General features: G+C 45.3%; 2 protein-coding genes across 7 annotated transcripts; one reads left to right on the forward strand and one right to left on the reverse strand.

Moving 5' to 3' along the window:
• Window positions 1–212: 212 nt before the first annotated feature.
• Window positions 213–29,145, forward strand: HAPLN3 (hyaluronan and proteoglycan link protein 3). The gene is made up of 5 exons (XM_079954373.1): window positions 213–325; window positions 13,415–13,563; window positions 16,312–16,680; window positions 23,113–23,415; window positions 27,548–29,145. The coding sequence occupies exons 2-5, from the start codon at window positions 13,443–13,445 to the stop codon at window positions 27,826–27,828; spliced, it is 1,074 nt and encodes a 357-aa protein (XP_079810499.1). The 5' UTR covers window positions 213–325; window positions 13,415–13,442; the 3' UTR covers window positions 27,829–29,145.
• A 6,203-nt stretch (window positions 29,146–35,348) lies between these two features.
• Window positions 35,349–119,630, reverse strand: ACAN (aggrecan). 6 transcript variants are annotated; one of them, XM_079954166.1, is made up of 20 exons: window positions 119,255–119,630; window positions 85,312–85,390; window positions 76,562–76,638; window positions 75,071–75,457; window positions 73,600–73,774; window positions 72,051–72,178; window positions 70,733–71,026; window positions 68,978–69,460; window positions 68,452–68,626; window positions 65,906–66,033; window positions 63,866–64,159; window positions 62,314–62,493; window positions 58,738–61,065; window positions 58,034–58,147; window positions 51,248–51,361; window positions 42,895–43,053; window positions 42,010–42,092; window positions 40,523–40,667; window positions 38,299–38,481; window positions 35,349–35,545 (listed from the first exon to the last, which is right to left on the reverse strand). In XM_079954166.1, the coding sequence occupies exons 3-20, from the start codon at window positions 76,629–76,631 to the stop codon at window positions 35,457–35,459; spliced, it is 5,529 nt and encodes a 1,842-aa protein (XP_079810292.1). In that variant the 5' UTR covers window positions 76,632–76,638; window positions 85,312–85,390; window positions 119,255–119,630; the 3' UTR covers window positions 35,349–35,456. The 6 variants fall into 6 exon arrangements, with proteins under 6 accessions (XP_079810292.1, XP_079810293.1, XP_079810290.1 ...); XM_079954167.1 differs by lacking the exon at window positions 85,312–85,390 and having other exon boundaries at window positions 75,071–75,454; XM_079954164.1 differs by lacking the exon at window positions 85,312–85,390.
• Window positions 119,631–144,179: the final 24,549 nt, after the last annotated feature.

The raw sequence follows: 144,179 nt of genomic DNA on the forward strand, positions 1-144,179 counted from the left end.
CGAGCAGCAGTTGATTACATATGTAGGATGCACCAGTCTTTCTAGACGGTCTGGGTACCCTCTCCTGGTTATCTCCATCATTTCTGCAGCCTGCTTTGAGGCACGGGGGACTGGAAGAGGCGTGCTTGCTCCTTTAAGAGGCTGTCCTTAAAGCCCAGAGGCTCGGCCCGCGACTGCTCCCCTTTCGTCCCCCTCCCTCCCTTTTACACATTTCATTAAACTTTCAGCTCGACTTCCTCACTCACTCTGCAGTGAGCGATCAAGCCAGCAGCGTCTGCCTTTCCTCGCCTCTCCCTCGACCAGGAGATTGGTTGGGCTCTCATCTGTAAGTTTTGGGATTCCTGGAATGAGGAACTCAGGAATGGGGGGAGTTGGGGAGGAAAAAAAGAGAGCGATTTTCTTTCTCTCCTCTGGGACGCTGCTTTGCGTCCTAGAGGATGGAGCGCTTGGAAGAGGCAGGACTTGGGGGGGGGGGGGCAAGTGTGCAGAAGCTTTTAAATGCACGGAAGTTCGCCCTTTTGCCAACATGTCCTGGAGGCATGTTGACAACGAGAGGATTTCTTTCTTTTTTGGGGAGGGGGTGGGAGGGAGGAACTGATGGGACAGGCGTAAAATCCAGGGGGTTGGTGGCTCCACCTCAGTCCCACTCAGAGTAGACCCATCGAAAGGAATGGACCTTAGTGAGCCATGCCCGTTCACTTCAGAGGGTCTACTCTGAGTAGGATACAAACTTGGAGCATGCCATCAATGCTGTCGTGATGATTGGGAGGTGAGCTCTGGGCATAGCGAAGTGTAAAAGAGGAATTATTCCAGCCGCTTCCTCAGAGCCAAAAGAAGCATTTTCTGTGACTGTTGGTCAGACGATGCAGTGCACATTCTGGACGGACGGACTTGCAGTCTCGTCCAGGTCTCTGCCAAAGTACCATCCCATTGATTGAGTTTAATACGGTTTACTCCCAGGTAGGCGTGCATAGGACTGCAGCCTTAAGGACTAACTAGTTCTTAACTGGTTCTTGATTTTAAGCACAAACGGATTTCAAGCCTCGAAGTGTGAATACTGTTGATGTGATGTGAGCTCGGATGAGGAAGGAAAGTAGAAATGTCCATTTTTACCTTTGCATCATTTTTATGGGCTCATTTTTACCTTTGCATCAAGAACTGGTTTAAACTGCAATCCTATCCCACCCATACCTGGGAGGAGAGCCCATTGAACTCAGTGGGGCTTACTTCTGAGTAGACATGGAGAGGCTTGTACTGTTAAACACAACCCTGTCCATACCTCCTGCTTTATGGGATTGTAAACCCCTTGAGTCTTCTTTAATTCTCCTCTGACTGTTGCTGTCCCACATATTCTTCTAAATCCAAAAGTTTGCCATGCTTTTAAAATCGGAATTGGAGAGCTATGTTGCTTGCATAGGGTATCTCCAGTTTTAGGGAGAAGAAAATGTGGGACAGCAGGAGTTGGAGGAGAACCCCACATGGATGAGGGGTAGTCAAAGGAAACACAAGGCGTTCACTATCTATAGTAAGGCCAAGGGACGTGGGTGGCGCTGTGGGTTAAACCACAGAGCCTAGGACTTGCCAATCAGAAGGTCAGTGGTTCAAATCCTCGTGACAGGGTGAGCTCCCGTTGCTCGGTCCCTGCTCCTGCCAACCTAGCAGTTCGAAAGCACGTCAAAGTGCAAGTAGATAAATAGGTACCACTCTGGCGGGAAGGTAAATGGCATTTCCGTGCGCTGCTCTGGTTCACCAGAAGCGGCTTAGTCATGCTGGCCACATGAGCTGGAAGCTGTACGCCGGCTCCCTCGGCCAATAAAGTGAGATGAGCGCTGCAACCCCAGAGTCGGCCACCACTGGACCTAATGGTCAGGTTACCTTTATGGATGGGTCCAATTTTTCATGTGAAATTGCCCAAACAGCTGGTAATGTTGACGGGATGAAGACATGTAAAAGAAGAGCGAGCTACAAAGTGCATCTTTGAAAAGAAAGGAAGAATGCAACAGGCATGATTAAAGGTACTGTTAAGGCGACCCCTTTACAGTTTCAACAAATATGTCCTGGGTAATCAAGGAAAACTTGTAACTTGCCAAAATGTAATATTTCATCACAATGCATATCCTAAACTAACAGAGTTCATCACAGCTGATTTGCTACGAAATTCTTTGGATTATACCATCAGTCGGCTCAGATGAGCTCTGCTAGTTTAGTATATGCATTGTGATATGATTTTTAAGCAAACACATGACCTGATGCCCTAGGAAAGGATAATCTCTCTCCTGGGATTCTATGTGAGGAGGACTGTGCACATATGCTTAACTGTTAAGTCAAACTGGGACTTTTTCCCATGTAGGTATGCGACGGTTTCCATCCCTACTCCTTCTTGCTAGATGAGACCTGAAATTCTGGTCTATGTCTAAAGCCACTCCTGGAATCTACTGCTTCTCATAAATGGTTCATGGGGAATTTTGGCAGTTGGGAGATACCTTCTTTTGTAGAACATATCCATGAATATTACTAAGTCTCCTTCCATTTCCCCGAAACTTAAAAAGACAATTATAAATGGATTCTTATTGCCCATTGAAATGTGCATAAGGTGGGAAAGAAGTATATTAATTTTAAATAAATATATGTATTGGCTAGGATGTTGTGTTTGCTTTCGGTCCCAAATTCTTTCCTGCATTGACACCCTTAACTTTTAAAAAGTGGAATTGGAGGGGAGTGACTCTCAGCAACAGAGATTTGCTTTGCATACAGGAGGACCGAGGTTGAATCCTCAGCATCTGTAGGTAGAGCAGGGAATGTCCTCTCCCTGAAAGCCTGTAGAGCTGCTGGCAGTCAGTGTAGACAGAATGGAGCTAGGTGAATGCATGGCCCAATATTTATTTTAATTGTATTTATTTATTGCAAGTAAATCCCATCTTTCTTCCAAGGAGCTCAAGGGCATTCCCCCCCTACTCATTTAATCCCCACAACAACCCTGTGGGGTAGGTTAGGCTGAGAGGCAGTGGCTGGCCCAAGGTCACCCAGTGTGCTCCATGACTGCGTGGGAATTCGAACCTAGGTCTCCCAGGTCCTAGTCCAGCACTCTAACCATTACCCTTTGTTCCTAAGCCAGCCTTTCTCAACCTGGGGGTCCCCAGATGTTGCTGAACTACAACTCCCATCACCCCTAGCTAGCAAGGCCAGAGCTCAGGGATGATGGGAGTTGTAGTCCAACAACATCTGGGGACCCACAGGTTGAGAACCACTGTCAGACCTAAGCACATGAAACTCTCATTGGGATATAGTCCCTTTCAACCTTTTCCAGACGATTAACCCAAACATGCGTCTGGAAACACTGTTCCAAAAGTTTGTTTGCTACTGGCAGTAGAGCTGCTGTTTTGACTCAGCTTGGGGCAGGTTGTGACTGAGTAGGGTCGTGCTCCCACAGTGGAAGACCAATGGAGGACTTATTCCATAGTAACACTTTATATTGTCATTGTTATTTAATACAGTGGTACCTCAGGTTACATATGCTTCAGGTTACATATGCTTCAGGTTACACACTCCGCTAACCCAGAAATAGTGCTTCAGGTTAAGAACTTTGCTTCAGGATAAGAACAGAAGTCAGGCTCCGGCTGTGCGGCAGCAGCAGCAGGAGGCCCCATTAGCTAAAGTGGTGCTTCAGGTTAAGAACAGTTTCAGGTTAAGAACGGACCTCCAGAACGAATTAAGTACTTAACCCGAGGTACCACTGTATATTGCTTTCCATATGCTGTCATTCTCTCTCCAAAATCCTACCTTCCCCAACCCAGTTTAGAAGTATGCAAGCTACTTTGTCCTTTCTGCATCTGACAGCATAGATTCCTAGGTGAGCTTACTTCCAGGGAAGTGGTTTTGATGACATCTCGTAGGCTGCAGTGCAAACTTGGAAAGATGCTCCTTTGAAATTGCATGGGACTTATTTCTGAGTAACCTTCCTTTGGATTGGCCTGTGAAATACGGAAGTTCTCTCAGTCTGCCTCAACTATAGGAAAGATGCAATGACTAACATCCACCTGACATGGATTTCAGCAGCTGAGATTTGAGCATATGTTGTACTTTCCTGCCGGTATCATTGTGGGCTTAAAACGCTTGATTTGGTTTGGACTGTCTCCAGCCGAGGGATGGGGTAGGAGTTTGGTTCCATTTGCATTCAGAGGCAAACTTGCTTAATTTGAACTTCCTGAAACAATACGTGACAACTACCGTATTTTTTGCTCTATAAGACTCACTTTTTCCCTCCTAAAAAGTAAGGGGAAATGTGTGTGCATCTTATGGAGCGAATGCAGGCTGTACAGCTATTACAGAAGCCAGAACAGCAAGAGGGATTGCTGCCTTCACTGCGCAGCGATCCCTCTTGCTGTTCTGGCTTATGAGATTCAGAATAGGTGCGTCTTGTGGTCTGGTACGTCTTATAGAGCAAAAAATTTCCCCAGCCAAGAGTGACAAATATGCATAAAATCTGTCTATTGGTGAAGATAACATACCTGCATTGCAGGGATTTGGACTACAGTAGTGCCCCGCAAGACGAATGCCTCGCAAGACGGAAAACTCGCTAGACGAAAGAGTTTTCCGTTTTGGAGGTGCTTCGCAAAACAAATTTCCTATGGGCTTGCTTCGCAAGATGAAAATGTCTTGCGAGTTCCTGCGTTTTCCCCCCCTCCCCCCCTTTTCTAAGCCGCTAAGCCACTTATCCGCTTATCCGCTAAGCCGATAAGCTGCTAAAAGCCGCTAAAAGCCGCTAAACTGCTAATAGCACTAATCCGCTAAGCCGTCAATGGGCTTGCTTCGCAAGACGAAAAAACCGCTAGACGAAGAGACTTGAGAAACGGATTCTTTTCGTCTTGCGAGGCACCACTGTAGATGATGCTTGTGGTCCCTTTCCAGCCCTACAAGTCTGTGATTCTGTGATAGAATGCATTACGGTTGGGAAGGCTGCTTGCAAAAATCTGTCCTTTAGGCAAACTTGCATGAAAAAATAATGTATGTTAGGAGAAATTTCCAGGAAAGTGACAATGACTGTTCATGGGGACTGATGTGAAGATTCAGATTTAATATCAGAATAATGGGAAACTGAACAAGCCCAAAATTTATGGATTTGCCCTTCCCAAAGGCAGTGTATCTAATTCAGGGCAAATGCCACCCCTCCCATTTAATTCTTCTTCCTTTTCAGTGATAATGGAAGATATGGCGGAACAAAAACTCGGTCTCCCTATTTGAAGTACAGCCCCAAAAGAATCAGCACAGATTCACACTGTGCAACTCACCCCTGTAGATGCTGTCCTTACAGGATAAAAAAAACACACAGCGAATTCATCCACGATTCTGAATTGTTGTGTTTTAAAGGCATAGCACAGCACACACCCAAAAATTATAATTGTTGATCTGGGCACAGAAGGTTTTTGGGAAGGTCAGCATTAAACTGAGATTTATGTAATCTGGTCTAATGGAGCAAGTATCATAACGGCTCCATTTAGATGGGGGGGGGGGCGATTGTAAAGGAAATCCACAGCTTGTTTAGGTAGGGGAAGGGGCTGGAAGAATAGTCAGCATTTTATGCAGGAAGAAGCTGTAAGGAGACCCATGTAAGCTTGGCAGAGAGATAGGGTCCTGGGGCAGTTTCCTGTAACAGGAGTTTTCCTTTCCCCCTATAAGCGAGTTTTTCTGGTGGGAATTAGGAAGCTCAAGAGAGAGATGAAAGGGAAGCCAGTGAAGAACAAAGAGGGGGCATTGTAAGAAGTGTTGGATTGAGTGAAGGGATAAATGATTCAATTGACAGCATATATAAACATCAAAATTACTCTGCCGGATCAGGATAAGGTCTGTGTAATCTGACAGTGGCTAGCCCCATATGGTTCCAGAAACTGTTCAAGCAGCGCATGCCAATCCACTCTTTGTCATCAGCATCTTTGGATCTAAGTTATAGATTCTGTACAGTGGTACCTCGGGTTAAGTACTTAATTCGTTCCGGAGGTCTGTTCTTAACCTGAAACTGTTTTTAACCTGAAGCACCACTTTAGCTAATGGGGCCTCTCACTGCCGCCGCGCCGCCAGAGCACGATTTTTGTTCTCATCCTGAAGCAAAGTTCTTAACCTGAAGCACTATTTCTGGGTCAGTGGAGTCTGTAACCTGAAGCGTGTGTAACCCGAGGTACTACTGTATATGCAGGTTCCATGTTTCACTTAAGTTACCCTTGAACAATAGGCATGCAGTTTCCTGGGCAAGATATGGCTTCTTCTTTTGTAGCATGCCTCACTGGGTGCTTCTCAGAAACACCTCTTCACTGGTCTCTTTGGTGTCTGCCCCTTCAAAAAATGCAGAGCAAATTTGGCTCGGGGCAGAGTTAGGGTTGGACTGAGGACTCAGCTACATTAGTAAAAACAACAACGTTTTGAATGTGTTATAAACATGCAACACCAGATGGCGACAGAGAGCAAAAAAAATTATATGTGATTTTTACATAGAGTTTTTTTTCTTTTGTTATAACAATTTAATTTCTGACTTACAGTCATACATCATGTTATGTTTGCTTCATGTTACGTTATTTCAGGTTACATCCCACGGCGACCTAGAAGTACCGGAAAGGGTTACTTCCGGGTTTCGCTGCTCGCACATGTGCAGAAGTGCTAAATCGCGCTTCACACATGCACACAAGCGCCAAATCGTGCCGCGCACCTGTGAGATACGGCACTTCAGATTGCGCTCTTTTCATGTTGCAAATGGGCCTCCGGAACGGATCCTGTTCGCAACCAGAGGTACCACTGTATTTATAGCGTCCCCCACCCCGCTGTGTGTAGATCCACCCTAGGACTGGGGACCTGGTCCAGAGCTTTGTTCAGCCAGGAGGCTCGCTGCATACCCTTGGATCAGTCACTTTAACCAACCTTACAAGGTTGCTGTAATAATAAATGGAAATGAGGAGACTCTTAAGCTTCTCAGAAGTAAAGTGGGATATAAATGTAAGAAATTAATAAAGGCAGAAGGCCGGGGGGAAATTTATATGCCAAAAGGCAAACTCAAGGGAATGCAAGAAAACAGAACAATTTCTGTCAGTGTGCTCAGCACTGTGTTGTAGACGACGCTCGGGTTACACAAAAGGTAATACATAAAAACTGAGTGGTGCTTCCTGCTGGCCAGGAGACTTCTTGATAACCTTGAGCCAGGGGTTCAAGTTGCCACAATGCTCACTGAATTTAGTAGTCATTTCACACTGTGTTTCAAAATCACCCACCCTGTTCTTTTAAGACAAGTCTGGCTAATCCTCTAAATATGGAGGTTCGACTTGGAAACTCAATGTAGGCAGGATGCGGTTTCTGATTTTGTAGTGTACACCTGTGCACCAGTGGGCTACAGGATAACTGCTGGTGTGGATGTGAGAAATAGATAAATTGAGGCTCCTGTGAGCCGGGAGCACAGATCCATCCACACCAGGCATGCCAACTGCACCGCACTGTGAATTGCTTGTCTGGTCTTTCGCTGTTGCTTTCAATCCGTCTCCACCAGAAGCGGGGAGGGAGCAATCCTGCCTTATTTCTTCATCCAGCGGACCAATGTGTAAAGGCTCAGGGGTGCCTCTTCTATCCCCGGAGGAGGCTGCCCGTTGTCTCTCTGCATGATCTTCTGTTCTGAATGTGAAATTGTAGAGTTGAGACCTTGAAGATAATCGAGACCAGCCCCTGCTAGTACAGGAAAACTGCTGCATCCCTGATAGGTGGCCATCTCATTCCCTACTTTGGAACCTTTGCATGCTCAGAACAGAGATTTAGGCACAATCCTGCATCGATTTACAAAGGAATAAGCTACTTCCCTCAATGGGGCATACTTCTGAGTAGGCATGCACAGGGATATGTTGTTAAGCAGCAGTGTCATTGAACTTGATGACACTTACTTTTGAGTAATCATGCATTACGACATTGCTGTTGTGCAGAAATACAGGGTGGTACTCAACTATGTTTTACTTAGACTAGACTGAATGGGTTGCATTCCACTAAGTCCTGTTCAAAGTAGACTCATTAATGAATCAAAGTTAGTCATGTCTATTAACTTCAGTGGGTGTTCTGTGTAGGACTAGCGTTGAATACCACTTATCGAAATTAATGGCGCTAACTTAGCCATGGTCATTAATTTCATTGGGTATTCTCTGTGTTAAACTTAGTTGATGCCACCCAGCATGTTTTTCTGAAAGCATCAGCAGGGCTGCCACTATTGCAAGTGCCACACAATGTTCATTCTACATTTGTAAGGAATCAATGTCTTGCCTGCCCTCTGGAAGTTCCTGCCTATTGACATCAAACAGCCACCTTCCCTGTACTCCTTTCGGCGCATGCTAAAAATGCTTTTATTTAGGCAAGCTTACCCAGGCATATGTTTTAATCTGTAATTACAGATTACAGGTAGTTTTTAATTATTTTTTATCTCTCTCTCTCTCTCTCTCTCTCTCTCTCTCTCTCACACACACACACACACACACACACTTGTTTTTTTACTTTGACTTCCATTGATCATTTTAATGCATATTTTATGTTTTCAAAAAACTGCTAAGAGGTGTCCTTTACAGTTCTGCAGTATTCAAATTTTGTTAGATAAAAATAAATAACTGGTTCTCATTTTCCCACACCCTGAAAAGAAACCACTTTTGGCATATCAGTGGAAAAGAGCCACCAGTTTTAATTCAAAATCTTTTTTTTACCTGCCTGGGTACGCCTGCCTTAACTCCATTAACTCTGTGTTAAATGGACAGTTGTTAACAACTACTAGGAGCAGCAACAAAATGTTGCAGTGTGGAGTGTTTCTGCACAGGATGCCACCTACCCAAGCCCTCCTCTAGCATGCACTATTCCATTTACCCTCCCTCCCAGTCCCTCTCCCCATCCAACAGACAGTCAGCATTCTGTGGCTACTTTGCATGTTCAGCTCTTATTCAGGCGTTTCACTCCTTAGTGTCAGCCCCCACAAAATAGTTCTTTTGCACTTCTGCAAATCTTGGGGTTTCTCCAAACCTACCAACAACCATCCAGTAGTGATGTATGGAAGTGAGAGCTGGACCATAAAGAAGGCTGATCGCCGAAGAATTGATGCTTTTGAATTATGGTGCTGGAGGAGACTCTTGAGAGTCCCATGGACTGCAAGAAGATCAAACCTATCCATTCTGAAGGAAATCAGCCCTGAGTGCTCACTGGAAGGACAGATTGTGAAGCTGAGGCTCCAATACTTTGGCCACCTCATGAGAAGAGAAGACTCCCTGGAAAAGACCCTGATGTTGGGAAAGGTGGAGGGCACAAGGAGAAGGGGACGACAGAGGATGAGATGGTTGGATAGTGTTCTCAAAGCTACCAGCATGAGTTTGACCAAACTGGGAGGCAGTGGAAGACAGGAGTGCCTGTCCATGGGGTCACAAAGAATCAGACATGACTAAACGACTAAACAACAACAACAACAGCCAACAACCACCTCCTTGTCTGCAGTGCTGTTTCATTCACATATTACCTGCCTGGACCTGGAAATGGAGGGAATGATTTGCTTAAATCTTTTGCCAGGTCTTCAAAATGTGATGGGTATGAGCTTGCTAGACTAGGCTTTCGTAGTGAGTAATTCAACAGGACAGCCTTCCAGAAATAAGAGGTGGAGACACACACACACACACACACACACAGAGAGAGAGAGAGAGAGAGAGAGAGAGAGAAGATCAAACCTCAATTAGAGCAGGACAAAGTGGAACATGCAAACAAAATATTTGCTTTAAACTGATTGCATTTTTATATTGCAGAAGCCTGCTCAGGGACCTTGTGTTGAAGGGAGCATAAGCAATGAAATAATTAACAGCGGTATAAAAATAATGCGGTGTGGAGTGTTCTGAAGGAGTCAACTCCATTCTGTTTCCCCTCCCCAGTTTTCCATCCCACCCCCCCTTGAAGTTTGTGGTCAATGAGCATGCTCAGACATCAGTGAGCTATTTGTGTTTTTTTTTAAAATTACTCCCATAGAATTTTTCACTCTCAAAATTGTTTTGTTGTTTTTGGCATCTGTCTGTCTTGGGAAACGATGGCAGATAAAAGGTTTGACTTTGGGAGTAAAGTCATACGGTTTGAAGAATTATAGTGCCTGCTGAGTCTTTTGAGATGGATGTGGGAGAGACATGTTTTGTTGCAGCTGGGGCAGATGAAGGAGTCCAGTTTTGCTGCTATAGGTGCACGATGCTGTTTCTTCTCTCTGATGTTTTGACTTCTGCCAGTTATGGAGGGGCGGGGAGTTCCCTGAGCACCCCGCTACTGCCTCCTTATTTCCCAGTAGTTCCCTTTGTGGTGTAGTGGTTAGAGTGTCCGACTAGGACCTGAGAGCCCAGGGTTCGGATCCCTACTCTGCCATGAACCTCACTAGGGGACCTTGGGCCAGTCACCATCTCTTGGTCTAACCTACCTCACAGGGTTGTTGTGAAGATGAAATGGGGAAGAGGAGAACCATGTGCACCACCTTGAAGCTCCTTGAAGAACCAGGTGGGGTATAAATGCAATACAGTGGTACCTCTGGTTACGTACTTAATTCATTCCGGAGGTCTGTTCTTAACCTGAAACTATTCTTAACCTGAAGCACCACTTTAGCTAATGGGGCCTCCTGCTGCTGCTGCGCCGCCAGAGCACGGTTTCTGTTCTCATCCTGAAGCAAAGTTCTTAACCCAAGGTATTATTTCTAGGTTAGCGGAGTCTGTAACCTGAAGCATATGTAACCTGAACCGTATGTAACTTGAGGTACCACTGTAAAAGATAAATACATAGCAATCATAACTCACCACCCGAGTTTGCTATCTTGCTGTGTGTGTTAATGATTGCAGAGTTTAGCATCTCTTCAAAACGTGCGTGGCTGAGACAGCAGCCTTAGATGCGATGAGTTGGGCGCTTGAAAGCTGTTTCAAGATTATAATTCAAGATTATAATTTGGAAGACAATTTGATTTTTTTTATTTTAGTTTTTTCTTTTTATTGGATTGTGATTTGATATGTTAATTGGATGTTTTTTATTGGAAAATTAATAAACGCCCTAACAAAAAAGAAAGAAAGCTGTTTTATACCGAATCAGACTAAAGGCCCATGTAGCTCTGTTTTGGGACTACAACTCCCATCATCCCTAGCTAACAGGACCAGTGGTCAGGGATGATGGGAATTGTAGTCCGCAAACAGCTGGAGGGCCAAGTTTGGCCATGCCTGGACATTGGCTGGCAGCAGCTCTCCAGGTTTTCAGGCAGGGAGTCATATCCCAGCCCTACCTGGAGATGCCAGGATCTCTCTCACTCGCAAAGCAGATGTTCTGCCACTGAGCTATATGACCCTTTCTTTGAAAGCTTGAGTGTGTGGATTTTCTGGTATGTGTGGCAATGATGGGAGAGGACTGGAAGAGGGGAGAGTTGCAAGGCCCCCTCCTTTTCCAAGCAGCAGCAGTGATGGTTTCAAATAGGTTGTAAATTTTTGTCTAAGCAGGGGGCCAAGAAGTCAAATTCCAGAGCTGAGGAGCAAGCAGGGAACTTTGTGTGTATCAAGTGCCCTCTGTTGGCCAGAGGGGAGCTTGCACAGACTTCTGTGATTCAGTCTAACCTTGCGCAAGGTTAAGCGTGTTTACTCCAAAGTAAGCTCTGCTGGTAACAACAGCAGCGAGAATATGGGTAGCCAGTTATTGGAAAGGAAATGATATCCCAACAAAAACGGAATGGTTAAGTAAATTATGGGAGTATCTGGAGTTAGCAAAATTGACGGATTTAATAAGGCACAAATCCAAAACTACGGTATAGAAACAATGGGAATGCTTAAATGAATATTTACACAAGCAGGGCTCAAATATGAAAGTTTGGTTGTGCTTAGACTAACCTTGTGAAAAATATAGAGAAAACAAAGATTTGATGGACTATGAAAGAACTCAAGGAAAGGAAGTGACTGAAGAATAGATGTAAAGGTGAACTAGAAACTAAGAGACGTGTGGTGAATGCGGTGGAAGTCTTTTAGAATATTTTAACTAGGATTTATATATTGTAATGTTTGAAGTATAAATTTGGTATTATTGATTATGAAAAGTATTTTTTTCTTTTTCCTTTCCTTTTATCTTTCGTCTCTTTTCTTTTCTAGTCTGCATGTTGGAAAATACATAGACAAATGTGTTTACAGTGTTATGTATTGACTTTTGATTCTATTTCTTTTTTCTTTTTATTTTCTTGTAATATTTAATAAAAGCTAATAAAAAAATTAAAAAAACACAAACGGAAGCTCTGCTGGGTTCAGTAGCACTAGCTCCCTGGAAAGTGTGCTTTGGACTGCAACGTGTGTGTGTGTGTACACATATGCTCCAGCCTTGTGAAGTGAGGCCTGAGGATAACTCAGTCAGTAGAGCATGAGACTCTTAATCTCACTGGGCAGAGGAGGAATGGTGGAAATCGCCTCCCAGTCCTAACCCTTTCCAGGGAGGAGGAAGCAGAAGACAGTCTAGATTCACAACAGGGGCTTGAGGGAGGTCGCAACTCAGAGGCAGATAAGGAGAAATTTGGGGAATCATGGGAGAGCCAGAACAACACTGACAGCTGACACGTTGTCATTAGAAAACATTCCAGACCCTCCATCTCCCAGAACCTGGCAAGCCTTAAAAGTAGGAGAGCAAAGAGCTCAAAGACAGAGGGCACATAGCAGCACCTATAGAGGAGACGATGAGAATGAGGAATGAGGAAGTGGGAGAGGCGAGGGGTGGAGATTCACTCGGGACAACGCCATTATCCAAGAGGCTGGATTCTATAGCATCTCCCTGGAAAGATTGAAATAAAAAAAAAAAAAATGATGGTAAGAAACTTTCCCTTGTCTTTATACTTTCCTGGCCAACCAGCCGAGAGCCACCGACAGCATCCAGACACTCAGAGTTGTGGGTTCAAGCCCCACATTGGGCAAAGGATTCCTGCATTGCAGGGGCTTGGACTAGATGACCCACACGGTCCCTTCCAATTGTACAATTCCATGCTTCTATGCAAGTCCGTGTAACTGTAGTTGTTTTGTATATTCACTAATTTAGCAACTGGACATTAGATTGGGCAGGCATTGTGGTTGCCATCAATCCTGCTCTGGTGAGAGTCATTGCATCCCCCCTCCCGCTTCAAATTTCACTAATTATTTCTAAATTGTGAGTTATACGTACAAATTTGTATGTGCAAAATTTATGCAAGTGTTGTCTTTTAAAAATTTATTTTTTTTTCTCTCTCTGTTTGTGTGTGTAAGTTGCCTCCCTCACATACAACAGTCTCTGTGCGTATATTTGTATAGACATGTGTACTTTCAAAACTTGAATAAAAAGTACTTAAAAAAAAAAAAAACAGTCTCTGTGCATTAACCAGTTTGCTAATTACCCGCTCCCCTCCTTTGACGGACAGGCTTCTGTTCCGGAATTTCCCGCAAGTGATGCTTTTCCTGCTGGTTGTGATTCTGCTGCAGGCGAGCAGCTGCTACTGCGGCCTCCCTTTCTACAACGGTTTCTACTATGACCGGTTCATGAGTGACAAAGGAGAGGCTGACGAAGAAGGTAAGTAGTAGGAAGGGGGGAAAACAAAGCAAAACAGCACCTCGAATAGGGAGAACTTGAAGGAACTGGGCTGGGCTGGAAGGCTGTGGCAGACCCAGGATATGTCAGGACCTGGAATAGCTCAGTTGGTCTGAAATATACTCGGAGTTGAGTGTGGATTTCATGCTCTTTATTCAGCTCATAGTAGTGAGGAATGAAAGTTTCCCCAAAATATCTGCTTTATATACATTATTTACACAATGGGTCGCACGTGATTGGCTAATTCTGGGATTCTCCTGTAGGCCAATCAGGTTGCGGATTCACTTCCACCTGGAGCTGGATTGGGTGGCTCCTGCGGACCAATCATACTGCTGCATTGTTCTAGGACCAATCAGCCTGCTGCATTCTAGACCCTATTGTTCTAGGACCAATCAGACTGCTGCTTTTTGGATCCTATTCAACTCAGTACATAACATGGTCAAAGCACGAGACTCTTAATCTCAGGGTCATGGCTTTGAGCCCTACATTGGGCAAAAGATTCCTGCATTCAGGGGGGTTGAATCCTGGCCACTTCCAACTCTACAATTCTATGATTCTATTCATACTTGTAGAGGCACTGTGTCTCTGATTGCCCGTTGCTGTGAAGGCTCCTTGACATAGACATCTAGTTGGCCACCGTGAGGATGCTGGACTAAGTGGGCTGTTTGACTGACCCAGCAGGAGGTCTTTAAGCAGAGGCTTGACAACCATATGTCAGGAGTGCTCTGATGGTGTTTCCTGCTTGGCAGGGGGTTGGACTCGATGGCCCTTGTGGTCTCTTCCAACTCTATGATTCTATGATTCTATGAGTGTTCTTACTTTTACAGATGTGGAAAGCAGGCCATGAGAACCTAATCCCAGAGGAGGCTGCTCCATTGGGGCAAATGGGGCCCTGTCCCAGCTGCCTCATTCTGCCCTCAGCCAATGTCCATCTTCCTGTCCTCTTATTTATAATCAGTCCAAGGCATGTCCCTGGCAGTCAGCTTCCCTTTCTTAAGTTTCAGTCTTGCCTTTGTAGCACTCGGCAGGGAGGGCAAAACCAAAATGAGTTGACTCTGCTTGGCATTGCCTCTGGCGCCACCTACTGTTGGCCTCCCTCCCTTCTGCCCTACCAGTCTTAATGGGCACCTTGGATGTTTGGGTTGTGAATGCCGTTGCTCATGTGGCATTCTAGTTTAGAATAATAAAAAAGTAGGTAAGGCGGGGGGAGCTGAGATTAGTTAAATTATTGGAGGATTGAAAGAGTGGCAGAAAGAGAGAAGAAATGTGGCTGGTCCTGCCCACTTTTGACTCTGACCCCTTCCATTGCCAGCATGTCCGATGTCAGCATGCCCACTGGCATGCACATCCAACATGCACATCCTATCTCACAAGATCTACCTGCAGCCATGGTGGGCCTTGCAGGGCCTTCCGAAAGCTGCAGTGGGCCCTGGTGGGCCTTCTGGAGACCGTGGCAAGTCCTGTTGGGCCCCCTCCTGCCACATGACTTATTTTTTTTTTAATATAGTTTTCAGGTTTATACATTTCACTGATTTTACAATCATTTTGACATTTCAAAACTATACTTCCTTCCCCCTCTTTCTGAGGTTCCTTAAATTTATTTTTAATGTCTTCTGAATATCCAGATTACCGTACTTTTCTGTCTATAAGACACCCCCATGTATAAGATGCCCCCTATTTTGGGGGACTGAAATTTAAGAAATTTAAGGTGGCATAAAGTTGTTGAGCTTTTTTTTTTGGGGGGTGCCGAAAATCGCTCACCCACACGCATCACGAAATCTGAGCCCCGTCAGTCCATTCCAGACTTTTAAAAACAACCCCTAAAACAGCAATTTGACATGAATTTTACTATCTAATGAGACCATTGATCCATAAAATGAAAGCAAAACCAATGTAAAGGTAAAGGGACCCCTGACCATTAGGTCCAGTCGTGACCGGCTCTAGGGTTGCGGCCTCGCTTTATTGGCCGAGGGAGCCGGCATACAGCTTCCGGGTCTTGTGGCTAGCATGACTAAGCTGCTTCTGGTGAACCAGAGCAGCACACAGAAACACCGTTTACCTTCCCGTCGGAGCGGGAATTTATCTACTTGCACTTTGACGTGCTTTAGAACTGCTAGGTTGGCAGGAGCAGGGACCGAGCAATGGGAGCTCACCCCGTTGTGGGGAGCTCACCGACAACCTTCTGACTGGCAAGTCCTAGGCTCTGTGGTTTAACCCACAGCACCACCCGCATCCCAATAACCAATGTACTGTACTATAAAATAAATAAGATGGTATTGTAGATGATAAAAATTAAAATTATTATTTTTCCTTACCTGCACTGATCATAGTCATTGTTTGGATGGGGGGCTTTTATCCCTTTCCGCAGTCACACAATCAGTCAATCAGCTGAACTGGGTTCCACACAGTGACAAAAACAAATTAACTGAACGCCTTAAAAACAAAACCAGAAAATAAATAGCAAAACCAAAAGTGCCTAACTTAACCCATTCTGGAAGTCCATTTGACTTCCAAAATGTTCAAAAACCAAGGCGCAGCTTCTGATTGGTGCAGGTGCCCCAGGAACAATAGCTGACAGCCGAATCTGACGTTTGGCTTCCAAAAAATGTTTGAAAACCGGAAAACGTACTTTCGGGTTTTCAGCGTTTGAGAACCAAGACGTTTGAGTACCAAGGTATTTGAGAACCAAGGTACCACTGTATTTCATACCCTGTTTTTCAACCCCTGCAGTTCAGTTCCGTGCTGTAAGGCTGATGGTCGAGACTTCCCCGGATGCCGTCTATGCCTACCGTGGTGCCAGCGCCGTGCTGCCCTGCCGCTATCATTATGTGCCCAAGCTGGACATCCCACGGAAGATCCGCGTCAAGTGGTCCAAACTGCGGGAGGACAACACCAAAGATCAGGATGTGCTGGTGGCTTCTGGGTCGAAGCAGCGGAGCTTTGGGGGGTTCCGGGGGCGCACGACCCTGCAGCAGGCACCTGACCAGGAAGCGTCCCTGGTGATTGACGACTTGCGCCTGCACGATGCTGGCAAGTACCGCTGCGAGGTCATCGATGGCCTGGAAGATGAGAGCGCGATTGTGGAGCTAGCGCTCCAAGGTGAGTGGGACGGTGCATTCAGTGGCTGTTATAAATATCATAATCCAACTTCAAACTAAATTCTGAAATATTCTGGATGGCGGTGGGGAGGAAGCTGAGGCCTGGGGCCAAATCCAGCCCTCCAAGCCTCTCTATCTAGCCTTTGGTACTCTCCCCAAGCCATGCTGCTGCCTCGCTCTGCTCTGCACCTTCCAAGAGTATTCTTGAATCCTGCCTTTTGCTTGCCTGTATGGAGGATAGACAAGGGACGCAGGTGGCGCTGTGGGTTAAAGCCTCAGCGCTTAGGACTTGCCGATCGAAAGGTCGGCAGTTCGAATCCCTGCAGCGGGGTGCGCTCCCGCTGCTCGGTCCCAGTGCCTGCCAACCTAGCAGTTCGAAAGCACCTCCGGGTGCAAGTAGATAAATAGGGACCGCTTACCAGCGGGAAGGTAAACGGCGTTTCCGTGTGCGGCTCTGCTCGCCAGAGCAGCGATGTCACGCTGGCCACGTGACCCGGAAGTGTCTCTGGACAGCGCTGGCCCCTGGCCTCTTAAGTGAGATGGGCGCACAACCCCAGAGTCTGTCAAGACTGGCCCGTACGGGCAGGGGTACCTTTTATGGAGGATAGACGCGGGTGGCGCTGTGGGTTAAACCACAGAGCCTAGGACTTGCCGATCAGAAGGTCGGCAGTTTGAATCCCCGCGACGGGGTGAGCTTCTGTTGCTCGGTCCCTGCTCCTGCCAACCTAGCAATTCGAAAGCACGTCAAAGTGCAAGTAGATAAATAGGTACTGCTCCGGCAGGAAGGTAAACGGCATTTCCATGTGCTGCTCTGGTTCGCCAGAAGCGGCTTAGTCTTGCTGGCCACATGACTCGGAAGCTGTCTTTGGACAAACGCCGGCTCCCTCGGCCAATAAAGCGAGATGAGCGCCGCAACCCCAGAGTCGGCCATGACTGGACCTAATGGTCAGGGGTCCCTTTACCTATGGAGGATAGAAAGATAGTGTGTGCCTGTGTAGGCTGCTCTACAAAGCTAAAATGTATATGCGTTGCTCCACCCACTTTTACCTCTGGCTCCACCCACCAATGGCATGTGGCTCCTGTTAAGGTTGCCCACAAGGCCCTCAGGCTGACACTGGTTTGTATCAATATCTGGGCGTATGGTTTGACAAAGCTATAGGCAGGAGGGTATGGGAAATATCCACCTGGATCAAAGCATAAGAAAATGTGGGAGTGAAAATTCACAACCCCTCTGCCACAAAGGGTGGATTTCCTCCCCCCCTTCCAGTAGCTATCTTGGCTTTATAAAGCCAGAATTGTTTCCCAGATTCTTTCTGGGGCACCAATTTGGTTTGCTAACTGTAAGTTCAAACTTTGTCCTTAGGCTAATATTTTGGGTTCCCAGGTGGGTTTCTGGAGCTCCACTTAAACTGGAAGTTGGCTTGAATTCATTGGTGGTGCTTATTGTGGATTTATTCCATCCATTTGTGGCTCTGTTGTTGCTTTGTGCTTGCTCCCAGTTCATCCGTCTCCGAGACCATGTTTGATTCTTTCGAATCACCTTGGTTGAAGGCTGCGGTGCATAAAGTTAGCTCGGTTTCTCTTTCACCCTCATACCTGCTAACCAGGGAATTAAAGGGAGCCAAACCAATGGTTGTCTCTGATCTCCCAGAACTTTAGGGTCCCGCATGAGGACTTGTTCCCCCCCAGTCCCTTGGAAATCACACCCCTGCTGTAAAGACAGAATGCCATGCCTGGGATGGTTAAAAGGTAAAGGTAAAGGTACCCCTGCCCGTACGGGCCAGTCTTGACAGACTCTGGGGTTGTGCGCCCATCTCACTTAAGAGGCCAGGGGCCAGCGCTGTCCGGAGACACTTCCGGGTCACGTGGCCAGCGTGACGAAGCTGCTCTGGCCAGAGCCAGAGCCGCACACGGAAACGCCGTTTACCTTCCCGCTGGTAAGCGGTCCCTATTTATCTACTTGCACCCGGAGGTGCTTTCGAACTGCTAGGTTGGCAGGCGCTGGGACCGAGCAGCGGGAGCGCACCCCGCCGCAGGGATTCGAACCACCGACCTTTCGATCGGCAAGCCCTAGGCGCTGAGGCTTTAACCCACAGCGCCACCTGCGTCCCACAAAGGTAAAGGTAAAGGTACCCCTGCCCGTACGGGCCAGTCTTGACAGACTCTGGGGTTAATCTTCCATAAATACAGGGAAGCTTCCTCTCTGGTAAGGCTTAATGCTCTCCCCTCTAATCTATGTGATGGCAGATATAATAAAACCCCAAAGAACAACAGATGCTTCCCGTTGCAACAATGCTGAAGGGGCATCTATCTTGCATGTACTTTTCTATTGTAGTTTTTCTTAAGGGACTGGGAAAGATCTAATATATCGTATTATTTGCTCCCCTGTGTGTCGTCAGATCACTTTGACTTATTGGGGCCCTGAAGTGGTTACAGAGCAAGTGGCAAAGTTCTTGAATACAGATATTATCATTAGACCTCTTTAACAATTGCTTGATGTATACAATCTCTCTCTTTCTGCAATCAGTTTAAAACAGATATTTTGTTTGCGTGTCCCACTTTTTCCTGCTCTGAGATCTGATCTCCCCCCCATCCCCCCTCTCTCACACACAGTGTCTAATATTTTAATTTTGTGTTTTTAAAGCGGTATTATGTATATTTTAATTAGTGCTATCATTTGTCATTGTCAACTGATTTTGCAATGTGTTAATGGTCTGTGGATCACAGAAAAAGAAACTAAGGTCCCCCGCCACTATTTTAGATAATGCAAATTAAGCAGGTTGGCATATATTTCCTTTCTTAGCAGAAAAAAGTAGAACAAATGATTCAAACTGGAGATGGAGAGGAAGTGAAGAGAGAGGAACAGCACAGAAAAGCCAGAGATCTCAGAAGCCCATTCTGACTGACACTCACTAGCTGTACTTTCTGGGAAACAACTGAAAACTTTTTTTGTTTTGTTCTGAAATGCTGAATGAATTGGTCTCGGCCGTGGGTGTCTACTTTGTCTTGTTTTTATTTACTTATTTAATTTATTTCATAAAATTTATACACTGCTTGACTGTAAAACAGCAACAACAACCAACCAAACCTCAAAGTGGATTACAGAAAAAGATGAAACAGTAAAATTATCAATAAGCAGAATTAGCAACAATAATTAGAAGCTTTCACAAAATCAAGATAAACAATAAGCTAAAAACAGCTTTAAACACACATTAGCTTTCTAAATACCTGGGTGGGCTTAAAGAAATATCACTTGCTGTTTTTAACTGTTTTTTTTTTGCTGTTTTTATTATGATTTGTACATAATCTTGGGACATGGAGGGTGATTAATAGCTCAGAAAAAAAAATCAAATCCCATACTTACACAGCACTATTGTTGTGATGGACGCTTCCCCACTTAACATTCTGGTGCTAGACTGCCCAAACAACTTAATACTATGGATGCTTGACAAATCTTCCTAACCAGCAGCAGCATGAGATAGAAGCCACATAGCAGATGGTGAACTGAATGTTTCTGGATCACTCTCTCGAATTTTATTTGGAAACATGAATGAACTGTTCATGAGCATAACCAGGATTTATTTATTTTTTGGGTGGGGGGGGGAGCTAAAGCTTTTTTTAAGGAAATCAAACTTGTTGAGTTTTTCTAGAGAAATCACTGGTAAAAATACCCTGTAAATAGGACATTGTGCGGGGCTGGCTTCTGCTAGCTTGGGGACGGGGACCTCAGATAACTGGGTACTTTCAATGCTTTACAATAATATTTGTGCCCCCCGGCTACACCCATGAAACTGTCCTTTCCCCGCTTCCTAATAAACAGGACCCCACCTTTGTGCAGGTAGAATCCTTGGGATTTTCTAAGAAGTCTGGAGGCAGTTACCAGAACTGCCAAGCATATACCTATTTCTGGCCACCAGAGGTCACCAGTAGCCTGTCATTTTTCTCAGTTTTTTTTTTTATTAAATTCTCTCTTCTTTCATCCAAGATGAAAGGCTCTGTGGGAATACATTAAGCATTCCCCCCCCCTCCCCGTGTGAGGAGCCCATCCTGTGATTATATATTGCTGTGATGCCGGGCAGTATGTTGTTTGACTAAATGGACTGTAAGATGAGAGTTTTCTCTTTTTAAAACCATTGTACTGTGTGGGTTTGCAATGAAGCCTACTTTAGCTTCGTTATTATAATGATTAATTAACCAACAAATTAGAACAAAGACCTACCTAGTTTTGCATCCCAGATCCCATAGTGGCAAATGTTGAAAATAACGAACAAAAAAATCAGAACATCACTCTGCCCCCTCAGAGGAAAAAAACAACAACCCTCAACAACTTTTGTGTATGGTTTTTCACTTTTTGAAATATGGCAACCCTACGAGGGCAAATTCCTCTTTATCCATAAAGCTCACTAATGGGGTAGGAGAGTTGAAAACAACGCCATTTATTTCACATCGAGACCCCTCCTGCTCTATATTTTGCTCTAGTAAGTTTAGTTTGGTCAGAACTGAGAATACACTTCCAGTTGTAGTTGTTTAGTTGTGTCCGACTCTTCATGACCCCATGGACCAGAGCACGTCAGGCACTCCTGTCTTCCACTGCCTCCCACAGTTTGGTCAAACTCATGCTGGTAGCTTCGAGAACACTGTCCAACCATCTCATCCTCTGTCCCCTTCTCCTTGTGCCCTCCATCTTTCCCAGCATCAGGGTCTTTTCCAGGGAGTCTTCTCTTCTCATGAGGGGGCCAAAGTATTGGAGTCTCAGCTTCAGGATCTGTCCTTCCAGTGAGCACTCAGGGCTGATTTCCTACAGAATGGATAAGTTTGATCTTCTTGCAGTCCATGGGACTCTCAAGAGTCTCCTCCAGCACCACACTTCCAGAGTTAACACTAAATATATGACTTCTGGTGAATGAGCCACCATAGAGAGCCATGAAAATTTGTGTGCCAGTTTTTGTTTAGACTTATCCAAATGTTCTTATGTCACCAAAAGAAAGTGAGCAGCAATTCACAAGAAGCCAAAGGCCTTGTGTGCACCTCTCTTGGGGACAGAAACTCAGAGATACAATTCCCAGAGTTTCCTGGCAAGAGGGAGTGGTTGTTAAAACTGCTCTGGGGATTGGAGCTCTCAGAGGGAAATAGGGGCCGGGTGGCACTGTGGGTTAAACCACAGAGCCTAGGACTTGCCAATCAGAAGGTCGGCAGTTTGAATCCCTGCAACGGGGTGAGCTCCCGTTGCTCAGTCCCTGCTCCTGCCCACCAAGCAGTTCGAAAGCACGTCAAAGTGCAAGTAGATAAATAGGTACCGCTTGGCGGGAAGGTAAATGGCACTTCTGTGCGCGGCTCTGGTTCACCAGAAGTGGCTTAGTCATGCTGGTCACATGACCTGGAAGCTGTACGCCGGCTCCCTCGGCCAGTAAAGTGAGATGAGCACCGCAACCCCAGAGGCGGCTACAACTGGACCTAATGGTCAGGGGTCCCTTTACCTTTTAACAACTCTCAGCACTCTTAAGAAACGACACTTCCCAGGGAATCCATGACTGCTATAAATGTGTACTTCAGATGTTGCAGGCCTGCAGCTCCCAACATCCCTGTCAGGATGCTGTCAGCAGCTGCCGGCTGGTTGCCCAGGACAGTATAAAGACAAGGGAAAGTTTCTTACAGTCCTTTCTTATTTCAAACTTTACACAGAGAGGCTCTAGAACCCAGCCTCTTGGATAATGGCATTATCCCGAGTGAATCTCCACCCCCTGCCTCTCCCACTTCCTCATTCGTCACTTCTATGGGTGCTGCAACGTGCTCTTTGAGCTCTTTGCTCTCCTACTTTTAAGGTTCGCCAGGTTCTGGGAGATGGAGGGTCTGGAATGCTTTCTGATGACAACATGTCAGCCAGGTGTTGCTCTGGCTCTCCCATGATTTCCCAGCTTTCCCCCTCAGTGTGGTGTAGTGGTTAGGAGCAGTAGATTCGTAATCTGGGGAACCGGGTTCGCGTCTCCGCTTCTCCACATGCAGCTGGTGGGTGACCTTGGGCTAGTCACACTTCTTTGAAGTCTCTCAGCCCCACTCACCTCACAGAGTGTTTGTTGTGGGGGAGGAAGGGAAAGGAGAATGTGAGTCGCTTTGAGACTCCTTCGGGTAGTGATAAAGCGGGATATCAAATCCAAACTCTTCTTCTTCATCTGCCTCTGAGCTGTGACTTCCCTCAAACCCCTGCTGTGAATCTATACTGTCTTCCTCTTCCTCCTCCCTGGAAAAGTCAGGATGGGTAGGTGGCCTCCATCATTCCTTCTCTGCCCAGTCCCTGACAACCCCTGACTGTTGGCCTAGCTGGCTGGGGCTGATGGGAGCCTGGAGTCCAGCAACTTCTGAAGGCCATAGGTTCCTCACACCTCAGTAAGTGATCCTCCCTCCTGTACTCACTCAGCAACTTTCTTTTCCCCAGGGGTGGTGTTCCCTTACCAGCCTCAACGTGGGCGCTACAAGCTCAACTTCCATGAGGCCAAGAAGACCTGCGAGGACCAGGATGCCATGATGGCCTCCTTTGAGCAGCTCTTTAAGTCCTGGATGGAGGGCCTTGACTGGTGCAATGCAGGCTGGCTGACGGACGGCACAGCCCAGTACCCCATCACTGTGCCACGGGAGCCCTGTGGAGGCAAACACATGGCCCCTGGCCTCCGGAACTATGGAGAGCGCCACAAGAACCTCCATCATTTCGACGTCTTCTGTTTCTCTTCTGCTCTGAAAGGTGAGTTGTTCTCTGCCATCGTTCACCAGGCAGGCTACTTTAGAGGAGGGATGGGGAGATGGTAGGCCTGGGCATGTCCTCTCTGGCCTGGCCGTATGTTCCCACTCTGGCGATTTCAGATTGACTACTGCCTCTTTCCATATGAACCTACCCAGACCCTGAGATCATCTTCTGAGACCCTCCTTCGTGTGCCCCCTCCTCAAGACGTCCGGAAGGTGGCATCACGAAAATGGGCCTTCTCTGCAGTGGCTCCCCGTCTGTGGAATGCTCCTCCCAAGGAAGTTCACCTGGCGCCTTCATTATACACCTTTAGCCACCAGGCAAAAACGTTCCTTTTCAACCAGGCCTCTGGTTGATCTGATTTAGATCCTCTGCCCTTTTAAAATGTTTTTTTTTTGGGGGGGGCTATTGGGTTGTTGTTTTTATTTTTATTAGGTATTTTGTGGTTTTATATCTTGAATTTATTCTGTGAACTGCCCTGAAACCCCTGGGTGGTATATAAATTCAATAAATATAAATTCAATTTAATAATAATAATAATAATAATAATAATAATAATAATACTGTAATGCACCGGGCACGGGACTGCCTTTGAGGACTATGATTAATTCAAACTACAGTCTCTAGGCCAGGCATAGGCAAACTTGGCCCTCCAGATGTTTTGGGACTACAATTCCCAGCTAGGGATCATGGGAGTTGTATCCCACAACATCTGGAGGGCTGAGTTTGCCTATGCCTGCTCTAGGCTGCTGATTGGGACTTGATCCATCTAGCTTGATTCTGTTTACTCTGACCTGCAGCCGCTCTCCTGAGTTACAGGCAACAGATCTTTCTGGCCAAGTTGGAGATGTCCTTGGTGTGGAACTTGGGACCTTTTAGATACAGCTAAACCTCTCATTCAAGGGATGTGGGTGGCACTGTGGGTTAAACCACAGAGCCTAGGACTTGCCAATCAGAAGGTTGGCGGTTCGAATCCCCGCAATGGAGTGAGCTTCTGTTGCTCGGTCCCTGCTCCTGCCAACCTAGCAGTTCGAAAGCACGTCCAAGTGCAAGTAGATAAATAGGTACCACTCTGGCGGGAAGGTAAATGGCGTTTCTGTGCGCTGCTCTGGTTCGCCAGAAGTGGCTTAGTCATGCTGGCCACATGACCCGGAAGCTGTACGCCGGCTCCCTTGGCAAATAAAGCGAGATGAGAGCCGCAACCCCAGAGTTGGTCACGACTGGACTTAATGGTCAGGGGTCCCTTTACCTTTACCTTTAAACCTCTCATTCAGTTCAACATCACAAACCTAGTTATGCATCCTGCTACTCTTAGAGGCACCCAGCCTGCAGAATCCCTACCCAAGCTAAGTCTTGGTTGGCTCCCTCTCATCTGAGCTTTTAAAAACGTCACCTGGCTTTCAGCTGGGGTTGGAATTCATCTCACTCCTGTTGATTGTTTCACCCTGAGCTTCATTTTACAGTAGTTAATGGATCTGGGTAGCTTTCCTTTCGCTTTTGCATTTGATGGGCTTTAATGAAATGCTCTAAATGCTGTATGCTTCTTTGAGTATGCTTTTTATTCGTACTACAAAGAGCAGACATTAAAGGGAAGATGAGTTCTGGAGTCTAAATTCTCCATTTAACTCCCTGTAACTGTTCATGGACTTTGGTACTTAAAAGCACAATTTGTGTTTCCCTAGGCTGTGTTTTCTCCTCTGTGCTGTGGTTGCCACGATAACCCTGTCCTGCATGGGTTACCAGCATGGCTTTCACAAGCAGACATGTGCTCAAAGAGGCTTATTTGGCACTTTTAGGGTCCCCCCCCCTTGTGTCAGGGACTGGACTTAGGAGGAACTGGGTACCATCCCCCCCTTCTCCTGAACCTTCCTGAGAACAGGAGGACAGTATAGATTTAGAACAGCGGTTTGCAGAAGGCCGTAGTTCAGAGGCTGCAGAGGGGAGAAACTGGGAAATTTTGGAAAAGGAACAGCAAAAAGAAGAAGCACAAGGGGAGAGACAGCTGACTGTAATGGCTTGGCTCTCCCACAGACGCGAGACACCGGCTGTAATTATCTCAGGTTTATTGCTCAAACACATAAATCACTCTGGGCTCCTTCACTCCGTGTCTGACTCCAAGTTAGCAGTTGCCGAGTCTAAACTCCGCCCCTTCCTCTTCTTCCAACAGGGGAAAAAACCCTTTTGCTTCCGCTATTTCCCCCTTCTCTCACTGACCTTTTAGCGTCTTCGAGTTTTGGGGCTAGCTATTCTCAGCCTCTCCCCCTCTGTCTCTGAGCTAAAATTCGTATTTGGATCTTTGCTATCTGCTCGTATTTGGATCTTTGCTATCTGCTCTCTGTTCTCTGAAGCTATGCCACTCGGCTGCCCCTCCTCCCTCTCACATTCCAGCTCGCATTCCAGTGTCCTTATCTCCCTTTGCCTGCTTTGATTCCCAGCCCTCTGTCAGCTCCGGAATGAAGCTGACACTGACAGACTCAATGTCTTTGGAAAGCATTCCTGATCCCCCCTCTCCCAGGACCAGGCGGGTATTGAGAGTAGTGGAACAGAGAGCTCAGAGGCAGAAAGCTCAGATTAGCCAACGCAGGGGTGACGTATAATAGGAGAGACGGAGGGGGTGGGACTTTACTCGGAGCAACACCATTATTAGGGAAGACTGCATTCCTTTGTCTCTTCCTGTGAATATTAATAAATTACGTGGTAAGATCTTTTAATTGTTTCTCTGCTTCTTGGCAGCTACCGTGGGAGGGATCAGATTCTCCAAAGCTTTAATTAGCCTTAAAAGAAGCAGAAGCGAATCTTCTCTCCACAATACAATCTCCAGGAAGAACAACGTCCTTCTAAACTCCCCAATTAGGCTAGCAAAAAGCTAAGGCTAAAGGGTAACTAGGGAGTAGGGAAGGGAAGAAGAGGAGGAGTGAGAGTGTATTTTTATTTTGTTTTTATTTATTTCATTTCTATACCACTTTTCCAAGGATCTCAAGGTGGTGTACATGGTTCCCCTCCTCCCCCTTTCATCCTCACAACAGCCCTGTGAGGTAGATTAGGCTAAGAGATGGTGGCCGTCCCAAGGTCACCCAGTGGAGATTCGAACCCTGCTCTCCTAGGTCCTAGTCCAACATGCTAACCATTAGGCCACGCTGGCGTATGTCCTTGTGGTGCAGGGGGACGCTTTGTGTAGTGTGGTGCATGCATGGTTGTAGCACATGAGTAGCGCCCACAGCATTTTCTCTGGTTTGCAAAAGACTGGTGACTCCTGCTTCACCATATGACCATTGTTTAGGGTCTGCAAACCCAAGGTGATAGCCAATGCTAGTCGTAAAGGTAAAGGGACCCCTGGCTATTAGGTCCAGTCGCGAACGACTCTGGGGTTGCAGCACTCATCTCGCTTTATTGGCCGAGGGAGCTGGCGTACAGCTTCTGGGTCATGTGGCCAGCAGGATTAAGCCGCTTCTGGCAAACCAGAGCAGCGCACGGAAACGGTGTTTACCTTCCCACCAGAGTGGTACCTATTTATCTACTTGCACTGCATGCTTTTGAACTGCTAGGTTGGCAGGAGCAGGGACCGAGCAACGGGAGCTCACCCCGTCGTAGGGATTCGAACCGCCAACCTTCTGATCGGCAAGCCCTAGGCTCTGTGGTTTAACCCACAGTGCCACCCGCATCCCTATGCTAGTCCTAGATGGCTTTAAAAGAGGACTAAAGAAATTCATGGAGGAGAGGGCTATCGATGGCGACTAGCCATGTTGGATATGCTCTGGCTCCGCAGTCGGAAGCAGCGATGCTTCTTAATGCTGGCTGCTGGAACCCACAGGAAGGGAGAGGACTTTGTGCTTGGGGTCATGCTTGTGACATCTGCTTGGCCATTGCAAGAAGAGGATGCTGGACTAGATGGACCATTGGCCTGATCCAACAGCCTTCTTACATAGTCGGATTAGACCCACTGAAATGAATGAACCCAGGATGGTCATCCTCATTAACTTCAGTGAGTCATCACTGAGCAGGACTTAGCATTCAGTATAACCCAAAATAAACTGAACAGGAAGGAAAAAAGCAGGACATGTATTTGTAAGTGGGTCTCTTTGGGGATTTTCCTGCATTGCTCCGTAACTCTTTCTCTGCCTCCTCCCAACAGGGACTGTTTACTATCTGTCCGGCCGTGAGAAGCTCACCTTGGAGGAAGCCAAGCAAGCGTGCCAGGACGATGGGGCTGAGATTGCCAAGGTGGGCCAACTTTATTCAGCATGGAAGCTCTCTAACTTGGACCGTTGCGACGCCGGCTGGCTGGCTGATGCTAGTGTGCGCTACCCCATCACTTCGCCCCGGCCCAATTGTGGTCCCCCGGAACCTGGGATCAGAAGCTTTGGCTTCCCCAAAGCTGGCAAGTTTGGAGTCTACTGTTACAAGATGAGCTGAAGGAAGGCCAATGTATGGACACTGTGCACCAATGGACAATATCCTTCTGTTGCCCAACTAGAGTTTATTATTTAAAGGGCCAGTCTCGGGGGGCAGTTTTAATTGTATGTTTTATTTTTTGTGTGTCTCTTGGGCTTTGGTTTTTTTACATTTTTGTAACAAAAGGGGAGGAATGCTGCGCAGCCCCACAGAATAGCCTTGGAGTGGACTTGGTGCTGATTCTAAGATTCTTCCACTTCCATTGCCTGTCTAATCCAGTGGTAGAGAAACCCCTCCTGAGTTTTAGTGTTGTTTTTCTGTCTCCGGTCATCTGATTTCTGGAATGGGCTCAGGTTGAGATTGCAAAACTGTCTTGTGCTCAGCTGGGTCTCTACTGTGGTTGCTGCGTCTTGCCAAAGGATTCCCAGTCCCGATGGGAGGTTCCCAGTAGTTACTAGAATAAGGTCTCCTCACCCCACAATGGCTTTGCCTCCTAGTAAATCCAGTGTTTACAGATTAGGATGGGGTGGGGAAACTCTTCAGCCTGAGGGCTATGTGCACTCCTGGGCAACCTCTTGTCAGTGCCGTGAAGGGCCAGAGGGAAAATATAGCTTTGTACAGTACACCTGTTTCTACATATGCCCCTCTCTGTCTTTGCTCCAGAGAAGCAAGACACGTCATCAGAGTTCAGTGACACATTCCAGCAAGGCAAAAACACTCAAGGGCGTGAAACAAGGCTGGGAAGGGGTATGGCTTAGAGAGAGGGATGTGGCCTGGCAAGAGGGGGTGTGGCCATGAAAGGGACTGACTTCTGAGTAAGCATGCCTAGAATCAGAGCACCATCAGGAGGGTCACAGGAGCCTACCTCTGCAGGTTGGAGATAAACACACACACACACACACACACGTAGGACCTCTGGCAAGGGGTTCTTCCCCCGTCACAAGGTCCTGATCCTGCTGGTCATGCTGGTGCCTACTTTTGTTCAAAGCAAAAAAGCAGGACGTGTGAATATAGCTTTTCATTTAATGTCCCTTTTTTGGGGGGGGGGGGCTGTAGAGCATACAAATGGGACTTGCAGCAAAACGTTGTAGTGTATCTTCACTTTGTAGGGATGTTCTAGTTCTTGTTGGCTAGCCATGCCCTCCTCCCACGTCACAGGCACATAGGGAACTGCCTTTATACCTTTACGTGAAACTACCTTTCCACTATTATGGAAAGCTAAGTTACCATACTTTGGCATCTGCGTGCTCTATTCTCATGTGTACCTCACCTTTTGGTTTTGCTGTTCAAACTTGGGGGTTTCTTGGACGTTTGCGAATAAAACCCTTAAGAAAACCACCCAAGGAATTTGTGGGATATTGTTGCACTTTGTGTGTGTGGGGGGGGGGGGAGTGGCTCCCTGATTTGGAGGATCTGTTCAACAAACACTAAACATTTTTTTCAGGGGGTGAGTGGAAACTGCCAGATCTGGAAGTCCTCTTTCTACTGTTAGGGAAAACTTTCGGAGCCGAAATAACACACACCGGTGAATGTATGCATCTGTGTGTGAAAGGGCGAGGGCGAGAGGGAGAGAACGAACATCTGGGATAGAAAGGGGTTTTTGAAAAGCGAAATGTATCAGGGAATGGGGCGGGGGGAGGAAGAACAGGAAGGAAATAGCGGTGTGGGGGTGTAGGTGCACATGCACGCGAGAGAGGCTACGGGCCTGGTGGAAGGCGCCCTGAATGAATTGCATTCATGTAGGCGCCAACAATTTAATCAAAAGCCCATGCTTACCTTTGCACAGCATATCAAAGAACTCTCTGCTTAAATATTTAATTAAAATCCAGCTCCCAACTCATGTAATGAATTCTAAAAAGTTTGCTGCGGTTTGTTTGCCTCCTCCTTCTCCGGTAATAATGAAGCAAGCCTGACAGGGACATGTAAGGAATGAGCTGTGCAAAGACACAATGATGCTTAAGGCAGACAACCCAATGGGCACACTGCTCTTTTTGTTCATTCATGTGGCGCACATGGGCCATAGACTCTGATGGAACCCTGAAAGAGGCAGTTGAGATAGCTGAGATGCACGTTTCCTTTATGGTAAGGTAAAAAAAGGTAAAGGACCCCTGGACAGTTAGGGTCCAGTCAAAGGTGACTATGGGGTTGCGGCGCTCATCTTGCTTTCAGGAGCTGGCATTTGGCCAGCATGTGGTCATGTGGCCAGCATGACTAAACTGCTTTTGGCATGATGGAACACTGTGACAGAAACCAGACTGCACAGAAATGCCGTTTACCTTCCCACTGCAGCAGGACCTACTTATCTACAGTGGTACCTTGGGTTAAGTACTTAGTTCGTTCCGGAGGTCCATTCTTAACCTGAAGCACCACTTTAGCTAATGGGGCCTCCCACTGCTGCCGCACCACCGGAGCACAATTTCTGTTCTCATCCTGAAGCAAAGTTCTTAACCCGAGGTACTATTTCTGGGTTAGCGGAGTCTAACCTGAAGCGTATGTAACCTGAAGTGTATGTAACCCAAGGTACCACTGTACTTGCACTGGGACGCAGGTGGTGCTGTGGTCTACACCACTGAGCCTCTTGGGCTTGCTGATCAGAAGGCTGAGGGTTTGAATCCCCGTGACGGGGTGAACTCCCGTTGCTCTGTCCCAGCTTCTGCCAATCTAACACTTTCCTTTCTGACAGTTAGGAATGCAGGAATCTGTCAATTTTGGTTTCTCTCTGTTTCTCCTTTTTCAATTCTCACATTAGTTTGAATTGAAAAGAAAAAAGCCCTCATAAAAATTCACCAGCATTTTACTGCGAATTTCTGTGAATTTCTCCTTATACCCACGTTTTTCTATGTAATTTTGCTTTGATATACATATTTTTGCAAAGCAATTTCCCACAATACAATGCACTTCTCTATGTTACTGTCACTAATTTATGCCTTTTAAAGCATGTATTACCCTAGCATATACATTTTTGTACACATTGCTTGACTGGAGAACTGTATTGCAAAATTCATGCAGATTTTGAGGGATGGTTTTCTGCATTGCTTTGGAAGCTGCAAATTTGGTAGGACTGCCATTAAATGTACACTGAATCAAATTTGTCCCCACAAAAGATAGCAGGAGACTGCTTTGGGCAGTTAAAAAAGTTGGGCAAACAGCAAAGGCCCAACTGAACTCCTTATGACAGTACTTATGACAACTGCGGTGCTTGAACATACAATATGCCTGTATGTTTGCCCAGCTCAGTACAAGGTCATATCTCGGCAGCAGATCACTTATTTTGCCTGAAGGAGGATCTAAGATTAATCCCTGGCACCTCCAGTTACTTATTCATTTCACATTTATTTGCTTATGCATTTATGAATCACCTTTCCTATAAATTTTGAGATGATATGCAATAAAACAACTAAAATAGGTTAAAAAAGCAAACTTCTCTCAGACTCCCAGCCAGCATGCCCAGTGGTCTGGAATGGTGTGAGTTGTTGTCTAGCTACATGTGCCTGATCCCTCATGTAAGGGGTTAAAAGGCCCCAGGAAGGAAGTCACATGAAGCACATCTTCCTGGGATCCTGGAGAGCTTCTGCCAGTCAGAGTAGGCAGTACTGAGCTGGGTGGAGAATTATTCTGACCTGACAAAAGGCAGCTTCCTGTTTTCCTGCAGAGCAGCCCTGCATTGCTTGAGGCTGGGAGTGATTGCAGTCTATACTGGATGCCTTTGCCTCGGCCTGATCAATACATAACTTTCTTTACAGTCCCTAAACTCCACCACTGTGCTATTGACATAACCCCTTTAATCTGTAACATGGCTTCTGACATGCGACAATGTGTGCACAAGTGTTCCCAAATGCACACACACAGAACACACACAGCATGCAACCAGCACCTCCGCAAGGATAAAATACAACAAACTTTTATTTTACAGGGTTCACAACAGCGCCGATAGCTGTTTTAATTTGGAATCTTGCATTTTATGCATAAGAGTTAAACACCCTCCAACCCCCACCCCTGAAAAAAAAAAAGGAGGGAAGAAGGAAGAAGAAAATATTCTGTGTTGGGTTTCTTCCTACCTCTTTTTTTTATTTTTACAGAAAACAAAAAAATCAGGCAAGCTCTTCTTTGCTTCATTCCACATCCCCCACCCCCAGACCATTCCCACCCCCCCCACTTTGAAAACAGAACACACATCAAAAGCCAGGCTCCTACCAGCATCCTTGAGACATTGGCGAGTCCATTTAAATTATTGTAAAAATGACCAGTATTCTCTTTGTTTTCAATAATTATTACCATTATGTTTTTTAAAAAATATATATAAATAGGTGCAGGGAACTCAGGTGCCCGGCACGGTCCCCCTTGAGAGAGCGCCATCTCAGGATGGGAGCTGCTTTTCCATATGTCCTGGTGGGGGGGGTAGGAAACAGCCATGGTGGGGGGACACAGGCTTATGAAGTTGCGTTATAGATATATTTCTATGTCCTCTACTTGCATCTTTAAGATGCACTCAGGAAAGCAGGGAGAAGATGGCCGAAGAAACAAACCCATGATGTTGTCAGCTGAGTTATATGCAAATTATATGCAGGCCAGAGGGGGCTCAGCCCCCTTACCGTTTTGTGCCAGCTCCTGAAAACCTGTTGTTGTTTTTTTAGAAAGCTATGGAAGGGGTGGGATGTTTGTATCACGATTTGGCTAAAAGTAGAGAAATTCAAGGATGGACTTTGTAGACTTCATGAAGGACACCACAACCTTCCTGCCCTGCCCCTGCATAACTCAAGCATTACTCTGACAGGGGAAATAAGCCAATGAAAGGACTGGCAGCAGGTTCGGAACAAACAGAGAGAAGTGAAACCCACCTCACAAGGTTTTTGTGAGGATAAAATGGCATGGACCCTTGTCCGCTATCCTGAGCTGCTTAGTAAAGGTAAAGGGACCCCTGACCATTAGGTGCAGTCGCAGACAACTCTGGGGTTGCGGCGCTCATCTCTCTTTATTGGCCAAGGGAGCCGGCATATGGCTTCCGGGTCATGTGGCCAGCATGACTAAGCCGCTTCTGGTGAACCAGAGCAGCGCACGGAAACACCGTTTACCTTCCTGCTGGAGTGGTACCTATTTATCTACTTGCACTTTGACGTGCTTTTGAACTGCTAGGTTGGCAGGAGCAGGGACTGAGCAATGGGAGCTCACCCCGTTGCGGGGATTCGAACCGCCGACCTTCTGATCGGCAAGTCCTAGGCTCTGTAGTTTAACCCACAGCGCCACCTGCGTCCCTTGAGCTGCTTAGAGACAGGGGTTAAATGTGAAGTAGCCATTGTCTGTATCCCGTGTTCTCTGTCCCAGTGCAAGGGCGAGTTTTAATTCAACACAACTGGGTTAGCTCAGATAGCATAAGACTCTTAATTTCAGGGTCGTGGGTTTGAGCCCCATATTGGGCAAAAAATTCCTGCGCTGCACGGGGTTGGACTAGATGGCTCCCCTCGTCCCTTCCAACTCTGTAAGTCTTCCACTGCAGGAAACAGTTGCACAACCAGAAACTCAATTGTGCAACAAATTGCACAATCTATTGTGCAGCAAAGCTACCAGCCACTTGCTTGTGCATTTTCTCGCACGACACAACATCCTGCTGGCACAAAACATTTCTCCAGAGGAACAAGTTGGCCACTAAGTGGCTTTAATTTAGCTCTGCATTGGATACTGCCCACACATTTGCATGAAGAAATGCATCTAATTCATGGACCTGCTCACCATCCAGAATAAATCTGACTAAAAGCTTTGGTTGTTATTCCCCCCACTTTTTAAAAATTAGATTAGACAGTTTTATGGGGCAGATGACAATCATGGTAGCTAAAAACGAGAGGGAGCCTCAATAGGCAGAGGAAGTCTATCTTTGGTTACCGATGCTGAGGATGCTATCATGCTTTGAACTGAAGGGCCGTGGCTCAGCGGGAGAACATCTGCTTTGAGCGCAGAAGGCCCCAATTTCAATCCCTCGCATCTCCCTGTAGGGCTGGGGAAAGCCCTGGGCTGAAATCTTCGAAAGCTGTTCCTGCCAGTCTGTGTAGACCAGCCTGGATAGCTCAGTTGGTTAGAGCATGGTTCTGAGAATGTCAAGGTTGCAAGTTCGTTCCCTTTATCAAACTGCATATTCTTGGATTGCTGGGGTGTTGGGATCAAGATGATCCTCAGGGTCCCTTTCAACTCTATGATTCTATGCTTGTACCAGAGTTTCCTAAACTTGGGTCTCCAGCTGCTGTTGAACTACAACTCCCATCATCCCTAGTTACCAGGACCAGTGGTCAGGGATGATGGGAATCGTAGTACCCAAAACATCTAGAGACCGAAGTTTGGGAAACCCTGATGTAGACAATGCTGTGCTTGATGGACTTTATGGCCCAACTGGGTACGACAGCTTCCTGTGCCCTGCTTAAGAACTTCGCAACAGCATTTGACTTGAGCTAGGAAGCTATTACAGATGACCACTGACCAACATGGTAACTGACCACAAGTTGCACCTCTGTAACTTCTTGTCAAGTATTGTTTCAGCTACACTTTTGTTTCAACAAAATTCTGGGGATCAAAGAGTGTAGCCCAATGATCAACACCTGACAGGATGATACAGACGGACAGCTTACAAAGTGGTTACATTCATTCACACAGCGGCTGAAAACAGATATTGCCTCTGTGCATTCAGCATGTTGGGACTTGAGGGGGAATCTCTGGAATGACCCACTAAGGTTGATTCATAGGTGTATATATGAAGCTGGCTTGCCAATTGTCAGTAACAAGACCTGAATTTTGTTGCTCCAGTCATTTACTCTCTCATTTCCTTCACACAACTTTAAAGATAAAAATAAAATAAAATTGGATGGGAGGAGAAATTGGCCGAGAGTAGCTGGAAACTGACAAGAACTAAAACAGCATCAGAGGTCCAGCTTTTATCTGTGCCCTTCATTCTTTATATGAATGCCACTCTGGCTGGTCTGATGTTCTGGTTAATTTCAGCCTCCACACATTATTTTACATTTTGCATTTATTTAATAGAATTGACATTTCCAAACGAGCAATGGCTGTTTCCCCCACCTCCCTGGGAGAGGCGGAAATCCTCTTTTCCATTCCTTTCTCATTGAAAAGATTCAGCCCATTTCATCTCTCTCTCTCTCTCCCTCTCTCTCGATTTACATATTCCCTCTGAACCCTACAAGGTAAGCTGCATCAGTGGGAAGAAGCTGAGTGGGACAGGGAAGGAGAAACACAACGGCTTACAAAAGAAAAAGAAAAAGAGAGAGTCTTGTCCACCCTGCAGATTAAATAATTACATGGCCTGTGAATAAAACCAGGACCTCCCCCACAAAAAATAGCAAATCTTATTTATTATTTAACTTAACCCTCACCCTCTTGCGACCCTCTCCATCCCCTTCCCTGAAAAGGCACAAAGATAATTGGATCCAGACAGTTAGTAAAATAAAAAAGCTTTTGCTTTGCTGTTTTGCAAAAGTTTCTCTCTCTGTCTCTCTCTTTTTACATATGCACAAGGTGGATTTTTCTTTAATATATTTCCCCCCCTTATATAACATCAACAAAAAAGCAACAAGAAGAAATCGAATCTGTTAATATAACTGTTCCATAAAATCTCTCTCTCTCTCTTATCTCTTCTCTCTGTCTCTTCTTTAATGGGTGGGTCTCTGCGCCATTCCTCCATTGGTCCTTGATCGAGTCCTTGCGCTCCTCCTATGTAGTCTGTGCTTGTAGGTGGAGGCTGTGGGAGGGGAAGAAGAAGGAGAAGAAGAAGAAGAAAAGGCACCTTGTTACCTAGGGATGGAGGTTACAGAGGCCCTGTTTGTCCTCAGCTGGCTTGACCAAATGCCTCTCTCCCTCTTGCTCTCTGGAAAAACACTGCCGAGGCTGTAGTATGTTGTTTCTCCGGCTGGCCGTGCTGAACGTGCCATGGCGCCAACATTCTCACCATAGCACAATCAGGCCTTCTCTCACCTCCGGTGCTCTGGGACCCAGTGAACCAGCTGGGTGGGTTCACCCCCCTCTATGGCACTTTGTCGCAGGCTCTGTCCCTTCCACCTAATACTAAGGGGAAAGAGATTTGAGGGTGCCACAGACAACTCTGCCACTGTCTGTCGTGGCGTGGCATGGGGTGAGGGAATAAAGTCTGCCCTTTCCAGTAACGTTTGATAGGCCGAGACATCACCAGCCCGTGAGGCAGACTCTCTTACATTGCTCCCTGTTCAAGGAGCCATAGCTGGAGAAGAGAAGAGAGCTTTCTCTTTGCGGAGGAGGAATCCAGAAAAAAATAAGCCCAAGAGATGTTGGTGGCCAAGGACAAAATTCAAAACGCCCTCTGACAATTTTTTTTTAAAGCAAGCTACTTCATTGACAATGGGGTCCTCAAGATGACCTTTTTTTTTAGCCCTCTGATTTGCTGGCACAAAGTGTACACAGAGCTAAGAGCCAGCTGAGCCACACCTGTAAAAGGTAAAGGTAAAGACCCCTGGACGGTTAAGTCCAGTCAAAGGTGACTATGGGGTTGCAGCGCTCATCTTGCTTTCAGGCCAAACGAGCCGGTGTTGTCCACAGACAGCTTTCCAGGTCATGTGGCCAGCAGGACTAAACCGTTTCTGGTGCAATGGAACACCGTGATGAGTGCCAGAGCACATGGGAATGCCGTTTACCTTCCCACCACAGCGGTACCTATTTATCTACTTGCACTGGTGTGCTTTCAAACTGCTAAGTTGGCCAGAGCTGGGACAGAGCAACAGGAGCTCATTCCATCACGGGGATTTGAACCGCTGACCTTCCAACCAGCAAGCCCAAGAGGCTCAGTGGTTTAGACCACAGCGCTACCAGCGTCATGGGTAGCCAATGTGACACCCTCCAGATGTTGTTGAACTCCAACTCCCATCAATCCAAGTCAGCATGGCCAATGGTCAGGGATGGTGGGCACTGTAGTCAACAACATCTGGCTACCTCTGATGGTGGGATGTGGGTATCTTCAACCAATGCAAGAGTGCCCCCAGACAGCCCAAGGGTCAGAGGAGGTGTGTAGGTTAAATCTGGAGAAGGGAAGTTTATTGGTTGTATTCAATGCCAATCCAACTCAGAGCAGACCCATTAAAGTTAATCAACATAACCAACTTAGGCACATTCATTTCAGTGGGCCTACTTGGAGTAAGACTTAATTGGCTATAAGCCTATATTTTCCAAACATGCCCCCAATCCTGGATCTATTTAGTATTTCTTTTCCCCAAATATTTTACATTCAGGAAGAGGGATGGGTGAATCTGTAAATTTCAGTTCTCATCTCCCCCATCTGAAGTTTGGTTTCCAGATTTCCCCAACAGTTTGTGATTATTATTTTTTTAAAGTCATCATGAAAATGGCCAGCATTTAGTGCACATTTCTCTTAATATTTTGCATGCAATTCTGTCTTAATACACACATTTTCCTGCACACTTTTGCCTAACGTGCACTTTTTCCTACTCATCATTTGGTTGGCAAACTGCATCGTAACATTAGGAGAGATGTGGAGTTCAAAGGACAGCATGGTTTTGATTTGTGTATCGTGTCAGGAAGTGTGAATTAGGGAGGTCCCTATCAAAATGCAAACTGAATTTCTCCCCCATCCCTAGTCAGGATCCTTAAAGGAAAACCCATAGTTATGCTGATTCCCAAACCTTTTATTAGCCAATTGAAAGGGTGGCATGGGAGCTGCCATCTAGCTGCCTTTCCTCTACCCCTGCAAATCTTATCCCTGCCCTCTCTCCGTTCACAAGCCAGAGAACTCAAAGACTTACAGAGAGTCTGCTGAGCACAGCATGTTGGCCAAGAAGGACTTGCCAGCTGTTGGCATCGCTATGGAATGAAATATCCCCCAAGCTGAATATCCAGCTGGCCCTTGTGAACCAGCTCTGTCTGGGAGAGGGATACACCTAGAGTCATGGTCAGACTGAGCTTTAACTAAGAGCATCATTGTCACACATGAGGAAGCTTCAGCCAGCCTCTCCCTTGCTGTGGGTGTGAACTGTCTGATCATTCCTAATGAGGAAGAAGAAGCTAGAGAATAATACTTTGGTGTACCAGAGAGCATTCTGGTCCGGTGTAGGCACTGCTTTCATGAAGGCCTTTCCAATTATAGCTGTGCATTTGCACAAAATCTGGTCATCACCCCACATCTTTCTAGTGCAATTATCTCGTCGCTTTTCTAACCACAAAAAGTCCAATGAGAAAAGCGATGGGAAATTTCCCCTGGAAAGTGTGGGTCAACTACTGGCTGGCAAAGGTCGATGGACTGCATACACACGCCATCTGTCTAACTCAAATGGGAGCTGGATAAACTCTTCCGAACTCTCTGTCTCTGGGAGTTTCGAGACTATTTATTGAGCATTTGTGGAGATACATTCGCACAAAACTTGCATGGAGATTACACAGAAACACAGGAAGCTGTCTTATACTGAATCAGGATATTGGTTTGCAGTACAAATAAGATAGACCACTACATACGATCAATACAGGCTATCCGTGGCTCTTCCCAGTGCCCATTGGGTTGACACCGGATGGTGGGCAGATGGCGCTGAATGTAGCCCTGATTGCACTGGTACCGCACCATGGAGTTGATCTCATAGCGGTCTTTCTTCTTCCCGAAGTGCCTGGCGTTCTCAACCACGGGTGGGTCTCCACAGGAAACTGGTGGAGGAAAGGAAAGCCTTCAAAGTTGCTTTCAGCATAAAGCAGCTCAGTGGCTGGTGTGATGCTCCTAACCTTCTCCTCCTATCATTACAAGAACTTTTAATATTAAAAATGTGTGACACCAGGTTGCTAACCGGTTGATAGGATGCCTGCTGTGTCTCTATATGATTTATTGCTCTGGTTTTCACTTTACACCATCAGCATCCAATTTGACTAATTCTGCTCTGTCTCTTCATTGGTGTGATTGTAACATTCAGTCACTCTTGATACAGATAGGCAGCAGAATCAGTCCCCTGAGCTCAGAGAAGGACACCTGTCGAGGCTGCTCAGTACCTGTCTGCTTACAGTCAGGAGTCATACACAGAACAGTCACTCGTTTTTCTCATTTTTCCAATTTTAAGTTCAGTTTCTCCACATTTAATTTTGTCCATTTTTCACAGCCCTAATGTAAATTTATGCACATTCTAGTGCAAATTTCTTCTCATATATATATATATATATACACACACACACACACACAATTTTGTATGCAATCTTGCATACAAATTGCTTACACATTTCTGCAAAACAATTTCCCCCTAATATAACACGCTTTTGTATGTGCTTTTCACTAATATATGTGTGCGTATATTTATGCACATTACTTGGCTGGAGAAGTAAATTGCAGAATTCAGGTAAGTGCAAATTTCAAAGGATGGCTGCGCTTTGGCTCCCACGTTCTTTTGAAAACTGCAAATTTGGTAAATTCTCCTTTAGAGGCACACAGAATTGAGCTCCTCCTCCATCCCTGCTCACTTAGCAGTACAGGAGGATGCTCTGAGTGCAGAGAGTTCTTCTGCTTACACAACCTGAAAGCAAATCTTTTTGAGGGTTAAGAGTGAAGCAAACATTGAAGTTTGGTTCAGGAAAATAGTGTGCTTCAATATTTTTTTTAAATGGGGTTGGGGAACTAGGTTAGAAACAGAGATCTTGGGGGATTTGCAAATATGAGATACTGGTCCCGTCCTTAAAATGCCGTTGGTGTTCTCCACACTTATTGGGCTCAGGAGCTGATTCTCTGAAAATTTATCCTTGCTCTGACTTTTGGCTCCATGCAGGAAGGGGGATTCCATACTAAAGCCTTTGTCCGTTGTTTGGTCTATGAGACCTTCAGATGCCAAGGTTGCTAAGAGCGTTCTGTTGCCTGGTCCATGAGCCAGGCTCAGTGGCTGCAGAAGGCCATCTTTTTTGTTCAATGTGGCAGCCAGGATTAGAGCTATAAACAACTGGTTTACTAGCATCTAGAGAAGTGGGGGGAACCTGATTCAGGCCACATTTAAAGGTGAACTACTTAATTTTCACTTCCTGAAACAACGTGCAATGTGGAACTCAGCCGACCTTTGAAATTCACACTCCTATGAATTTTGCAACGCAGTTCTCCAACACAAAACACACTTTTAACTCTGAGTAGGTCACTTCCACCTAGAGCAGCTTTATCCGGGAAAAGAAAGCCCTGGCAGATTTCTGCCATTTGAGGGACTGAATGGTCCAATCGCACAATACATTTCCTGCCCTCCAACTTCTCTTGTTGCATCTCTGTGTGAGTCACTGACCCTATGAGGAAAATTTACGGTAATTCAGGAAAGAGGAACATGTGGCTGATGTTGCTAGACTGATGCCCCCCCCCCGACATTAGCGCTCAAACTGTTTCAAAGGGGCTGGTGGAAACTGAAATCTAATTGCATCTGGGGTTGGAAACACATTTCCCATAACTGATTTAATTACTGAATTTCTTTCACACAGCAGACTTGCAGATCTCCCAAGTCACACACATGACTGCAGGTGTGTCAAACCTTTGGCTCCCTAGATGTTGTGGAATTACAACTCCCGTCACCCTTGGTGATTGGCCATGTTTGCTGAGGAACTGTTGGAAATTAGAGTTCAGCAACCTCTGGATGGCCAAAGGTTTCTCCACACCTGTACAAGTGCCCTTGGGAAGGGTTGCTATGTAGCCCTTCATTCTCCCATAGAGCTCTTGCTGCCAGGAATCCAGCCTTACCTGTTCCTTTCTTGCACGTGAATGGGAGATGGTAGTTGCAGGGGACGTCGTTCCACTCTCCCTTCTCATGCCAGATCATTACAACACAGTCTTCTCCTTTGGCAAAGAAATTATCGGGTTGGTTGGGCCGCCAGTTCTCGTATTGCTGCGAGGGATGAGAACGAAGCTGGTATTGGAACTTAGACAGAGAAGACAGTTGGGGAGGCTTTTCCTTAGGGTCTAATAAGACCCAATGGTGGAGAAAATGGCCATCAGATCACCTGTGGGGTTTTTGTTTTGTTTTTGCAGGGTCCCACAAGTGAGGGTGGGACCATAATCCTGAAAAGTGAGGGGCTTATTGTCCCCAGACTTTTCTGCTCTAAATTCACACCCACTCCTGCAAAGTTGTTATTTGCTCTGCAGGCAGAGGAATCTGGCCCAGCCGTGCAAATGGGGCATTGTTACACCAACCTCTGTCTGGCTTTAGCCAGCCTCACCTGCCTGCCTTCTTATTACCATTCCAGAGGCTGGCACTGCCTGCCAGGTTCCTTACCCTTAGTTTTGATGTTGCTCCTTGTAGAAGGGAAGGGGACAAAATGAGGATTAACTGCTCCACCTTCTATTGTCTCTAGTGCTGCCTCTTGTTGGCTCTAGCTCCACCTAGTATTGGCCTCCCTGCCTTCCACCCTACCAGTCACAATGAGCACCAGCCACTGCCACTTATTGCAGGCATAGGCAACCTTGGCTCTCCAGATGTTTTGGGACTACAACTCCCATGATCCCTAGCTAATGGGACCAGAAGTCAGGGATGATGGGAAATGTAGTCCCCAAACATCTGGAGGGCCGAGGATGCCTATGCCTGGCTTATTGCCAGCGAAAATATTTGAATGCCATGCAGGTACCCATATATGCCCAACTCCTTATGGGGCACTTCACAGCTCTGAAGAGCAAGTGGTCAAAGCCCCAGTCAAACCTGCAGCCAGCCCTAACTCACAGCCCTAACTCACAAGCACACTATGTATTTAAAGCACTATGAAACCACTTCAAACAGTCAGGACTTTCCCCAAAGAATTCTGGGAGCTGTAGTTTGTTAAGGGTGCTGAGAGTAGTTAGGAGACCCCATATTCCCCTCACAGAGCTCCAGTTCCCAGAGTGGTTTAACAACCAATCCTTCTTTGCAGAGAAGCCTGGGAAGTGGAGCTCAGCGAGGAGAATAGAGGTCTCCTAACAACTCTCAGCATCCCTTAAACTACAATTTCCAGTTGGGGAAGCCATGACTGTTTAAGGTGGCATCACAGTGCTTTAAATGTGTTGTGATAATGTTGCCTCTGTCTCTTGTCCTTTCCCACAAAACACAGAAGCCCCTTTCACTCTTGGGCATGAGGGGCAAAAATAAATAAAGCCCAGAATTATATTTCCTTGTGAGGAAGGAAGCTCTTATGCTGAAATGTTTCCCAGCAGCCCAGGATCATTCACTGAAAATCATGTCCTTCTGGAATGTAACTCACAAGGGAGTGTCCATCAGACCAGCGGAAGTCATCCTCAACCGCTCTGTCACTGAGGCCAATCCACTGGTAGTCTTGAGCATTGTCTAGAAAGGAGAGACAGAGAGAGCATGAAGATTAGAAAGTTAGCCTGTAACTTCCTGCTGAAATCCTGCAAATTTTTACACCACAAATGTTTCACCCTTTCCTTTTGCCCTTTTGTTGTGCCTGGGTGCTCTTCCAGACAGGTAAGGTAAAAAGGTAAAGGACCCCTGGACAGTTAAGTCCATTCAAAGGCGACTATGGGGTTGTGGCGCTCATCTTGCTTTCAGGATGAGGGTGCCAGCATTTGTCCACAGACAGCTTTCTGGGTCATATGGCCAGCAGGACTAAACCGCTTCTGGCGCAACAGAATGCCATGAAGGAAACCAGAGCGCACGGAAACATCGTTTACCTTCCTGCCACAGTGGTACCTATTTATCTATTTGCACTGGCGTGCTTTCAAACTGCTAAGTTGGCAAGAGCTGGGACAGAGCAAGGGGAGCTCACCCCGTTGCGGGGATTCGAACCTGCTGACCTTCCGATCAGCAAGCCCAAGAGACTCAGTGGTCTAGACCACAGCACCACCCACAATAATATGACAACACTGGGGAAGCATCATAAAACGACAAATAAAACGGAATGATGGATGAGTGGCCCAGTATAATTCCACCACTAATGCATTCATTGACTAGACCACCATCCCACAACTCCCCCACAACCAATCTGGAATGACTGCAAATTGCAACGTTTTGATTCTACTTCTAAACTCAGTAGGAATTTGTAGTTTCTTGATCAGCCAATGCCACCTGTTTGGAAAGTGCAGCCTCGATCTCTGGCCCTGCATACTCCTCAAATCACCACACTTACTGTTCACAAACTCCTGCTCTTCGGGAGTGATGATACTGCTCAGGTGAGACTGATGGTCTCGGCAGAGGTTCTCAGCATCCACCCACGTGTGCTTTTCTTCGAAGTGCTTGTAACAGTTGCCTTGGAATTTGGTCCAGCCTGCTTCACATTCTGCCAGATCTGGAGAGAAATAAGAGGGAATGCATGTGAACAAGAAGCAAAGGTTCTTGAACAACTCAGGACCAGGTTACCTGAAATAATGCCTGCCCTATATGGATATAAAATTTACAGCATGTTATAATTTAAGAGGAAATTATATGAAAATGATGTATTGTCAGTATCTAACACCGAGTAAAGTGACAATATGTATAAATCTAAATCAAACAAGTGTTGGAAATGTAAAGAGAAAGAAGGTTCTTTTTATCATATGTGGTGGACTTGTAGCAAGGTTACAGCTTCCTGGGAAATGATATACAATGAATTGAAAAGGATGTTCAAAATAACTTTTGTAAAAAAAACCCAGAAACTTTTCTTTCAGGAATTATAGGAACAGAACTACCTAAATTGTATAGAAATTTATTTATGTATGCTACCACAGCGGCAAGAATGTTACTCGCCCAAAAGTGGAAAGAAGCAGAAGTCCCAGAATGGATACAGAAACTTATGGAATATGCAGAAATGGCGACACTTACCGGGAAGACGAATAAGAAATAACAAACTTTTTATAAAAGAATGGAAATGGTTTATTGAATATTTACAGATAAATTGCCAACAGATAGAAACATTGGCAGGATTATTGTAATAACCTACAGTTTCATAAGAGTATATATATTTAAAGTAGATAATTAAATGAGCAAATGAAATGAATTTGGAGATGCAGAAGATATTTAAAAATAAATTTAAGGAACTGCAGAAAGAGGGGGAAGGAAGTCAAACTTTGAAATGTTAAATAGATTGTAAAACTAATGAAATGTATGAACTTGGAAAGTGTAAATAAAAAGTAGTAGTAGTAGTAGTAGTAGTAGAAGAAGAAGAAGAAGAAGAAGAAGAAGAAGAAGAAATACTGCCTGCCCTTGTAGAGACGTATAATATTACTCATGGCATCATACCCCACAGAATATCACAGGGCAGGGACCTAAAACAAGCATTTTTTGCCACTGTGGAATGGTCTTCTCTCTGACCTACAAGAAGCATCATCCAACAGCTTCAGGTATCTTGAAAAGATGCATCCTTTTGACTCATAGGTTTGGATCCTGCTTTTACTAGATTTCTGATTTTACCTGTATCTGCTTTTACCTGTTTCTTTTTAAATAATGCTGATTTATAGCTTTTATGTTATTTTTGTATACCACTTAGGGATTTTCAGATATTAAGTGGTTTAGAAATGCTTTTAAATACGTACACGCATATATCAAATAACTGCATATGCTTAAAAAATATATGCACACATATTTATTTATTTAACAAAACGTATGCATCACTTCATTGTAAATAGAACCTCAAAGTAGTTTGCAGAAACAGAACAAAGCCAAAATGGTCAAAGAACGACAATGTTAAAAATTAGGTATTAAAAAAAAATATCAAAATATAATTAAAATAAACAGTTAAACTAAACTAAAATTAAAATAAAGAGCTAAACTAAAAATAGAAGATGATTACAACACATAGCAGCTTCTATGTTTCTAGGTAGGCTTGCCTGAAGAATGTTCCATTTTCAACAAGTTCTGAAAAAGGTACGGCAAATGCGCCTGCCTGCTGGCAATGTGTAGGGAGTTCCGAAGTTATGTGCTGCTATACTAAAAGACTTCACAAGTGTGGAACAAGTATTATGTGGCACCTCTAATAGTGCCAGTTCTGCAGTTCAAAGGAGTCAAGTGAGTGTATATGGAATAAGGTAATCCCCTTGATTTTATTCTGTGAGACCCCCAGGTATAGGGCGGTATATAAATTCAATAAATCAAATAAATAATAAAACAAACAAACAAACTAGTCTCAAACTGTTGAGCGCTTCATATGCAGATAGCAAAAACCTTCAACTTTGCCTAGTGACAAAATGGCAGCCCCATGCAAATCTCTGAGCAGGGTTTCACTCCTGCAAGCAACTGCAATTTCTGGCTACATAGGCAGAACGAGCCACTTACCCTCAGGCAGCTGATTTTGCGTGTCGTGGAAGGACAGCAAAAGGTTAGCTATTTAATTTATTATTGTTGCATTTTCACTGCCAGGCAGGGAAGAGAGGCGCTTGTGGGATTTTTTTCTCTTCTGCTTAGGTGCCAAAATAACTTGACCAGCTTTGGGTATTGTGTGTGTTGACTTGGAAGGGGAGCCCATTTGCCGCTCCACCTCAGAGAAGAAAATGTCTTCTGCCCGCCGTGTAGACGCCTATGTCGCACTTTGCTGGGATGCACAGTTGTCCTCTCAGACAAGAAGAGTTATTGACTTCCCTGTTGAGGAGGCTCCCTACAGAGCTGAGCAAAATTTCTAAAGCCCATTAAAGGACACCACAGTGTGCCAAAGAGACAAGGGGAGAATGGAAGAGGCTTTTAAGACTGCCAAAATGGAAGCAGGGCAACATGGTCAGTCACTTGTATTCCAAGAAGCTGAGCTTGAGGGAGCAGGGAAGTTTTCTGAGATAAATTGTGAGCAGGTAAAGAAATCGCTGCAAGACTGTGTTAGGCCCTAAAAAAATAATAATTGGGGCCAGATTCACACCATACGTTAAAAGCACTGCGATACCACTTTAAACAGCCATGGCTTGGAGCTCTGGTCAACAGATAATACATATCTAGCTTTGTTATAAACGTAAATATGTTTTGTGTTGCGTTGGATCACTCCGATAATCAAAAGTTGGAGAATGTTCATTAGCAGGAAAGCAAAAGTGTTAGGGGCTTTTTTGTAGATTAGAAAAATGATGATTAAGAAAGGGAGAAATTACAAAATTATGAATTATATGTAGAACACCAATGGAGATAGCTTTTTCTCTCTGTTTTGTAATACTAGAAACTGAGTTAGCTAGGTGAGCCTGCTTTCATGACCATTAACCCATTGCAGTTCCCAGGTTCTTTTGGTGGAAGCTGTTTAAAGTGATATGATACTGCTTTAGTGCAGATGGCATCTAGGACACAGTGAGCTGGAGCAGAACTTTAGGCTGATTTAAATATGCCTAACAGGGCAGTGGAAATCCATGGATCATATTGTAAGAAGCAGGACCCTCCTCAATAGATTATGCTGGTCTAAACCACATAATCAGTAGATTTTGTGGTCTAAACCACAGAGCCTAGGACTTGCCGATCAGAAGGTCGGCGGTTCGAATCCCTGCAACGGGGTGAGCTCCCATTGCTCAGTCCCTGCTCCTGCCAACCTAGCAATTCAAAAGTACATCATAGTGCAAGTAGATAAATAGGTACCGCTCCGGTGGGAAGGTAAACAGCATTTCCAAGTGCTGCTCTGGTTTCGCCAGAAGCGGCTTAGTCATGCTGGCCACATGACCCAGAAGCTGTACGCCAGCTCCCTCGGCCAGTAAAGCAAGATGAGCGCTGCAACCCCAGAGTCGTTCGCGACTGGACCTAATGGTCAGGGGTCCCTTTACCTTCACCTTTAAACATGGTTTATATAATCCCGGAGGAATTAACTTCCTCTCATTTTTGTTGTCATAGCTGATTTTGCTCTCCTTAATCCAGTACGGGTGAAATGATTTCAGTCCCACCCACCCCAGCATCTCTGTCCCTTGAAATTTCCATCGATCAGAATTCATACTGCCAGATAGAATGAAAAAAGGGGCCTTTAAACAGAAGCCCTTAGTACTTCCATATTGAACACACAACCTTCTGCCCAAAGAAAAAGAGTTTTAAAAATGGAAAGAATGGGAGAGAGATAGCTGGAAGATCCTGTTGTAGGTTTTCTGGTGACAGGGATTATAGAGGCCTTGTTTGTATACCTAAGGTCTTTATGCACCTTAGACTTGATCATATGCTATGCTGTACACAGGTACAAAATGCCTTTACACATGTAAAAGTGTTTGTGGGAAAGACTGTACACTTGTTGATTTGTAGAGCCCAACTATTATGCATACAGATACGCCGACTGCAGACTCCCACAAGTGTCCCTAGTTTCTGATTTGATCCCAGAACAGCCTGCTTTTCCTTAGGACGTCTCTATTTTGACTGGAAAAATGCTGGAGGCTGTAGAATAGGATGTCCCTATTTTCTTCGGAGAAATGTTGGAGGGTTTGCATGCAATTGTGAACAGCCCTTTCGTTACTACTGTGCAATTGAGCCCTGTTGAGGTCAAACACCATGGATATTCAAGTAGGCAGCTGTGTTGGTCTGCCGTAGTCAAAATAAATTAAAAGGATTCTTTAAAAAGATAGTTTAAAGTAATTCTTTAAAAAGGTATGTTAAGTCTGTTAGTCAGACTTACCATATCCATTAGCCAATCACCCATTCCCTTCCCTCCCTCTCATTATATATAAGGGTCTGATGACTTTTGTTTCAGTGTATCTGAAGAAGTGTGCATGCACACGGAAACATATACCGTATTTTTCGCACCATAACACTCACTTTTTTCCTCCTAGAAAGTAAGGGGAAATGTCTGTGCGTGTTATGGAGCGAATGCCTACGGATGGCGGGGGGATCTGCTGCAGTTGTGAGCAGAGGATCCATGGTTCCCCTTCCTTCCCTCCTCCGTGGCTCAGTTTGAAACAGCAAAGCGGGAGAAGAGCCGCTGAGTGGGGAGGAGAGAGGGAAAGAAAGCCTGCTTGCTTTAAAGGAGCAAAGCGAGAGAGGAGAGGAGAGGAGCTGCTTACACGAGGGTAAGCGGCTCCTGTCCGGTTGGCTCCTTTAAAGCAAGCAGGCTCTCTGTCCCTCTCTCCTCCCCACTCGCTAAATAGCAGCAAAGTTTTTCGCAAGCAGGCTTTCTGTCTCTCTCTCCTTCCCACTCCTCTTATAAGAGCCTTCTCCTCTTATACCCCTCTTCTGCATTATTAACAGCATCCTTCTCTACCCACCCCATGTGCGTTCCTTGTCCCTTGAGTGCTTTTCCTTCCCTCCCCACTTAAAACATGGTTACAAAGCACAGATCCACACGGATCCTCAGGATTTTTGCACTGGGTCACCCCAAATTCACCATCAGATCACATAGCATGTCCATGGCTACAGCATGCACCAAAAAAATCACGCACCCACTGTTGCCTGGGGCCGCAGTGGTGCAAAAACGTGGTTACAAATCACGGATCCACATGGATCCTCGGGATTTTTTGCATTGGGCTACCCCAAACTCACCGTCAGATCACATGTCTGTGGCCACAGCATGAACCACAAAAATCATACATCCACTGTTTCGTTTAGAATATATTTTTTTCTTGTTTTCCTCTAAAAACTATGTGCATGTTATGGTTGGGAGCGTGTTATAGAGCGAAAAATACGGTACCTAAAACTACTCAGTTGGTCTCTAAGGTGCTACTTTTTAATTTTCAAATTCTTCTGGAAGGATTTTTTTAAAGGCTTGCTTAGATCATATAACTTTTTTGAAGACTTGATTCTTTTTAGGGAGTTTTTAGGTTTACAAGAAGAGTCTTTTTAACTATCTTTTTAAAGAATTGTTTTCATTTATCATGGATATTCAGCAAGGGAAGACAGACTTGGCTTGGCATGGCCCCCGCTGGCTGTGTCTCCAACATCCGTGTCTTCAGCTGAGCAGGTGAAAGGTCTCCCCCCCCCCAATTCATATTTATTCCCATGCAAAGGAACTTCCATTAACAGGACTTTTTGCCTGGCATGTTCTCGAACGCTCCTAATATTCCTTGTTTGCCTGGAAGGAAGATACTGAATGTGCTAACCTGAATGTACAAAGGTAACATTTATATTCATTGCTCCAATATTCCTTGTTTGCCTGGAAGGAAGATACTGAATGTGCTAACCTGAATGTACAAAGGTAACATTTATATTCATTGCTCCTCCCACTTTTGTCCCTGGTCCCACCCACAACTTCCACACGGCCCCCCAGAAGATTTCCCAGATGGAAATGTGGCCCTTGGGTTAAGAAAGCATCTCCCTCCTTGTGGCACACAGTCCATTTCTTTTCTGGTCCTGTTTGCCAAGGTAAACAGGCAAAAACCCTGCCTGGTTATTTGTTGCTCTCAGCTTGTTCTGCAAGTAACGTGGGTGGGAGGAAGAAAGACGTAGGAGGCATCAGATGAGAATTCATCCTGTCTGCCTATTAGTAAGGAGATGGGATGGACGGATGGATGCTTTTACTTGAGGCTCCTAAGGGAAGTTCCGTAGCCCAGCTCAAAAAGAAATATTCCTTCTTTGTCCCCAACAAGGAACTCATCCGTGTTGGCACATGGAGTGGTATCATGTTTTCCTTGCTGCTGGAGTATTCCCCATGAGGAAAAGCTAAAGTTTGGAACTTATAAACAAACTGGGGTGGTAGTGACGGTAGGAATAACCAGAATTTATACCATTATGAAAAGAATAGAGAAAACTGGTTGTCTTTGTTTGAGGGAGCTTCCAGGTGACCCATTTACTGGGCATTCATCCTGCTTTGTTTGCAAGGAGGCTAGATGGGGTTGCCTGTTTAAGGAGCATTCATTCTGATTCGCTTGTGGGGAGGCTGGATGTGGCTGCATCAAAGCAAATATCATCCCAGGGCATTTCCCCATCCCAAAGAATCCAGTCATTTTGGGAAGCGAATTTGTTGCACAAGACCACCCACTCAAACATAATTGTGCAACCATAATTTGCTGGGACATGGGTGGTGCTGTGGGTTAAACCACAGAGTCTAGGGCTTGCCGATCAGAAGGTCGGTGGTTCAAATCCCCGCGACGGGGTGAGCTCCTGTTGCTCAGTCCCAGCTCCTGCCAACCTAGCAGTTCGAAAGCACGTTAAAGTGCAAGTAGATAAATAGGTATTGCTCTGGCAGGAAGGTAAACGGCATTTCTGTGCACTGCTCTGTTTCACCAGAAGTGGCTTAGTCATGCTGGCCACATGACCCGGAAGCTGTACGACGGCTCCCTCGGCCAATAAAGCGAGATGAGCACTGCAACCCCAGAGTTGGCCACGACTGGACCTAATCGTCAGGGGTCCCTTTACCTAATTTGCTGGTATGTGATTGAATTCCATCTGAAAAGTGATGGTCTGGAAGTGGCCCCCCCACCAAAAAAAAGTAATGCTGAAGGCTAGTTAGGGGGATGCACAGCAGGCCATTGTGCCACATACAGTTTTGTCAACCAACAGAAGGATGAAGGACAAACGGTCTACTGCTACTGCCACAAATAGCATTTGTCTCCTGAAGCAGTTATCTCACTCAGCCTAATGGTAGGGCCGTCTCCCTTAATGTAGCACTCCCTCCCCCCTTTTGCCCACCAGAAGTGAATCCACTCATTCATAGGAAGAAAGTGAAGGGATACATTTAGACATACAACTAAGGGGGTTAAAGTTGCAGAGGTAAGGCAACATATTTCACCTTTCCCCAATTGCACCTCAGATTTCAGCCTCCTTTTCTTTCTTCTACACATTTCAGTAGGGTCCAGGGTTCAGTAGTTTGAGTCAGACATCCATAATCCCACCCTGTGTTTTTGGAATGATGCTGGAAGTGTGACGTAAGCTTGGGCATTAAGAATGTGACCAAGAGAAAGAATGTTGGGAACTGACCAACGAAGGCTTCCTTTGGTTTCTAAGTGTGACCAAGAGAATACCCAGGAGTCTTAAGAGTTATAAAAAGGGAAAGACAGAAACTACCTATGGAAATTCCTTGCCATACAGAAGATAAATATAGGCTGGTAAGCAAAGAAACCAGATTTCCTTGTGGCACAAATGCTTAATTCCTTCTATCACTAACATGCAAGCTTCAGGTGCTGTCAATTATGTGCGTAGCAAAAAATGACACCAGCATGAGCGCGCAAGAGAGATCCGTCAGCAGGCTTAGGGGAAACACCAAAGTTTGCAGACATGACATGTGAGCAAAGAAAAACCGGCGAAAAAACTCTAGTGGGAGGGAATCCCAGGCTAGCTCAGAGAGGTCTGAGCATGCTCAGTGGTCATGGTATGCAGATTAGATATTTGGCAGGGCAATGAGAAAACACTGAGTGGAGGTGGAGAGGCTAGAGTCCTGAACATCAGCAGCACTCCATATTGCAATGTTCTGTTGCAGTTTCTACTGGGTTTTTTTAATTACAGTTATTAAAGAGTTAGATGAGGATGGGATGGGATGGGATGGGATGTGTGTGTATGGGTGTGTGTGTGTGTGTGTGAGAGAGAGAGAGAGAGAGAGAGAGAGAGAGACAGAGAGGATGTCTCCCCACACCTCCCAACCCAGGGAAGAGAGAAGGGATGCTGTTAGTACGATTAGCTGAAGCCAGGCAAGCAGGGCGTACCAACGTCACAGAGGTCCCCTCCGTAGCTGGGAAGGCATAAGCATTTGAAAGTGTGGATGCCATCGACGCAGGTAGCTCCATTCAGACAGGGGCTGGAGTGGCACTCATCAATGTCTGCAAGAAATCAAGGGCTGCCATTAGGACTCAGGCTCTGGAAAGAGGTCCATCAGCAGGAGGAAGGCTTTTCTTGCTTTTCTTGCAGGGCAGGGCAGGGCAGGAAGAATGAATGAATGGATGGTTTGGAGAGAAAATGGGGAAAACTTGGAAGCGGGCACCAGCCAAAGAAGCAGAAGAGGAACGGGGAATGGGAAGGGCAGGCTAGGATGTGATAGGAGGGCTTCCCCTTTGGTTACCAGCAGGGACGACAGATCAACCATAGAGGCAAATGACTGCTTGCATTTGGGAGAAAGAAAGGCAGCTTAGTACTTTGATGGGGAGGCACTCAAGATGCATAAGATTGTGATGGGCTACCCAGGACATAGACATGCTTGTAAAGCAGAGAAGATAAAAGAAAATTGTGGGGCATTTTTGTGATGAGAGGACCTAAATGGAAAAGCAAACCTTTGGACCGAAGTCAGGAAAGGGAGCTTCATATGTTTGCAAAGTTATTTAATTGTACCCTATACCGTAATTCCAGAGACTTTTTATTTTATATAACAAATGCTGGAAGTTCAGAGGAGGGCGATGTGGTTATGTAACAGTCCTAAAGGACAGGAAGAGAGGTTTCTCTGGCACCTTCGTTATACAGCAAATGTTGAAAGTGCCCCTCTTTACCCTACCTGTTGACACTTAAGGTTTGTTTTGTTAGGACCCACCATGTTTCCGTGTCTGCAAGTAGTTTTAAACTGTTTTTAATATTTTGTTTTAATTGTTGGAACCCTGGGGACCTTAAGGTGAAGGACAGGTAAATGATGATGATGATGATGATGATGATACTGATATGATAATATGTTCCTCAGTGTGTAATGGCATGAGGCAAGATCTTAATTCACCCAGAGCAGAAAAAACCCACAATCTTAGCTTTGCCCCCTCTCAAGCTGGTGAGCTCTATAGGTCTTGGTGTTTCAGGTTATTTATCAACGAAAAGGAGCCCCAGTTTTCCCAAGTCTTTTTAGCACACCCTGCAAAATCAATTATTGCCATGACTTTTTGTTGTTTGCTTCATTTGGAAATCTCCGCTTGTGGCTTTCTCACCCCTCTGGTCACCCAGCTATCATTCGGTAGAGCCTGAGACAATCTCCGGGTTGTGGGTTTGAGCCCTGAATTGGTCAAAAGATTCCTGCTTTGTCAGGGGTTGGACTAGGTGACCCTCATAGTCCCTTCCAGCTCTACAATTTCATGATTCTATGAGCAGATGAAAGAGTTCTCCAGCAGAAAGGAAGCATGTCTAAACCAGGAGAGGGCGGGAGGCAAATCAGGATCTACTGGGACATTCTCTGGGTAACTTGCAGTAGCTCAGCGAGGGTTGGCAACTTCCAGTGGTTTAATAAGAGTGACCAAAAAAAAAAAAAGCCTTTCAACTCCTCTCCAAAATTTGACTGCTGAAATCGAGAAAGTTTTGGAACTAACAGAAGTAGGTGTATGTGTGAATGGATCCATGCAACAACTCCAGTTCTGGTACTGAAAGCAAGTTCTTGGTCTCTGAGCATGTTCTCAGCAGCACCTTGTTCCTGAGCCACTCTTCTGTACTGGCCATTCATCCTGAGTTGCTCGTGGTGTGTTTATACATCTTCCCACTAGTCAGCCATTCATCCCACAACTGCAAAAAGTCTGTTTCTTTTTCTTTTTTTAACGGGGATCTGTTGCCCCAGGGCAGCAGTAGGCTTCAATCCACTTTAATTGCGCAAGCCTAAATTTCCCAGTATGCTCTTGAGTTTCTCCCACAAAATACTGACAGCCTAGAGGGGGCCTTTGTCTGCTTCTACTTGTTCCATCTTTATCCAGAGTCTAAGACACTGGTCATCATCACACATTCATTTCACAAGCCAAGCAATCTTCTTCTCTTAAGATAACCAGCCACATCCTTATTTCCAACTTTGGACTCATCTAGACTTCCTTTTGTGTTGCGTTTCTAGGCCCAGGTTGGGGCTTTAAAGATCCATATCCAAGCTTTGTTTTTTGCTTTTTTGCCTCAGTGTGTTTTCCCCGCATTTACTGCTGAATTGGAGGAAACGGCAATCAGGTTTTCTGCAGATTGCCGTTTTCTCCGATTCGCTCGTGAAACGCAGGTTTTCCTGGGGAAAGTGCTGAGACCAAAGCAAACAAACAAATGCTCAGACATGAAAGGTATAATAAAACATGAACCTCTTCCTGGAAATCGCAGCACAAAAGGAAGTGTGGATGAGCTAAAGAAAATAAAAAAACAGCATAGGAAATTAACAGCATTAAAAAGGCCTGTACATTATAGAAAACCCATCTAAACTTGGGTTTCTAAAAACATAGGAATAGGGGCGGGGGCGATGATTCAGTTCACATTTAAAGGCAAATCTACCTAACTTGCACTGTCCAAAACAATATGAGAACTGAGACACAGGGATCTCTGAAGATTGTACTTCTCTGAATTTTGCCATGCAGTTCTCCAGCCAAGTAATGTGTACAAAAATGCACATGGTCACGTAAAGTCTGCACAAAAAATGCAGATATGAGTAAAAGATGCACAGCATTAGGGGAAATATAAATATTAGGAAATGTGTACATCAGGCAAAAATTTCATACAAAAATTTGTATATTAGGGTAAATTTGCAGCAAAGTGGTGAATTTTCACGGGAACCTTTTTTTCCTTAAAATTGCAAACTGATGTGGAAATGTGGAGAACTTAAGACTGGAAAAAATGAGATACCAAGAGAATATGTAATTGACAGATTCACCCATCCCTATCTGTCAGAGAATGTGGCTCTATAGCACTTTCCTGAGAAACGTTATTTTGCCACTTCTTCTCTTATGAGAAAACCCCTCCAAGGTATAGTGATGTAAAGTGCTTACTCTAAAAAGACCTACCAGCAGAGAACAGGACAGAACTGGGAGTCAACATGGTTCAGCATTTGCTGAGCTCCACACCCCAGAAGAGTGTGACTGCTGTGAATTCCCTGAACCTGCTTCTTCTCCTCTTCACCTCTATCTCTTGCTTGCTTGCTTTATCTCTTCCTCTGGCCCAGAAGATATAAGTAAGGGACTGGCAACAGTGGTGAGATAAAGGAGTAGCTGCTGCTGCTGCTCTTGCCTCGGCCTACCTGCTTCCTGGCTTTTTACCTGGCAAGAGAGCAGGTGATGGCAAAGGCAAGGAGGAGCAACAGTAGATGGCACTGGAAGAACATAGGAAGAGCTTTTCCTAGATAAGACCAAAGGCCCATCTGGTTGGACATCCTTTTCCCACGGTGGCCAACTGGGTGCCTACAAGGAGTCCACAAGCAGGACCTAAGTACAATAATACTCTTCCTCACTTGTGATTCTCAGCAACTAGTGTTCAGAGGCATATCACCCCAGACCTTGGAGGTGTAGCAAAAGGTAAAAGGTAAAGGTAAAGGACCCCAGGATGGATAAGTCCAGTCAAAGGTGACTATGGGGTTGCGGCGCTCATCTCGCTTTCAGGCTGAGGGAGCCTGTGTTTGTTCACAGACAGCTTTCTGGATCATGTGGCCAGTATGTCTAAACTGATTCTGGCACAACGGACACTGTGACAGAAATCAGAGCAAACAGAAACACCGATTACCTTCCTGCCACAGTGGTACCTATTTATCTACTTGCACTGGGGTGCTTTCGAACTGCTAGGTTGGCAGGAGCTGGGACAGAGCAACGGGAGCTCATCCTGTTGCGGGATTCAAATCACTGACCTTCTGATCGGCAGGCCCAAAAGGCTCAGTGGTTTAGACCACAGCACCACCCGTGTCCCTATGTAGCACATAGCCATGATAATGGAAATGACTCAAAGCAACTTACAGACACAACAGAAATACTGAAACCGATTCCAAAAAACACAATAAAAGAAATGAAAGAAGCCCACCTCTGTACAAAGATCTTACAGATCCTGCTGCACTGAGAGAGGCTGCAAATACTTGAAAACCCTTCAGATTAAGGGCCAAAAGCTGTTTAGAAATATATATAAGATGCCTGGAGAGCCTCCCTGAGGACAGTGTTTCTACAAGTGGGAAGCCACTATTGAAAAGGCCCGTTTTTGCCACCCTTTGGATCTCCTGTGGCAGTGGCAGATGGAGAAGGGCCTCCGATGGCGATTGCAGCATCTGGGTTGTTCCACATGCACAGAGGTATTGAATCTTGATGGTAAGCATCGATAGCCTTATCCTCCATGAATTTGACTCATCCCCTTTCAAAGCCAGCAAAGTTGAGGTCATTGATCCATCTCGTGGTAGCAAATTGCATCGTTTAACTATTCACTGTGTGAAGAAGTATAGGGCGTATTTTTTGCCCTATAGGGCGCACCTAGGGCTTTTTGGGGGGGGAGGGGAATAAAGAAAAAAAAATATTCCCCCCCAGGTGCGGGGCTGGGGCGGGGGAAGCCTGAGCTTCCCCCAGCCCCAGCCCCCAGAACAGGCTGCTATCCGCAAGCCTTGGGAGCCCAGCGGGAACTCCCGCCGGTCTCCCCAGGCTTGCAAATATCTGCCCAAAGCCCAGGGCGCGCTGCTCAGCCGGGCTCCCAAGGCTTGCGGAGAGCTGCCTGAAGCCCGGGGCGTGCTCCGCTGCGCTCCTCAGGTTTGGGGCTGCAGGCTGCTGTCCTCAAGCCTTGGGAGCCCAGCGGGAAGTCACGCCGGGCTCCCAAGGCTTGCGGATAGCTTCCTGAAGCGTGGAGAGCGAGAGGGGTCGGTGCACACCGACCCCTCTCACTCTCCAGGCTTCAGTGGAAGCCTGAATTCGTCCCATAGGACGCACACACATTTCCCCTTCATTTTTGGAGGGGAAAAAGTGCATCCTATAGGGCGAAAAATACGGTACCTCCTTTGGAGACCACATGCGGACCATACATTCAAATAACTATGTTCAGGGTGGATCTACTATAAAACTAAAGAAGATTAAGCTTCAGGGCCCTGAAACCCTGAAACGACTTTAGTCCACGCTGCTTAATTTATTTTTTTGGGGGGAGGGGCTAGTACATCCAATTTGAGTCACACAATTCAAATTGATTGATTTTTGTGTGTGTCCCAATCCCAAAGTTTGAGCGTCAGTAGCACAGATGTTCTACATGTGGTGTGTTGCAGGAATTTGAAAATTAAAGGGATAGGGAATTTTTATTTACACCAGTGACTTTGACATGTGAGATAATTTTGACATGTACAGTGATTTTAATCAAAATCTGAGATGTAGCAGTTTTTGGTTTTTTTAAAAAAGTGGTGATCTGTTGTGGAACAGCCCCATTGAAAAAGATAAAAGTGGTTATTCAGACCTCGTTGCTAGTTGTGAAGCCCCCCACCCCCACCCCATAACAGTTCAAGCTTCAAGGCCCCAAAATTGTAGGTCAATTACAGACTATGATACCACTTTAAGCAGCCATGGGTTTCCCAAACTTGGGTCTCCAACTGTTTTTGGACTACAATTTCATCATCCTTGACCACTGGTCCTGCTAGCTACGGGTGATGGGAGTTGTAGTCCAAAAACAGCTGGAGACCCAAGATGGATGGAGATGATAGATAGATAGATAGATAGATAGATGATAGAAAGATATCCCCTCCCTCTTCCTCTCTCCTTTGTAGACAATGTTCAAGACTACCAATGGTTTGGCTTTAGAGACAGAATGGGTAAGGATGACCTCTGCTGGTCTGATGGACACTCTCTTGTGAGTTACATTCCAGAAGGACATGGTTTTCAGTGAATAGTCCTGAACTGCTGGGAAACATTTCAGAATAAGAGCTTCCTTCCTCACAAGGAAATACAATTCTGGCTTGATTTATTTATGGCCCTCATGCCCAAGAGTGAAAGGGGCTTCTGTGTTTAGTGGGAAAGGACAAGAGGAAAGGAAAATTTCTTCTTCTTCTTTTAACCCCTCGTGTATTGGGTGTAAAGGACTACTACTGTTTAGGGTTGCCATATGTCCAGCATTTCCTGAACATAGCCAGAATATGGCAATCGGAAACAGTGCCCAGGCAGAAATCACTGACATGTTCAGGAAAATCTGGATGTATGGCACCCCCCCCCAAAAAAAAAGCCCAACCACTTTGCCCAAGAAAGCTCAGCAACTTTTCTGCCCGGACTGTCACTTTTTGAAATACGGTAACCCTACTACTGTTAGTATGCAGGACAAGAGACAGAGACAGAGACCACATTCACACCATACATTTAAAGCACAGTGACACCACTTTAAGCAGTGCTGCTGTTCGCAAAGGCATGTGTCTTTCATCTTGGGCTGAGTGGGTCCAGCCCCACTTGCCCTGCAGCTAGAATTATGAATGAAGCCTCCTTCCTGGGGTTGGAATGCTTCACTGGGTGATAAACTCTCTTCCCAGTGCGGTTTCGTATATCAGCTGTTGTGGGGCTGATGCTTGACAGCCATCAATTTTGGATTATTATCCGTTTGCATTGAGCTGCACTCGTTTTTTATTGAATTGCGGATCAGTAGAGCAGATCTGTAGTTCCATGTGCGCTTGAACAAAGGAGCGTAACAATAGTGCATTGTGGGTAGCCTATCTGTTCTTCTGTTTATTGGTTCTGCCTCCGTGCTCAGAACATGGGATATTTGCTCAACGTGCCCAACAAGCAACACAGTTTTGCAATAACATTTTCTTGGTGGGGTGCGTATTACCATCTCAACCTCCATATTAAGAAGAAGTTAGGACTTACCTATGTCACAGCGATCACCCATATACCCAGGTGGGCACATGCAAGTGACGCTTCCATCTTGTTCTTGGCAGGTTCCAGCACCACATGGTTTCTCTTCACATGTCTTGGGCATAACTGCAACCATGAAAGGAGATAAGCATTAATGATCCCTTCCCGTGGTGGCTGGTAGGGTGGAAGGCAGGGAGGCCAACAGTAGGTGGCAGTAGAACCAATGACAGGTGAAGCCAACTAGTTCTACTTTTGTCTACATCCTCTTTCCTGTTGACAAAAGTAACATTCATTTCTTCACCCACATTTGCCTTCAGTCATGCTCTCACCTCCCCTCCTGAAAAATTCCCAGAAAGACTATGTGGCCCTCAGTTTGAAATAGATTCCTGACCACTGGTTTAGATGAACAGGAATAATGTTCTGTTGATGAAAGGCAGTATGATAAAGCTTGGTCTAGGAGAGACTCAGGGCTCAGCTCTACAGCTGCAAATAAAACATGTGAAGTGTGTTTTAAGTGCAATATACAATGTGACACTAGATGGCGATAGTGAGCCTTATGGAAAATTCAATGTATTTTTAAAAACACTTTTAAAAATGCATTTTCACAAATGTTTAAAATATGTGTGTAGATTCCACCTCAGGGAGTGTGAGCATTCTGGAGATTCAGATAACCAAGGCTGGCTATTGGGGGTTCCACTGTATATTTTTAACTGTACCTTGTGTAGTAGATTCTGTCTCATCTGTAACCTCTGGTGAAACTTCAGGCAGGACATCAGTGGCAGTCGGAGGTGTTGGTGGAACCTCTGGAAAAGCTGCACCTTCTGTTTCCGAACCTGGTATTTTGTGTGTATAGGCCTCTGTTTCAACCTGGCCTTCTTCTAGATGCTTGGAGTGTGCAGTTAATTCAGCATCTGGTTCACTGGTTCCTGGTAGACTATCTGGCAGCAGAGATTTCTCTGGAACGTCAGAGGCAGGGTCAGGGGGTGGCCCAGAACTATCCCCATGAATCTGGCTTCTTTCTTCGAGTGCCTCAGAGGGCAATCCGCTGAAATAAGGTACTCCAGATGTTTCTGTATGGCTTTCAGGCAATGCTGATGTTTCACTACCCGTTTCATAAAGGGTTGGCATTTCAGTGTGGCTGTCTGGTAATGCTGATGCTTCACCACTTGTTTCATGAATGGTGGAAGTTTCTACACCAGCTTCATGAAACGTGGATATCTCACCACTGGTTTCATGAACAGTTGAGGATTCTACACCAGGTTCATGAAATGTGGATATCTCACCACTGGTTTCATGAATAGTAGAGGTTTCTACACCAGCTTCATGAAATGTGGATGTTTCACCACTAATATCATGATATTCAGGTGGGCTTATGGTACTTTCATGATATGCAGAAGTCTCTCCACCAGTCGTGGAGGTTTCCCCACTTGATTCAGAAAAATGGGGATGCGTTGCCTCTGTTCCTCCAGCCATTTCCTGTGAAACTGCAGGGCTTGTCACAGCTTCTATAAGATCAGAAGTTACTAAGGTGATTTCTGGGATTCCAGAGGCATCACCACTAGCACCAGCTACAGTTGAAGACTCTCCACTTAGGTCAGTGACACCAGCAATTTCTCCACTGAAATAAGGAACACCCGATGATGTTCCACTGATGTCAGTTGTTCCTGATGGATAGCCGCTAACTGTTGTCACATCATATGGTTCTCCAGATGCCTCCCTATCTCCTGAAGGAAATCCACTGATTTCTAATACCCCAGATGTCCCTTCTCCAAATTCCTGGGCAACTGATGGCTGTGTTACAACTTCCACCAAAGTTGTATCTACAAGGGAGACCGTGGGAAACCCAGACGTGAGCCCACTGTAATCATAAATTCCAGATGACAAGCCACTGGTGAGACCAACACCAGAACTTTCACCACTAATGTCTGTTAGTCCACTTGGAAGTCCACTAATTTCATGAGATCCTGAAGTCCACCCATTGAAGTCTATTTGGCCAGAAGGCTGACCACTCACATCTAACATTCCAGACACTGTGCCTGATAGATCTTCATCTCCTGAAGACAACCCACTCATTTCTACAAATCCTTTGCCTTCTTCTTCTTTAGCTGAAGGAGTTGTCACTTCAAACAAATTGGCATCTATGAAGGTAACCCCTGAAGGCTCGCCACTTCCATCAGTACCAGAAGCTTGGCCACTTAAGTCCACGAAGCCACTTATATCAGGTATCCCAAAATGTTCCCCACTGAAGTCAATTCCTGAGGACAACCCGCTCATATCTGGTAGGCCAGATGGTTGTCCACTAGCGTCAAGTCCGGATGGTAATCCACTGAAATCAGGTATCCTAGGCAGCTCCCCACTGATATCAAGTCCTGAGGAAAACCCACTGATGTCAGGTATTCCACTGACATCAAATCCTGAGGGTAACCCACTGGTTATGCCACTCATGTCCCATCCAGGAGAGGGCAACCCTGATAAGTCTCCATCTCCACTGACACCAATTGTTCCTTTCCCTTCAACTTCCTTGTCCGTTGCTGTGGTGACAACTTCCACCAATGTGGCATTGACAAGGGACACGGTAGGAAATCCAGATGGGAGACCACTGTAATCATACTCTCCAGATGGTAAGCCACTGAAAAAGTCCACACCAGAACCATCTCCACTGAATCCAGAAGGCAACCCACTGATTTCTGGAATCCCTTTGCCTTCTTGAAGTCCAGGTACTCGTTCTTGGATTCCTGAGCCAATCCCTGATGTCAGTTCTTCATCTCCAGAAGGTAAAATGCTGACTTCAATATCACCGGAAGACAGGCCACTTATGTCTCCTGATGGTAGGCCACTCTCACCAGAAGGCAGTCCACTGAAATCTGTGGCTCCAGAAGGAAACCCGCTTTCTCCAAATCCAGAGGGTTCTCCACTAGGTTCATGCATTCCACTTGTATCTGGAGCTCCAGATGTCCACCCAGAAGCAGATGTTTGTGTGATTGGAGCTTCTACACTTGTCTCACTAGGTATGGCATCAATAGGAGCAACAGCTGATGGAATCACTTAAAAAAAGAAGTGTGTGGGAGAGAGAAAAAGAAAGAGAGAGAGAGAACATTAAACAAATATTGTTCAAGGACACTATGATATTTTCTCACATGATATAAAGAGAAACATCAGCTTGAACTCTTTTCAATATCAATTGTCCATTATCATCTCTCACTAGCTATGGCAGCCCAGGAACTCAAGCAGAAGGTCTCACCCACTGCCTGCTACTGGATCCTTTTCACTGCAGATATCTCCTGTTCCACTGTTGACTATGTGCTGGTCATTGGCAGATTAGATTACAGGCAGCCCCCCCATTTATGTGGGGGTCACATTCTGAGGGGGGACACATGTCCGTGAAATCGCATATATTTGAAACACCACTGGAAAAAGCCTGCAACTGCCCCATTCTGTCCCTTTTTGGAACATTTTTGTGATGTTTTCAGCTCACTTACAGGTTCGGAGCAACTCACGTATGCACGGTCATGCACATATTGAACATGCGTAAATGGGGGAGTTGCCTGTACTGCAATGTGCTCTATATGGGGTTGCCCTTTAGGCTGACCTGGAAGCTGCAGCTAGTGCAAAATACAGAGACCTGGCTGTTCATTAGGGCAGAATATCACCATATTGCTGTGGAAAGAACTGCATTGGCTGCCATTTAGCCACTGGTTAAACTTCTAGGTGCTGGTACTGCCATACAAAGCCTTATGCAGCCTGCAATCAGGATACCCAGAATACCTAAAAGATCCTCTCATCCCCTATGTGCCACACCTATTGCTGTATTCTGCAGGAAAAGGCATCCTGTCAGCAGGTCTGTTCTGTACAATGTCAGAATTGGGCCTTTAAGTGTGGCTACGCTTTGGAGATCCCCCCTATTATATATCAGGCAGGCACCTTCTCTACATCTACCATCCAATTGAGTTCTTTGGATCCAGTATTGTTCTCTGGGGCATCAGGGAAGAAATCTTTGTCCTGTTCTGTGTCACGTTCCTCTGGCTATTTGAACAGCCCTATCATGTCTCCTCAATTTTGTCTTCTCCCCTGGTTCCTTCAACCATTCTTCATAGGACTTGTTTTCCAGATGTTGTTGACTCCAACTCCCACCAGTCCCAGTCAGCATGGCTAATAGGCCAACAACATCTGGAGACCATAGGTTCCCCACCCTTGGTCTACATGCATCATTATGTCCACCACACATAGGAAGCACATGGTTACAACCACCTCTGAATAGGGCTGCAAAGTTATAACCATGGAGCCCAACATACCAGACAACAATGATATGTTTGTTGGAAATACTTCTGTTCCCCACTCGGTCTGATTTTCAGAATCAGTGGTAAACTCCATTTCCACAGTTGTTTCCTCCCCAGAAGGGACTTCCTCGACCCCAGGAACTAGCTGGGCTGCAATGAGCTCTTCCTCTATGCCCTCATACTGAGATGGTTGAGCTGAAAGACAAAAAACATCACAGTGAATATCCAAGAGTGTCCTGTCTGTCTCAGAGGTCTTATGTCTACCCTGTTTAGTGTGGGGAGAATTTTTGGAATACTCTCAGTTCTGAATGAATAATGCCCAACTCAATGTAATTCTCATTAGTCTATCATGATCCCCATATTTCATTTCCTCAGCTAAAAGTCTTACATTGTTTGTTTGTTGTTGTTTTTTATTTTTATTTTTACTATTCCGTCATTAGCCCAGACACTGAGATCTAGTTCCGAGGGCCTACTGGTGGTTCCCTCACTGCAAGAAGTGAGGTTACAGGGAACCAGGTAGAGGGTCTTCTTGGCAGTGGCACCCTCCCTGTGGAACATCTTCCCACCAGATGTTAAGGAGATATATAACTATACAACCTTTAGAAGACATCTGAAGGCAACCCTGTACAGTGGTACCTTGGGTTAAGTACTTAATTCGTTCCGGAGGTCTGTTCTTAACCTGAAACTCTTCTTAACCTGAAGCACCACTTTAGCTAATGGGGCCTCCTGCTGCTGCCACGCCACCGGAGCACAATTTCTGCTCTCATCCTGAAGCAAAGTTCTTAACCTGAACCACTATTTCTGGGTTAGCGGAGTCTGTAACCTGAAGTGTATGTAACCTGAAGCGTATGTAACCTGAGGTACCACTGTATAAGGAAGTTCTTAATGTCTGGTGTTTTATTATGCTTCTGGATACGCTGGAAGCCACCCAGAGTGGCTGGAGCGACCCAGTCAGACGGGCAGGGTACAAATAATAAAATTATTAACCAGAACAATACCAATACCAATATCACTATCAGTATCAAAATCCTGCCTTTTCCCCAGGCTTGGACTCAAAGTGGCTTACAGTTTCACCATTTTAAAACAATTCACATAGTTCTTCTCTTCTGAATACATCATGTAGTATTATTCGGGCCCTGTAGTGCTTGAAAAACTTTCTGTGATGAGTCACAGAAGAAGAAGGAGAAGAAGAGTTTGGATTTGATATTACACTTTATCACTACCCGAAGGAGTCTCAAAGTGGCTAACATTCTCCTTTCCCTTCCTCTCCCACAACAAACACTCTGTGAGGTGAGTGGGGCTGAGAGACTTCAGAAGAAGTGTGAGTAGCCCAAGGTCACCCAGTAGCTGCATGTGGAGGAGCGGAGACGCGAACCCAGTTCACCAGATTACAAGTCTACTGCTCTTAACCACTACAATTCACTGGCTCTCTACACAGAGACACAAGAACACCAGAAGAAGAGCCTGCTAGCTCAAAGCCCATCTGGTCCAGCATCCTGTTCTCACAGAGGCCTGTGGGAAGCCTGTGAGCATGACCTGATCATAACAGCACTCTCCCAGACAGTACCTCTGAAACAAAAAGCGTGGTGCTTTGACTGAGGATCAGGGAATCCCGTCTGATTGGGGTACAGGTAGGTGGTCCTCACACCAGGCTTCTCCCCGCCACACGCAGGACGTGGGTGAACAATGGGATATCGAAGGCTGCCATCAGCCAGCCAGCCAGCCCGACAGTTATCCAGACCCAGCTTCCAGGCTGCATAGAGTTGACCAGTTGAAGCCAGTGTAGCATTCTGGCTCTGACAGTATTCTTGAGCTTCCTGTAAGGTGAACTGGTCTGGTTGTGTTGCGAAGAAGACCTCACCTAGGGATAAAATAGTAAGCGTGTGAGTTTTGGCTAGATATATTGGAGAGGTCCTATGGAAATGGAAATGGGGGGTGGAAATTACTGACATTCCCTTATTCGTCCCATGTGTAGAACATAAATTAATCCAGCAAATATGATTGCTGTTCACCTTTGCCTTCAGTCCGCAAATGGTACTTGATTGATTACATTCCTCCATATTTGCATTGCGTTTCCTCTGCACTGAAATACGTGGGGTGGATTAATGTAATGAGAACATAATTTATGTAATTAAATACGCAAATTATGTAAGTGATGAAATTTCACCATGGGGGACAGTGAGATTACTAATGCGGGTCCCACCTGCACTATACATTTAAAGCATCGCCATCCCAATTTAAACAGTCATGGCTTCCTCCAAAATCCTGGGAAATATAGGCAAAGGTACTGAGAATTCTTAGGAGACCCCTATTCCCCTCAGAAAGGTTCCCCAGGGTTCCCCAGGAAGAAGGTTTGATTGTTAAAAATTGTTGTTTTTTTAATCATTTTTATTTGATTTAAAAAATATAAATTTATAACAAAACCAAATACATATCCATATAGAAAGATTTATCTGAATCTCAAGACTTTCCCATCCCCTCCATGGGTCCTATTGTCAACAGTTTCAACTGCATATCATTTCATAGTCTATATTTTGTATCTATCCATATTGTCCATAGTATTTGTTACACTGCAAGTTAGATTAAAATCCTGCTAATGTTTTCACCTGCTTACAGTGGTCTGCTAAGTAATTTCCCCCCGTTCTTTCTTGAAGTTTTTGTCTTCTTGATCCCTGAGCTTTCCAGTCAGTTTTGCCATTTTGGAATAGTCTAACAGCTTGGCAAACCAAGCTGATCGTTAAAAATGGTTAAACCACCTTGACGGAAGATGGAGTCTTCCAGCATTCAGTTCCATTGGATGTTTATGAGTGCCATGGGAGAGGGAGGAAAATGTATCTCTCCAACCACTTTCTCCATGCCAGGTGTGATTTTATAAACTTCTACTGTGTCACTCTTACTTGCCTTTTCTCTAAACTAAAAAGTCCCAGATGCTGTAGCGTTTCTTCATAGGGGGCACATTGTCTCCTTGATCAGTTTGGTTGCCCTTTTCTAAACCTTTTCCAACTCTACAATATCCTTTTTGAGGTGAGGCAACCAGAATATTAACATGTCTGGCCAGGGCCAGATTTAGGTTTGATGAGGCCCTAAGCTACTGAAGGTAATGGGGCCCTTTATATGTCCAGCTGTCCTTTGTCAACAACAAATTGTCACTGTTTTTTGTGTTGAATAATTATAATATTTATATATAGTATTACAGTAGTAAGTGGGGGTAATAGGGAACTGTACGTACTAGTCAATAATAATATAGGCCTACTAAATAATAAAGATGAATATTTTTCTACAGTAGATTTATAATGGGATCAAAATAAATAAATTATGTATTACATGAAATCAATCAGTAGGCATAAGACTCACACCCTTAGTCTATACTGCCTGATCATCAGTCTACAAGCACTCTTTAATTTTATTTGTTTTTTATCTTACATTTTGGAAATATACATCCACTTTTTTCCCCTTTAATTTTTTTGGGGCCCCCCAAGAGAGCGGGGCCCTAAACTATAGCTTGTTTAGCTTATATGTAAATCCGGAACTGTGTCTGGCACATGAATACATTCAAATGCACTTTACTCCCCTACATCCAACTCAGGAATTATGGAAGAAAACTTACCATTCAGTCTGTCAATATAGCAGTAGACATCAAACATCTCGGATGCTGGGCGCATGCCATATGTCCGTACACCTGGGATGTCATCTTTGTCTCCTTCACATTTGCTCCGCGGAACCACAATAGGGTACCTGGCCATTAAAGACATTTGTTAATTTTTTACCCAGGATCTCACCCATCTATCTATTTAGAAGATATATGAACCCCTTGATCAAAGAGCTCTCTGCGTGGTGTGCAGAATAAAGCTGTAAATAAAACACAGCTAAGATCCACAAACCAATTACAAACAAATATGCATGAAACAACCACCGTTAAAAGCAAATATAAACTTAACAACACTTTTGAAACAAATATAGGGTAACTCATTATATTTCTAGGTACAGTGGTACCTCAGGTTACATACGCTTCAGGTTACAGACTCCGCTAACCCAGAAATAGTACCTCAGGTTAAGAACTTTGCTTCAGGAGGAAAACAGAAATTGTGCTCTGGCGGCGCGGCGACAGCAGGAGGCCCCATTAGCTAAAGTGGTGCTTCAGGTTAAGAATAGTTTCAGCTTAAGAATGGACCTCCGGAATGAATTAAGTACGTAACCCAAGGTACCACTGTATGCTTGGCAAAACAAAACAAAAAAGTTTTCAGCAGGTGTCTAAAACAGGGCAGCCCAACTTTTCTTTCTTCTTTTTTTTAACCAATAAATTTTGCTCGGCAGAGCAAAAAGGTTTATATGTTGATTAATGTATTGTAATGACTGTGTAAAGAAAATAATAAAAGTTTAAGGGCAGCCCAGCTTTTCATACAAAGCGAGGTGCAAGAGTACTTTGAAAGCGGCCTTAGCATGTGTGGGGCAGAGTGAGGCCAAAATATGGCACCCACCCCCAGGCTCCACACTGCCTTCCCAAAGCCCACTAAGTGAGGAGTGAGGCTCTGGCAGAGTCCTAGAGCCCTCCTTCCTTCTTCCCAAGGCTGGGAAAGTGCAAATCAGACTTTGGGAAGGAGACAGGAGGACTTTGGACCCTGTCAGGGCCCTCACAACCTCCTTCCCAAAAACCATCTCCTTGATTACCCAACTTTGGGAAGGGAGTGCAAAGGCTGGAGGGTGTCAAATGTTGCTGAGGGCTGCAAAAAAGGCATTGAGGGCTGCCAAGGGCACCTGCCTAGTTGTCAATAGGCAAGGAGATCCGAAGTACAGATAAAGCTACACTAAAGAAATGTCTCCTCACAATGCAGAATGGATGCGGGAATGGCACATGCATGACTGTAAGCTCAATTAGATTGGCCACATGAGAAACATCACCTTCTCAGTAGTGGCCATAGGAAGTTGATTCATAACAAGGCAGACCATGTTGCTCAGTGTTGTCCAAAGTGCCTGGCAGTAGCTCTCCAGGGTTTCAGGCAGGAGATATTCCTTGCCCAACCTGGAGATGTCAGGGATTGAACCTGGGTCCTTCTCCCTGCAAAGCAGATGCTCTCCCACTGAGCCACAGCCTTTGCCCAATGTAGATCAATATATTGATAGTAGAGATAGTAGCAATAGTAGAAATGAGATCACCAGCAACGCCACTCAGTTAAATGAACATTCATTTATTAATTGTATGTATTTTAGTTTCATTAAATGCTTAAACCCTGTGGAATGCCCTCCCATCAGATGTGAAGGAAATAAACAACTACCTGGCTTTTAGAAAACACGTGAAGACAGCCCTGTTTAGGGAAGTTTTTAATGACTGAGGTTTTACCGTGTTTTAAATATTCTGTTGGGAGCTGCCAAGGGTGGCTGGGGAGGCCCAGCCAAATGGATGGGGTATAAGTAATAAATAATAATAATAATAATCATATCTGCATATGAGAAGAAACAATAGGTCTAAAGAAAATATAATTCTTTTTTTTTTTTAGAGATGCACGCCTGTGGCACAGCAAACATCATCTTACAAGAACCATTCCAGTCTTAGAAGAATCATCTGATCAAATACTGACACTGAGACTGGCAGCTGCATGCAATTTGCTCTGGGATTTGCAAAATATTAGCCACTTATGTCACACCAGCTCTCTGTAAGCAACAGTTATAGTACATAGGGGAGAGCAAAGGAGCTTGCTGTCAGGCTGGATTCTGAGCTGCCCCCCACCTTGTGCCATGTTGACAGGTGGGCGGAGCCACCACCCCATTGCCTTCCAGATGCTATTGGACTCCAATTCCCATAGACATAGACCTTGTTCATCTCCAGATGTTCTCGGACTCCAGCTCTCATCAAGTCCAGCTAATATGGCCAGAAGTCAAGGAAGGCAAGAGTTATAGTTTAGCAGCATCTGGGAGACCCAAGGTTCCCTACCCCTGCTTTAGCTGAAACCCTCTTTCTTGTAATTTGAACTCACTAATTCAGATCCTTATTCTCTGAAGCAATAGAAAACAAATTGGCTTCATCATCAACGCAACAGCTCTTCAAGTGCTTGAAGATGGCATCCATCGCACTACTTCATCATGTACCCTGCAGGCTAAAAATATCCTGCTCATTAACCTTCCCACTGGACTTGCTGAGTCATCATCTGTCCTTACCTGACCGTCTGGTCTCTCAGCCAGCCAGCATCACACTGATCGTAACCATTCTCATAGGCTGCCTGAAGCTGTTCAGGAGTGGCAATCACAGCATTGTTATCCAGGCAAGCTTGCTGAGCTTTGACAAAAGTCAGGGAATACCTATTGGTGGATGGCCGGTAATGAAAGATGACACCTGTTGAAGCAAAAGAAAAAACAACTGAAGGGGCAACAGGGCATGAACCCATCAACACTTGCATTGCATTTCACCTAATATTTCTGCAATTTCAATATGTGTTTCCGGAGAACTGAAACTGACTCTAAAAGCAGTTCCCTCTGGAGGATGAGTGTATGTCACTGGTTTTGGCTCTTGCGGGTTTTAGGTTGGCCACAGTGAGAACAGGATGCTGGACTGGATGGGACTTTGCCGGATCCAGCAGGCTCTTCTTACATTCTTATGTGATTTGTTGTGGACCACACTGGGCTACTGAATCAGGTGGATTTTGTTACCCTGCATTTGCATATAGCACTAGGCATTGCCACATACCTGTGGGAGAAATGGGTTGTCCAGGAATGAGTCCAATACCAGGAGCAGCTGTTCCCGGCACAATTTGATCTTCCCCAGTAAATGGCAAGGTGGTGTCTACTCCTAGCGTGACGGTAGCCCACAAGCTGTCTTCCACCGAGCTCACCTCCAGGGTATCAGTGGTGGGAAGAGCATCTAGGAGCGAGAAGGTGGCATTTTCTAGACCCTCCCAGATCCCCACATCTGTCCTGTTCTCTGCCTCTTCAACGAAGCTAGTAACAAAGAGATCTGGTGTTGCTGTGAAGCCTTCGTCCACCTCTGAGGCGGTAAAGTCTATTGGCTCCAAGGTGGCAATGCTGCCTCGGGCCTCCTCCTCAGTGGCGTTGCGTGCGAATTCCAGCTCAACATCTGTCTCAGTGACTGTCTGGATGGTGAAGCCACTGCCCAGTTCATCAATTATCTCACCGGTGAAGTTCTCATGGATGATTGTGTCCAAGTCGCGACCTAGGGTGAAAGAGTGAGGATTCATGGGATATGAATGCAATGGATGAATAAAAAGCATTGCCAGGCTACAGCCTTAGGTCCCCCAAAGTCCTGAAACAATGCTACATCAGAGGGGTTTATAGGAAATTTACACGGTGGACAGATCTAACTCAGTATTGTCCACACTGACTAGCAGTGGCTCTCCATGAGTGTCAGGCTTCAGTGAATTCTGATCCTCTCCTGCTCACATCAGACAGCCAAGGAAGTAGACAAGGAAGCTCTTATTAAGTCTTTATTCAGTATTCACAGTGAGAGGCTTGTTTATGCTGCCTCTTAGATTAATGGCGCTGCTCCAGCTGAGCTCCTTCCCCCTCCCTCCCTAGCAACAGCACTTCCCCTTATGGTGGCCGCCAGGGGCTAATTGTCTTTGAGTCCTTTGCTCTTCCATTTTCAATGCACGCTGGGTTTTGGGAGAAGGGGGGTCGGGAATGCTTCCCAGTGATAACATGTCAGCTGGCTACTCTGTCTCTGTCTCCCCCTTCTGTTCTCCCAACACCTCCCAACTCTTCTGTCCACCTGTCTCTGAGCTGTGACCTTCCTCAAACCACTGCTGTAAATCAATACGGGACCGCCTACGGGACCACCTCTCCTGGTATGCCCCATGGAGGATCTTAAGGTCCACAAATGACAACATTTGGGAGGTCCCAAGTTGCAAGGTGGTTAGATTGGTCTCAACTAGGGCCAGGGCCTTTTCAGTACTGGCCCCGACTTGGTGGAATGCTCTGTCACAAGAGACTAGGGCCCTGCGGGACTTGACATCTTTCCGCGGGGCCTGCAAGACAGAGCTGTTCCGCCTGGCCTTTGGTTTGGACTCAGTCTGACCCTTATGTTTCCCTCCCCTTATGGTTTTGATCTATGGGCTACTTTTAAAATGAGGCTGCATTTTAAATTGCATTTTAACCTGTATTTTAAATTGTCCCCCCCTTCTGTTTTTACTGTAATTTTACTGGTGTTAGCCAGTATTACTGCCTTCCTCTTCTCTAAAAGGTTCAAGGGGAGGGCAGGCGGCCTCCACCATTCCTCCTCAGTCCCGTTCCCCTCAGCCCAGTCCCTGACAATGGGTGTCTCTCCCAGCCCTATCACTTCTTCCAACCAGTAAAGATGCAAGTTCTGATGGTGACAGGAGGTTAGATAACCCACTGACTGCTACTAGAGATTGGCTGATGACTCTCATGCTTCTGTACTCTTGCATCTAGGAAAGTACGAAGAAATAACTTGGGACCCAGCACTTACCAGCGTAGCAAATGGCATCATAGCGGGAATGGGGGTGAGGATACCCTGTCTGGTTGACGTGGAGGTACACGGTGCGCACCCCGACCAGGCCGCCGCCACAAGTGGGCCGTGCCTTGTTGATGGGATATCGGACGCTGCGGTCTGCCAGCCAGCCAGCGCTGCAGACATCCATCCCATCTTTCCAGGCCAAGTACAGTTCTCCCGTTGTTGCCAAACGAGCGCCGAGGCGGTGGCATTTCTCTGCAGCTTCCGGGAAGCTGAATTTCTCCGGGGAGGTGGCGTAGAAGACTTTCCCTGCAATCACACACAGCAATTATTATTTATTACAATTGATTCATTAATTGCCCTCTAAACCACTGTCTCAACGCAATTTACACACAAGATAGTTAAAAGCACAAAAACAACAAGAGCCAAAACCCTAACAATTGGACACTCATGGTCAAGACCCATTTATCTAGCTGGGAAAGTCTGTTGGGACAAAAATGTCTTCAACTGTTTCTGGAAAGTGGAGATAGTGGGCACCTGTCGTGTCTTGACAGGATTGCTATTCCACAAAACAGGGACAGCCACACTAAAGGCCCTGATCTGAGTTGCCATGGCCTTCTGAAATCTTTGGAATTTGCAGGAGAAGCTCTCCCACAAACTTCAGTAATCTAAAATATTTAAACCAAGGATCAGCCAGAGGTTTGCATCTTTTCCTTTTTACACAGAGATCTTGGCCTTTTCTTAGATGGGTCACAGGGTCAAGGGGTCAAAGAGAACAGAGGTGAGGAGATTGAAAATGGCAAGCATGTCATGAATAGGAAAGATCGTTTGAAGATACTGGATGAAAGCCAAGGAGGCTTATATAGTTAGAGTTGCCACTAAAATGCCATTTGAACTGGCTGATGCGAGACTGAACCAAGCAAGACTCAACTCAGCTGAAGTCTGGGGAACCGGGTCCAATCCTACAATCTGCAAGGCCAGCCAGTTCCCCTGGGGAGTTTAATCCTCCCCTCCTCCCCTGCAGCCACCTTTACCTGCCTGACACCGGGCATCACATATGACATCAGATGTGGGGCAGGCAGTCATGGCTTGGAGAAAATGGCTTTGTGGTCTAAATGGGGAGAGGTGACAGGTGAAGTTTCTTCCAAGGGCTGGAGGTTCACCACCACTGGGGCAGAGAAGATTGCACGTATATTTTATTCAAATGATAACCTTGAGCACTTGGAGAAGCTAACTCATGAATGTAAAGTCACCCAGGGTTCTGCTGCACCACAAGAGTACCTTGAGGTGGCAAATGGAGTGTATAAGGGTTAAAGAAGTAAGAAACAATTACCTTCCATTTCTTCTGCATAACAATACACATCGTACGTCTCATCCGTCTCACGAACACCGTATGTTCTCACTCCAGGAAACTCATCCTTGTCACCATAACAACCTTCCCGGGGATGGTGCATTGGGTACCTGATTCAGTGAGAGATTCAGTGAGAAGAAGAGACTGTGTTGCCTGGGGGTAGGGTGGAGAAATACTGTTTACTGTATGCTGCTGGGATGGAGGTAGTATCTTGAAGAGCAAAGGGAACCTAAGCAGAATTTGGATATACACCTATGCATGTATGAAGAGCCTAGCAGCTGGATCAAAAGCCCATCTAGTCCAGCATCCTCACAGTAGCCAACCAGATGCTTCAGGGGAGCCTGGAAGCAGAACCTGAAGGCAACAGCAGCTGTCCCCACTTGATATACTACCAACAGCAGTGGAGGTAGAACATAGGCATCAGGGTTAGTAGCCAAGCCATATACAGTGTTGACCTCATAGATTTGTCTAATCCTCTTCTAAAGCCATCCAAGTTGGTAGCCATCATTGCACCCTGAGGGAGGAGTTTCCATAGTTTGACTGCACTACATGAAGAAGTAAATTATATTATCTATGCTGAATCCCCAGGATCTAAAAGTAAGAGAGAGGGGGAGAAAATCACCTCTCTATTCACTTTCCCTATGCCATGCATGATCTTAGACACCTCCATCGCATACCCACTCAATTGCCTTTTCTCTAAATAAAAAACCCCCAAATGTTGCAACCGTATAGGGAGTTGCTCCAGCCCCTCGATCATTTTGATTACTCTTTTCTGAACCTGCTACAGCTCTACAACTTCCTTGTGGAGGTGAGATGTACATAGTATTCCAAGTGTGGTTACAACATAGAGTTGTATTGTGATATTGGTTGTTTAATTTCCAGTCCCTAACATGGACTTCTCCACCTTCACAGCTATCACACACTTGGTCAATATCTTCATTGAGTTATCCACTACAACCCCCAGGTCTTGTTCCTGGTCAGTCACCACCACTCCAAACCTCTTTAGCATCTATATGAAATTTGAGGGAGAAGGCCAATGTGCATCCCTTGATCCGATTGAGGAAAAAATAATAATGTTCCGTTCACCTGGGAAATTGCAGGAGCAAAGTGATGAAAACTGGGGTGACATTCCCACATGCAGTTCTTCCCTGCTCATTTTCAGGGGGGAATCATGAGAGAAAAGAAGCACGCATGTGCAGAAAAGATGGAAGAATAGCGACGTCCAGTGACATTCGTTGTGATGTCCACTGGTGTGAATGAAATTTGATATAACATGAGGGTATATGGGTCAAAAAGCTACAGCTCCATAACCCAACAGGTACTGCAGTACAAAAAGAGCAGGAAAATCAACAATATACCCAATGCCATGTTGCAGAATACAGCTGCAAGAAGCAAAATTCGATGTTGAACAGCCCCTAGTCACATTGACCTCTGACCCTTTTCTGATTCCTTGTCCATGATAACCTGAGTTTTCCCCAATGGCCAATTTCTCCCCTGTGGTTTGTTCATATAATTCCCTGCCAGCACTTACCTGACCGTCTGATCAGCCAACCATCCAGCATCACACTGGTCAAAGCCATCGTCGTAGGCAGCCTGGAGCTGTTCTGGAGTTGCAATGACAGCACTGTTCTGGATGCAGGCCTGCTTGGCCTTCTCAAAGTCCAAAGTGTACCGGGTGGAGATGGCTCTGTAATGGAACACGATGCCTGGAAAACACATTCACCAACATACACACATGCATCAGTAAGTAACCCAAACCAGTTGAGTTTAAATAAAAGTGAGGCAGAGGGCAGCGACTTAGGATTTTCAGGAACTGGAGTGATACTGCAGAGAATCTAGCATTGCCTGTGTGCTTGCTTCTGGGTCCCTGCAGTTCTGAAACACATAAATTTCCCTTTTGGGGCCCATGGGCCCTCCTTCAAACTGGAGAAAGTGTTGCGGGCACCGCACACAAACGCACATGCTGCAACCAAGCACACACCGCAACTTATTCTCATTGGCTACAACACAATGTTTCTTTCAAGTCAAATTTCAGGATGGGCAGGGGAAAGGCACCATGGTGGTGACCTGTAATCTAACCCTAAAGGACAAAACTGACATGACATTAAATGTGTAAGTCCATTTGATCAGTCTGTTCACCCCCCCCCCCCCATTTAACACCAATTGATAGGTGAGCAGGATTACTACCATGGCAAGCACAGAATGCAGTTAAACGTTTTGCCCCATGTCTGTCAGGATGCTGTCAGTGGCTACCGGCTGGTTGCCCAGGAATTATAGAGACAAGGAAAAGTTCCTTACAGCCTTTTTTAATTTCAGTCTTTGCAGAGAGAGGCTATAGAACCCAGCCTCTTGGATAATGGTGTTGTCCCGAGTGAATCTCCACCCAGCATCTCTCCCACTTCCTCATTCATTATTCTCATCATCTCCTCTAGGTTGCTGAGAAGTGCCCTCTGTCTTTGAGCTCTTTGCTCTCCTACTTTTAAGGCTCTCCGGGTTCTGGAATCTGGAGGGCCTGGAAAGCTTTCTAATGACGACGTTTCAGCCGGGTGTTGCTCTGTCTTTCCCATAATTTCCCAGCTTTCCCCTTCATCAGCCTCTGAGCTGCAACCTCCCTCAAACCCCTGTTGTAAATCTATACTGTCTTCCTCTTCCTTCTCCCTGGAAGGGTCAGGATGGGGAGGCGGTCTCCACCATTCCTCCTCTGCCCAGTCCCCAACAATGTCATGGGCCTGTCAAAATCCCCCTACTCGTGCAGTTAGACCCAGCGAAGCAAACTTCCATTGTTGCCAACTTCTCCTGCATCTAACAGCAGTCGGTGGCGGTGGGCCGCACCAAACTCACCGCCTCCCGGTAAGCTGCAGTAATGCCAGTAATGGAAGGTGCAGTAAGCCCTGCTAGCTTGCCCTGGCAACCACTCCTTGTGTGAAGTGCATGACCATCTGGAGAACCCAACTCAAAAAGATCAGCCGTAGAAGCAGCAACAGGAAAAGAAGCAACCTTACCTTTTACCTTCACCTCTACGGTGTCCTGGCTATCCTCAATGCCATGTATCACCTCGCAGCGATAGATCCCGGTATCATTGGAGCGAAGTGCCTTGATTTCCAGCGTGGCATCAGTGGGTATGGCTGGGTAATTGGGCAAAGAGACCACCTCCTGGTATGCAGTGTTGATTCTCACGTGCCCATCCATGGCCACCAGCAAGACAACCTCTTTGCCGCCCGACAGCTTGCTCCATTTGATCCGTGGAGTCAGAGGCGGGGTGAACGGAGACGTGGTGACGTGTTCCAATGTGTCGATGTAGTAACAGGGGATGGTCAGGGTGTTTCCCAGGGGAATGCGCAGGGGGGAGCGTAAAGGTATGCTCACACTCAGTGTGGCACCATGATCTGCTGGTTCCAAGAAGATGAGGAGGTGAGAGAGGGAGAAATCAGCAGCATTCACCCATTGCTAGACATGGTGGTTATTGGTGGCATGTGGTGAAATCTTTCATAGGTGCATTGTTAGGGCTAGAGGCACCAGCTTACAAAGGTGATGGGGCCCCCGACATCATGCGTGCGACATCATAATGTCCTGATGTTGCACGCATGAACATCGCACCTCCCTAAGTCAGGCAGAAACTTCCGGGATTTGGGAAGGGGGCGACCGGCCTTGGACAGGATACTAGAGTCCTTCTGCCTCATTCCCAAAACTGGGAGGCTTTGGGAAGATGGTGGGAGGGCCTGGACTCAGTCGGAGCATCGCGCCTCCCAAGGCCGGCTTAAGCATATCCGGTGCCATGGTGCAAAGATCCCTCTGACGCCCCCCCCCTCATTTCCCAGAGTTGTCAACCTTTTCCCAAGCCTCTGCAGGGATCGCTCTCCTCCCGTGGGGGCTTGGGAAGGAAGCTGCATGCCCACCAGCCATAGAGTTGGCGGGGCACAGCTTCCATCCTAAGCTTCTGCGGGGATCGCTCTCCTCCCACGGAGGCTTGGGAGGCAAGCTGCACGCCCACCAGCTATATGGCTGACAGGGCACAGCTGGCGGGCGTGCAGGAGGGAAAGGGAAGGCTGCCGGCAAAGCCGTGCAGCTCCCCAACTCGCTGGGGCGCCCCTGAGAGGCTGGCGCCCTGGAGCAACGCACCAGTAAACCCAATAGGAAAGTCAGCTCTGGTGCCTCCCTCCCTAAGCTGGGCAGAAGCTTCCCAGACTTTGGGGAGGAGGTGCTAGGCTTTAATATTCTAATTTACTGGGAACATGTAAGGGACTAGCCTAGTGCCCCATGTCCATAGACCTCACACCACTGGTGGCTAGGTCCTGCCTTCATGTTTGGAAGCAGTAATGCTTCTGAATACTAGGGGAAGGGAGAGTGCTCTTGTGCTTGGGTCCTGTTTGTGGGTTTGTCACATGCAACTGGCTGGCCGCTGTGAGAACAGGATACTGTTCACAGGAAGGCCTAACACTCTCCACATACAAAACTTCATATATTTTAAGGATGGCTCTGGAGGTCTCACATACCTAAAACTTCTGCAGCGACAGCTGCAGTGATGATTTGCAAACACACAAAGGCTAGTAGAAAAGTGGTCATTGTTTTCCTGAAAGAAGCACAAAGACAAAAGAGCTGTGTTAGAGAGAAATGGACAGCACCATCTTTTGTGGAACGAAGGTGGCAAGAAGTGAGAGTGGCTCCTGTATTTGCAAGAGGTGTGGGGCAAGCATCAGTTCAACTAGGGGCGATCTTCTGGAAATGACAATGGGGGAGAAGAACCTTCACTGAGTGATATATTATTAATTAGTAATGTTAGTTAGGTTGTATCCAGTGTTGTTGTTGTTTCTACCTTTCCTCCAAGGAGCTCAAGGCGGCAAACCTGGTTCACCCCCTCTCCATTTTATTCCTACGTAACCCTGTATAGCAGGTTAGGCTGAGAGACAGTGACTGGTCCAAGGCCACCCATTGTACTTTATGGCTGAGTGAGGAAGAACCCTGATCTGCAAGGTCCTATACCGATACACTAACCGCTATACCATGCTAGCCTACTCAGAGTAATCCCATTGAAATGAACGCATGTGAATTAGTTATGTCCTTAGTTAGGTCCATTAATTTCAGTGGCTGTACTCCAACTAGAACTTAGCTGGATACAATCTATCATGATGATGTAAAAAAACATCCTGGAACCAATTCTGGTGAAGGTGCAGCATATAGAAAGACATAACAAACTAGAGAGAAAGTGGTGGCCAACACATGAAAATAGTGGATGAGATTCAGATTCAGATTCTGCAAAGTGGCCTTCTTTTTCTAGGCACCTGGTTGGCTACTGTGGAAACAGGATTGGCCTTGGGCCTGATCCAACAGGCTCTTATTCTGTTCCTATGCTCTTAGTGCCTATCACTTTCATTGGGTGATCCGCCTAGTATTATGAAACAAGGAGAAAAATTGTGAGTCCATTCTCTCTATACTAATCGAAAAACAAACCAAAACACCCCCCTATTGTGACCTCTTAGTCATCTATTTTTCTGCATCTGAGCACCATAAGGACCTAAGAAAAATCCTGCAGGATCAGACCAAAAGCCCATCAATTCCTGCATTGTGTTTTGTGCAGTGCATCTTGGAAGACTGCAAGCAGGCTGTGAGTGCAATAGACTTCCCGCTCTTGTATTCCCAAGCAACTGCCATTCATATCATACTTCTTTCTGGAAGCCTTCTAAGCAAGCAGCCATCATCATCCCTTGCAAAATTGGGTGCTGGTATCAGGAATGCAGACCATTTTCTACACAAAATGACACACTGCTCTCTCTCCTCCATTCAGGTAGGCAAGATGCATGATCAGAGTTCCAAACATATTCTAGATGGGAAAGCCACTTAAGGAGGGTGGAAAGCAGGGCTGGAGAAGGGTGTGGTCTGATAAGAGGGGGCGTGGCTGGGGAAGAGGGTGTCCTGCGAATAGTCCCAAGGGCCATACTGAAAGGTGTGGAGGGCCACATTTGGCTCCTGAGTCTGAGGTGCCCCGCCTCTTACTGGAAGTAAATACACATGGCATAAAAATGGACATTGGTTTATCAAACTTGGACCAACCGCCAATCAGTTTCATTTTGTGACCCCTCAACCACACCATGGGCCAGAACAGAGATCTGATGCTTGGGGAGTCCTGCCCAAACAGGGCTCGAACATAACGGAGGAAATGTGGAGGAGCTCTGGCTCAATTGGGTCCCGTGATTTGGTGCACACTTCTGTGAACAAATCCCTGATTGTTTTCACAAGATGCCTTCCTAGAACTGAGAGTTTTTCTGTTCAAAATCCAGCTTGCTTCAGGAAATGGGAGCGGAGAGATTTTAGGCAGGGGAGGAACTCATTTTACATCTCTCTCTCTCCCCCCCCCCCTTCTTAAATAAGGCAAACGCTGGAACCCAAATACAGAAATAAATATACTTCTGTGACTTTTTGTGTGTGTGTTTTCTCAGCTGTAGCAAAAATAAGAAATTTATTCCATTCTGACCGGCTTCCAAACCACCCCAAGACTGAAACTCCTTTATACATTTAGCTACTTGGGATGGTGCTCTTCTCCTCTCCCGTCCTTATTAGTTTTTGTTTTAATTGCCGCAATTCCTTGGTCATCAAATTAACTGAAACAAAATAACATGCTCTTCAACATTTCTCCACTGAAAATAGGGACGTCCCATTCCATAATGATAATTTTACTATTCATCTTACTGGGTTGCCCCAGCCACTCTAGGCAGCTTTCAGCATATATAAAAACATTGTAAAACATTAAACATTAAAAAAACCCTTCATATATAGGATTGCCTTCAGACAGCTCAAGCATCAGATAATTCCTTACCCTCCAATGAAATAGGGACATCCTTAGGAAAAGTGGGACATCCCGGGATCAAATCAGAAACTGGGATGGCTTCTCTAAATCAGGGACATCCCTGGAAAATAGGGACACTTGGAGGGTCTGAAATAAGGATATGTTTGGACCAGCCTGTTTCCCAAGTTATATTCTAAGAAGGAGGAGCTGGCAGAATTATTTATGTCAGCCCCATTAGGCAGAGGTATGTGTGCACTGAAGGGCAAAACCAGGTTATTAGCTGAACGCACGGATGCACTGAAGGTGTCTGAGTTTTATACAAACGAATGCAAAGGGATTTCCTTCCAAGTAAATGTGCACCTTACATTGGAAAGAACTTCCAGATTTTGGAAAATCTGAAAGCCCCACAAAGAGAACAGGTCTTCACTGGGTGCACCTCCCGTCTGCTGTAATGGGAGCTAGTGTTTCACTCTTGAAAGAAAACATAGCTTAGAGCTGTCATCTTCAAGCACCCAGGACCCAGCCTATAAATCGATTTTCTGACTAGGCCTATCTTTCTCCATTTCTCTCTGGATCATCAATTGCTAAAAGAGGACAGGACAGGAGGACTTTGTGAGCCCAAAGCACATTGTGTGTGTATGTCTAACAAATTCACATTTGTTTTGAACCAAAAGCAGCCAGCAGTGCCTTAATACAGTGTCACACTTCTGATCCATATTGTTCCTTGCGCTGGTTTCCTGCTAGAAAAATCACCCTCACCAGAGCTACTGTTTGCCCCCAAAGGTGCAGTAAACTGCGATTACTTTCAGTAAGCTGCAATTAATGTTAACAAGCTGTTTAGGCCTATTACCCAGCTGGTTTTGTGCAAAGGATCCCTTGTCCTCATTTCCACCCAGTCATTCACCTTCTCTCCTTCTGTTTTTTTTCCTTTCTTTCTTAAACACAACAGTCCTGGCATTACCATGTGATATGCTTTGGCATCTACCAGGACCCCTTCGCTCCAGAAGGGTTATTGGGCAGCCAAACACATTTGCAGGACCTCCTTTAATTTTTTTCCTGGCACTAAGTCTAGTAGCTTCCTATCATGAGGCAGAGTGAGGCAGCTGCCTCAGGCGGCAAATTCTGAGGGTTGGAAAGTGGCTAGAAAGGTGTGCCCTGTGGTCTGCCCTGTAGAGCCTAAGCTAGCTTGCTGCCATAACATAGCTGGCACACTAATGAGGTGACATGAAGCAAACCAGCTTGGATGGTATGCTCCTACCTCTCCACCGGAGCATGGGTCCAGATCTGTGTGGGGAAGCATGTCTTGCCTCAGGTGCCCGAAACTCTTGGGCTGTCCCTGGCTACCACGTGAATTCCTCTAGCACCTGTGATACAGTGCTGCTTTGAAACAGTACTGGAACTTAAATGGCAGCTGCCTGGAGCCAATCAGCAGTGGGTGGTGCCCTTTGGGACCGGTAGGGCAGAAGGCAGGGAGACCAACAGCAGGTGGTGTGAGAGCCAATGACAGGCAGAGTCAACCCATTCTCCTGTCCTGTGTTCTCCAATGGCAGCACGAAGGTAAAAAGGAGGAAGCTGATAGGCTGTGCTCTTCCCTGGCTGCTTGTAAGTAAGAAGGCAGGCAGGTCAGGACTGGCTGAGGGTAGCTGGGGGTTTGTGGGGCAGTGCCCCATTTGCCTTAATGGGGCAGCCTCTACTGCAACCAGATTAGGCACACCACCACCACCAGGTAACTGTGTCAATGGGTGAAGGAAGCAGCTGCCTCTGAGGCAAACATACAAATGGAGCCAAAAGCTGGAAGCTGGTCCTAAAAGCTAGAGAGCACAGTGGGAAGAAGACGGTGGTTATTTATGTATGCTACTACTGCAGCCCATGTTTTGTTAGCCCCCAAATGGAAAACGAACGAGGTCCCAACCAAAGAAGAATGGCAGCAGAAGTTGACAGAATATGCGCAGCTTGCGGACTTAACATATAGAATAAGAGAACAAGAAGAACATACGTTTAGAGAAGATTGGAAAACGTTTATTGAATATATGGGAAAGAATTGTGTACAGCTGAAAACGCTGGCAGCATTAAGACAAATCCAGCAGTGTAAATAAGCTTTGATGGATGAAATAATGGAATGCTGAATTGTATAATTTCTGTAAAATATGCAGGGATTTATGATATGCAAAATGAACCATGGAAAGAGAAGAAGGGAAGTCATTGATATCTTAAGGATGTAAAAATGAGTATCTTAAATTGGAAAACAGAAAATTTAATAAAATATATATACGAAAGAAAAGATGATAGTGTGATTCAGCAAAGGTCAGCTTGCAACCCACTGGCCAGAAGCATTACTGTTTCCGGCCCTTGAAGCAGAGCATAGCCACTATGGCTGGTAGCCATTGATAGTCTTATCCTCCATAACTTCTTTTTAAGCCATCCAATTTGGTGGCTATCACTGCCTTTTGTGGCAGCAATTTCTACAGCTTAACTATGCACTGCTTTCTTTTATCAGTTGTGAATTTTCCAACATTCAGCTTCATTGATAGTCAGTGAGCAGGTGCGCCAACTCTAGGGGTTGTCTTCTGAACTCTCAATAATTGTTTGAAGGGGGCTCAGCCCTCCCAATATTGAGGGGCACCAGCGCAACGTCACAGAAAGCTGCACCTGCCTGGGGAGTGTTCCGAGATGTGTGTGACATTGCGTGAAGTGTGCAGGACATCACATACACATGACGCCTCCCCCCCCCCATCTTAGGGGCAACACAGTGTCACTGTGCATGAGTGCTAGTGTTATCAGAGAGGGTAGGGCCACACTAACCTCCCCACAGGTGGCGCTGTGGGTAAAACCTCAGTGCCTAGGACTTGCCGATCGCATGGTCGGCGGTTCGAATCCCTGCGGTGGGGTGCACTCCTGTCGTTCGGTCCCAGCACCTGCCAACCTAGCAGTTCGAAAGCACCCCCCGGTGCAAGTAGATAAATAGGGACCGCTTACCAGCGGGAAGGTAAACGGCGTTCCGTGTGCTGCGCTGGCTCGCCAGATACAGCTTGTCACGCTGGCCACATGACCCGGAAGTGTCTGCGGACAGCGCTGGCTCCCGGCCTCTAGAGTGAGATGAGCGCACAACCCTAGAGTCTGGCAAGACTGGCCCGTACTGGCAGGGGTACCTTTACCTTTACCTTTAACCTCCCCACGCTGAACTCCTGCTCTCCCTTTGGTAGCCAACAGTGACCCAGCTGCCAGGAAGTTGGTCCAGTGGCTCCACCTCCCCTTGTGAGACACTTCTCTTTTGGAAGAGACAAAATTGCAGCCAGGCAGGAGGCACATTTTGCTACTGGCCTCATCTGCAGTGGCAGCAAAAAGGAAAAGAAAAACTTTGAGTTCTTGTCACTGTTAATGTGAGCCTCACACTTGAGAAACTGTGGAGAATTTCTCCTCTCTCTTGAGCCGTGGTTCCCAACGTGGGGCACATGCTCCACAGGGGGGCAATTTGATTTTTATGGGGGGCATAATGAGTTGTTAACAACTGTCAATGGCCTTTTAAGCTTCCTCCACGTGAATAGGAGTCCATTTTTTGAATAATATGAATTATATGTCATGGGGGGGGGGTGCATCAGGATTTTAGAGATGCTTAGGTGGGGCATGGCCAAAAAAATTGGGAACTACTGCTCTAGAGAGATTCAGTGAAATAGTTCACCCTTTCTAATTTCTCAGACTACAAAGAGAGTGAAGAGAGTTTCAAGGGGCCATTTGCACACAGTGCTAGTCTCAACAAGAACCTGATCAACCGCTGTGGTGGAAACTCCTCAGACCCAGACATTTTGCTTGGAACGGCTTTTCCTTTTGGGCACATGGAAAAAGAAAATATATCCTCTTGGCACTTGCCATACAAGAGGGTCTGCTTTTTCTCTCGCTGAGCCATGTTTATACAGCAGGATGCAGTGGTCAAGCTTTTCCTGGACTGTACCATTTCAGGTTGCAGGTATGTGTGTGGGCAGATCCACGCCACACATTTAAAGCACATGACTTCCCCCAGTGAATCCTGGGAACTGTCGTTTAAGGGTACTGAGAACTGAAAGCCATGTGCTTCCAATGGGTGATGGGTGTGCTTTAAATGTTTGGTGCGGGGCTTCCCTGTATGTGGGTCACATATCTGTGTGCAAAAACCCTCTCCCTCAGAAAACGAGCATATAAAGGAGAGAATTCCCCTGCATGGCTCATACAATTTTATGGGTGCTGAGAGTTGTTAGGAGATCTCCTGGTCCCTTCAGAGACCTACCATTTCTCAGAGTTCCCTGGGAAGAGGGATTAATTGTTAAGCCACTCTGATAAATATAGCTCTGTGAGGGTAGTAGCCTTAACAAACTATACTTCCCATGATTATTTGGGGGAAGCCATACCCGTTTAAAGTGGTATGATACTGCCTTAAATATACAGTGCAGATGTGGTCTAATGTAAGCTCAGGGTTTTATGACTGGATGTTTGTTTGTTTTCTTAAAAGGCAGATGTGGAGAACCTTGACCATGATTGGTCCTGTGGCATGGAAGGAAAAAGTTAGATCCTAACAGAAGGCAAACATTCAAAACAGGGTCCCTGCAGATGCATTTTTTAAAAACAATACAAAACAAGTCCACCTCATGCCAACTATACAGCTTCTTTTCTTCTTTGCATCTGGCAAGGATAGCAGTTAGGAAAGCTTGTGTTGGGTTACACTTAGGGTTGCCAACAATTCACACACTCACACCCAGAAATGGCTCCTGTGCCTTTAACCAGTGATGAGGAAACTGTGGTCCTCCAGCTGTTGCTTGGCATGGCCCATAGTCAGGGATGATGGGAGATGTGGTCCAACAACACTGGAAGTTCCCCATCCCTGCTAAATTCAGTAGGTGAAGTTTTATCACCACCATAGGTGCAGTGATAGGAAAAGTTTCCACCTGCTCAATTTCTGCTTGCAGAGCAACTGTTGAAAATTATTGAGTGCTGTCCAATATGAAAATGAGATTAGAAAGGGGAAGCCTAGCTTTGGTATGTTCCTCCTTTCTCCTCAGTGCCCCCTGTGCTCAGTTATTCCAGGGAGAATACACCACAGTAATAACATCATTAATAGCTTAGCTTTTATACACTACTTGAGAGCAGGGATGGGGAACTGCTGCCCTCCAGATGTGGATGGACTACAACTCCCATCAGCCTTGACTGGTGGCTCTGCTGGCTAATGGGTGTTGAGTCCAACAACATCTGGAAGATGACAGGCCCCTACACCCCTGCTTCAGAGGGATCAGAGCACTTCAGACACATTGCTGCAGTCCTATGGCCCTGTGAAGTGAGTACAGATGTGGGTTATATTATAGTGCAGATGAGGACTGGCGGCTGACTGTATTTATGCCTTACTTAAGGCTACATAGTAAGTTCACAGCAGAGACCCAAAATTCAAAAGAGAGGCTTCCCAAGTCGGAGTGCAAGACTCTTTCAATGCAAGCTGACACCTGCCTACTCAGAAGTAAGGCCTGCTGAGTTTGATAGGACTTGCTCCCAGGCAGTGCTTTTTCTGGGGGTACGCATACCCCTAAACATTTTGTGAATCTAAGTTTGGCCTCATTGAGGGGCAGTATTTCAATATGAGTAGGAAAATGAGAGTACCCCCTAAATTTTTTTTTATAAAACAAAGCACAGCTCCCAGTACTGCCGGCTCAGCTACTGTGTTATGCTAGCTTCAACAAGACCTTTATCTCAACAGGGAGATTTCCTCAAGTAACTGAAGCAATTAGTACTCTGAGGAGCTCTTGTTCTGCTATAAACAATGTCAAGGAGACAGGTTTTTAGCCCAGGGGGTTTCTCTTTCTACTATAATATTCATGACAGCCAACATCTCTCTCTCTCTCTTCCCCTCTGTCTCTGACAACACACACACACACATTTTAAATACCCCAATGTCCATCAAAAGTTCTCTCACACAAGAGACCATGTTTCCTTATATAATATTAGTCTTGAGTGCAGCTGCTGAAAACTCAAGGATCTTCCCACTCCTTTAAACATCTTCATGAATGTGCTATTCAGTTTAAAAATGAATAAACAAATAAGAAAGAAAGCATGTATGGCCTGTTGCCTTAAAACCAGCTCGAGAAATTATTTCCCCATCAAGTGGATACAAGTGGTGCTTGCTGTTAAGGTAGAATTTGGGGGCAAGAGGTCCAAGGCCCTGCTCAGGAGAATGAGACCAGCAGGGCTGGTTTACCACATTTTGAAGTAAACAAACCAATACAATTTTCTGGAGGCGAACCATCCATAAGACCCATAAACCCAGGGTCTAAAACTACCTAACTGGTGGGTTTCTAAGGTGACCCAGCAAGGTGAATTAGCACAGTGAGGGTTAACCCAAACCCTATCTTCCTTATTTGCTTCCTTCCTCCTCCCGCTTCTGACTCCAGGTTTATTATGCCATTCCCCGAAACGTACAAAACCAAATGGCAGCTGGTTGGTTACCTGGAACTAGAAGTCAGCAGGTCTGAATCTCCATTAAGTCTCCAGGGCTAGCTGCTTCAGACTAGAGGTTAGCAGGGTCCTTCAAGAAAAGAGGGAGAGAGAAGGTAGGGTCCTTTCAAGGCAGCAAGCAGGCAGGGCAATCTGGATGCACGGTTCTATAGAAGCATCTGCCTTAGCTTTCCTAGGTTGCCGGAAAAAGGAATGTACGCAGATGTCGAAAGACAAAACACAACATTCTGTGTTATTGAAGGCCATTATGGTGCTCAGCGGTAAGACGTGAGACCAAGCAGAGTTAACCGGTGCTGTGGGTGACATAGCTGGCAGCCAACACATCCCTCTAGGCTTGACGCAGGAGAGGAAATAAGCTTTTTGCTTCATCTGCTGAATCTGTGTGCATGTCATAATGATGCTCTCCCACCAACCAAGAAACAATATCATGGCACTGTGGTAAAGGGCAGCTTTGTGATGGGGTGGTTTGGTGGGTAGATTCTGGAAAAGTAGCCCCTATGGCCTGGTCTTTATTCCCTCCCCATCTTCTACACAGCAGCTGCTCTTTAATACATAGACAAAAACAAACCCAGACACTCGAAATGTGATTGTGGCTTTTCACATATCATCGCTTATGCATCACCCAAATGGAGGAAGATTGTAATTTGGATTGTAGCACCAGGGTGTTCTGTTGTGTGTCGGCTCCTAAGAGGGCCCCGAGAGGCATGAAATTTACAGCTGCTAATGTGTATGTCTAGGTGCAAATTTAGAAATAATTTTACACAGAGATATAATCAGTCTCAGCTTGCAGTTTCAGATGCTGAGGCTTCTGATAGCAATATTGCAGGGTGGGGTGAGGGAAACAAATATTGTTTTTCTAATATATCTGTAGCCAGAAGAACAAGCACTCTCACAGTTCCATCACAGGACAAATTATCACAGAGTAAATGAACAGACTGCTTAGCAGGCAGGCAACAGCTTTCAGCAATGCGTGACAGGTTGCGTATTTGTAGCAGGAATGGATGGGTATTCCACACACATCCATGGTATGTGAAGAGGGGAGTAACAAGAAGGCAAAGTATCCCTATCCCATCATTGGTGGGTGTGCATTTGGAGCATTTTCATCCCTCAAAATGCTGCTGCAACTGATGACCATTTGTTTAACTGCGCCACCAGGCTTCCTCAGTAGTCTATTCCACTGTTGATCTGATGCAGCAGATTGGCCCTGAGCATGAAGTTCAAGAAGCATTTTTGGAAAGCTTCTTTGGGATATGGAGAAGTTTAAAAGAATACAGGGCCAGGGATACGCACTGGTGGAGGAAGAGGAGTGCGGGGGGGAGTGCACCGCTCCCAGCAGTGTGATCCCAGTGGGGTGCCATCGCGGCCGCTCCCCCACCTGCGCTGGGCACCACGCCCCTGCGGGCGGCACACCACACCCCCAGGACATGCACTAGTCCTGTCCCCGCCTGCTCTCTGCCCCTTAGTTCCCGAGCATAAAGCTCCACCACTGGGGATATGATGAAGGCCATTCAAACAAAAATACTCCACAAGGACCTTGAATATGTCACAGGGCTTCTACTCTGTAGCTCACTATGCATGAGCTTTAATCCAGTACTGGGGAGATCATCTCTTCAAACTCTGGCATAAGGCCGATGTAAGCTGCTTGTCCAAGACTGTATAAAGATTTCTTCTATCCAAGAGCTTTGAAATAACTAAGATCCATTGGTGCAGTGGTGGTGGTGTCAAACACCCATTGCTATTTCTGCAGCAGAGTCCCTACTGAAGTATCTAGGATACTCCAGTATCCTAGAGTTACCCAATGAGCAGGAACTGGGAGCTTTTTAGCCACTGTGTAGTCCAAAGCAAACACTCTGGGACACTGAAAACACAAGATGCTTCAGTTTCAAGAGTATGATATGCAATGGGACTTCATGGAGAACACAACTAAAGTCACTCCAAAAGTCGTTATTAGAGCACTCCAAATCATTTCCCCATGTATGTGCACGGAAAATATTAGATCTAGCTGAAAGGCGACACCTGGAGATCTGCATTGACCATTGCTAAATATCCCTAATTATTGTTGTTGTATAATTGTAAGTTTATTGTAAAATCTTAGAAGGTTGTATAATCTTAACAAGGTTGTGGCTGTGACTATCATGAAGGACACTGCACTTCCTAATTTGCCACTGTGCCACTGCTGGCAACACCAGGGATTGAATCTGAAACCTTCATCATGGCAAGTATGGAGAGCTTTTCACAAATAGATGATCCTATGAAACTAGTTTGTTCCAACTCAATGCAGGAACTGAGGAAGAAGAACAGGCAGCCTCACATGAATTGTCGATTTTGGAGGGGCTATTTACTGAGACCTTTTGCGAACACTGTAGTAGATACTGGCGGACACACTTTGGTGACTCCTGAGCTAAGCAGCCGTTTAAATGGGAAGTGTTCCATCCTTGGCAACCATCCTGCAAACAAAAAAAGCAGGGGAAGAGAAAGAAAGGAGAATCCGCAGAGATGGGCTGAACGCTGGCAAAGCGAGCCCGTATCCAAGTCCTCCTGCTTCTGAGTCTCGGCAGTACAATCACCCCAAGATACATGGGCAACGTCCAAATAGCGCCAAGAGAGAATCAGCTAAGAAAACAAACCCTTCTGCAGATGCCAAATGCAAAGGCTGCAGTTCGGGCGGAGAGCCAAATGGGTTTTTAAAGAGCTTTCTAATCAAGCAGTTTGCCTAGTTAGGACATGGCAGGTTTTAACACTCAGAGAGCTGGGATGGCACTGCAGTTGAAATTGAGACCTGGTAAGTGGCTGGTTCAGGAGGAGGAGGGGGTGTCAGCAGCAGGAGAGGTGGCAGGGTTTAGTGAGCAGGAAGAGGCTGTGGCAGAGAGCAGTTCAGACTCGGAGGCTGAGGCAGAGGCAGAGTAGAGGCAGGGTGCTGAAGAATCCAGGGAGTCTCCCCCTCCTGCCGTGACCAGTTCCCCTCCCCTGGTCCCCTAAAACTCACAGAGAAATGAAACAGGCAGAACAGAGGGGGGTTGTGCACAAACACAACCTCAGACTGTGTGTGGAAGACCCTGGAGAGGAAGAGTCCTAGGGCACTGGGAAAGCGGGGACTTTCAGTTGTCACAACTGCTTCCTTAGGGAAGACCTCCTAGAAAGAGTTGCTGAGACCACTAGGACTGAACTGTGGTTGTTTCCTTGAATAAAGAGCTAACTTCACTGGCCTCGGATGATTTATTGTTCTTGTCACTGTCCTATGCCCTGACAATTTAAATATGTAGAAAAATTATGATCATTTAAATATACTAAACCAGAGCAGGGAAGGTGGCCGTGCCCAAGTGTTATGAATCCCTACCTGCTCAGTTTGCTGCTTATGCTGCTCAGGTGTGGCTAATGGGCAGCTTCAAGGTCCCATCTTGGGACTTAGCTACATTTGTCCATTATATTGTTATAACTGCATTATAAACATGCAACACCAGATGGTGCTGTGGAGCAGTAATCCATCATCCAATGGGATTTTCCATTAAGAGCTTTTATAGCATTATTTTCTATAGCATTTTTTAAAATCTGTATAGATCCAGCCTTAGTCCAAGGAAAGATCCACACAATACATTTTAAAGCATATCTAACACATTTATGAAACATGCAACTTTCCCCAAAGAATCATGGGAACTATAGTTTGGGAATTTCAGGCCTGTGAGGGGGGGAACTGTAGTTCCCAGGATCCTTTGGGGGAAGTCATATATGTTGAATATATTGTGTGGTTCTGCGCTAAAACACATTTGAACTTCAGAAGGTGCTTTCAAATAGTGGGCTCTGCTCTATAAAGTAAGATTCAAGGTCACCCTATGCAACACATACTATGGGAGGGATTTATCCCCAATGGTGGCTCTCATGACTATTGCCTTAGTTGCTACTATGAGACTTAGCACAGTTCCCTAAAGTTATAAGGAGGAGACAGTTGGGCTTCCCCTTGAAATGAATGGCAAATGGCATCCAGTGGGAGCTGAAGACGTACCTTGGAGGTCAAATCTGTTCCGGATGTTTGTTCAACTTCCCCAAAGTTTGACTTCCAAGGCGCGGCTTCTGATTGGCTGCAGGAGCATCCTGCAGCCAATCGAAAACTATGGAAGCCACGCTGGACGTTCAATTTCCGAAAATAATTCGAAAACTGGAACAATAACAATCACTTCCGGTTTTTGATCGTTCGGGAGCCGAAACATTCAGGTTTACAGGCATTTGGCTTCCTAAACATTAGGAAGAACTTCCTGACAGTAAGAGCTGTTCGACAGTGGAATTTGCTGCCAAGGAGTGTGGTGGAGTCTCCTTCTTTGGAGGTCTTTAAGCAGAGGCTTGACAACCATATGTCAGGAGTGCTCTGATGGTGTTTCCTGCTTGGCAGGGGGTTGGACTCGATGGCCCTTGTGGTCTCTTCCAACTCTATGATTCTATGATTCTATGAGGTTCCACTGTATTGAAACAAACTGCTTCCTAATCAGCAATGAGGAAAAAGGCATTTTAATTCCAAGGAATGACTTAACAGGATGAATGAAACGTTTAACCGTGGCCATGGCTGGAGTGCATTACTGGAGTCAATGAAGGGGTATAATTTCCTCCCCTTGTGCATTCCTAGTTTCTGACTGCAGAGCCTTTGTCCAAGGACCAAGAAAATCTGATTGTGTGAACTGTTCCTTAAGAACTAAGCAGCATTGAAGAAAGGAACACTTTTTTTTTTTTTTTTGCTCTTGAATTCAAGGGCGGGTGATCCTGTGGAAGGGACCCATTTGTTTTGGAGACTTCACTTAGGAACATAGGAAGATGTATTGTGCTGAGTCAAACCACTGGTCCACCTAGCTCTACAGTGAGTGGCATTGGTTCTCCAGAATTTCAGGCAGGGGTCTCTTCCAGCCATACCTGGGACCTTCTGCATGCAAAGCATATGCTCTACCACTGAGCTATGGCTCTTCCCACTTCATAGCTTTGGGCTGTGTGCCCCCCATCTCCACCATTCGCAAAGCATAGCTTATAGAGGGAGTGTGAACTTTTATTCTTATATCGCAACACATTTCCTCTCTTTTTCATCTTCAAAATCCCTTTTAAAACCCCCAGCTTTTGTTCTCTGGAAGTAAGGTGCCCAAAGGGTACTTTTCCAGGTTGCCGCATCAGTCATTCAGGTACATTACCCCATTTGAGATGAAAACATCTAGGACTGGACTTCTCCAAGGTATTCTCTGGGTATCCCTGAGATCATTAATATATACCTCTAATTGGGGATGAGGAGAAATTCCATTCCATTCACATCTAAAGGCTAATCTACCTAAATCAAACTTCCTGAAATAATACACGAACCAAAAACGCAACCATACTTTGAAATTTGCACTTTTCTGAATTTTGCAATGTAGTTCCCCAGCCAAGGAATGTGTACAGGAGTGCATATACTAAGGTTAAAGGTAAAGGGACCACTGACCATTAGGTCCAGTCGTGGCCGACTCTGGGGTTGTGGCGCTCATCTCGCTTTAATGGCCGAGGGAGCCGGCGTATGGCTTCTGGGTCATGGGGCTAGCATGACTAAGCTGCTTCTGTCGAACCAGAGCAGCGCAAGGAAATGCCGTTTACCTTCCCGCTGGAGCAGTACCTATTTATCTACTTGCATTTCGTGCTTTCAAACTGCTAGGTTGGCAGGAGCAGGGACCGAGCAACGGGAGCCCACCCTGTCGCGGGGATTCAAACTGCCAACCTTCTGATCAGCAAGTCCTAGGCTCTGTGGTTTAACCCACAGTGCCACCCGCGTCCCATACTGAGGTTAAGTGCCCATTGAAATGGAAATGTTACTGAAAATAACATACAAAAATGCACCACATTAGGGAAAATTGCTTGCAAAAATACACACATTGCTTATTTATAAAAATATGTATATACTGCTACATCATAAAATACATATCCCGGTGGTTTACAACAATATAAAAATATTGGAGAAAATTGCACTAAAATGCTTTTAACGTTTCATGAGGGATTTTTTTTAAAGTGAATTTGCAGACTGTTATGGAAATGTGGAGAACTGAATTTAAGACTGGAATCATGGGAAACCAAAACTGACAGATTCACCCATTTCTACCTCTAATTCAGTCCTGCACTTGGAGCATCAAGCCAAACACCAGACCCTCAAAGGGCCCTATTTTCCAGGGATGTCCCTGATTTAGAGAAGCCATCACAGTTTCTGATTTGATCCTGGAATGTCTCACTTTTCGTTAGGATGTGCCTATTTTCACTGGAGAAATGTTGGGGGGGGGGGAGGGAGTTATCTGACCCCTGAGCTGTCTGAAGGCAATCCTGTATTGGGAAGATTTTTAATGTTTAATGTTTTATTAGGTTTTTATATATGTTGGAAGCTACCAAGAGTGGCTGGGGCAACCCAGTAAGATGTGTGGGATATAAATAGTAAAATTATCATTATGGAATGGAACGTCCCGATTTTCATCAGAGAAATGTTGGAGAGTATGAAATGCAACCTCCATTTATGTATTGTGGGCTGCAAAGTGACAATCTCTCCACCTTCCCCACCCCATTTTGCAGTATCAGGCCTCTAAGCCTGGTAGACTTGTGTTCAAAGCTTGAAAAGTCAAAAACCATGCAAGGCTGCTCTAACTAATGCATTCAAGCAACTGCGCTCAATCAAAATGGTGTCCTTTTCAGTCAGCTGATCCCATCAATAAACAGCTACCTTTGGTTAAGTCTAGTTATAGATAGGTAGCCGTGTTGGTCTGCCATAGTCAAAACAAAATAAAACTATGGAAGGCACCACATTGAGCCGCATGAAATGGAAGTCCATCAAGGTATCTGAAGAAGTGTGCATGCACACGAAAGCTCATACCAAGAACTAACTTAGTTGGTCTTTAAGGTGCTACTGGAAGGAATTTTTTTATTTTGTTTTGGTTAAGTCTGTTCCTCTCTTTTTGGGGGGCAGAACTCCAAGTGCGAAACAAATCTGCAAAATAAATCTTCCCTAATTCCCCCCCCCCTATTATCTACAGTGATTTATTTCAACAGAGCCAAATTGCTCAAGCACAGCGAAGACAAAAGGCTGAAATGAGATAGTTTACAAGCGCTTGTTCTGGGTCAGGTATGAAGAGACCCATCTATCAGGTACAACAAAGACTCTAGGGAAAGCCTTTCATTGCTGGCCTGACAGTGATTGAATTGCAAAAGAAGAGAAGGGAGGAAGTTAAAGTAAAAGGAAAAGCGCATCAGGAGCAACTGCTTTAAAGATTCCCTCAGTGTAGCTGGTACATTCAGTAAACTCACTTACAGCCTGATCTTATTTCATTTCATTTTAGCTTTTGTGTCCTGTTTTTACTTCCCAGAGGAAGCCCAGAAGGGCTAGCAACAACAAATAAGAAGTTAATAATAGCAAAATGACAATCCAGACAATGTGAAAAGGGAACAATAAAAAGTCTGCAATAGCTTATTGATAACATTTCAGTTCAATGCCAACTTTTAAGCAGAATTGAATTTTTTTTTTTTAAAAAAAAAAATCCCAGCAGTGCAAGCATTTCAATGATCTCTCACACATTTAGCCGTCAGATTACCCAGAAAGAGGTTTAAACTACCACATCATTCTTCTATGCATCTGCTGTAAGTACCCTCCAGATGTTGATGGACTATAACTCCCATCAGCAATGACTGCTGGTTATGCTGGCTGCAGCTGATGGAATTGGAGTTCAGCAACATCTGGAGGGCCAAAGTTTCCCCAGCCATGTGCTTCTGACTACTAAGGTAATGTATTCATAAACTCAAGGCTCCTCCTTTGACAGCCACATTCACACCCTACATTTAAAGTGTTATGATAGTTATGGCTTTCGCCAAATAATAACATTTACAGCGTGGTTGAACAATCCATCTTTCCCAGGAAACTCCAAAACATTACAAAGTGAATCTTGTTTTATTGTGATCCAGCTAGAGCAATCCAACTGGACTGGATGAGTGTAGACAAATGTGACACGGTGAAAAACATATTTTTTTTAATGTAAACAAAAGAAAAGCGACACATGCACATGTGACTGAACCTCATTGACGCCATCCTAGAAGTTTTTCCATGAAAAAAGCTCAATAAAAATAAATAAATACATAAACAAAAGACCTACCCACGTGATGCTGACACAAACTCCTACACTAATAATAGGCAATAGAACAAAATATCAGTAACCCCATCTCTCTTTCCCCCCAACTGCAAGATGTCTGTGACAAAAGTGTCTCTCACCAAATGCAAACAAACTGTGAAAAAGACTATGAATTGAAAGTGGAGACAACAGATGTACCTTTCCCTGTGGAACTGTTTGTTTTGTAGCACAATTTTAAAAAACAAAAAAAACCTAATTTTAAAAAGGAAAAAGAAAAATTCCAGTAGAGCTCATCTAACTGTCTTTCCTTCTCTCCCTTTTTAAAGTTAAATGAGCACTCCTTTAGTGGAGTGGAATTGTAGCAAAGTGTACAACTTGCAAACGAAGAAGTGCTGTGGGTGTCAGCACAAAATGGCTGCCATGGGCAACCAAAAAGGAGGTACTGGTGAGTACCACCACAAAAAGCATGAGGTAAAGCCAATGATGTGTTGGTCACCTCAGATGACAGGGCTGACCCAAGTCATTTTGCTGCCTGATGCAAAGATGGCGCCTGCGTCCCAATTCCACAGAAGTCAGCTGGATGGGCTCAGGTCCATTTTGTTCATTTATTGCATTTATACTCCTCCTTCTCCAATTTGCTCCAGATGATGTGTGTGGCTTTCTCCCTACTCATTTCATCTCCGGAACAACCTGTGAGGTAAGTTAGGCTGAGAGGCAGTGAATGGCCCAAGGTCACCCAGTGAGCTTCATGGCCAAATGGGGGATTTGAACCCTGGTTTTCCAGGTCCTTGTCCAACACTCTAACTACTATACCACATTGGCTCTCAGTTTCTCGTTTTTCAAATATTAATTCAGTTCTTTGCATTTCTATATCAGTTTGCATTGTTTTGTTGTTGTTGTAGTAGTAGTAGAAGCAGCAGCAGCAGCAGCAGCAGCAGCCTTCATGGAATTTTAGTGTTATCTCCTCATCTATACGGTTTCATAAACAATATTGCTTGATTTACACATTCCTACAAAGCAATCTTACCTAATGTGATGTAATGTAATTCCACTGGAGAATGGAATTACAAAATTTTCAGAAATGCAAATCTTTTTTTAAAAAAAACGCCCCACTGTGTTTCGGTTCACATATTCTTTCAGAAATTGTGAATTAAGGAGGTTTGCCTTCGAATGTGAAATGAATCAATTTTCTCCACCTCCTCCACACAGGATTGTCCTCCAAAACAGGGGAATGGTTGTTGGTGTTGCAGCTCATGAGGAACAGCCAGGGGGTGGGTCTACCACTCCTGCCTCCCCCAGCCCCCAGCATCTAGTGCCTGAGGTGAGTGATTCACTATACATTATTATTCACAATAATTAATGACATATTGATAATAATTAATTAATGATTTGACATATTAGTCACTGACTATGAGAAGTCTCTAAGCAATAACTCCAAAACAGTCCCAGGAGAAAACTTCAGCAGCAATGCTATTGCATCAAATAGTCCATCAGCCAACTAGTTATAATCCTTCAGATGTGTGGGAGAAAATACAGGTTTTAACCTGCCACTTGAGAGATGTTAATGTTGGCACCAGGCAGTCATCACTGGGGAGAGCATTCTGCAGTCAGGGAGCCACAAGGTTCTTTCCTTGGTCACCAGCCTTTAGACCAGTGTTTCCCAACCTTGTGCCTCCAGCTGTTTTTGAACTACAACTCCCATCATCCCTGACTAGCAAGACCAGTGGCAAGGGATGATGGGAATTGTAGTCCAAAAACAGCTGGAGGCACAAGGTTGGGAAACACTGCTTTAGACCTCCCTCACAGGTTTCTCAACTGCTTTTAAATTTAGGCTAAGGGCTGCATGAAATAAGGCTGAAGACAGTGCCGGATTTACGTATAAGCTAAACAAGCTATAGCTTAGGGCCCCACTCTCTTGGGGACCCCAAAAAAATTTAAAGGAAAAAGACCCACCTGGCTGTACATTTCCAAAATATAAGATAAAAAACAAATAAAAGAAAACCTACATACAGCAACAGAGATTTGTGTTGTGTAGGCTCCTATTTGTTAGTGCAAATGGCTTTAGATACCTATTAGGTCCATAAATTACCATATAGCATATATTCAACACAAAAAAACAGCGACAATTTGTTGTTGACAAAGGACAGCTGGATATATAAAGGGCCCCATTACCCTCAGTAGCTTAGGGCCTCATCAAACCTAAACTCGGCCCTGGCTGAAGACCACAGTTTGCCCACCTCTGAATTTCATCAGGTACTAAGCTTTGTGAATGAGTCACCATAGATACATACAGGGATTCAAGGGAGACTTTTGGCAAAGGATCTTCTTGTGTGCAGATGGCACACACACACACACACACACACACACACACACACACAGTGGTACCTCGGGTTACATACGCTTCAGGTTACATACGCTTCAGGTTACAGACTCCGCTAACCCAGAAATAGAGCTTCAGGTTAAGAACTTTGCTTCAGGATGAGAACAGAAATCGTGCTCTGGCAGCACAGCAGCAGCAGGAGGCCCCATTAGTTAAAGTGGTGCTTCAGGTTAAGAACAGTTTCAGGTTAAGTACGGACCTCCAGAACGAATTAAGTACTTAACCCGAGGTACCACTGTACATACATACGTTTCATAGTGCAGCAGTGGTGGGACCACACTGGAAATTTCCTGGAAAGGCACTATGTCAAGGACATTGTGGGATATTAAAATTGAGGCTTGCAGACAGTAAGGCCAGTGGGACCTTTCTGGGATCTGGGGCCTTGGCAACTGCCCACAGATGCTGAATATATTGATGCCAGTCCTGATTGTAGAAATGGAATGTCTCAGTGCTCTCTTCAGATGGCAGGTCTCACCTCCTGCCTCAAGATCTTCATCAGTTTTCACAGCTCAGGAGGACAGAAGCAGGACTGGACCATGAAAAATTTGGCTGGTAAACTGACTTGCTCAATTATAATATCCATGCAGATTTCACATCTTGAAAAGATGTGCTCAGATTTTGGGGGGAAATAAGTCTTCTCCAGATGTTTGGGTGAATGCACATGGGTTTAAAGAGGGTAGGCAAATGTGTATACATACAGATATCCCCCCAATACCCCACTGAGCTCCAGCTAGACTTCAAACTTTCCCACACCGAGAGGGAAAATGTGAAAGCAGATTCTAAGGTGCTTAGAATCCTTGTTGTGACCAGGAGCACTGATACAGTACGGTTTCTGATCATGGGGGATATTCTAAGCACTTTCAGCTATGAACACCCTTCAAATTTTCCTTCAAATCTTCCTTCTCAATGTGGGACTGTTTGACGTGGAGATGGAACAGGTGGGTGCATTGGGAGTGTGTCCCAGCCTCCTCCCCACTTTTAGCATTCCTGAACAGGGCTCAAACCCTCAGCTTCTGTAGCTGAAGTGCCCAAGTTTTAGCAAAAGTGAAATAAAATCAAACAAGGAGAGAACCTTCCAAAACAAAAGGTAATCTTGACATTTTTAGTGTGCTGTTAATTTCCCATGTCCATATCGTATCAGTAGTTGTGCCAGTATAATCATCTCAAGGTAACAATTTAGGATGAGCTAACAAACTTTATCCCACTACCTCTGGCCTAATAATTCTTTACCTGCTTCTGGTGTAATACTATTTTCTTGTACGGCCTTTGTGATGAATGAGTTGCTTGATTATCTTAAAATTTCTCCCAAATGCAATATTTCCTGCCCATACAAATCTTCTAAAGAGGACTGGTTAACTAGCCTTTTTCTCCCCACCGCATGGAACTCGGGGAACTGTAGTTCTGTAAGAGGGGCAATGAGCTGTACTGGCTGAGGCAGATGGATTTTCATTGATTCATTCATACCTTCAGCATAGATGAGCTTATGGTGGGTCACAACATACAACCATACAATCAGTGGTAGAGCTTCTACTTTGCATGCAGAAGGTCCAAGGTTCAACCCCTGACATCTCCGGGCTGGTAGAGACCTCTGTCTACAGCCCTGGAGAGCATGGACTCATCTCATTTGGCCTGGGGCTTCTCATCAGGGATGCCCCAAGGACTGATGCTGGTGTGATAGGAAGCCACAGCATAGACTCATCCCATTTGGCCTGGGGCCTCTCATTAAAAGCATCCCAAGATGCTGGCGTGAGAAGAAGCCATAGCATGGACCTTTGGGGCCAGTGCTTCTCATCAGTGTTGTTCCAAGATATTTTGGTGCCTGAGGGGAAGGACAAGATGGTACCTTCACCAGTCCAGAAGCCAGGTGGCCTGGTGGCTGAAACTTATGGCCACATTGGCATCTTCCACAGTATAACTCAGTGATATGTTTATTCATTTAGTTAAGGACTTCTCACACCACTTTTCACTATATGTCTAAAGGTTTGTGTACACACACACACACACAGAGAGAGACAGACAGACATACACACACACACACACACCCCAGAGGCTGTCGCCCCTGCTCACATTGCTCACCCCTCTCACAGCTCTTTCAAGCCCCCAATATCCTTGCAGCTCCTCTGTTCCCGTCTAGCCCTACATTACTCAAACCTCCTCTGTTGTTGAAATCCACTGTTTTAAAACCCGCCTTCTCTTTTGCCCTCCTGCCCTGCCCTGACTTCACAAAAAAACTGGATTCTGATGAGGCCCCAGAAGTCCTCCCCTAGGGGCCACATGATGATAACCATAGCCGTCTTTCCCATACGGCTTAGTGGTGCGTTGTGCCAGGGCACCGGCCTCTCAGGGGTGCCCCAGTGAGTGGGGGAGCTGCGCGGCTTTGCCGGCGGCCTCGCCTTCCCCTGCACGCCCGCCAGCTGCGCTCCGCCAACCATATGGCTGGCAGGCATGCAGCTTGCCTCCCAAGCCTCCACGGGGATTTCTCTCCCACAGCGGCATGGGGGAGAGTTGCGCACCTCCTCATGGCTGGCAGTGTGAAGCTTCGCCCCCCCCCCCATCCGTGGTAATCTGGGAGCGCTGAGCAGATATTTGCACCCCGGCACCGCATCTGCTAAAGACGGCCCTGATGATAACCTTCTATTTTTATAGGACAATATGAATGAAACCAGACTGAAACTATCTTCACAAGCTTCACTAGTTCAGAAAAGCAAGATGGAGGTGGCTATGTGAACCATATCACGTGCACAAAGGCTGATTAGCTTGGCAACACTTATTTCAGTTTTTTCAAAAATAGATATTTTCCAGTCAGCATGTTCCTGAGTAAAGAGCAGAATGAGTCACATTTGCATTTTAAACAAGACCACACGCCAGATGAACGGAACAGGTTTAAATGGCCACACCTCAAGTTAAAAGCCAATGTTCGGTCTCTCATTAGTTTCCTGCCACACAAACATCTTGTCTGTGGCAGGCAAGCAGGCCTTTCTGACTCACAAATAGTTCTCTGTTTGCCTTCCTTGCACTGGCACCAGCTAAGATGGATAGAAAATGCCCTGCCCTTGGAGGCTCTCTATGCCTCCTTTGTCACCAAAATCCCACACCTCTTCAAATCGCTCATCTACCAGACACCCTCCTCCAAAGTCCTTAAGGCAACTTTAGGTCTGCCATGCATGTTGAGATGTGTCAAGTCTCACAAGACAGGCCTATCAAACTCACAACCTCCCTGAAACACAGATCATGTTGCCTTGACCCACTACAAGTCCGCCTCTAAAAGGCGCACATCATACTTTAAAGCACATTTCCTCAGCACTAAAAGAATCATGGGAACTGTAGTTTGTTAAGAGTGCTGGGATATGCAGCTCTGTGGTGGATAAATTACAGTCCCCAACATTTTTATTTTTATTTTATTTTTAAAGGGAAGATGATGCCAGAGATCTTCAGTTTCCAGAGTTTTTAGGGAATAGAGATTGATTGATGAACCACTCTGAAAACTAGCTCTGTGAGAGGAAGTGTGGTCTCCTAACAACTCTCAGCACCTTTAACAAACAACAGTTTCCATGATTCTTTGGGGGAAGCTATGACTTTAAAATGGCATGATACTGCTTTAAATGTATTGTGCAGTTGGGGTCCAAGCTTGCTCTGTGAGAGCTTTACTATTTCATCATTAATTTTTTGCAAGAAAGTCAAATACATTTGAGTAATGCTAATAAAAATTCTCCAATCCTTCATTCCCCTCCTTGCAGTGGCGTAGCATGGGGGGGGGCACAGTGGCGGTTGTCCCTGGCGCAACATTGTTAGGGGCACAAAATTTCAACACCTGCTGCTGCCTCAGTATCTGGTGCTGCACTTCCATCGTGCTTCCTGTGAACCAGGAAGTGACCTTTTCAGACAACAAAATGACTCTTTTTATCTCTGTGCCTGTTTTCCTCCCTCCCACTCCCTGCCCTCCCCACAGCCCCGGGCGTGGCAACCCACGCTACACCACTGCCTCCTTGCGGATATCTTTGAATTCCTTTCCATTGATTTATTTTTTACTTAAACATTTATAAACCATACTTTCATATAAAAATATCACAAGGAGGTACACAGCAAAAACACTAAAAACCTCAAGTAATTCAGTACAAGCTGGTTGGCAAAGAATCTCAGGTCTGAAAGGCTTCTCTGACTAATGCAGTGTTTAGAAGACATTGTAGCACCCTGCTTGTGGTTAACGCTTAGCTGGAATGAAATATTCAACGCAGCAATAGAGAAATTAAAATAATAATTTATTTGTCAGACAAATAAATGAGAGGTACAGTGGTATATGGTTACCAAGCTCTGGCCTGCCCTCCTGCCATTCTGGCCAGCACTTATATTTCCTTAATCCAGCCCCCTTGCTCCTCCTGTGGCTGCCTCTGTCCAATCAGCCTGGTTGAAATTCCTATTGGCTGTTTGCTAGAACCAATCACAAAAGATACACCCATTTCCTTTTGCCCTTTTATGGGAAACAAAAAGCTATATATTCTTCTATCTATAAATGACAAATAAGTAGTAATATATCTTACATGTGTCTCAACAAGGAACCTTAATTACCAGCTCACCTCTTGCCCTCCTTGCCCTATTGCCCTCCAAAACAAATGGTTAATCTTAAATTTTTATCTTAAACAGATGTCAAGGATCTTGAGTTCACATCATCATTGAAAGATCTCCTTCTCTTGGAGGTCTTTAAACAAAGGCCTGACAACCATATGTGTGCTCTAATGATGTTTCCTGCTTGGCAGGGGGGCTGGGCTGATGGCTGATGGCCCCTGTGATCTCTTCCAACTATATGAAATAAGAATCTAGCATAAGGATTTAACATTTCTTTCTTTCTAAATCCTTTGCATAATTACATTTAAGCCAATATATTTAATACATAACATAGATAGCTTTTTAGAAGAATAAACCTTCTCAAAGTAAAAAAGGAAGGAACAGTTTCCAGCCTCAAAATAAGATAGGAAGAAACCTATCTTCTCCAGCCAAGCCAGTTGCCTTTTTCACTGCTCTTGACCTTTCAACCTTAGGAAAATATGGCTCAAGTTTAATGGGAGGCACATGGTTTTATTTTACTATTTACCCACTCTTAATTATGTTTATCTCTTTTTTTATCTTCTGTAATATGTAGGGTCAGTGTAACCTTGGCTCTCAGCCTGTAATTCCCTTTTTACGACTTTGAGAATTGTTTTCTGCTATAAATCAGGGGGCCCCCTTGTCCAGGAGAATAAACATTGCCAAGGTTCTTAGGCAGCTGGTCTTCTGCCTGGCATAAACATTTGAAAATCTTTAAGCTCTTTTTAAGATACAGGCCTTAATCAAAAATATAAGTTTTGATAAAAATGCAGGCTTATGATTAGATGCCTCAACATCTAATAACAAGCAGGGATGACTCCTGCGGATGGAAGAACATGTGCGTGAAATGCAGATCTATGATGTATGATCATATGACAAACTCTCTCCTGCTCATTGGCCTCTCCTACGGGTCCAGCCGGGTTTCCATTGTGATGTACCATTCCCTCTCCCCTTATGGATTTTTCTATATAGTGAGTTCTAAACAGCTGGGAAGGAAAATATAGGCTGTGTACACATAGCATTTTATTCTAGAATCCACGGAGACTGAGTGCTTGTCCTCGCACAATCTAGATCTATTGCATTTTTTTTTTTTGTCCCTAAAATGTGCTTCTTGTGAAACTGGTTTCATTCTGAATAGTAAAGCTCACTGCAGATTGATTCTACATTACGCTGAAGTATGTCCATTTGAAAACAGGTGTAAGCTGAGCTGGCAATGGGGTGTATGAATGCACACCTAGACTCAATCAAGGTTGAAAACAGCATGTTGAGGATGAGCTATGTGGCTTTAGCAGAAATATTATAAAGGACTAAGTAAAAATAGACTGTTAATGGATGAAAGGAGGGAAGGTAAAGTTACACTATATTAAGATAAATTATAGGATAAAAATTGGGAAAGATGGAAAGGATTTGCTGAAATAGCTAACCGAACTAGAATACAAAAAAGGGAGGTGCGAGGAGGTCAAGGAAACAAGCAACTGAAAGATAAGTTATGGGAAGGTTCGTTGTGTTTTTTAATTGTTTCTATTTTTCTGTTTTCTGTTTTTTATAATGATTTTTTTTCTTTTTTCTATTTTCTTTTTTCCTTATTGTGATGTGTTGTCTAGTTTTTGTTTAACTTGGTGTTTCCTCTTTTTCTTTTTGTAACCTTTAAAACTTTAATAAATATTTAAAAAAAAGAAAAAAAAGAGGATGTGCGTGAACAATTCCAGATTAAGAGAAAACTTAACGGTTTTGTGCTATAAACATGTTAGCATCTAACACAGCCACACAGGACCGAAAAATATAATATTCTGGAATTTAAGTCCAGGACTCAGTTCTCCTTTCTCCAACTGCTTAGACAGCTATTGGATAAAGATTGAGGAAGGAGGGGGTTCTTACCCCCCCCCTTCGTCAGGACCTATAGCCACAAGCAAGGTGCCAGGAACACTGGAAAACACAATTTCCCTTGTTCTCCTGACAGACACGAGGGTTACTGCCATATTTTGGCATTGCAAAATAAGAGAGAAGCTTGAATATATCCCTTGCTGAGTCTTGGGGTGGATCAAATAAGAGTTCCTGATTCTTGAAATCAAAAGTTCCAGTATGTGGGTAGAAATAGGGGTGGAGCCCAGGTTGAATTGGGTCCTTGGGGATGGAGCCCACCGCACAAATTGTTCCTTTGGCTTCGGTCCAAAGCTAAATAAACAGTGGGTGGGTTGAGCCCCGCCACCCTTCAATCTGTGGTCTGTTGACAACAACCCTACATTGCACAGAGATTTAAAGTAAAGTATACATGTGTGTAGGGGGGGGGGGTTGAATTGTGTTAGAAGCCATCTCAATCCTACTCTGAATTCCCTGTACCCCCTTTGAACCTGAACCTGAAAGGGATGTGATCATTTTATGCTGAGAAAACACTTTGCACGCACAAACATATGTATGTGTGTGTGTGTGTGTGTGTGTGTGTGTGTGTGTGTGTGTGTGTATATATATATATATATATATATGTATATTCAAAGAGAGAGAGAGGTGGATAGTTCCCATTATAAAATAAAAAGGCCCATCTATTCCTGAACCCAACAAAAAAGCTTCTATACATCTCACACTGTGAGCCCATTGAGAGGGAGAGGCAGAGGTAGCCACTCACACCCACTCCCCCTTGTACACACAGATGGATGGAAGACCGAAGAACTTCAGGCTCGTACACACACAGGGTGTTCTGTTCTGCTCTCGCACAAGGAGGCAGTGAGTTCTTAAAAAGCAAACTGTGCAGTTTCCGTTGTTACATGGTGCTCAAGTTAATTTAATATATAACAACTCTCTTTCTCATTCCACCTTCTCTCTCTCTCTCTCTCTCTCTCTCTCTCTCTCTCTCTCCCCTTAACCCCTGCTCCGGCCCCAACTCTTGCTCTTTTTAAAGGACCTTGAATGTTCAGAGCTGCTCTGCAGAGGCTGAAAGCTGGCACCGTATGTGGTCCAGGCCTTGCAATGAACACAGCTTTTGTTGCTGCTTGCTGAGAAGCTGGCCGCGAAGGGTACACACACACAGTGACCGGTTTGTCTGGTGCACGGGAGCTGAGTGGTGCAGGGACTGGAGGGAGGAGGAGGAGGAGGCGACTGATTTTGGGGACGGTGGCACCTTGCGGTGGCCAGGCACCTTTCTGCAATGCAACAAGGGGAAGGCGAAGGGAACGGGCAGGTTAGAGCACCAGGACAGAAAAGATGTCTCATTCATAGCCTATGAAAGCTCCTGTTGATTTTCGAAACGGTATGGAGGCGCTTGAGAAGCTGACGGTGGCTGCATACAAATGTGCCTCTTCTCAGAAATCTAGGTGGGACTGTGCCAATAATAAAACACACACACACCATTGCACCAAGGAAACCTACATTGTATGGCTCACATGAAATGGGCAAATAATAGAGGCCGGGATAAATGCAAATGTTTTGCTCGGGTTTGCCCAGTGGTATTTGGGTTCCCCCAGGATTTGAAATAATAATAATAATAATAATAATAATAATAATAATAATAATAATATACTATTTATACCCCACCCATCTTGCTGGGTTTCCCCAGCCACTCTGGGCGGCTTCCAACAAAACACTAAAATACAGTAACCTATTAAACAATAAAAGCTTCCCTAAACAGGGCTGCCTTTAGATGTCTTCTAAAAGTTTGGTAGTTATTTTTGTCTTTGACATCTGGTAGGAGGGTGTTCCACAGCAGGTGCCACTACCAAGAAGGCCCTCTGCCTGGTTCCCTGTAACTTGGCTTCTCCCAGCGAGGGAACTGCCAGAAGGACCTCAGCGCTGGACCTCAGAGTCCGGGCAGAACGATGGAGGTGGAGACGCTCCTTCAGGTATACTGGACTGAGGCTGGGAGATCACAGGGGCATGAAAAAAAATGGGGGAGGAGAGGAATGGGATATAGGAACAGACAGTAGAGGCAGTTGCATGAGACCAAATGGGTCACTGGCTCACCTGCCTCATCCTCTCCTCAGCCAGCCAGCCTGCACCTGCCTGCTTTCTTACTTACAACCAGTCCTCCTCCTTCATTTCAGCGTTGCCCCTTGTAGAACTGTCAAAGACCCTTGGGGTCCCTTCCAATGCTACAATTCTAGAGTAAGTTGGTTCTGCCTGTCATTGCCTCTGGCTCTACCTACTGGGGCTCTCAGCCTTCTGCCCCAGCCCCGACTGAGAAGCAGAGAAACCTAGAGTGGTAGTAACCATGTCACTCTTTGTTGTGGTTTTTCTCCCACTGTTTTGACCAGCCCTCCCCAACTTGGTATCTTCTCCGAAGCAAGATGGACAATTGTCGGGGATGGTGGGTTGCTGAGCCATTCAAAACAACTGGAGAATGTCAGATTAAGGAATGGGGGCAGGGACGGGTGTTTTGATTTACACCACTGGAAAGTCTCATGTACATTGATGGCTCTGCCTCTGAATTCGGCACATCAAGGTAGCAGGTCTAAAGGAACTTTCTTCATGCGTTTGGGTGAACTAGCTTAGAATTTTCTCCACAGTCTGGGCCCTGATTGCAGCAGGGTATTCTTAGTTGGGCCAGCTGAATGTGCCAAGAAGAATATCGCTTTCAGGCTGCCCCACTAAATGCAGGAAGGTTGTGGCAGGACTGGCCCACACATGAGGCAAGGTGACATCACTGCCTCAGACGGCAGGGTCCATGGGGCAGCAGATACCATTGTTGATCTCCCCTAACACCTAGTTCCTAATGTAGAGATCTTCCCTGACCCCTTTCTTTCCTGGTGGGAAGGGGGCACCATTATAGGATTCCCCCTCAAGTTCCAAAATATATTGGGGCGGCCCTGGTCAGTGGGAACAGGGATGTTGGAGTGGGGCTGGCACACACTCCCACAATACCTTGTTTACACTTTGTTGCATGCATTCCCTGAATGCCTAAATAGAGCTATATATGCTTCTTTTTCCAGTTAATTTTCTAGCAAGCCATTGCTCCTGTTTTGGACATATATATATATTTATTGATTTCACAGGTTTTACAAATTTACTTATATTTCAATACATGTTTTTCCAAAAAATGTTGACTTCCCACCCTCACTTCCATGCTGTTTTTATTCCCACCTTATACCTACTGCTTTATATAACATACTTTGATCTAATCGCTGCTCCTGTTTTGGCTGTTTTGTGATGTCTGGTTAGCCTTGTGAATATGAGTTTCTTGCGTTTCAGTGGCAGACTATCTGCTTTGCATGCAAACAGTCCCAGGTTCAATCCCTAGCATCTCTGGTTAGGGTTAGGAAAGAACCCTCCCTGAAACTTGGAGAGCCACTGTCCATCACTGGACAATACTCAGCTAGGTAGACTAATGGCCTGGCTCAGTATGAGGCAGCTTCCTGTAAGTTACTTTTCTTCAGAGCAGCTCTGATCTACCTGCTTACTTAGACCATATTGGCTAAGCCAGGCCTACCTGCCCTATACCTGATGCCAGGTGTGGGACAGGAAAAGGACTGAAAGAGGGTTTGCAGACACCACTGATGAACAGCACCTGCCAATACCTGTGTAAGGCCCCATACACAGTGTGTTTCAAGCCCCTCCAATAAGGCTGGAAGGATCTGTTAGTTTCTAATTTTCCCGATGTTAAATTCAGTTTTCTACACTTTCACATCAATTGGCAGATTTATTTGTTTTTTTTTTAAATCCTCCTGAAGATCCACCAGCATTTTAGTGTGAATTTCTCCCCCAAAACCACATTCCTATAGAGGCAGTAGAAGACAGGAGTGCCTGGCGTGCTCTGGTCCATGGGGTCACGAAGAGTCGGACACGACTAAACAACAACAATATGCTTTTTTGACTAATGTACACATTTTTTGCAATGCAATCTCCCCCAATGCATTTCTGTATTTCCTTTCCACCCTTATCTTCATTTTTATGCACACTTTCCCCTAATATAAGCATGTTTTTGGTAAACATTGGTTGGGTGGAGAACTGCATCGCAAAATTCAGGTTGGTGCGCATTTTGAAGGATCGCTGTGTTTCGTTTCGCATGGTGTGGATTTGACAAAGTTGACTTTAAATGTGTACTGAACCTAATTTTTTCCTCCTTCCCTACCCACCAATCAAGTGATCATCAGGGCTTCTAAAGTGCTGTGCCCAGGGCTTCCTAATAACCTATGATCACCTGGTCTGTGGGACTTGCAAAGTGCAATGTTGTGTCTTTGTCCATCTGGTTTGATTTAAAACCACATGGACAGAAAATGGCAACCTATTTTCAACTTGGCCCACAGTGAGTGGGGGAAGATAAATTTTTGACCGGCTGGCCAGACCTAGCTCTGCACCTCTGCTCTAGAGTTTAAATGCTTGAGTGTTGACTCTAGTATCCATGCATGTGTGTATGTGTGTGTGTGTGTGTGCACGTGTGCACGTGTGCACGTGTGCACGCGCATGCACACTAGAGCACCATGTTATGGGCATCTTGTTATTTCACACACTGAAGCTTGTGAGGTATGTTCTGAACGGCCAACATTATTCAAATATATGTTTCTTTAACGCCCTATTGGCTTTGAAATAAGTGGGAGAGGCTATTGAGGAGTAAACCAAAAAGCATAGAGCAGGTGGGGAGAACCTTCAGCAATGTATAATGAGGCAGCCAATCTTGGTGTGAGTGAAAATGATACAAATAACAGAAGGTTATTGATCTTAGCACTCTGGTGCTGAGTTCTAAGATCAAAGACCTACTGGGTTGTATCTAATGTAGCGCTAAGTGACTTTGACTTGTTCTTTTGGCAAAATGCTTTGGTGACAACAGAACATTAGTTGCACAAGAGAACGCATAAGCAGTTTGCTTATAGCTCTGTTGTGCAATAGATTATGTTACACCACAAGTGTCTGCTAGCACAACTGTTGCATTGGATTCCTCTGTTGTGCAGCATCAAAACTCATTCATCTGCTAGCTCAAGAGCCTTTGCGCTAGCAGACAGAGACCACTGGGCACCACCCCTTATTTCCAAAGTTAACACTTTGTGCTTAGATTGAAGGTAATGTTTCTTCACAGCTGATGTCATCTGAGATCAGGTGACCGACAGGAGGGTGTAATGGTAAAGGGACTCCTGACCATTAGGTCCAGTCATGGCCGACTCTGGGGTTGCGGCACTCATCTCGCTTTATTGGCCGAGGGAGCCGGCGTACAGCTTCCGGGTCATGTGGCCAGCATGACTAAGCTGCTTCTGGCGAACCAGAGCAGCACACGGAAACGCCGTTTACCTTTCCGCCAGAGCGGTACCTATTTATCTACTTGTACTTTGACTTGCTTTCAAACTGCTAGGTTGACAGGAGCAGGGACCGAGCAACGGGAGCTCACCCTGTCACGGGGATTCGAACCGCCGACCTTCTGATCGGCAAGTCCTAAGCTCTGTGGTTTAACCCACAGCGCCACCTGCGTCCCGACAGGAGGGTGTAGTTTGCCCCAAATAGCCTTGCAGGCAAAGGCCTTGTGGGTCTAATTAGGGTCAAGGGTCGGAGGCTCCCCACTGATGCTGTAAGGGACACAAGAAGTAAAAGGAAGGAAGGAAGAGGTGGTGGTGGCTACAAAAGGGCTAGAGATTAGAAGCAGCATTACAGGAATAAAAATGTCAAAACAATGCACTGTCTAAGGTAGCAGTGGGAAACCTCTGGTCCTCCAGATGTTGTTGAACTACAGCTCCCATCAGCACCAAGAAGCATGACCAAGGGCGGACCTCCAGATGTTGCTTAACAACAAATCCTATCATCCCTGGCCATTGGCCACGCTTGTTGGGGCTGATGGGAGGTGTAGTTCAGCAACATCTAGAAGGCCAAAAGTTCCCTTCATGTGGCCTTAGGAGATGTCATTGTTAGAGAAGCCTCAAAGAGACACTACAACTTGGTGACAAAGCTGGAATTCAGGAACACTGTGTCCTCCTGGCTCACTGAGGTCATGCTGCTCTAGAATCTAATGACTATATCCTGTATGACTATATACTGAGTATAAGTTATCGATGGGCTCGTTGACATTTTATAAAATCACTGCCAAACTGGACAAGAAAAATGATGCTTTCAGAAGGGCAACACTCTCACAGTGTCTGGGAGATCGACTACAACTGACTTCCCCCGCCTCCAATTTGCCAAATCTAGAGCTGCCTTAGTAAGTAGTTCACTACACAAATGTTGTGGTTGAAATATTTAAATTTGGACACCTAATATAAGCTCTGGGCGAATCTATATATGCCTATGATGACTAGCTAAATCGTGGTAGCAGAGAGAATTGGAAGCGTATATGATTTAGGAATCAGGTGCTGGGGAAATGCATCCACAAAACATTACATTATAAAAATCTGCAGCAGGATGAACAGCCACCAGAGAAGGCAATTACTATGGCCAGGTTGTATGAAAGGGTTCAAGAATAAAGTTGCCTAATGGCTGCTATGTGTGGTGACTGCAGATATGTCCATTAATTGTGTCACTCAGCAATATAGCAATCACAAGGGATGCTGTACCCCAGGATACAGATCAGACAAGCTCTGATAATCTTGGCTGCCACTCGGGATGGGGGAGAAATTAAATGTGGTTTGCATTTAAAGTCATAACCGCATACAAAAATGTATTTATTAAGAGAATGCTGTAGAATTTCAAGAGGATTTTTTTTTTGAAAAAGAAATTGCTGAAGAAATGTGGAGAACTGAATTTTAAAAATGAGAAAGAGAGAGAACCAAACTGGACATTTGTAGCTTGTTGTTTAAAATATTGCATAAAATTGTTTTTTTTAAATATTAATGTTGTGTTTCAATTGTTGTAACCCACCCTGGGACCTTAGGGTGAAGGGTGGGTAATAATATATATAATAATGATAATGTTAATGATAACTGAACCACTCCTGAGAGCAGTGTGGCACAACAAATGCTACTTGTTGATATTGCAAATAATAAAGTGGACATCGAACTTGGATTTCTCACACAAAAAAGCCAGAGGTGCAGACTAACTGCAATCATGGGCCAACTGAGGACATTTTTCCGCCTGAGGCAAAGGACAATATGCCTTCCTTACCACCAGCACAGGCACTTCCTTTTAACATGGGACAGCATCCTTCACTGCACCTAAGGGCAGTAAGGCTAGCTTAGGGACACACAGGACAGATCACTTGGCTACACAGCTGCCTGCTTTATGACTCTCAGCATCTGCCACCTGAGGCATCTGTGCCACTCTGCCTCATGGTAGGGCTGGCCCTGGACAAACTTGTATGAGCTGCCTTGGCAACTGAAAACGAGGAAGAGGAAGAGGGCCTGGTTTATGAATTACAAAGGGAAAGGAAGTGTGGAAGTTAACGGGAAGCAGTCAGAGATGGTGATTGATCCTGGGAGTGAAAGGAATTTTGTTAGTGCCAAACTTTACCACACTCTGTTTGCAAACACACAATTAAGGCTGTTGCCCACAAATAACAACAACAAAAACCACTTATGCTCAGCTCCATCCATTCATGTTTATGGGTTACTGGGAAGCACAGTTCTCATAGAAAAATACTGTTGTATGTTGGTCATGGGGAACATCTACTTGCCTAGAAGACTGCTTTTGTCGAACAGTGGTACCTTGGGTTACATACGCTTCAAGTTACATACGCTTCAGGTTACAGATTCCGCTCACCCAGAAATAGTACCTCGGGTTAAGAACTTTGCTTCAGGATGAGAACAGAAATCGTGCTCCGGCGGCGCAGCAGCAGCAGGAGGTCCCATTAGCTAAAGTGGTGCTTCAGGTTAAGAACAGTTTCAGGTTAAGAACGGACCTCCGGAATGAATTAAGTACTTAACCCGAGGTACCACTGTACTTATTTTTCAGAAGGGAGAGTCAGTGAATCAGATCACAAATGGAGTCTTTAGTTCTTAAAGACTCCAAAACCTAAGTATCTGAAATTTCTGTGTTCCTTCCTGGCAATTTCTGACTCTCTCTCCCTCCCCCCCCTCCAATTATGTAGGTATCTCAGAACCACTTTCTGGACTAAAATGGGCTTTTCTTAAACTGTTCTACAGTGACAGTGCCACCTTTTCAGCACCTGAAAATTGCAATAATCTAGGACCACCTGGGGACGCAGGTGGCGCTGTGGGTTAAAGCCTCAGCGCCTAGGGCTTGCCGATCGAAAGGTTGGCGGTTTGAATCCCTGCGGCGGGGTGCGCTCCCGCTGCTCGGTCCCAGCGCCTGCCAACCTAGCAGTTTGAAAGCACCTCCGGGTGCAAGTAGATAAATAGGGACCGCTTACCAGCGGGAAGGTAAACGGCGTTTCCGTGTGCGGCTCTGGCTCTGGCTCTGGCCAGAGCAGCGATGTCACGCTGGCCACGTGACCCGGAAGTGTCTCCGGACAGCGCTGGCCCCTGGCCTCTTAAGTGAGATGGGCGCACAACCCCAGAGTCTGTCAAGACTGGCCCGTACGGGCAGGGGTACCTTTACCTTTACCTTTTAGGACCATTGTCTTGTCTATTATAACCTTCATGTACCAAACACTGAGGGACAGTGCTGTTGGACTAAGAGTAATTTTGCTACAGATTTAACCAGCTGAATCTTGTAAACCTGTAGTAAATGCCAGCTGCTCCCCTTTCTACTCCAGAGAAGTGGTGTTCACAGAATGAACATAAAACTCGGTGGCATGTATGGTTCATAAAACATTGCAATGCTTGCTTCTGAGGGACGTCGTTTTGTGTTGTTGACTGATCACAAAGTACTCATACACCTTCTTCAACCAACTAAAAACAATGTCTTACCATCTTGCATTCAGCATCTCACTGGGAGATGACAACACTATGCTTGTATTATCAAATACAGCTTTAGGAAGCCCAACACAGTTGATTTTATTATTACATCTTACACTCTCTGAAATGGGGTGAAACTCCTTGTTAAGATTGTCAACATGTGTATTTTGTGGTTCAAGGCACTATCTCTTGGAAGAAAAGATATCAGTAGGATGTATTTCTCGCTACGCTGAAACATATTATTCAATCTGGCAACTGATCACACAGACAGTGCCCACCTAGTTGCACCCTTTCAAGCATGTAAACTGCTTGGAGGATTTTGTTGGTGGTGGTGTATAAAAGGTAAAGGTAAAGGTACCCCTGCCCGTACGGGCCAGTCTTGACAGACTCTGGGGTTGTGCGCCCATCTCACTTAAGAGGCCAGGGGCCAGCGCTGTCCGGAGACACTTCCGGGTCACGTGGCCAGCGTGACATCGCTGTTCTGGCCAGAGCCAGAGCCAGAGCCAGAGCCGCACACGGAAACGCCGTTTACCTTCCCTATGGTGGTGGTGTATACATCTTATTAAATAACCAATTTTGCCTCTGGCAAAATTTCCGTCCATGAGGATGTTCTGTCAAGAGGTGAGCGGGTTGTTATGCCTGCTGCGGTTGCTATACCTGAATCTAAGATATGCAATTGATTGAAGGTGGCACATGATAAGATGTATCATGGGGTTCTATGGACCAAACAACTTCTTTGTGCAAAGTTTTATTGGCCAAATATAGGTTCTGATGTGGAACGCTATATCAGGAATGTGCTGATTATGGATGGACCCAACCTTCACATGATGATCAACCAACAGGACCTCTTCAGTTAGCACACCATCCTTGGACCAAGCTAGGCATTGATGCTGTGGGACATGTACTCCAAACCTTGTGCTCAAGTCATTGATTATTAGGGCTGTGTACCGGATGTGGCCAAAGCCCAAATCTTGTACTGAATTGGCTCAAATGGGGGGCTCCAGGCTTTTCCTGAGTTGGGTAGAATCAGCCTCAAATCACCCCACAGAATGATCTGGGGCTGTCAAGGGGCTTAATGTCAGACACGAATGAGAGGCAGGCAGCCCCAGCATGTTCCACCACAGAGAATGGGCTGGGGAAGCAGACTCCAGCAGGACTGAATCTTCCACTCACTTGCTGGTGAGCAAAGGATTCAATCCTGCAGGATACAGGAGCTCATTCACAAGCATGTTCCCTGCAAGGAAGGAGGTACAGCATCTCCTTCGCCCTCTCAAAACCCCAGTCAAACATTTCCCCCATGCCTCAAATTGATTTGGGACTGGATCTGGGTTGGGTGTTCTTTCGCTGTTTGAAGAAAACCCTGCAAGTAGCTCACTATGAAGGACAGAACTGGAAAATAGAATTATTAAAGATCTTTATGGCCTATTGACCTACTTCATGCAGAGTTTCAGAGGAGACATTTCCCAGATTGCATTTTTCTTGTCAGATTCATACCAAACTAGGGTCAGGGTGAAATTTGATTAAGTTTTCATTTGAAGGCAAACCTACCTAATCGGCACTTTCTAAAGCAACACACAAACCGAAGCACAGTCATCCTGTAAAGCTGGCACTTCTCCATATTTTTGCAATGCAGTTCTCCAGCCAAGTAAAGCGTGCATGTAAATGCATATATTAGTAAAAAAATAACATACAAAAATATATCATACCGGGGAAACTGCCTTGCAAAATTGCAAAGAAAAAAAATGTATGTATTAGGATAAATCTGCACAAAATTGCTGATCAATTTCATGAGGCCTTTCAAAAATCAATCAATCAATCAATCAATCAATCACACACCGATGTGGAGAATGGAAGACTGGAAAAATGAGGAACTGAGATGTTTCCCCAACTGACCGATGTGCCGATCCATGCACCAAACTTCCTGGGCTCACCAGCAGAACCAGGACAAGGTGAAACAATATAGTGATGCAAAACAAAGGGCTAAAGGACACAGCATCAGAGTTGTTGGCCTGCTTGCATTCTGGGGAACCATTCAGACATTGGTGAACTACAACTCCTATCTCCACTGGCCACTGACCATGCTTGCTAGGTCCAATGGGAGAAGTAGTTCAGGTGCCCCACAACCTGGTCAACATTGCTAGTAGGTGATAAATTTCAGCCAACCTGTAGACACGAGCACTGTGTGATTCTTAAGAGCAGATTGCATGCTTTCTTTGAGCATATGAACCCTGAAAATGGGAGTGTTGTAATTAGAAATGCTGAACATCTGTGAAAGGTCCCACCTCAGGTACCAGCTTGAGTATGTATGGAGATGCAGAGGTTCCTCATCATAATTCTGATTCAGCTACAACTGCTGAAGCATTCAGTGACAACAGGAGCAAGGAGATAGGAGAAGCAGAGGGTACACTTCTATGTCAAACCTACTCCAGGGAAGACGGCTATTAAGTGCATGAGCTGTTCGGTGACCCTCCAGATTTAAAGTCCAGCTTAAGTAGGATTTTAAGGATCTAGTTCATTTATATAAATATGCAGTTTAGAAAAATAATAATGTAAGAGTGGGCTTCGGTTTACTGCTGTTTTGATCTAATGTAGTGTATTCTCTTTATAGATACTCCTGATCTTCTACACCTCCCAGCAGTCTCTGTAAGGCAGGAACGCGGATCCTTTTTCAGCCTGAGGGCCACATTACCATGTGCGCAACCTTCTGGGGGGCACATGCCAGAGGTGGACACTGGGCCAGAGGCAAAAGTGAGCAGAGCAATGAAAGCGAATTTTTACCTTTATACAGTAGTCTAATTTCTGCACACACACCTGTCCCCAGTGGGTTTTTTCCCTAGAAAAAATGGGCCAGTACTCACCAGCAAGCAGGGGGCGGGGCCAGCACATGTGGGAGGGGCGTGGCCTGATGCCAAGGCTGGGTGGTGAAGGCAGGTGAGCTGCTTGACACTCCTCTCCCTGCCCACCCACCTGCCGGGACATAGAAGAAGAAGAAGAAGAAGAAGAAGAAGAAGAAGAAGAAGAGGAGGAGGAGTAGTAGTAGTTTGGATTTGATATCCCACTTTATCACTACCCTAAGGAGTCTCACTGTGGGTTAAACCACAGAGCCTAGGACTTGCCGATCAGAATGTTGGCGGTTCGAATCCCCGCAATGGAGTGAGCTCCCGTTGCTTGTTCCCTGCTCCTGCCAACCTAGCAGTTCGAAAGCACATCAAAGTGCAAGTAGATAAATAGGTACCGCTCTGGCGGGAAGGTAAACGGCGTTTCCGTGCACTGCTCTGGTTCACCAGAAGCAGCTTAGTCATGCTGGCCACATGACCCGGAAGCTGTACACCGGCTCCCTCGGCCAATAAAGCGAGATTAGCGCCGCAACCCCAGAGTCGGTCACAACTGGACCTAATGGTCAGGGGTCCCTTTACCTTTACCTTTAAGGAGTCTCAAAGTGGCTAACAATCTCCTTTCCCTTCCTCCCCCTCCCCCACAACAAACACTCTGTGAGGTGAGTGAGGCTGAGAGACTTCAGAGAAGTGTGACTAGCCCAAGGTCACCCAGCAGCTGCAAGTGGAGGAGCGGGGAAGCGAACCCGGTTCACCAGATTATGAGTCCACCGCTCTTAACCACGACACCATGCTGGCTCCCATTGCTGCCCAGGTGAAGAGGCCTTCCCTGCCTGGCTTGGGAAGGTGGCAGCAGGGCTCCAGGATCCTGTCAGAGCATAGTGCCTCCTCCCCTAAGCTGAGCAAACACTTCCCAGGCTTGGGGAAGGAGGCGTCATGCTCTGATGGGGTCTGAGAGCCCTCCCACCTCCTTCCCTCTCCCCACCCCAGATGATACTACTGCATATTGTTGCGTACCACCAGAAAAAAGTGCTGCATGTCTCTATCCTCTGCCTAGGCAAGAAACATTATTAGAGTTCAATGATACATATCACCAAGGTGTAAAACACTCAAGGAGGGTGCAAAGCAGGGGCAGTGAGGGGGGTGGGTCTTGAGGGGAGACCAAGGGGTGGATCTAGTGGGTGGATCCAGGAAGGGAAAAGCCAAGGCAAAGGTCTCTGTTTGGAGCCTGAAGGATTGTTGCATCAGGGGGCAGAGCAAGGGCAAAATGTGGGAGGAGCCAATATAAATTAGGAGATTGGAAATTTGGAAAATTATAAAAACCCGGGGAAGGAGTAGGAAGAGATCTGGCAGGGCCATTGCAAAGCCCTCAATGCACTGTTTTCACCAGAATCTGATGCTTCAATGAAGCAAAAGTGAAATTTGGTACGCTGGTTTATTGTTATTATTTTATTCCACGACTATATTACCATTTCTTTGGGCTTGCCCATACTTCCATTTGTCTCCTGCCTAGAAAGCACAGGTCTGGGTGCTTTTCTGCTTTTCCTGTGCTTTCTAAGCAAAGGTCTGAGTGGTTTTGCCTTTGCTGTGCTGCTTTCCCCCCAGAAAACACACTCTTTAGCGCTAAATCATAACAAACAGCAATCCATTGAAAAACTGATTGCCATTTGTTCTGATTCGGTGTTATACCATAAGTGTTTCCTGGGGGGAAATGGCAAGGCAAATGGAGGCGTGAATAAGCCTTCTTTTACTTACCTGTCTCCCCCCACCCCCAGTGTCTACATGTTCTTGTATGTAACAAAAACTATTCATTTTTCTTTAAGAATCTGATGCTGTGTATTGGCTGGATTGGGTGACCCAACAAGGCCAAAAACTAGGTCCTTATTTTGTACTCATCCAGTCTCTTTGTGAAATAAAGTTTAGGCCCTATATACATGACCCATGACTTCTTCTTCTTTGGTCTCATGGACCACTTTCAGAAGAGCCAGTCAAAAGACTCACAACTTATGCTTGTCCTCTGTAGTAAGTTCGCAACAAACAATATCCTACCTCAGTGACACTGGTAAGTATCTTTTTCATTGCTGTTTCAGGGCAGGTGCAAAACCTGTCCACTTCCTCCCAAGGCATTATGGTCACTGAAGTAGCAGATCAAAATTTAAGTCTTCAGTTAAGGAGGATATATGGTCCTCCTACCACTGTTTAATCCTGTAAGGTATGTTAGGCTGACCTGGCCCAAGGTCACCCAGTGAGCTTCATATCTGAGGAGGGATCTGGACCGTAGTCTTCCAGGTTCTAGTCTGGCACTCTAACCACTGCTCCACACTGGCCCTGTTCTTAAATGCATCCCAATGATATTTATTAGTACAGACTATGACATTTCTCTCATAGATACACATGGCTATTGGATACTCCTAGAAAGGTAACTGTGTTGGTTAATTTTACAGGTTCCTCAAGGTTCTTCAGTGCATTTTCTCCCAGGCATCTTGGGACAACATTGCGATAGCGGTGGGACCTGCCTCTACTGCCACAGAGTTGCCTCCTATCTATTAAGACAAACCTGAAAGTGGGAAGGGGGAATTCAATCTATGTGCACAGGGGCCAAAGACCTTATCCTCATCCCAGTGATATACAATTTCCTAGTAAATAACACCACTTGGCTAAATTGCTGTTACCCTCCCAATAATAGTTTCAAAGCATTAGTGGGTAATGCTGGTGGATTTAACGATTGCTTTTTTAAAAGCACCTTATAACTTTTCCTGCTCGTCTTTACGATTTACACAGTCAATTTGGACTGACTTGTAGAAGTGAGCAATTTGCTTTAACCATTAAAAAAAAACAGATTATGTTCCTTCTGAGTGTTACCGCTGTTGGAAGAAGTCTAAGAAGTTTTTTTAAAAAATAAATAAGACTAATAGAGCCATAGAGAAAAGAAACTTTTTAACTGGATAGGGTAGGGGGAAAATGTGAGGTTTTGGCAGCAGGTTGAAAATGCAAACTTCCATGAGTAATGAAGGGGTTGAAAGAAGAAGAAAAAAAGCAGTCTCCATGTAGAAACGACACTTTCTTTTCAACGTGAAACCGCAGCTTGGAAAAATTGCACTTTCTGTGCATTCATTCAAAAGGAAGGCGGGTATTTAGAGATTCTAAGCAGATCCCTGGACTTTAAAAGAATGCCAAGTCACTGTAGACCTTGCAACAAACCATATTTCAACAGCAACAAATCCCTGTTAGCTGCCCAAGTCTACTGATTTTTTTTTAAAGTTTTATTTTAGAATGTAGGACAAACATACTCCCCCCTCCTTTCCCGCAGCCATTCATCCATCATTTGTACTAGTGTTGAGCTCACCAGCCACCCAATCCTATGGTAATTACAGCCTCTTTACACAATCACCCTCACATATAATGGAAGTCACAGACAGATTATACCAGGAGGTGACATCAAAGTACAAACACATCCGATAATTCTTGGTTTTGCAGCATAGCGATTTTTGAATCTTGCTCAACGGCGGTGAGCTCTGTAATTTCCAGTTTTGCAGAACGGTTTGCAAATACATTATTAGCGAATCTATAATTTTGCTGTTTGGTATCAGTGCTTTGCTTTATGAGTCACGACTGACCAAAGGCAGGCAGTGTGGGCTTGGGAAGAGGGCTGAGGACATGGGCTTTGAGCCACAAAACTCACTTGATGACAATTGGCCAATCCCTATCTCTCAGGCTGGCCTACCTCGCAGAGTTGTTGTGAGGAAAAATTAGGAAGAGTCCATGCGCGCCACTCAGAACTCCATGGAAGAAAGAGTGAGAAGTGCCTATGGGATAAACTGAGGCTGTAATCCTAAACCCACTTAAACGGGGAGTAAACCCCATTGATTTCAATAGGATTTCCTCCTCTTGTGTAGATATGGTTAGGATTGCAATCCAGTTCTAAATTTAGGCCGGGCTATGGTAAATTCAGCCCATAGTCATTGTGCACTGCTATTCCATATATAAATGCTTGACGCTGTAACTTGGTCTACATTTTTAAGCAAACTGTTCTGATGTGGACTTCCTAAACTAATAGGCATATTAAAATATAGTTGTCATTTGCTTTTCACATTTCTCTGAATTTTGTTATACAATTCTCGGCTCAACACCCCCCCCCCAAAAAAAAAAAAATCATGCTGTATATAAAGTGCTTTTTGGAAATAAAATATATACAAGAAATGCATTTTTAGAGTAAAATGCATACAAAATGCAGATTTGTTTCTGTGTTGCTGTTTTAAAAAAATAAAAATTACAGAATGATGAGGAGGCAAGAGAGAACAGATTTATGAATGAACGCATCTGAATGAACTAACACAGAGCAAAAATAGACTGGATACAATTTGTTCTCACTGAATTTAGCCAAAGCCATGGAAGCAAATTTCCTGAGGCAAGCTGAAGATTTGAAAAGATGGAGATGTACAAATGCTGTTGTTTCACAATTGAAAGCAAATAGTTGAATCCTGCTTTATGAATGGATTTCAGAAGCATTGATTACATTTGTCAGCATTCATTATCTCCTCATTTTCCCCTCATTCTGATTTATGTGGATTGTAAGCTCCTTGCAGGCGGGGACCCATCTATGCTGCTATTCCATGTAACTCTACAAGGTGCTGTAAGTATGATCATGGCATGGTATAAATAAAAATAAGATGATATTTGTCTGTGGTGGGGTAGGGAGGGACAATGACAGAAACTTTTTCTGATGGAAAACAAGAGGCTTGCAGAATAAATTTTCCAGTTGCAGAATAAATTTTCCAGTTGGCATAACTGGGGAGAGGGCTGGGCAGTTGACTCCTAACCCTACTCTACATCTTCTGCACCAGCTATTCTTTCATTATAAGCAGAGTCTGTTATTATTACTGTTTTACCAAGCAGACTAGGCAATGCCCTTCTTCGGACTATAGATCTATTTCCTTGAAATTTCAACAGACTGAGTTGCTGGCAGAGTCTGATCTTTTTCTTGGTTGCTTGGCAACAGTGGGCATCGCACATGCACACGCTTCTCTGACATGAGCAAACTTTTCTGGGGTGCAACTTTTTACAACAAGTTGGGTGTCGAAACCACCCCATATTCTTGCATTCCTGCACATACATAATCCATTGAATCAGACTGACAGCTCATCTGGCCAGGGATGTGGTCAGCAAGAGCCCTCCAGGAATTCTACAAGCATGGCATGAAAGCTTCAACCCTGTTCAGTGCTCCAAACATATGCCATTCAAAGGTACCACTGCCTCTGGATTCTAGGGGGAAACATCCAACCCCATCCCACTTTGGTTAAAAATAAAACACTTAACAGCAAAAAAGGAAAAATACATGCTTACCTTCAACAAATTCAGTGCTTCAAGAATTTAAGTCCCATACACCTAACAGAGCAATAAGGATTCTTGTGTGTTAAGAAAGAGGTTACAACGTCCGGCGATCCCTTGTAGATCCCCTTCACAGCCTCCAGATGAGATTTCCTGCTTTTGTTTTGTGGATAGATCTTTCCCCCCTCCCTGGTTTATTAACCTCCCAAGAAGAAATCAAAATTATTGGTACGTCAGGTTCCTTTCATGCAGTGGCAGCAAAAGCAGCAGCAGCAGCAAGGTTGATTTTTTGGAAGGGAAAAAAAAAATCAAAAGAGCGAAGGGGTGGGGGTGAGAGATTTTAAGCAACAGCCCACGTTGAGCTGCTACTGGCTGTGAAAAGAGACTTCCAGACTCCTCCTGTCCCTCTTTAGATACCTCTTGCTATAGCTGGCAGATTGCTAAAGGCACTGAATCCTCCTATGAAAAGTTTGAGTCAAGGTAGGCAGGAATCCAGGAAAAATAAGACAGGACCTTGGGTGGGTAAGAGGAGGGTGGTGGGAGGCAGCAAAAGGAGGGCTGTAAGAGAGAAAAGAGAAGCTAAACCTCTTTGGGGGGGTGGGAGGGAGGGCAGAAGAAAAAGAAAGGATACCAAAAGTCCTGAGTAGGGAGAACAGGGAATTGGGGGTTTTATTTTATTTTTTTAAAAAACAAAACAACCGTTTGGAGAGAGAGAGAGAGCAGCCAAACTATGTACCACAAGTGGTTGAAAGTAAGGAAGAATATAAGGAATGAGGTTGAAGAGAGAAACAGGACTTGTGCAAAAATGGGGATGGGGGGAGAGAGAGAATCAAGATATATCTAATTAAAATCTCTCAGCAAGACGAGTGGGTGAAAATGAGGGAGAGGGTGCCTGCAATGCAGTCAATAATGCTGCAGGCTGGCTAAGGGAGCTGTCAGGATAAATATTCGGAGCATCTTCCGTAGGGGATCACCCAAAACATGCAAGGCAGGCAGAAGAGAGGAATGTTCGGAGGATTTCAGTTAGGGCGCAATTGGCAGGCATCCGGCTACACAGAGACAGAATATTAATTAGTATTCATTTATTGCATTTATACTTCACCTCCCTCCCTCCCCACAGGGAGTTCAAGGTGGATTAAATGGTTCTATCTCTGCCTCCATTTAATCCCCACAATAACCTGCGAGGTAGTTTAGGCTGAGAGGCTGTGACCTGGTTCAAGGTCATTCAGTGACCTTCATGGCAGAGTGGGGATTTGAACCCCGGTCTTCCAGGTCCTAGTCTGACACTCCCACCACTACACCACACTGCCTCTCCAGTGGGAAGACACTGGCCAAGCAGCCCAGGGGTACTTCTGCTGAGGTTACCATTCAGTTTGTCCTGTCGTGTGCTGGTCTGGAACAGAACTTAGTGGGAAATGGTACCTTGCTAGGAAGATGCAGCGAGAAGGGAGCAAGAATAAGACAATTGGCACCATGTATATTGTGATGGATTTGTGTGCGGGGACTTCCCCTGAAACCCTAGAAATCAATAAGTGTAGGATTTTGATTATTTGGGATGTGGGAAGGGAGAAATACAAGCCACAAGGGAATTCTTGAGCCAGCCTATGCAAAACCACCTGGTCATTGGCAATGCAAGGGAACTGTATTCGCCCCCCCCCTTGCCCTGAGATGTGAACAGAGAGTAGGGTGCCAGGGTTATTGGGTGTGAGGTCACAGGAAAAGAGAGCTTTTAGCAGGGTGTTCTGGAAAGAAGAATGAAGAAGAGAGACTGGGGTCCATCTTGGGCAGGCTGGCTGAAGGCTGGCTGGGAGAGATGGCTTGGACTCCAGGGCTGCACTGCCGTGGGGTGCAAGCCCCTCTTGAAATGACCATGCCGTAAGATCTGGACCCCCTCCATGCAGACTGAAGGTGTAAATAGGTGAACAAACCATATTTCTAAAAGCTACGACAGTCTCTGCCGTGTCTCAGTTCTCCAAAGGAACACAGATCCTGGATGAGTGCCTGGGACCCCCAGGAATCTTGCAGAGAGTGGGGGCAGCGCATGACTTTTGTAACAATATATTTATTTATCAATGTTCTTTATTAGAGTTCAAGGACACATTCCAGCCAGGCAAAAACATTTGGGGGCGTGTGTGAGGCAGGGCCAGTGAGGGCTGTGGCCTGGGGAGAGTTCTGAGGGGCAGATAAAGAGTACTATCCCTCTTCTATACCTTTGCAGTTACTATTTTCTAAAACAAATGAATCAATGAATGAATATGGTTGGAAGCACCATACTTGTGATGGATGGAAAAGTGGCAACAAATGCTTCAGTGAGAAGCAACTGGAAGGACCACTGTTCATTTCAGTAGAAATAAATATGTTGGTGTGTTTTAAGTAGTTAAATGTGCACGTTTTTTCATATGTGGCGGACCTGTAAAAGGGTAAAAGAGTATTGGGAAATGATCCATAATGAATTGAAAAAAACGTTAAAAAGTAATTCCCCCCCCCCAAAAAAAAAACCAGAGTCCTTTCTGTAGGGGATAATTCAGACTGAAATTCCCAGGTGTCAAAAAAGGTTATGGGCTACTACTGTGGCCCATGTTTTGTTAGCCCAAAAATAGAAAACGAGCGAGGTCCCAACCAAAGAAGAATGGCAACTTAAGTTGACAGAATATGCACAGCTTGCAGACTTAACATACAGAATAAGAGAACAAGAAGAGCACACATTTAAAGAAGATTGCAAAACATTTATTGAATTTATGGAAAATAATTGTGTACTTGTTTACGCTGGCAGCATTAAGATAAATACAACAGTGTAAACAAGTTTTGAGGGATGTAATAATGGAATACTGAATGGTATAAAAAGGTAAAGGGACCCCTGACCGTTAGGTCCAGTCATGACCGACTCTGGGGTTGTGGCGCTCATCTCGCTTTATCGGCCGAGGGAGCCAGCGTACAGCTTCCGGGTCATGTGGCCAGCATGACTAAGCCGCTTCTAGCGAAACAGAGCAGTGCACAGAAACGCCGGTTACCTTCCCGCCGGTATAGTTTTTGTTAAATATGCAGGGATTTATTATATGTAAAATGAACCATGGAAAGAGAAGGGAAGTCACTGATATCTTAAGGATGTAAAATGAGTATTTTAAATTGTAAAACAGAAAATAAAAATATTGTAAAACAGAGCCACCAAGAACTGCAGAGTTTCAATATAGGGACATAGGGGAAAGCTGTCTTAAAGCAGGTTAGAGTATTTCTCTGTCAAGACCAGTATTGACTATAATGATTCACAGCAGCTCTCAAGGGTCTCAGACAGAGGGTCTTTCACATGCTACCTGACCCCTTTCACTGAAGATGTCGAGGGCTGAACTTTCTGGATGCAAAGTATAATTTGTGCTGAAGAGACATTTGCAGTTTGTTGACACTCAGCTCTTCCCTCTTGTTTTGATTTTCAGATCCCGTTGATTTAATTCACAAGGTTTATATACCACTTGATTGTCATGAAACCTCTAGGTGCTTTACCAAAGGAAGGAAACAATAGAATTATCGGCGAAAAGCAAATATTAAACACATTCAAAACATATTTAAAATCATCAGTGAGCTAAGAAACCAAAAAAACACCTCATCAATATTCTACATGTCTGGATAGGCTTTTCTAAACAAAAGCACTCGATAAAAACAGTACAGTGGTACCTCAGGTTACATATGCTTCAGGTTACATATGCTTCGGGTTACAGACTCCGCTAACCCAGAAATATTACCTCGGGTTAAGAACTTTGCTTCAGGATGAGAACAGAAATTGTGCTCTGGTGGTGCGGCAGCAGCAGGAGGAGGCCCCATTAGCTAAAGTGGTGCTTCAGGTTAAGAACAGTTTCAGGTTAAGTACAGACCTCCGGAACGAATTAAGTACTTAACCTGAGGTACCACTGTACCGTGAAGGAGACTGCCTTAAGTCAAGAGGCAGGGATTTTTAGATTGGGGCTATGGCCAACCTAAAAGATTGATTCCTTACAATGCTCACCGAGTGTTATGTGGCAGTTCCACAGATCATAGAATCATAGAGTTGGAAGAGACCAACATGCCAACATGATGTTTGAAGCCACAGTCCTGAGATTAATAGTCTCATTCTCTACCAGGTGGGAATATTATGAGGTAAGGAGATCTCGCAAGTAAACTAGTCCCAAGCCGCTACGTACTTTATATGCTAACACCTTTAATTTCCACCAGTAGCAAAATGGCAACCAGTGCAGGTCTCTGAGCAGACGTGTCATATGCTGACAGGTCTCTCTCCGGCCAGCAATCATGCTGCAGCATTCTGCACTAATTGCAACTTCTGGATCAAGGGAAGCCCCACACAGAGCACATCATAGGGAGGTTCTGAAGAAGATATGGAGTCAGTGTTTGGCATTATTGCTGGAGGAGTGGATGCGGGCAAACAAACCACAACTTAATCCAGCCAACGGGATAGAGGAGAAATTTGGTACAGTTCATATTTTAATGCAAACCTATCTAATTTGCGTTTTCTGAAACAATATGCGAACTGTAGGAAAGCCATCCTTTGAAATTCTCACTTCTGTAAATGTTGTGAGGTGGTTCTCCAGCCAACTAATGAAAAAATAATAATAAAATGCATATATTAATGAAAACAACGTATAAAAATGCATTGTATTGGGAGAAACTGCTTGCAAACATGGGTCCAACTGCATAGAAAGACGGATATGTTCGGAGAAATTTGCACTAAAATGCTGACAAATTTTCACGAGGGCTTTAGAAAACATCTGCTGCAAACTGATGCAGAAATTTAGAGAGAGGAATTTAGGAATGAGAAATGGACAGAAGCCGAAATTGACAGATTCACCCACCCCTGTCCAGCCAGTGAAATGCTCTTGGCTGGGGTTCTGTTGATCTGAGTGCCCATATACAATCTGTTCTCTGTTGAATTGCATTCCCCTCAAAGATCACATTCACAAGTTTGGGGAGGGGAAGGAAGGAGTTACTCCTGAAATCAGCATTGGTACCAGATGTCCAAGTGGCAGCAGCAGGGCTTTTATTCAGTGCCAGCTGGAGCTTCAGCTGTTGCCTTTTTTAAAAAACCCCACACCTGGCCATATCTGAGCTTCATGCCCACCCTGATTACTGCTACTTTAGATTACTAAAACGGTCTTTGTGTAGGGCTACCCTTGAAGACAGTCTGGGAACTGTAACTGCCAGGATTTTGACAGAGACTTGGCTCATGTCCACACCACACATTTAAAGCACTTTTGTACCACTCTAACAGTAGTTTTTTAAGCATGCTAGGAATTGTTAGGAGACCCTCCCCCCAGAGCCACAATTCCCAGACCTCCAAATATTCTGCAGACCTTGCCCATCTGAACAGTTTCACGAATTGAAAATAACTTGTGGGTTGTTATCATTTGGGTTGGGGGCTAAGCCCTAGAAATTAATAAATGTTAGGATTTTGATTAATTGGGATATGGATGAAACTACAAGCTGCAGAGTTGTGCCAGACAGGGAAACCCTGGGCTGGTTTATGCAAACCAACCTGGCTGGCCTTGTGAAGAGCAGCAAATGTATTAATGGGGTTAATGGGCCAACTGAGAGGAATATTTTGCCTTGGAGAGGAAGGAGGAGGAGAATGACTGGGATCCATCTTGGGCAGGTTGGCTGAAGGCTAGCTGCATTGCTGTGGGGGACAAGCCCCTCTTGAAATGACTATGCTGTAAGATCTGGACTCCCTCCATACAGAATGAAGGTGTAAATAGGTGAATAAACCATATTTCTTAAAGCTACAACGGTCTCTGCTGTGTCTCAATTCTCCAAAGGACCACAGACCCTGGATGAGTGCCTGGAAACCCCTGAAATCTTGTTACCACTCGGCAGAGAGAAGAAGAGTCACCCAACTTTTGTAACAGCATAATGTATGGAATTCACTGACAATAGGTATAGTTAGGGCCACCACTATTTTAGATGGGTTTAAAGTGGGATGGTTAGACAAATTCGTGGAGAAAAGGCTAGCAATGGCTATTTGGAACCTCCTAGTATGACTATGGAATACCAGTGCTCGGTAGCAATGACTCAGGAGGACCATTGCCTTCATGCCTACTGATGGGCAGCTTAAAGGCATCTGGTTGGCCTCTGCTTCTCTACTGTTAGCTGAGCTGGACCACAGGTAACCAACGTGGTTCCTTCTGGAAGCTTCCACTACCCCTGAGCATAGGCTGCGTTGACTGGGGCTGCTGGAAGTTGGGGTCCTGCAGGATTCAGAGGGCAACACATTGGCTCCTCCTGCAATGGGCCGTTGTCCTGATCCATCACAGCTCTTCTTCGGTCCTTGCATCGCAAGAGCCCAACCCAAAACCCAAATTTCTCCCTGTTCTTCATTTCACAAGTGACAGCTTCATGCACATATTTGGGAGCGGCCGAATCCCTCCCCTTTTAGCTGCCTGGCAGTTTGGAGCCTCAGGTTGGTAACCTTGCTTTGGCCCAAGCCTGCTGCCCCCGGGACAATGCACCTATTTAACCTGCAGCGGCTGGCTCTGAATGAGGCTCCTTCTCCTTGCGTAGACTGGGCACCTCTTACAAGGTTAGTTGTAAACAGCCACAGTCCTCTCCCCTCCCCGCCTCCCACCTCCCTCTCTACCACACCCCAATATTGTGGCTTATTCGTCACCTGGCAAAAATAAAAGTGGAGGCTTCCAGGAAGGATGGGCCTTGCTTACACAGAGCAGGGTTTATTTAGAAGCTGTTCCCAGCCCCCTGTCCCTCATATTCTCTCTGTATCTTTCCAGTTACTCATTAGGTTCTGTTGGGGGGGGGGAGCATGACACAGCTTGGTGACTGCTGCAGCAAAGCTGCTGAGCTCTGGTTCGGATCCTTGGTTCAGGCATTGCCTCTGTTGTGAATTCACAAGGTGGCCTGAGGCAAACCACACACTCTCTCAGGTCCCAGTTAATGCAATGTCCCATCACTTGAAACTGTCATGGCTTCTCCCAAAGAATCCTGGGAACTGTAGTCCCTTAAGGGTACTGAGAGTTGTTAGGAGGGCCCCTCACAGTTCCCAGAATTCCATGGGAAGAGTGATTGGTTGTTGAACCGCTCTAGAAATTGTAGTTCTATGAGAGGAATAGAGGTCTCCCAGTAACACTCTGCCTCAAACTACAGCTCCCAGGATTCTTTAGGGGAAGCCATGACTGTTTCAAGTAGTATGATGCTGCTCGCTTCAGCCCCAGTCCTTCCCATCTGCAATATAGGAAATAATAAAGGCCTCAGCTCAGTGGTAGGGCATGCAGAAGATCCCTGGAATCTCCAAGTATGGTTTGGAGAGAGACTGCCATCTAAAACCCTGGAGAACCTCTGCCAGTCAGTGCAGGCAGTCCTGAGCTAGATGGATCAATGATATAAGATAGCTTCCCCTGTTTCCTGTGCTCCCACTTATCTTGCAAGGCTTTTGTAAGGGGTTAAAGGTAAAGGTAAAGGGACCCCTGACCATTAGGTCCAGTCGTGGCCGACTGGGGTTGCAGCACTCATCTCGTTTTATTGGCCGAGGGAGCCGGCGTACAGCTTCCGGGTCATGTGGCCAGCATGACTAAGCCGCTTCTGGCGAACCAGAGCAGCACGCGGAAACGCCGTTTACCTTCCCGCCGGAGTGGTACCTATTTATCTACTTGCACTTTGATGTGCTTTCAAACTGCTAGGTTGGCAGGAGCAGGAACCGAGCAACGGGAGCTCACTCCATTGCGGGGATTCGAACCGCCAACCTTCTGATCGGCAAGCCCTAGGTTCTGTGGTTTAAGGGGTTACAACTAGAAAATTCACATGACGTGCATCAAACACTCAGAAATGCTATGCCAATATTAAACATTCTTCTTTACTATAATTCCAAGCCCAGAACAATTGCAGGCCAACATTTGCTTCTTCTCTAGGTATTCCCATTATTCTATTTGGAAAAATGTTTCTGTGTCTTTTTATTGCTTCTGAAAAATTGCTGGTGCCAATACTTATGCAATTTAGGCACCAGCTGAAGACACACCTTTCTATACAGGCATAGGCTGGACACTGGCGTAGAGCCTTTTTAAAAAAGCATTATAGAAGAGCTCTTGGTGGTTTCAGTGGTTGAGAGATATAAATAACAACATTCTAAGCACAACATCATACTGACTCTCAGTATTTTTTCATATCACCATAACAGGAAAGACCAGGAGACCTGTACATCTGCTCTCTCTGCTTTCCAGATATGGCTAACAATTGATGGGCAACTTCAAGCTCCACCTCCCAGCTTTCCCTTCTTATAGTTCTTTATCTTTAATCTGGACTTGGGTCAGACAACTCTTCAAACAGAAGGCCCCATCAAATAAGCGCTGTTCTCCAAAGTAGCGCAGCTACCTATATCTGAAGCGGCAGAGGCCAGAGACAGACTGACCACTAGGCCCTACTAGATCTCACATCCACCTTGTCAATGCTGCATCCCACTATTTTGTGGATGTGACACTCCCCTGGGCTGAACACAGGCCTGGTTTCAGCACCTGGAATCCTTGGGCAGATGCTGAGGTCCTGGCAGTGCCTACTAGCATCAACACCTGCCTAGAACCTCCTGTGTGAGTCCTTGTTTCCCACAATGCTTCAGAGTCATGCTACCTTTAGTGGCACTGTGGGAAATCTAAAATGGCCGTTTGTCGCTGTCTACCGCTGTTGCTAGGTAAGTCCACAGCCAGGCTTCCTGAATGTAAGAGCAGCTAATCAAAGAGCAGTTTTCTGAGGGGTCTCTTCAAATCTGGAACCAGCCCTCTGGGCACACACAACCTTTCTTTGCCCATTCGCTGTGGTTCACCTCTTCATTAAGCTGCTCCCTTGTCTTTATTTTGGCTTCTCTGCTGCTCACAGGTCTGAAAACTCAGAAAGAGAGAGAGAGTGCGCAAAGACTGGCACTAATGAACAAATGAAAACAGGGCTAATTTTATGTTTGCCCCGTCACTAGATGAACCAGGTAAGTAGGAGAAAATGGTGTCTTTTGTGCAGGTGGACACACGACATCTCCCTTGTTGACTTTTCTCCCAGAATTTTCTTCCTAGTTCAGCACTGTATAAACAGCTCTCTGTTGACCTTGGAGATGAATGGTGGGATTACCTCAGGTGAAGAGCTTTTGCTGTATTGGATATTTGTGCCCATGAAATGCTTCTCTCCTTAGCTACAGAAGTGAGGGCTGAGGGTAGCTCAACAGAGGCATTGTTCCATCACATGTCTACTCCGTTCTTATATATTTTATATTTATTTAATTTGAATACAGTGGTACCACGGGTTACATATGCTTCAGGTTACAGACGCTTCAGGTTACAGACTCCGCTAACCCAGAAATAGTACCTCGGGTTAAGAACTTTGCTTCAGGATGAGAACAGAAATTGTGCTCCGGCAGCGCAGTAGCAGCGGGAGGCCCCATTAGCTAAAGTGGTGCTTCAGTTTCAGGTTAAGAACGGACCTCCAGAACAAATTAAGTACGTAACCCTAGGTACCGCTGTATTTATAGACCGCCTTCCCAGGATGAGGCAGGAGAGAAGCCCTCTCAAGGTGACAAACAAGAATGCCGACATAAAATTTCATAGGGTTGTCTCCAACTAAGTTCTAACAATGGGTAGGCAAACTAAGGCCTGGGGTCTGGATCCGGCCCAATCAACTTCTAAATCCGGCCTGTGGGCGATCTAGGAATCAGCATGTTTTTACATGAGTAGAATGTGTCCTTTTATTTAAAATGCATCTCTGGGTTATTTGTGGAGCATAGGAATTCGTTCATTTTTTCCCTTCAAAATATAGTCTGGCTCCTCACAATGTCTGAGGGACAGTGGACTGGCCCCCTGCTGAAAACGTATGCTGACCCCTATTCTAACTAATAGTAAACCCATTGAAATAAATCAACCTAGGGGAGTTGCATCAATTCATTTCTTTTTTTAATTTTTTTTTATTAAGTTTCTATTTACCAAATTAAACATATCATACCAATTAGTCCAAATTATATCAATACACATCATAAAGTCCAAATGTTTTCCGAATTATAAATTTTTGTGGGGGGTACCCATGCTTCGCGATCGGCAGGAGTCCAATCATCTATATTTCTGCTGCTTTCATGTTTACAATGATGTTTCCAGTCCCATCTTCTCGACTCTTTGTCATTACTCATTTTCCTTTTCAGTCACCTCCGAGTTCTCTCCACAAGTGGATTGAAAGAAACAGTCTTATTTATATCTCTGTGTGGACTTTGTAATGCTCTCTCGTAGATCTCTCACAGAAATCCAATAGTCCAGGCGTTCCGTTCGAGCAGGCATTCGAGCAGACATTCGCCATCTTGTTCCACTCCAATGAAATACAGTCTAAATGTCCGCTCATTAACTTTCCAGACCCGCTGCATTGTAAATTAGTCTCTCCAGGAGGATAATAGCCCTTTCAAATTTATGATCCCAACCTGATAACCAGTCCACGGCTCATCCTCCCTAGACCATATATCATGCAGCAAAGGTCTGCCTGTCCATACTGGATCACATTTCTTGCTGCGTCACAAAGAGAGCCTCTTTTCTTTCCAAATCTTTCACAGAATAAAACCTTTAATTCATATTATTCCCCCCCACACACACACAGTTCATTTTTAGTCCCACTTGCAAATTGGTCATTGAGACGGTTCTTTAAGGGGGAGGATTGTTAGGTAATCACACGAAAAAATAGAAAGTCTTCCCCCCCTTTCTGTTCCGTTCCACCTACCAACATGTCTGCGATTCTCTGATGTTATCTCTGTTCCTTCCGTCCTGATCTTCTTCATCTCAGCGGTAAAATCATTAGCTGATAAAAACACTCCTGACCTCTCTTGAAGCATGTTTACTTCTCCATTTTTTTCTTCTTTTTAAGCAACGCAACCTGGTTCGCTCCTGAAAGCAGCTTCAGGGAGCCCCAAGCCTGTACGAGGGCTATCCGCCCAGTGCCTCTCACCCCCTCCTTCATCCGAACTCGGGGGTGATTTATAGCAACCGCGGGCGAGGGCAGCATCTTCCCATTTCCCTGGGAAGATGAGGGAGACTGATTTACTCCCCATAATCAGCCTCTAATTACCTCGTGCAAGCAGGATAGATGGTATTGTCAGCCATCTTCCAAGGCGCCCCTAGCGGCCCCCTGCATCAATTCATTTCAGTAGGTCTGCTCCAAGTATTACTAACATTGCATACGACTTGTAATGTAGCATTGTATTGGATCTGAGAAATCAATCAATCAGGTTTTTTAAAATAAATAACAGTGGTACATGCCACAATCTCCAAATGGCAAGAGACTCCAGGAAAACCTGTGCTTACCCAGGGTTTGGTTTTCTTGGAATGAAGATCAATGGAGGCTGCTGGGTCTTTGGGGATACATAGTTTTATTTAAGCATATATACATCCTGAGCATAGGGGACGCAGGTGGCGCTGTGGGTTAAAGCCTCAGCGCCTAGGGCTTGCCGATCGAAAGGTCGGCGGTTCGAATCCCTGCGGCGGGGTGCGCTCCCGCTGCTCGGTCCCAGCGCCTGCCAACCTAGCAGTTCGAAAGCACCTCCGGGTGCAAGTAGATAAATAGGGACCGCTTACCAGCGGGAAGGTAAACGGCGTTTCCGTGTGCGGCTCTGGCTCTGGCTCTGGCTCTGGCCAGAGCAGCGATGTCACGCTGGCCACGTGACCCGGAAGTGTCTCCGGACAGCGCTGGCCCCCGGCCTCTTAAGTGAGATGGGCGCACAACCCCAGAGTCTGTCAAGACTGGCCCGTACGGGCAGGGGTACCTTTACCTTTACCTTTTTACATCCTGAGCATAGGATGTAAGGGCTCACAGCATTAACATCCCAACAGATACTGCTTCTCCATTAGGTTCCCTAGCACACAGCAAAACATGCCTCGGTGTCTCCAGTTTCCAGCATCAGCTAAAACTGGCACACACAGCCCCTTCCCCACCTGTAATTCTCTTCTCTAGGATGACAATCCATTCAGGTGAGATGGGAAAAGACCCACCCATTTGTCTCTACGGCAACAGAGCAACTTCTTTAGACATGTAAATGGAAGTATTTATCTGCCCAGCCAAGGCCATTATCTTGCAAAGAAACTGTTCCTTTTATATATATAGGTTTCCTTTTATATATTCTAACCTCAGATGCAGGATTACAGACCTGGAAGGAACCCATGAATATAATCCAGACTGGGTTAGAGCATGGTGCTATTAATGCTGAGGTTGAAGTTTGATCCCCTTAAGGGAAAGCTGCATATTAGTGCATTGCAGGGGGTGGGACTAGATTATCCTCTGGGTGCCTTCCAATGCTACAATTCTATGCTTCTGTGACACCCCTCCCCCCCAAGAAAAACACCACATTCAACAATATTTTAAATGACATGACTGAAGAGACCAGTTGTGCATCCCTTTGGAGGAAGTCAACATTTAAAAAACATAGAAAAAGCCCTATTGTATCAGACAGATGGCAAATATAGTCCCTCATCCTGTTCTCATAGTGGCCAACCAGACAGTAGCAGGTAGCTCACACTGTCTCTGACTATCTATGCACCATGCATTTAAAGAACATTTAAAGCACATGACTTTCCCCAAAGAATTCTATTTACTCCTCATGGAATTATGTTTCCCAGCACTCTTAGAAAACTACGGTTCCCATGATTCCTTGAGGGAAGTCGTGTCTGGTGTGTACATAGCCTGGTGGGAGAACTTGAAGGAGGGAGAGCAGTTCAATTCATTTTCCTGCCCTTCTCCTTTAAAAAGGAATGCAAAGCATACAGTGTGTCCCCCAATTGCTCCCCTCATTCCCCACTCCACACCCCAAAAAACTATCCCACCATTTCAGGGGGGAAGATTGGAACCCCAATGTCTGGAAAGAAATTCCATCTGGAGAGTTTTTCATTTTTGGTAAGGATTCAAAACCAGTATGACGGACACAGAATGAATAGCAGGCCAGCAGATCGTTAGATCAGCGGATCATGTGGTGGGAGTCATTTATTTACCAGCTAAAGAACATTGCTTAAAGTGGTTGCATACCTCATGTTGTTATTTGTCCCTTTCCGACATGGTGACACTTGGAATAGGAATGAAACAGGAAGTGGGACATTCCCTTTCCTACCTCCCCATATAACCACTAGTTCCCTTCAGTGTATCCAAACATAGAGAGGAACAAGTTCAGCACAACAGAACAGAAAAATGAAAGGGTGGAAAGGAAATTCTTCTCCATTGGTCTCTGAGTGGGTAGCTGATATTTACAGGGTTTTTTTTTTGGGGGGGGGGGAGTGGACTTCTGAATTGCTTCTCAAGTACACATAGTTCCTGGTCTATATAAGGTCAATTTGGGTAGGCTAATTTGTCAACTGACAAGTACTTTTAGATGACACATATGATGTTAAACCTGGCTATGATGAAAAGGTTTGGGTGATCAAGGACATCCATGAGTGTGGCAATTCATTTCCCTTTCCCCATAATCCAAGCTAGAGGCAGCACATGATCAGTTATAGGCCAGAGTAGGAATAATAATAATAATAATAATAATAATAATAATAATTTATTATTTATACCCCACCCATCTGGCTGGGTTTCCCCAGCAACTCTGGGCAGCTCCCAACAGAACACCAATAACAATAATAAAAAAGCAACAACATCAAACATTAAAAACTTCCCTAAACAGGGCTGCATTCAGATATCTTCTAAAAGTCAGATAGTTGTTTATTTCCTTGACATCTGATGGGAGGGCGTTCCACAGGGCAGACGCCACTACTGAGAAGGCCCTCTGCCTGGTTCTCTGTAGCTTCACTTGTCGTAGTGAGGGCACCGCCAGAAGGCCCTCGGCGCTGGACCTCAATGTCTGGGCTGAATGATAGGGGTGGAGACATTCCTTCAGGTATACTGGGCCGAGGCCATTTAGAGCTTTAAAGGTCAGACCAACACTTTGAATTATGCTTGGAAACGTACTGGGAGCCAATGTAGGTCTTTCAGGACCAGTGCTATGTGGTCTCGGCAGCCACTCCCAACATGGTGTCTTCCAGATGTTGTGGACTACATTTCCCATCAACCCCAGCCAGATTGGCATTTTGGTCCATAGATCTGGAGGGGCCCACAATGATGATGACCAGCAACTGGATTTAGGCAGCCTCCCCTGCCCCCCCCCCATAATCAAATGTCCCTCTTTGTACACATTTCTTGGCTGGAGAACTGCATTGCTGGGGAACCCCCAAAGGGGAGAAGGCTCACACCCAGGTGACTGGAGGGTGACAGGGAGAAGAGAGAGAAGACTGGAAAGAGGACTTGTTGGAAGCTGGACAGGCAACATGATTCAAGTGAGCAGGAAAAGTCTGTGATAGAGAGCAGTCCAGAATCAGAGGCAGAAGTGGATGCTGGAGAGGAGGAGAAGCTGGTCTCCCAGAACCAGAAGAGGTATGAAGAGGGCAGAGCAGGGACAGACCAAGTGACAAATTCTCAGAGGGTGAGGTGGAAAGTGAGGTGGAATTATGTACAGTCATACCTCTAGTTGAGTTAGGTTCATGTTGCGGATTTTTGGGTTGCGAATGCGGCAAACCCGGAAGTATATACTTCTGGGTTTCGCAACACACGCAGGTGCAGGAGCACTCTATTGCGTCATGCGCACGTGCAGAAGCGGCACTCTACTTATGGATTTTTCAGGGTGCAAATGGCACCCCGGAACGGATCGCGTCTGTAAGTAGAGGTACCACTGTAATGAGAAAGTCACTGTGTAATTTATGTAATTAAACCACAGAGACCAGCAAGACAAATAATGTCGTTTTTGGCAGAAGACAAACTGTGGTGGAACAGAAACAGTGCTGCATGTGATGAGTACAAGGTGGAATGGAAAACCATGCAAAATCATACCCCTACTTCATTTGTGGTTCTTCATGGAAGGATTGGTTCCTTACAGTTTGGTGTTACCCAGGCCACTGGCATAAATTAAGCTATAATACAGTTGGCCAGAGGGATGCAGGTGGCGCTGTGGTCTAAACCACAGAGCCTAGGGCTTGCTGATCGGAATGTTGGTGGTTTGAATCCCTACGACGGGGTGAACTCCCGTTGCTCGGTTCCTGCTCCTACCAACCTAGCAGTTTGAAAGCACGTCAAAGTGCAAGTAGATAAATAGGTATCACTCCGGCGGGAAGGTAAACGGCGTTTCCGTGCGCTGCTCTGGTTCGCCAAAAGCGGCTTAGTCATGCTGGCCATATGACCCAGAAGCTGTACGCCGGCTCCCTCGGCCAATAAAGCGAGATGAGCGCCGCAATCCCAGAGTCATCCACGACTGGACCTAATGGTCAGGTCCTTTTACTTTTACAGTTGGCCAGGAAAATGCTGCTATTTACTATAGTGGCTGCATTTGAACACCGCGTTTCCACAGAAGATTAGAGATATGCCCCCCCCCCCCCACAAAATAAGCTTCCCTCAGATATCTTGTTGCTACCTTCCCCAAGAGATTTTGCTGGAAGATTCAGGTCAGGCAAAGGAAAGCACTTCTTCACATAGTGCATAGTTAAACTAAAGAGCCCGCTCCCACACGAGGTAGTGAGCGCAACCAACTTGTAAGGTTTTAAAAGAGGGTTAGAGAAATTCATGGAGGACAAGGCTACGACTGGCTAGTGATTGGCTGATGATTGCTATCTTCTGCGTCCACCGTCGGTGGTGGTATGCTTCTGAATACCAGTTGCTAGAAACAGCAGGAGGCCAAGAGGGCTTGTGTGTTGGGTTCTGCTTGAAGGTTTTCTGCAAACATCCAGTTGGCCACTGTAAGAACAGAATGCTGGACTAGGTGGACCATTTTGAGTACAGTTTTTGAGCACGCTTTTCTAGGTTGACGCTATAGAAATGATCCCTGAAAGTGTAGCGGTCCAACACATTTCCAGACCATGACACAGCTAGAGGGAGAAGAAGCCAGATACCTCACTTACCTCCCACATTGGGAGTATATTCCATCCCTTCCTCCCTCATCTTTTGCCTTATTCATTTCACTGTAGAAGGGACCACTGGCTTCAGGATCTGCCCCTCCCAATATTTTTAGTGGAATCTTTTTATGGAATTCCGACCGAAGCCTAGAATGTGTCACTTGGTACATAGAACATTTACTTTTCCACCAAGACTATAAGATCGGGACATACACACAAATGGTCAGAAAACAGATGAATAATGTCCTAATAATAAAGCCCTCTACTTCCCAGGTGTCTCTTGTTATTTCCTTGCTACTCTGCAAAGCTTCACATATTCACATTAATATGGTGTTGTCTACAGGCACACTGAGGGTGACTCCAGGCTGTCATTCTTTTGCTGAAGGGATTAAAGGGAATGTAGGAGATTTAGGTTTGCTCAGTTAAAGTGGACCAAAGTCATCAATTGCCCTAAGGCACTTCCAGACCATACATTTAAAGCACATGGGTTCTCCCAAATAATAATGGGAACAGTGGTTTCTTAAGGGTCTTGGGAACTGTAGCTCTGAAAGGCATAAACTACGGTTCTCATGGTTATTTTGGGGGAAGCCACAAGTGTTAAATGTGCTTTAAATGTATGGTGTGAATTTATTTATTTATTTTTTTGCAGTTAGGAAAGTGATGAGGAAGTGCAATAACTGGCCTGCAATCAAATCAGAACACATACTCAGTAGAGTCTGAATGTAGTCTAACCTCTGTAGAAGCTTTGTGCAAGGAAAGTGGGAATGATGCTCCGTAAAGGCCACTTGCCATAATTCTGGTGGAATAATAATAATAATAATAATAATAATAATAATAATAATAATTTATACCCCGCCCATCTGGCTGAGTTTCCCCAGCCACTCTGGGCGGCTTCAAATCGAGTGTTAAAAACAATACAGCATTAAATATTAAAAACTTCCCTAAACAGGGCTGCCTTCAGATGTCTTTTAAAGAGAAGATAGCTGCTTATATCCTTCACATCTGATGGGAGGGTGTTCCACAGGGTGGGCGCCACTACCGAGAAGGCCCTCTGTCTGGTTCCCTGTAACCTCACTTCTCGCAATGAGGGAACCGCCAGAAGGCCCTCGGCGCTGGATCTCAGTTTCCAGACAAGAAAATTGGTTTTCAGGTGGAAAAATCAAAATTGGAAACAGAATTGTTAGATCCCAAAACTAAGAATTTGTCAAGAATGTATAACTTGCTGTTGAAATGGAACATTCAGGATGAAATGGTTAAATCTGTTATGATCAAATGGGCACAAGATCTGGGACATAACATTATGATGGCTGACTGGGAACAGTTATGGACCACAGGTATGAAGTTTACGGCATGTAATGCCTTAAGAGAGAATATTATGAAAATGATATACAGGTGGTACATGACACCAGTCAAGCTTGCAAAAATTTATCATTTGCCCGATAATAAATGTTGGAAATGCAAAGAGGTTGAAGGTACATTCTTTCACCTTTGGTGGACATGCCCAAAGATTAAGACCTTCTGGGAGATGATCTATAATGAAATGAAAAAGGTATTTAAATATACCTTCCAGAAGAAACCAGAGGCCTTTCTCTTGGGCATGGTCGGCCAATTGGTGCGAAAGGAGGATAGAACTTTTTTTATGTACGCCACAACAGCAGCAAGAATACTCATCGCAAAGTATTGGAAGACACAAGATCTACCCACCCGGGAAGAATGGCAGATGAAGGTGATGGAGTACATGGAACTGGCTGAGATGACTGGCAGAATCCGGGACCAAGGAGAAGAGTCTGTGGAAGAAGATTGGAAAAAATTCAAAATTTATCTTCAAAAATATTGCAAAATTAAGGATTGCTAGAAAGATGTTGGGAAAAGAAAATTATGTGGTTTTAGTAGAAATGACATAAAGGATTAAGTTAAAATGAGTTGGTGAAAGAGAGAATGTAAAATTATAGTATATTAAGACAAATTATTAAGATAAAAATAAGGTTGGAAGGATTTGCTGAAATAACAAATTGAATTAGAATACAAAAATGGGAGGCGTGAGGAGGTCAAGGAAATAAGTGAATGTAAGTAAGTGATGTACAGGTTTGACTTGTTTTTTATCTTTTTTCTTCTGTTTTCTGGTTTTTGATGATTTTTTTATATATGTATTGTTTTTTCTTTTTTTTCTTTGATTGTTATTATTTTCTCTTTTTTTCTGTAATCTTTAAAATCTTAATATTTTTTTGTTTTTAAGGGATCTCAGTTTCCAGTGGTATCGGTGGCCCAGTCTGGCCTGGCTGCCTGGGGACTGAGGGAGGGAAGCAGCTAGCCCACGCAGTTCAGTTCAGTTTAGGATTGCCTCTGAATAACAACTGCAGAGAATCACAAATGGAAGAGAGCGATTGCACTCAAGTCCTGCTTGTGGGCTTCCCATGGCCACTGAGATAACTGATGCTAGACTAGGTGGATCTTTGGCCAAATACAGCAGAGCTTTTCTTATGAGGGTACCAGTTTGGGAAAGTCTGAACTACGCTGTATAGTTCAAACTCAACTTGATTTCTCCGAGCCCTTTAAGAATTGCCAGAGGGAGAATTTTGGTATCAGAAGTTCTACACCCTCATGTCCAAACAGCTGATGTAATGAGTTGAGTGGGGAGTGGAACTGATTTTTCTTCTTGCTACTCAACTAACTGAAAGGCTTGTCAGATTAAAGCCAGCCCTAGAAATGTTATTCCTAGCACTGGACTCACCGACTGCAATGTCAATATTTGTGAACAGGGATAGGTCCTGCAAACTGCAGCTCTTCACCAAATGAACTACGCCATAAGAATTCTGAGGATGCTGATTCATAGGCTCGGAGAGCTGGGAGAAACCCGAAATAGATCATCTAGTCTCACCTTCCCTGTCCCCAAAGCAGGAACATCTACCCACCAGTTCCCCTACTAATCAAGTGGACCCTTCCAGGGTCAAGTGATGTCTTCCAGACCACAGGCTATCACAATGGCAGCTGCGCTGCCACAGGTTGACTGTCGGGAGCAGAATGTTGGAAGGTTCTGGACTTTCAGGAGAAAGTGCTTACTCAGATAGCCCATACTTAAATTATGGAATTGACTATGAAATCGCTACAAGATCTGGTGATGGCCACCCGCTTGAATGGCTTTAAAAGAGGATTCAACAAATTCATGGAGGACAAGGCTATCAATGACTCTTAGCCATTGATGGCTATGTGCTTTTGAATGCCAGTTAATGAAAACTGCAGGAGCAGAGAGTGTAGCTGTGCTCAGGTTTTGGTTGTGTGCTTCCTACGGGCATCTGGTTGGCCACAGTTAGAATAGGATGCTGGACTAGATGGTCCATTGGCCTGATCCAGCAGGCTCTTCTTATCTTCTTCTTGTTGTTGTTGTTTAGTCGTGTCCGACTCTTCGTGACCCCATGGACCAGAGCACGCCAGGCACTCCTGTCTTCCACTGCCTCCCGTAGCCTGGTCAAACTCATGTCCGTAGCTTCGAGAACACTATCCAACCATCTCGTCCTCTGTCGTCCCCTTCTCCTTGTGCCCTCCGTCTTTCCCAACATCAGGGTCTTTTCCAGGGAAGTCTTCTATTCTCATGAGGTGGCCAAAGTATTGGAGCCTCAGTTTCAGGGTCTGTCCTTCCAGTGAGCAGTCAGGGCTGATTTCCTTCAGAATGGATAGGTTTGATCTTCTTGCAGTCCATGGGACTCTCAAGAGTTTCCTCCAGCACCATAATTCAAAAGCATCAATTCTTCGGCGATCAGCCTTCTTTATGGTCCAGCTCTCACTTATCTTCTTATAGTCTTAGATAATCGACAGTCCATTACTGAATAATGGCAGCCAAGCAAAATAAGTAAGAACACAAGAAGTGCTCTGCAGGATCAAATCAAAGTTCCATCATGTCCTGCCTCCTGCTTCCCACAATGGCCATACGAAAGCTTCTGGGAAACCTGAAATTGTGAAGGTAGCATAGATGCTAACAAGCGTCCTTGACGTGACCCAACCAGATGCCTAAGAGATACTTCTCTTTATGACTAGGTGATTCTCTTTATATCTTGGTGTCTCTTTATGACTTGATGTCCAAAATGAACCTATTTATTAGGAATGGAAAAATCCATCATCTGTAGAATGTGGAATATAGAAATAAAAATATTGTGTAAAATATGATGGCCGCTGTTTGGTTGGTGCCAAACCATGGCAGGGCCTTTTCAGTGGTGGTCCCCTGGTTGTGAAATGCCCTTCCTAGTGAGGTGTTCCTGTCTATAAGGAATTTGAAAACATCCCTGTTTGCTCAGGCCTTGCGTGGCTGAGGAGTGTTGCTCTTGGCAATCTTGAGATCACTGTTTGGAAGTATGTTTTTACTTGTAGCTGCTTCTAGATCAGGGGTCGGCAACCTAAGGCCCATGGGCCACAAGCGGCCCACGGGGGTCGTTTAACTGGCCCACGAGCCACCGCTGAACCGAGCCACCTGCTCAGTGAGTCCCCGCATGCTGTGCTAAACCAGCACAGTGCAGGAACTCGCTTCCGCAGCACTGGAAATCATGTTTGCGCAGACGCAGATGCCGGAAATTGCAGGCAGGCGCAATTACACACACACATGCGATCCATCCCACAGAGGGATCTCCGCTGGAGTGAACTGGCCCAGGCAAGGTAAACCTTGCTTACCACTGTTCTAGATGTTTGCAATTGTTCTTAGGATATTTTAATCTGTCTTAGCATTGTTTCTTTATAAATTGTAATCCATTTGCTACCCTGGGTTCTTTGGGGAAGGAAGAGTTGGATGATGATGATGATAATATTAATATTAATAATGCTGTGTTGGCCCAAATATAAGCTGCACCTGCAAATAAGCTGCACCTTTAAAATTCATGGGGGGGGGGGGAGACAATACTCGAATATAAGCCACTCCCTTAAAATTCCACAGCCAATCACACCCATAAATGGCAAATGTAGAAGAAAATCCTACAGATATTATAAAAGCCAATTTTTGTAAGGTTGCGAATTTAAGGCACACTTTAACTTTTCATGGTCAGAATTTGAAAAAAAAAGTGACTTATATTCAGGCCAATATGGGAATAATAATTGTAGCTCTCTCATTGTAAGAAGGAACCCAATGCACACCATTGGTTCATCTAGCTGACTGGTTGGCAATGGCTCTCCAGGGTTTCACACGGGGGGGGGGGGGGCGTCTTTCTCAGCCCTATCTGCAAATGCCAGGGATTAAACCTGGGACCTTTGGCATACAAAGCTCTGCCATTATTGAGCTAGACCAGATCCAGCTCAGGCTGCAATGCATCTTTCTTTGGTTTTCCTTCTTTCTTTCTCTTTGCTCAGTCCCCCAGGCCCTGCCAAGAGAAAGGCTTCTAGTATGTTGATTTTGTTTTCCTTTCCTTATGGGGGAGAACGATTTCGCACATAATTATAACAGCCGCAGAGAGATTGTGCGAAGAGCGCTTTACTGGAAATTGCAAGAGAATGAACAAGGAAAAGCCTGTTTTTTTAGCGTCAGCAACTGGGAGAAAGACTCCAGACTGCAAGTGGTTGGAGGAGAAGGACAATGCGTGGTGTTCAGGCTGCAAGAAAGGGACCCTTCAAGGGAGTGAGGTAAGTCTTCCAGGTGCGGAGATGAACTGAGCCAGAATGGATCACAGCATTGTCCCAATACATCTGCTGGGTAGTAGGGGGTTGCTTTTTGCAAGAGGTGTCCATCATGATTGTGTGCTAAGAACAGAGGATTGTCCCTTGTATCAATGAGGTACCAGATATACTCTTCTTTGCCTGTGATCGTCAGCAGTGGTGGCTGATGTCCATTGGGACTGATATGATGGAAGGCAGGGAGCCCGACAGTAGGGGGCGCTGCAGCCAATGACAGGTGGAGTCTACTATTTCTCATTTTGACCCCATTCTCCTCCCTGCTGATTTCTTCAAGGGGCAATACTGAGACTACGAAGGAGGAGGAATAATAATAATAATAATAATAATAATAATAATAATAATATTTTTTTTTTATTTATACCCCACCCTTCCCAGCCAAGACTGGGCTCCGGGCAGCTAACGCCAGGTATAAAAACAATTGATTAAAATGCAACTTAAAAACAAGATTAAAATACATTAAAACAAAGCCTCATTTCAGTAGAAACTCAAATCAAAAAATTTTTTGGGATGAAAACATCAAATCTTCACCAAGGCCAACTATCCAGACTGGTCCTACGTCAGCCAGAAAAAAGTCCCCAAATAGGAGTTCCATCACAGAAGGAGAAAGGAAAAAGGAAAGAGGGGGAGGGGGGAGGGGATCAAGTTGATTCCAAGCCAAAGGCCAGATGGAACAACTCGGTGTTACAGGCCCTGCAGAAAGAAATCAGATCCTGCAGAGCCCTGGTCTCATGAGACAGAGTGTTCCACCAGGCCAGAGCCGGAAGCCAATAGTGTCACCCTTTAGTCTGCACCCCATAGACTAGCCCCCACTGCAGTACATGATGGCAAACTAGCACACCCTGTGGGAATCACTGGCCTTGATGTTGCTAATACTTCTTCTCTGCTAACAAAGAGGTTCTTCTCCTGCCCATCTCTGGTCTCCTGGTATGTTTTAGGGTGAGACTGTGTGCGTGAACATCAGACACTTGGGTCGCTGTAGTGTCTGCATCCCCACTTCTCCCTCCAAGCCACATAGTTTGCTTTCATGTCTGGAGTTTTGAGGTAGGAGTCTTGGCAGAAACAAGGAAAAGATTCCCAAAGAGCAAAAGTGGAGTTGGAAAGGTAAAAGTGATGCCAACTCACTGGATTTTTCTTACGTGCTTGCTTCTGGCCTCTCAGCAGCTCCGCTTTGCTGCTTCGCAGTAAGTTGGGTGTCAGCTTTCTCTCTCTTTAATAATAATAATAATAAAAGTTTTATTGTTTATACCCCACCCATCTGGCTGGGTTTCCCAAGCCACTCTGGGCGGCTCCCAACAGAATATGAAAAACACGATAAAACATCAAACATTAAAAACTTCCATAAACAGGGCTGCCTTCAGATGTTTTCTAAAAGTCAGATAGTTGTTTATTTCCTTGACATCTGGTGGGAGGGTGCCACTACCGAGAAGGCCCTCTGCCTGGTTCCCTGTAACCCCGTGGCAAGGGAACCGCCAGAAGGCCCTCGGAGCTGGACCTCATACATCCTCAAACATACGTCCTGCAGGATCTATCTGAGGTGAATTTGTACACCACTTCCCAAACCCGGAGCTGTAGAATTGTAAAGGACCCTGAGGATCATCTAGTCCAATGCAGGAATCTTCAGCTGTCCCGTATGGGGATCGAACCTGCAACCTTGGCATTATCAGCACTCTAACTCAGACCCTCCAGGTGTCCCTATTTTCCAGGGACGTCCCTGATTTAGAGAAGCCGTCCCAGTTTCTGATTTGATCCCAGAATGTCCCGCTTTTCCTTAGGATGTCCCTATTTCCATTGGAGAAATGTTGGAGGGTATGGAGTTATCCAACCCCTGATCCGTCTGAAGGCAATCCTGTATAGGGAAGGGTTTTTAATGTTTAATGTTTTATTATGTTTTTATATGTTGGAAGCTGCCCAGAGTGGCTGGGGCAACCCAATACGATGTGTGGGGTGTAAATAGCAAATCTATCATTATGGAATGGGACATCCCTATTTTCATGGGGGAAATGTTAGAGGGTATGTTAACCAACTGGGGTGGGTGGGAGGGCATGATTGGTTCCATATCAGGACGTGTAAGCTATTGTTAGGGCCTGGGCCATATCCTCTAATCCAGGGGTGGGGAACTTGGGCTTGGGGCCTGAATGTGGCCCTACTTTGCGGTCTCCCTCATGGCAGAAGTAAGAGACCTCAGGTGTGAGGTCCAAGTGTGGCCCTCCAGGCCTCTCTAATCTGGCCCTCAAAAAATCTTCATAGTCTACTCCCTCAGAGCCCTGCTACATAGACTTCTCAAGTGCTTTCACCTGCCTGGAATGTATCCTTGAACTAGCGCCAGCCCGCCCATTAGCCCCACTGAGGCAGTCACCTCAGACGGTAGGCTGGGGACAGCTTTAAGGCACAGCAAATCTGGAAAGGGAGGATCATCCTCATGTGTAGTGCTGGTTTTATGTATAGGCTAAGTAGGCTGAAGCCTAGGGTCTCTAAATCTAGGGGGCCTCGCCAGCCCACACACTCCCCAGCGGGCAGTCTCCCCTCTCCCCAAATTGCAAACTCAAGACTTCATGCAAGGACAGGGCAACTCAGGCCTCTAAATCTAGGGGTGCTAATGTCTAAATCTAGTGCTAATGTCTGGCTAGGGTGAAGGTGGCCATCCTCTTATATACCTGCTGGGATTGACAAGGCATCTGACCCTCACCTGAATCTTATAACTCTCCTGACAGGTGATTTGGTCTGCAGTTAGTGTGGAAATAAAGGATGAGATTGCCCACCAGATTCCAGGCACTCTACTATTCAAATTAGGCTCCGGTGTTTTTGTTACAATCCCCTTCTCAGTTAAGTAATCAATTTTAATCTGGAATTTAAATTCTCAAAACTTTCTTATTTGTTAATTCGAGCAAGTAAAATACTGCTCTCACTTCATTACAAACAGTATTTCTACCTGCAACACACTTGAGCAAACCTGCTCCTCTTCCTTTCACAGATATTTTGTTGTCATTTGCAACTGTAGATGCCTCTGATTAGTTATCATTTAACTCTTGGGGGAAATAATTAGCATCACACGTCATGTGCATGGAAGTTGCCGAACCAATTAAACAACTAGAAGGATTACTGTTAATAGCACCAGTTTCCCTATAATTTGATATTGCTGGATAGTTTTGATGAACTGCAAAAGCTTTTTTAGTTTGATTTCTGTTGCCACCCTGGAACTTTTCTTTATTAGTGCCTTTGTTTTGTACGATTCCTTGCAAATGAAGCAAAACAATTTTTCTGCTTGTTTATGTTGATAAAAGGTTTAAAAAGTTCAGTTATTGCAAAAGTTTTTCAGTGTTAATTTTATGCATTTTTTAAAAATCACCATGGTATTTAACAATAATATCTTATGTCCTTTAGAGGAGAAA

This window comes from Podarcis cretensis, assembly GCF_951804945.1.
Source record: "Podarcis cretensis genome assembly, chromosome: 14".
NCBI classification, from domain to species: Eukaryota; Metazoa; Chordata; class Lepidosauria; order Squamata; family Lacertidae; genus Podarcis; species Podarcis cretensis.

What these genes read in the sequence shown, in the direction of transcription:
- HAPLN3 (XM_079954373.1), top strand. Translation starts at nt 13,443, where the DNA reads ATGCTTTTCCTGCTGGTTGTGATTCTGCTGCAGGCGAGCAGCTGCTAC. An exon ending in AGGAGAGGCTGACGAAGAAG is followed by an intron (nt 13,564 to 16,311) that starts GTAAGTAGTAGG and finishes CAACCCCTGCAG; the next exon opens with TTCAGTTCCGTGCTGTAAGG. An exon ending in TGTGGAGCTAGCGCTCCAAG is followed by an intron (nt 16,681 to 23,112) that starts GTGAGTGGGACG and finishes TCTTTTCCCCAG; the next exon opens with GGGTGGTGTTCCCTTACCAG.
- ACAN (XM_079954164.1), bottom strand. Translation starts at nt 76,631, where the DNA reads ATGACCACTTTTCTACTAGCCTTTGTGTGTTTGCAAATCATCACTGCA. An exon ending in GGTCTGATGGACACTCCCTT is followed by an intron (nt 40,668 to 42,009) that starts GTGAGTTACATT and finishes CATCCCTCGCAG; the next exon opens with CAATACGAGAACTGGCGGCC. An exon ending in ACGGATAGCCTGTATTGATC is followed by an intron (nt 35,546 to 38,298) that starts GTATGTAGTGGT and finishes CCCCTCCCACAG; the next exon opens with CCTCCACCTACAAGCACAGA.